The 144,179-nt window shown below is 43.0% G+C and overlaps 1 protein-coding gene across 1 annotated transcript; it reads left to right on the forward strand.

The window, feature by feature from the left end:
* Positions 1 to 38,245: 38,245 nt before the first annotated feature.
* Positions 38,246 to 110,057, forward strand: LOC147734868 (struthiocalcin-2-like). The gene is made up of 7 exons (XM_086953083.1): positions 38,246 to 38,320; positions 49,401 to 49,448; positions 58,010 to 58,131; positions 82,741 to 82,881; positions 84,834 to 84,951; positions 89,072 to 89,147; positions 109,827 to 110,057. Exons 2-7 carry the CDS (start codon positions 49,406 to 49,408, stop codon positions 109,843 to 109,845), a joined length of 519 nt encoding a protein of 172 aa, XP_086809209.1. The 5' UTR covers positions 38,246 to 38,320; positions 49,401 to 49,405; the 3' UTR covers positions 109,846 to 110,057.
* The last annotated feature ends 34,122 nt before the right edge of the window (positions 110,058 to 144,179 follow it).

The raw sequence follows: 144,179 nt of genomic DNA on the forward strand, positions 1-144,179 counted from the left end.
CAAGCTAGAGTTTGCGACTGGCATTTTATTAACTGACCCTCGCCTGAAGTATTCCTATATGGTGGCTCAAGTGTAATCCTTACACAAAGATAACCTGCTGCCACATCAAGATGGCTGGTACTGTATTTAGGAGTCACTTGGTCATACTCCAGAAGGGGCGTGCTGCTTCCGTTATGTAACATAAGCATCACTTTGGATCTATCACTTGTGCCTGATAGCTTTCAGACAGACTTGCAGTTGATTTTAGAGGGGGGGATTAGATCACTGCCTGTTTGGATCATTTTCTGACCACATATGAAGCAGAGTACTTTGGCGGGCAGGAGTTATTAGAGTATGGTTTAGTTGTGAGTTTACTTCCTGTGCCGATTTTTTGGCACATTGCAAAGATTTAGCTTTGTTCAGGCAAGTTTGCTTACAGTGGAGGCCTGTCCCATGCCAAAGTGGCGGCGGGCTGAGGGAGGTGGAGGACAACAAAGACATTTTAAAAAACCTTACCTTAACCCTGCTGCCGTTTTACGCCCTATCGCAAACTTCCTGTACTTGGGCACGGGCTCCCAGACTGCACTGCAGCCAATCCTGACACTGCATGAAAGCAGGATCAGGACTGGCCTGAGATCCGGCAACTTGTGCTCCCAGGTAGACTGGGATCTTGTGCCTACTCTCTGCAGCCCCAGCAATGCATCTGGGATGGAGAGAGCTTCACTGCATATGAGAGTTTGACCGGCCTTAGACTGCCCGCCAAACCCATATGCGCAGTGCAGGGAGTGCCCACCACTCCCCCACCGGCAGTGTCAGCCCCAGGACCAGCCCCCAGGACTCAACAGAGTCGTAGGGGCTGCTCCAAGGGATTAAAATATAACAGTGATAAAAGGGCTTTAAAACCCATTTTATTATTGTTTATTTGCAGTTGGTGGCGGGGGGCGGGGGGCATGGTGCTCCACTGTTGTAATGGTGCAACTGCTGCTGCTTGCTTGGAATAATACATTTCTTTATGGAGCCTTCCACTCATACCAGGGTGGCAGTGTCCATGTTTTATTCAGTGTCTGTATGAAGAGGGGTTGTAAAGGTACTGTTCGGGTGCTCCTCTGTAATGACTAGCATGGCCAAGGTCAATTCCAGTCCGCCACTAGTCGAGCTGATCAGGATGGTTTTGGGCATTTTAGGCTTGCTCTTTTAACCATATTTTGGGAGAATGAATTCAAGTCTTTTTCATCTGTGTTTTCAGGAGATGAAACAGAAGCCCACCAAGTAGAGGCAATCTGTTTCACAATGCATGTGCAGCAATTTAAACCCATTTCCATTAAGGATTGTTTATAGGAGAGCAAGTAGAGACATTCCCCTGTTCTTTCCTTATCCTGAGATCTTCCTCAACCTAGTACATTTTGTGAGGTCTTTCCCTTTCGCTTGCTCTGTAGATATTTTTCCTGTCATACTGTTCAACTAGCGACCAGCTGTAAGGACCATGGACCATGAGATGTGTCCTCCCTTGGTAGTGCACCATTTCGAGCTAATCACCTAATGCCAGCTAAGTTGAAAGTTTAAAATATACGAGTTAGAACATCCATAAAGCTTCAGCTAAATGGTGAATTTCTCTGAATGAGCATGAGTGAACAGTGACGTTTCTATGACTCATTTGAGGATGGGATAATTTTTTTGAACTTTTGGCCCATCTTGCTCCACAAGAGCCCTACTGCAAATTAGTATGTGCTCCAACTACAGACTATGGGGCAGATTTACAAGCCCCTTGCAACACTTTTACGCCGCCGTTGCGTCACTTTTGTGATGCACCGGCGGCGTAAACAATGCGCCACGTTGCGACTTATTTACAACGTGACGCATCTAGACAGATGCGTCACGTTGTAAAGCCCTGCGCCACATGAAACCTGCGTCAGGATTCATGTGGGCGTTCTGTCGCAGTTTGGGCGTTCCCTCGTATCAAAGCCCCGTAAAACTGACACAGTTAAATCTACAAGATTTCACTGAGCCAGTTTTACGACGCTGCTGCGTCAAATCCTTACGCCTGCTTGAAGCAGGCGTAAGGAGTGACGCACCATGTTATGTATGGGTGGCCCCTGTGCATTGCAGGAGTTGCGTCGTGCTTGCGACGCGACTCCATCAATGCGCCGCCCATACGACGCCCATATGCGTCACGCATCTTCCCTTCCTTGTACCATGGTGCGCCGCATTGTAAATGCGCGCATCTGTGGTGGCGCAAGGAGGGGATTGCATGACGCATCTGTTCTGGCGCATCCCTGCTGATTTGCAGAGATGCGCCGGAACATGTAAATATGCCCCTATATACCACTTTTAAAACCCTAGCTGCTACTAAATATTACCTAAAACTCAAGTTGCCGCCTAGGTGTCAGATCTATTTCTTTCTTTGGGCTTGCGTACACAGGACACAAGAATATCACATGCACCAGATTGTCTTTAACATGCGAGGCACAAAATACAGTTAGTCACCAGGGTGATCGTAATCGGTTTTCTGGGTCAATGTATGAGTCCTAATTTCTAAGGTGTCATAACAAAACTTTATATAAAAAGTTTTAGTGAGCCATGGGTGTTAATTATCCAGAAATGCTTCAAAATATGAAGCAGGTTTGATGGCAAAAAGTTGTGCTGATGATCTCCCCATCCTGGAACATAGATGTAAATTAGCGCTCACATATGCCCAAAATATCAGTTTTAGTCACTTTTGGGAAAGTTCAGTCAAAGATTGGGGAATCATTTAAAAAGGCCTAGAATAACAAGCCACACTTCAATATGCCAGAACTATAGAAACCTGAGAACTTCTCTTAATACAGTAGGTCATGCCCCCTCTATGAGGAGAGAGCTCCTGAATTGACAAAAATTCTAACCCAATACAGCAGGGTTCGCTCATGTCTGCCACTTCCTCTACTCTCTTAAGGGCTATGTCATGAAACAGGTATAAGAAAAGTGTAATTCTAGGGAGGTGTAAAATATACCTTATAAAGTTTGCTTACCCAACGTCAACTTATCGACATTAGCTTCCACCCATAGTTCTGCTTCATACATGGCAGCTGCCTGGGCCTTGGACTTGCAAGCTTCAATAGCTGTGAAGATAGCTCTAGATGTCCTTGCCTGGTGCTTTTCAAGTATTGCCATAGCACAATGAAGGAGAACAGCTCTACTACTTTGGATGTGGGGAACCCTAAGAGCTTAGAATCGAGCATTAAAACCAAATACTCAAATTTGGTTACTTGCTTTAATATTTCTGTCACAACCCTATATTCCCACTAAAGATATTATGAGGTTTTATCACCATATAATTGGTCTTATTGATGTTGATTTCCAATCCTATTCTTTGACAGTAAGCATTACAGTTGTCATGAAACATCTCCATTTTCTTTCGGGTTTGTGACAGCAAAAGGGTATCTTCTGCAAATAAAAATGCAGGCAGTGGGCCTCCTTCTAACTTGTTGGAGTAATGATTACAGTGCGGGAGAGTGTTGGTGCAAACATGCAACCCTGTCTCACTCTCCAACATAGGTGAGTGTTGGTGCAAACAAGCAACCTTGTCTCCTTCTCCCACGTACAGGGATATGATCAGTGAGTTCACGCTGGGGGCCTCAACAAACTTTGGCATAGTACCCCTGATGTAATATTATTATCTGGATGAGGAGCTCCTTGCATCTTGAGGGACTAACAAAATAAACCCCTTGGGACTACATCAAAGGCCAGCCTTAGATCAACAAATGCAATGTATAGATGTATGGATAAGCTCTCAATTTTTCGTACTTCCACACAATGCAAATGAGCCTGAACACCTGGTCTATTGTGCTGACATGTGACGTGTGACCTAAGACCCACCTGCTATGCTGACATAATCCTATTTTCTTTACTGGTCGCACACCTGTTCCATCACAGGTGTGTCACCCTAGGCACAAGCATTGGATGCTGGGTTCCAGCCTTGATAAACAATATCATTCATCCAGTAGTTTATATCATTAGTAATCTTTAATTCTTGTTTTCACCAATTCATTCACATTGATTTCCATTTAATTCATATTAGGCGTCGACATAAATTATTCCAATGCATTTCGGTGCAATCTGCACCTTCATCAGGGAACGCGTGAAAATTGTCGCGCTCTACAAATGTCAATAAATAAATAAATAAATAAACACATGAACATTTTCTGTAATCAAACTCTTCATCTCTATCTCATAAACTCACGCAAAATCATATTAATTCATCATATACAACTTAAGTATCATATTGTGAACTTCAGTAGCTCTATATAAACTCCTTTAGTTAAAAAAAATTTCTTCGTGTATGACACTCGGCGAGGATTTTCACTCCCCGTTCTAACCGTTAATCCATGTAACATTGCGCGCTTGCCGCTGCCCGCTTGGGCATTCACACATTACCGTGAACATTCTACCAGCCGTTAGGGGATGTTCTCCGAGTTCGTCAAAATTAACTTTATCTACTCCGAGGCTTTCTCCTCAGATACAAAACATTCGCTTCTCAATCTCACGGGTCCTACGCTATCAGCATTATCAAATGTTATACTGTTGTATGCATGATGTAGAGAACTGCTATAACATGAATAATACTCAGCATATACTGTTAGCTTTACAATGATAATTACACTTTACAGATAACATGTAAATTCCATTCTTTCGTTAAGCCCATTGGGCTTAAGACTACACAAGTGGTAAATCCAATAATTTTCCCTCTGTAAGAGGATCTTCTTGTTCAAGGGTCCTTCTTCTTTTGGTACAATTTCCAACACGCAAGCCCTCAATTGGCTTATGTTATGTTTTTTCTCCATAAAATGTACAGCTACTGTGGATTTCAATTGTCCTGTTCTTATGTTACTTTTGTGTTCGTTCAAACGGGTCTTACGTTTCCGTTCAGTGTGGCCCACGTAACCTTGTCCGCATGGGCATTTTAGTAAGTATATAATGTTGGTTGTGTCACATGTGGCATTGAGGTTCAGAGCAATTTTATGACCTTTCATCGGGTGAGTGATGCTCGCACCCTTCATTATATTATGGCAGTTTCCACAGTTCAAACATGGTGCTGTTCCTCTGAATGTCTGTTTGTTTAACCTCTCTTTGGGAGTTTTTAATAGTTCACCAATATTTTTGCCTCTGGTAAATGCGAACAGTGGTTCCTGTTGGAATATTCCTTTGAAATCCGGTTCTAGTTGAACCATTTGCCATTTTTTTCAGATTATTTTTTTAAAATTCGCGCTTACGTTGGAATATTTACTGACAGTCGTTATTCTTTGTTCTTTGGTTTTTAGTGTCGCTGTTAGTAACTCTGACCTGGTTTTTCTGTCTGTTCTTCCCCTTGATTCTCTGATTATTTTTTGTGGATAACCTCGGGCTTCAAGTCTTTCAGCCATGATGTCTAACTGTTGTTGACAAGTGTTTTCTTCCGAGACCAACGTTTTCACTCTAAGAAACTGGGAGTATGTGTTTTCAATGATTGAGGATGGTGACTCTGATATTGCAATAAGTTGTTTCTGTCTGTAGGTTTACGGTATATGTTGGTTGTGAAGGTTGTTCCTGCTTTAGAGATTTCTACGTCCAGAAATTGTATGACATCCTTACTCAAGGTCCAAGTGAAACCTATTCTGTCATTTTTGGTATCCAGAATTTCAAGGTATTGTTTTAATGACTCTTCTATCCCTTTCCATATCAAAAAGATATCATCAATAAACCTCACAAACATGAGGAGGTTGGTGGCCCATTTATCATCATGGTAAATATGTTGGTCTTCGAATGACGTCATGAATAGGTTAGCATACGCCGGTGTGGCGCAATTCCCCATCGATGTACCATTCAATTGACTGAACCACTTGTCTTTATAGCAAAAGTAGCTGTTGTAAAGTGTGAACTGCATTAGTTCCATTAAGAACACTTGTAGGTCATGTGGATATGTACTTTGTAGCAAAGCATTTTCTATGGCTTCCAAGCCTTCCTGGCGTGGTATCGAGGTGTACAACGATTTTACATCAACTGTTGCCATTATGCTTTCATCATTTATCTCCGCTTGTTGTAGTTTTATCAAGAAGTCTGTTCTGTCTTTTATGTATGACAAACTCTTAGATACCAATGGCTGTAGATGTTTATCGATATACTTTCCTACAGGTTCGTGGATGCTCATTTTTGTGGAGACTATTAGACGACAAGGTGGCTTAAGCAAGTCTTTATGTACTTTTGGTACCATGTACATATATGGGCTCTTAGGGCTGTCTTGTGTGAGGTACTTTTTCACTTTCTCACTAATGATACCATTGTCCGCTACTTTTTTAAGGATGTTTTGTAAGATCTTTTTCATTTCTTCGGTAGGATTCACTTGGATTTCCATATATAGATTTGGATCCTCTAGATGTTCTTTAACTGTATTTTCGTGAAATGCTGTATTGAGTATCACCATCGCTCCTCCCTTATCAGCTTTTTGACACATTATTTTCTGATTTGCAGCTATGCCTTGTATAACTCCAAATTCCTTGTTGGACATATTCCGATGCTTGTTTTTCTTGTTGGTGTTGATTTTACTTATTTCTTGTTTACATAAGTTCTCAAACAAGTCCATGGTTTAATGCGACGTGGGTGGCATGTAAGTACTCTCGGTTTTTAATCCTTTCAGCTCATCTTCCTGTTTTGGTGTTGGGTCTATAATCACGTTTTCAAAAAAAATTCTTAATTTTATTTTCCGTGTGAGTTTAAAAAGACTCACTTCAAGTTCAAGTTGATTGGTACGGACTGTAGGTACAAAGGACAATCCCCGTTGTAGTGTTTCTATTTGGATGGTACTCAGATGTTGATCTGAAATGTTTATGACCAAGTTCTCTGGTTTGTTTAATAGTTTTTCTTTTTGTCCTTCTTTGAAGTCACATTCCTTGTTTGTGGCTTAGATTTATCTTTTGTTTTTACTACGTCCTCTCCGGGGTCTACTGTTTCTTCTGGGCCTTCACCTAAAAAAGCCTCAGGTGTCGGTTGTGCTTCTGTGTTCTGTGGTCTAGGTGTGTTTGTTGTTCTTCGCAATTCATTAGTTGATTTTTCACTATCAGTTGAGGATGTGTCCGTCTGTGAGGTATATTGTCTGGTTTGACGACGTTTTGCATAGACTTCAGCCCAAGTATAAACCTCTTGAAGCTTATAATCCAATGTGTCTCGCTTATATTTTCTCAATTTCCTCTCATTAACCTCTTCGGTATGACGTTGAAGTTGGCTGTTAATATCTTCCAGTATCTTCTTGAGTTCGTCTTCAGAAATACGTTTTTTAAGTTCTTCTGTAGTGGTTTCAATTTCTTGTTTGAGTTCTTCAAGAATTTTCGACAGTTCCTCTATTATCAACAATATGAGATCTAAACTGCATTTGTTTAAAATTGCATACCAACGATAGGTAAAGGGTTTAGAGTTTTTGCAAAGGGAAGGTTTTAGAGCGATCCGGAGGCCTCTGGGAATGCGTTGTGCTTTGTGATATTTATTCATTGTGCTACAGTGGAGCCGCTGATTGATCTCCTTCCTCGTGAGATAGAGTAAATGTTTAATGTGTTGTTCTTTATTTCGACTGAATGTAGGTTCAGTAGTTTCCATTTGAATCAATGAGTAGATTCTTTCACTGGCCTCTGCCGTGAAAGCAAAGGTTTCCGCTCTGATATCCATCGAGTGAGTTATATCTTCGTACTGCATTTTTTCTGATGGGCGTGCCACTTCCCTGTGGGGGATTAGTATTGCAATAACTTCAAGTAAATGGGTTGTGCACCGCTCCTAAATGGTTATATCTGTTTAAACTGTGCTCTAGGGTATCACCTCCCTCCAAGGTGTATTAAGATACTTTACTGGTTGCACACCTGTTCCATCACAGGTGTGTCACCCTAGGCACACGCATCGGATGCTGGGTTCCAGCCTTGATAAACAATATCATTCATCCAGTAGTTTATATCATTAGTAATCTTTAATTCTTGTTTTCACCAATTCATTCACATTGATTTCCATTTAATTCATATTAGGCGTCGACATAAATTATTCCAATGCATTTCGGTGCAATCTGCACCTTCATCAGGGAACGCCTGAAAATTAAACACATGAACATTTTCTGTAATCAAACTCTTCATCTCTATCTCATAAACTCACACAAAATCATATTAATTCATCATATACAACTTAAGTATCATATTGTGAACTTCAGTAGCTCTATCTAAACTCCTTTAGTTAAAAAACATTTCTTCGTGCATGACACTCGGCGAGGATTTTCACTCCCCGTTCTAACCATTAATCCGTGTAACATGATTTGATAGTTTGAGTGGAGGATAAAATAAGCCTAGCGGAAGTACAGAGATAGTATGATTGTACCCAATTTGGTTTTGATTTGTCATCATATCAAGTATTGATTTGACTAGGCCTGGAGATCTAAAGGTCAGCGCAACACAATCTCCTGCTAGATTTTTGGTCATTGCCCCTGCCCATCTAATCCAACAGGCCATCTTAAAATTGGCAATTAACAATTTATTAGCCAATCCTGTTTTTGTATTTAAAAAATATAATGCCCTGTTCCTCAATGAGGACCAATGTTCCCTCTGACTTAACGGTAGTACCGGGACGTTAGCTAGGATGATGATGTAAGGTGTAGCTTGTGGCGGGAGGTGCAGATTAATTTCAGTATCACTTGTGGTCGGATCGTCGCTCTGCTGACCCATAGTGGGGCCTTGACTTAAGGGATTAGAGGCTGATTTAGCATGCTCCAGGTTTTCCCTTTTCTGATCAGAAGAATTATTTGTGTGGGCTGTCCATCTCTTTGCATGGGATCCTGGATCTGTAATGCTAGGTGGCTATCATATAGGTGGGTCTTCCTTTGGTCTAAGCCATCCTGTGACTGTGCTTCAATTGGGGGAATCATGATCCGAATTTCCTCCCCAACCGCCACAACCGCATTCTCTATTGACTTATGCATGTGAGCTAGTGGAGGTGGGAGTACATTGATTTTCTCCTCAAGTGAATCTAGCCTATTCCCAAAATTAGTCAGTTTTAGGAGGATAGGGTTTAAGTGTGCTAATAATACCACTTGTAGTTTGTCCCCAAAAGGCCACCCTTCTACTGAAGGCGCGATCATTGTGGCGGTCACCTCTACTTGCGATATGGGCCTATTGGCTTCCAGATTATGGTCATTGACTATGGGCTCACACTGATCAATCTCTAGCCTAGGTAGTACATCGGTCGATTTAAGATGTTAAGTTACTACCTGTCCCTTTTTTTCCCCTTGGCTGTGGGGCCTTACTCCCACCCCCTTATTTTTTAATGACTTGGCTCTAGTTATAATTTTTGGCCTGGCTTCTTTTGATATTTGTGGCATAACATTCTCTGGTGTTATATTTTGTGAAAGCGACTCACTGCCTTGTGATGTTTGGAAGAGTGTTATACGTTTTTGGTAACATGGAGGGTGTTATCCTGCCAGAACTTCGTGTGGGTGTTATGTCAGATAGAGAAGAAATGGGAATGCTAGCAGTGACTGTTATTGACACTGGGGTGCTGAGTGCACATGATACTTAAATATATGCTCGCACACAGAACATGCACTGTAACAACAACAGTGAACGTTTTTCACTGTGCAGATAAACTACATGAAGAACTGGCAAAGAGAGCATGCTTTGCTCAAACAAAAAAAAAGACATTACAGGTCTATGTAGAGAAAGCTTCCATCACAAATAGAGTAGGAACCCTGCAGACACCTGTAGGATGATCTTTCCTCACACAGAACAGGCACACTACAGTACCAGTCACACATGCACAGTACACAATTCACTCATGAGCAAGTACAGTGCAATCGTCTGCAGTATAAAATTGACAGAGAGCAGGTACCATTCTAGGTTCAGCAGTGTAAGCATCCCTCATGCACAGAGCAGCTACCTTCCAGGCATCCCCAGTGCGGTCTACGCTGATATTCATGCCAGGTACAATTGTAAGCTTCTCTTACACACAGTCAGCACGGATCGTGTCCTGTAGACAAACATCCAAAGTTCAAGCTTCTGCCCAGGGTTCCTGTTCCCTAATTATGAATGGGGTTTGGTGGCAGCAGTGCAAGCTTGCTTCACACACACAACACAAACCTTTCAGGTGGCTGCTGTGTTATCCTCCCTCACACACAGCAGACACAGCACAGTCTCATTTCGGCATGCATTGTTCAAACTTCCCTCATAAAGAGGTGCAGAGCGATCATCTACAGTACACAATTATATAAGACACAGGACCGATACAATTCTAAATTCAACAGTGCCAAAGTTTGTCATGCATGGAACAGCTAATGTACAGGCATTTCAGTGCATGGTGCAGTAATTCACAATTAGAACTTTTCTCATATACAACCAATAGAGAAGCAAGATTCTTGCATTGTGGAGCTGTATCCACAGTGAGGTTTCGCTGACACAAATCAGGTGGAGAAGAGCACTCTGCCAGCTCTCAAGCTGCATATGGATCCGGGTGACAGCAGTGCAAGCATCACTCACTGAAGGACAAATAGGGAGTGTGAACTTGCAATGCAAGCTTCTCTGAGCTTTCAAACAGAGCATTCACAGCAATGACAACACTGGCAACTAAATGAAAAACTTTACTCACTGAACATATTTACTATACTAGTATCTCCAGTAGAACCATCTAAAATGCAAAGAGCATGTATATATCTGAATTGAACGCTTTGATGTTACGCTGCAGGTATTGTAGCAAGCCTCCACATGGATCAGGTATGGTGCAAACCTGCCCATTGCAAGCTTAATTGACATAGAACAGGTACAGGTACAGGTGGTGTGTCCTTTTCATGAGCAAAAACATTTACACTGCAAGTACACTACAAGCATCTGCATTTCATGTCTTGCACAATCAGGTACAATACAATCATCCACAATGCAAGCATCCCTTGCACACAGAAGAGGTACAGTAGAGGAAGCTTCCAGTTCTCCCAGTATACATAGCACTGTAGACAGCACAGCAAACTACCCCAAAACTAAGAGCTGGTACATTATGAACGTTTGCAGTATGAGTATTTCTCTGCTCATACACCGTGATTCATTAGAGCCAGGAGTTTTTGGTAGGGCCCACCAACTCTCTTTTGTCAAGGTAAGACTGTTTGTTCCACCAGTAGCCATTTGCAAAGAACAATAGAGCAAAAGGCAGAAAAGCTGGTAGGAAAGGGAAAAAGAGTGATTGGAAAAGAGTGACAAAGTGGGAATAGTAGGATAAAAAGAGTGTGTAAAAGTGAGTGTATACTATTGGAATCAAGATTTTGCATTGGACAATCTGTGAGCTTTGGGGGGGCACTAGAGTGCCGGCTGCAAGACAGCCACCAAGTAGTGAGGCTCTGTAGGCCGGGCAGACAATCCATCAATAATCCTGCAGCCGGGATTCCCATCGTGGCCTGATACTGAGCGTGGGTGCACCCGGTGGGCTGCTGCTGTCATTTGAGCCGAAATTAGGTGGCAGCTCCATAATGAAGAGGCGAGTGCTCAGCTCAAAGAGAAAAAGGCGGACACAGTCTGTGAGCTGCAGGAGTGACGCTGGTCCTGATGAAACCATGCCTGGAGGGTTGCTGTGACCTCGCTTGCATCTGGCAGCGGCCGCAACATCTGAAGCCGCAGAGGAGGTGAGTGGCACCCAGCACTGGCCTGGACTGACGCAGTGGACAACTTGGACCCAGGCCCTGGTAAAACGTGCTGCAGGCTCACGGCAGAGCCTGGATATGCAAAAGGCGCAGCGGGCCCAGGTAGGAAGTTGTCAGCTGGGAGGTTGCCCGGCGGGGGTTTTGTGGCAGATGCCAGGTGGTGCCTCATAGGGTGCCGCTCAGCCGTGGGACTGAGTTTGAAAGTTGGGAGGAGGCCCCTGTCTGGGCCTTTCAGGACAAATATTTGCTGTGTGAGGCCAGAGGAACTCTGGTCCCATCCCTAGTATGGCACACACTTATTTGCGTTCCCTTAGTGCAAGAAAACAACTTCCATTCTCTGTTCGTTGTAATTCATTTCATTTATTTCGTAATATTTGTGATGTTATTTTATCGATTCAATTCTACTGTTTTCATGATTATATTCAACATACAGGCTCAGACAATGTCCTTAACGTGTCCAATGCATTTCGGGCATTAGTAGCATGCCGTTCATCAGGGAATTGACACTGAAAACAATGATATGGGTAAACATTAATGAGGAAAAATAATAATCGTGAAATGTCAGTTCAAAATCATATAGTGAACCTATACATATGAAATCATGTCGTGCTATCAATTCCAAATACTATGCAAGGAGTAATTTGAACGGAGAAGTGTGAAAGAAATGACATAGTGCTAGTGCTTTAAAAGTGGGGGGTTCTGTTGTTCACTTACATGCCTGTGGTCCAATCGTAATTGGAAATCTAAGTAAAAATAAGCAAACGAAAAAGGTCCGTCAGTACCAGTGAACAAAAGTGTGTACCGAGGCTTTCCAGTATGAGATTAGCGAGCGGTAGGGACTAACCTGAGTGGCTTCGGGTGAAGGATTCTATCCGGTACTCGTCTCCGAAAAACGCCGGTGAAGGCAATGGCTTCCCGCGTTTGTTAAGTTCAAAACATAAGGGTCACGTGTTGTGTCACGTGCAAAAAAATAGATGAGAGACTATGGTTACGATCGTTACAGGGCTGTGGAAAACAGTGTTCCAGTTGGGCTATAAACAAAATTATCAATTCAAGGGTCGATTGATAAAAAATATAAACTAGACAAAAAGTGTGCTGATTGTCTGTAAGGAAATATGGGGGTAAAATGTTGGGAAATCAAAATGCGGGGCTCGAACTTATGTGTGGAGTGGTTTGTATTACGGATAATCTACTCATGTGGCTGATATGTCGTAAGGGTAAAACGTGCAGAAATTAAGGTGTGTAGTGTCATGGGTGTAGGGAACATACACAATAACAGCAACGTCTATCTTCAGAGCAAATACTTTAAAGATAACAAGAAAATTCAATTCTCTCATTTAAACCCATGGGTTTCTGGGTTGACAGTTTATAGATCCAATAGTTCTCTCGTCTCAAAAGAAATTTATTGTTGTCTCTCCCTTCTTGCTTCAGTACTGTCTCAAGAATGATGAACTTTACTTGGGAAACAAATTTACAAAATGACTGGTGGTTGCTTCCACTATTGGTGTTTGTTCTTGTGGTGTTCTTCTGGGTTGTCCTTTATGTGGTCTTTGAACGGATTCACTATCCGTGGATGAGGTGTCTGTGTTCGAGTTATAAGGAGGATTCCTTCGTTTTTTAGATAGACCCACATCCGGAACAATTGGTCGGCCTGATGGACGATCCATATTTTTGTGAATCATCTAGAGTGTATATTTTGTCAGTATTCTGGGGTCTGTTCTGTTCAGAAAGTTGTACTCATTATGCTCTGTTAAAAAGCCTTCAGTCAATCCTTGGTCAGAAAGTGATATGTCACTGGTTGTCCAATCAGTATTGGTTCTTGCATTTCATGAGTTAAATAATGAGACAGGACCGAAATTCAACAGTTCTTTTAATTTATGTCACACATGTATGTTTTGTATATAGGGTACTGTTCACTTCACCAGTCACCACATGTCACTTTTTCGCAATAGTCACCTTTGGATTTTCGCATTAAATATTTCTATACTTCTTGAAAAATATCAGAGTAAATCAACTCACCCTGTGTTTTCTTGGTGTGTTCTCAATTGAAATCGCTTTTTCATTTATTGTGTAAAAAGAAGTGTGAAACACCTTTTCTCTTGTATTGAATATATTTATTACACCAATTGTATTGCCCAACACAACCAATTGTTTTCTAAATTACCAATTCCCAGGTTCTGAGGGACACTGGGTCACCCGATTTTCCTTGATGTTTATGTTTGTTAAACCGCTAAATAAAACTTTAAATAACATTTTCCTTTAAGAAAAAAAGGAAAAGACAATCTGTGAGCTTCAGAGGAAAATATGGTCACTAGCACTTATTATTTTAAAGATTACATACTGCTCAGTCACACAACATGCACAACGGTAGAAGGAGAACCTTGCATTACACCAACAGATTACGTACAGCATTAATATTAATTAGGAGCAGCATTACTAGCATTCCTCACAGACATTGAAAAATATTTTTTTGCAAATGATCAAACAACCCCCAACTACTTGCAGCAGGGACAATCATGGGCCGTCTTGGCATTGTAGGTTTCTCCTCTACATTAAGGACCACATTAAGAGTGATGTATCCAGAGAAACCCTCTCCCTCCCAAGGCAATACATGGCAAGCATTTTCCAAATTCACAATTTTCAGTCACCAAATGTTAACGAGGTGCAAAACCTCTCATTGTTTAAAAAATCTTTCAAAACCATGCTCTTTACTTCCACATATCAGTTGCTGTTTGTATCAGACCTGGATTAATATCTCCCCTCCTTCCTAGAGCTAAGAACCCCTATTTGTATGAACAACTGTTCTAGAAAAGCATTTTTTGTCTGGTTTCTGCTAAACTAGGGAGATAATGTATAGCAGGTCACTATTATTCATCAGGCAATTCTCCACACTAGAGTAACCAAACTGTGGTGTGATATGCCAAACATTTAGGTTTCAGCACTAGGAATTAAACATTTGTAATTTGGTGTTTACAGAATTACAACATCTGCCACCTTGCAACTTTAAAATTATTAAAATTAATTAAAAATCCAATTAAGGCAGCCACTTTTGGCCAGTTCATCCCTTGTTCTAAACCTCCACCTGCTCTCTAGTCTACTCCTCATCAAAAAGGCCCTTACCATGAGCCTCCTTGCAAGCTTCTTTGCAATGCACCACCCCTTCCCACACATAGCGGAGCCTCTTTGCCGCACACTGTCAAATTTCCCCATACAGTGCCCTTGCTGGACAATACTTCTGTTGTAGCAGTTCAATTCTCTGATGAATGATTATGTATCTTACCTAGCAAAACATGGTAATCAAGCTACCTTGGTTTTATCTGACAGCATGTAAAAAACTAGCAATTGAATTTTATTGCCCTTCTGGTCTCCTTATACTAGATAAAATTTAGAATTGTTTGTTACTCGGGCCCTAAGAAGAACTCTTTATTCATCCAATGTATTCAACGATTGCATGTTGTTTTTGTCAAGTCCACAGAGCAAAAGCAGTGTTTGCAGTGCAATGATGAAAGTTGGATACAGGATATGTGTTTGTGCTTGTTTTCCTAGATATATTCTCCGCTTTGATACGGTTGACCATGAGTTTTTGCTGAAATGTCTGAATGTGGCAAGTCTATCAGTACAGGCTTTAAATTGGATATCCTCCTTTTTTGGAGACTGTGCAGAGGTAGTACAGCTTGACCCATTTTCTTCTTTCAAGACCCAGGTCACCTGTATGGCCTCCCAAGCTCAGCATTATTTTCTTTGCTGTTTAATGTTTAGATCTCCCTATTGATCTTGGCCCTGGTGAGTTGTGGTCTACAACTACACTGATGGTACTCAGCTCATCTTTCAGCTAGAGCATACTGCCCAGATCCAACAATAATTTCAATTTACCCTGAATTGGAACTGGATAGGCACTACCTTCCTTAACATAGATGTTGATAATATTGAGTTGGGTATTCTCAACCGCAGAACACATCACTGGTCCAATGTTTAGTGACCCTCTGAGCTCAGTTCCCATCCTGTTCTAGTGGTCTCTGCCAAGAACATGGGCGCTGTGGCGGACAACAATTTTCCAGGATCCCTCAGATCAAGGCAGTCATGGCAAAGTGCTTTGGCCAATTGAAATACATCAGGAAGGTCACTCCTCTTCTGTCACCGAGACTTTGCAGGTGGCTATTGCATTGGTAATTGTATCCTACTACAACTATGCAAACTTCATGCTCTTAAGTCTCCCTTCAACCTTTTGCACACATTACAAATATAAAATACAGCTGCGAGCATAATCTGGAAATTGTATAGTCCTGCGCACATCTCCCCTGCCTAAATGGAGCTTTCCTGGCTCCCTGTGAAATAGAGACCCTTTTTTTAAAATAGCTTGTATTATTTACAAATCAATTTATGACCAGGCTCCAATCTTTGTAGCAGGGAGAATAAGGAGGCAAGTGCCTCTTCAACTTCTCAAATCATTGTTTGCCAAATAGTTGAGGCGCACTTGTTTAAGCAACAGAAAGCAGGGGTGATATGTTTCTCTGTTCTGTCCTCAACCTTATGGAACTCTCTCCCCTCCTTGATCAGGCTGGAACATAACTCACTTAGATTCAGGAAGCTTTTGTTGGCCTTGCTGTTTAAGCAAGCTTTTGATTAGCCTAAGCCTTCTTCCCCCTCTCCTGGTAGCCAAAGCACCAAGAAAACCTTGGGTGCACGTGCGCTATACACATTGTCCTAACATAACATAACATAAGATAACATTAGAAGTCTCATGCAAATAATTGAATGTACATCCTGGTCCTCCTAATAGTTCCCATATCTGCCCTTATTAGACAGGTTACGCGTCTTTTTTGCAGGCAAAGATAGGTATGCATTTCCTGCCTTACTAGTTTCTCCTATGTAGCTAGGTTGCTTCGGGAATGTTTCCTTAATGCCATTTTCGTCACATATCTGTCATAAATATGACCATCTACCTAGATTAAGAAGAACAGTTTTTTTGTAGGACTAATGGTGTCATTTTGCAGTGACCCTTCGCACCACTGCTTAAGAACAGCTGCTTGATCGCCTATGCATAGTTTGTTCTACCTTGCACATTAAAAATATACTTTTCCACACATAGTAACATTGCCAATCACCTGATTATATCTTTGACACTGAACCTAATTTGTAGACCAGATTATAATAATAAACAAACCATGTCATCTGTAATGACAAATCAGCATGAAAAGTCTTGTCAAAGACTGTCTCAGTTATCCAATTGAATTCTGTGTCAGAATCAGTACTATTCTTTTTGGTTAAACTGACTTCTTGATCGCGGGATACATAGACTGTACTGTATTGTGTATAATCCTGTTGATTGGCAGTCAGCAAGGATGAGCCATTACGATCTTGACAGTAGTTTTTGGGGTTTGCTTTAGAGTTTTATTTTTATCCTAGCCTCCCGGCACAGACAGCAAGGTTCAACAATGAAAACATCGAGCACTTCTAGTATCTCCACAACATAACATCTTCCTTATACATAGAGAAAAAAACATTCCGATATGATATGAAACCATGTCTTAAAGAAGGATGACACAACATTTCCTCACCTCTTCAGAAGAAAACCATTTGGAATCTTTCTTGGCATCTCACCAACGTAGGTTTCAGAAAGTCATTTGAGGTCTTTCTGTTGATGATTGATGAGATGGTTTTGTACCAGCTGACAAGATATATTGGGTCATATAGGTGGTGATTTCTCTAACACATTAGAGTTTGTTGTGTTGTGAGGAAGAAAGGTCTTCTTCTTCTGAATTGTGGTATGGTGATTATCTGAAGTGATGTGTTGTTGCATTGGTGTAAATATTGATTCCCTTGATCAGTAAAAAGGTATAGTGCTGTGGGATTGGTACCTCATTGGGTCAGATTCACTGGTACTCCTTGGGGTTTTAATCTGTTGGGTTGTATTTTGGCCCTGATTCCACACAGGTATAGGTGGAGAAGGCATTTTACTTTTACGGGGTATACCGCTTAGGACAAGTAAACCTACTGCATGCAGTATCAGTGAACATACATAACATGACCTGGCTGATGTCTTGGAGCCCACAGCAATCAAGGGCTGATACCATGTGTTGTGTAAGAGAGCACTATGCGGATCATGTGAGATGCTAGTGTTGGGTTTGGTGTAATTATAAGTGATATGGGAGAGGTCTCTACGCAAGCGCTGTGATAATTACTGTTTGGACTCCATCTGACTAGGTAGTTTGTTGACGATGAATGGATGCAGCAGTACGCATAGTAAATGGACAAAGTACATTGTAGTATAACAATACATATGTTATTGAACATTGAACGTTTTGGGATGAATCCAAGGGAGATATGTCTTTAGTTAACACATTTTGAGTATAAAATGTGACAGTAGAGTTCGTAAATATAATTTGCACACTGTAGATCCTCCCTTGGTGCTGATGTGGCCTCGGAAAAGGTAGTGTACTTGGATATTCGATTGTTGACCTGTTAAATAAGAGCTGCATTCATTGGTTAGTTCAGAAAACAGTGCATTATTGCATGTCCCAAAGTAAATCATTTTCTTCGGAGTTCCTGTGCTTTTCTTTAAGGGTTTGTTCTTCACACTCCATTCATGTCACTTTAGTGAGACACCGGTAGGTGGCCCCAGTCGGGTATCTATTTCTGATGGTTTACTTTAAAGAGTGGGTTCTGTTTATGGAATGCGTCAGCCTATTATAATCGTTAGGCCTTCCCGCTCCCTGTACATGGCTTGGAGTTTAGACTGCTAAAGAATTTTTGTGAAGTGATCTTAGGATAACATCAATTCAGTAAAGATTCCATGGGCATAGCTAACCCTTCTCCCTTAGGATGTGCATGGGGTGCTGTCAGTGTGGGTGGTGTCTTCTAGCCTACATGTGTGCAGGATAATATTAACTAGGGGGCATTCTGCTTATTTGAGCAGTTGGCAGTTGCAATGCGTCCTGAAGTCACTTGTGTACCCCTCCAGTCCCTAGCCTGCAGAGTGCACCAAGACCCTGTGGCACCAGATGTCTTGGCTACACTGTTTTTCTGGAGTTATCTTTAGGGCTAGTTTGGGCTTCTTTGTGTTGGTCTTTTAATCTCCTCCCTAGATCTATAGTGATCTGTTGTCTTATTTTTCATGAAAGGGGCGGTAGTCTGAAAGCTGTTCCCTAGGCCTACTGCTAGTCTCTTTTTGTAGTTTTTGAGGCTGGGCTTATTGTTTTCTCTACATGGTGTGTGTACGGCCTTATGTGTTGGATTATTTTCAGGCCTAATATGGAGGTTAGCACATTCTGCATTTTACTCTCATTCAGAGGTGTGATGGACTTTGCGGATTCCCTTCTTCCAGACACTTCCCTTTCCTTCTTACCATGTCTTTTCTAGGGTGTTTGAACTTGCGGTTCCTGGATGTAGTGCAGGACTTCTAACCTGCAACACACTTCTGTAGTTTTGAAGGGACACGACTCTGTGAGCAGCCTTTGTAAATTAGGATGATTTAAGGGAGAGGAAGAGAAATAATTCTACATAGAGAGTTTTAGGCCAAGATTTCCTTGAAACCTGCCTAATGATGGTGATTGACTGGGATAGCTAGCTGGTTGTTTTGACAAATCCCCCCTCCCAACTGACTCGGTGCCATGCAGCTCTTCTCAACCTGTCGGATCTTGAGTGAGTGGTATGGAAGTTATGTGGTCTTAACTTTCCAAAGCGTAGAAGGAACCAGGTTCCAGACACTGGAGCACAGACCTGTTTTACACTGAAATGGGGCCTCCGTTTGGCTGGAGGCTTTTGGTTATTTGGTGTCAATGGTGGAACTATGTGCCATAAAGACATTTTGCGTTCCAGGCTGGGTGCCCAAGAATGTGGTCTCTGTGATTAAATGATCAGAACCCGTCTCAATTAGATTTGACTGCGGGGACCTGGGTGTCTATTGTTGAAGACTGGTCAGGGAGCTGCCCTGCCCACGTCGTCAGGCTGCCCTCCCCCTGGGAAATGGTCAGTCAGTTCCACTTTGGGTGATCAGCTGCAAAGTGGGGCACCAGGCTCCCAACTGTGCCCTGAATATGCAGACTCTTGCGAGTATACTCGGTCGACAATACACAGTCCTGAATTCCCAAATGCAAGTGAAGGCTTGAATTCCTTGTTTTTGTTGGTTCTTTTGGATTTTTTGGGTGCAAGAAATTTTGGGTGTGGATGAAATAGGTGGGATGCATTTGTAGTTTCTAACTTACTACATGTTTGGCTTCTGTATTCATGTGGAGGCATTGCCTTCCCAGACAGTCACTCCTCCTCGCTGTGGTTGTGTCCCCACTCCCTATTGGGCAGGGTTCCTTATCTGGTGTTGCTGTTGCCACATGTTTGTCCAACTACTTGATCCCTGTTGAGGTGGCATGGTGGTTAACTGACTTCCCTGCTGCTAAGGATAAGGTCCATTCAGGTATCCCCAGGCTTGGTTTTGTGGATGGAAATTCTGTGGGGACTGGCTCAAGCTCATTGAACTGTTCGTGATATGCTTTTAGCCAACATCGGTCGGGCTTGTGACACATTCTGTAACAATAGTGATGTTCTCAAAGTTGAGGCTGCTGACACCTCCCTGACTTCTGCTGATATAGCTTGGTTGAAACCCTCTAGGCTATTGTGGCGGTGCTCCCTTCAAAACTGGTGAGATATGTACACTTGCGTCCAACCTGGCCCGCCCGAGGGCGGTTTCTTTCAGTTTGTATTGGACCAGCTTAATTGTGTCTGTCTGGGCTTGCTCCTGTTCCTCCCTATTCTTTTCTTGTATCTTTTTTTGATTGTGTAATATGTGAGCTTGTATCTCCTACCAGGGTTTAGTGTCTAAACCCACTATGCTGTCCAATCCGCTTTGTTATTAGTGGGCAGCCATTTTTTGAGGATATTATAGATGAATGCATCCTGGGGGCCTGCATTGGTCCAGTATGTCCTGTCTCCTGTCCCCATTGTCCTTCAGTCTATTCACAGCATCAGTTATGGTGTCCCCAGGTTTTATAGTTCCTGCCATTAAGGCTCCTACATTAGAGCAGTCAGGGAACATTCCCCTCAGGGCCATCCATATTTGGTGGCCGTACATGCTTGGTGTTTGTCAACATGAATGTTGAAATGTGTTAGTATTTTCTCCAATGAGATTACTGAGCAGACTTTTGGCATGGCCTTTTGCTAAGTTTATTCCTGTGGTGTTATTTTCAAATCATGAGATCCGTATACCCATCCCATCGAACAATGATGGCAATTTGGTCCTTACTCTTACTTTATCCATCAAAGCCAATGGCATATGAAGATCCCTCATGTGCCCTTCTGCAATAGGGAATACATTTTGTTTTTTCCCTAACATGGTGTTCCCATCATCTTAGGCAATCCTGCATGTTTGGGGAATTCCACGTGTTATCTTCCCCATCCATGCTAGATGCTAAGTTTATGTCCTCTGTTTCTTAGGATCCCTCCTCCAGCCAGGGTCTATTATACTAGCACTTCACAGGTGGCAATATGGTTGTACAAAGAACTCACCTTCCTTTCAGGCTACTATCTCCTTTGGGGTCAGTTTGTCTTTCATGTGTATTCAGGAGGACCAGCACACTTCTTTGTCACTGCTTTGCTCGTACGCATGCAAAGTGGCCATCTTAATTTTCCTTGGTATTGAGTTTGCACCTGGCTACCTTGGTCTCTTATATCTGGTCAGCCCCCTCTCCTACATTGATGATCTGGTAAAGCTCTGATCCCAGCCAAAAGCCTCTCCTCCAGTTCTGCCTCAGACTCTTCCCCAAACAGTGCTCTGTACCTATTCCCCTTTCTTCTCGTGGAGGGTGTGCCACTCTTATTTCTTGATTTGCTTTCATGGTATGAGCACTCTTTCTATCCCTCTCTCTCCTTAGTTTGCACCTTTCCTATGAATCGCATCTAGATTGCCTCCTTTGCTCTGAGCTTTGCGCTGTTCTTTTTGGTTGGATTTTGTGCTCAAACTTAGGTCCGGTCATTTCTTTGGCTACCTGCGCAAACCCAGGAGCTCCCCCTTGTTGTCGGATCCAGGAGGATTGGGACCCCATTCCTTAACCGTGCTAGTTTAATCACTGTCATAACTGCTATTTTTGCATGACTGGACCTAACAGTTCATCATTCGGTAGGGGGGCTTTTGGATCCCTTGACAGGCAGATTGGATAACCTAATGAGGGAACAGCAGGCATCAGGGAGAGCACCTCCATTCCTGCATACGGCGGGAGAGGTGCGGCCACTTTACTTGCTGATTGTGAAATAGGACTAACGGTCTGTGCCTCGTCGAAGATGACCCATATTTCTAAAAGTGCCTCTCTCCTGTCCTTTTCTTCTATGCATTTGGTCCATATCTGTGTCCTCATGTTTTCAAATATGTTAGTGTCAAAGACTCCCTCCTTTGGCCACGGAAACACACATGCCTTAAAGTGTGCATACCATTATTTAGCCTATATTGGGGACCTGATTTTCTGGTTTATTGTTTTAGTGGCGCTTGCATGATAAGTTGCGTTTTGAATGACAAATGCACCCTAGTTTCTCTTATTTAGGGAATCTTGGGTTCTATCCTAGTTATAAGGAAATATATGCATGGGATTGCACGTTTGAACTATTTTGCTATGTGCTCAGTGCTATTTTAAAGGTGCATAAAAATGAAATTTTTAAAACACAATAAACAATGCATATGAATTATCCCAAACTTGAGAAAATGCACTTGTTAATCAAACAACATGAAATTTTGGTATTGAATAATACATTTTGACTTTGGCATAAAAAATACTGAATTGAGAAATAGCAGCTGTTAGACCTGGCATCTTTGGTGTGTGTTTCTCCTTTCATTTTTGTTTCTGACCTCTTGTTTTGACTGTGTGCTGCATTTTGTTTTTGCTGGTTTTAGAACTCTAGGTACTTTGCCATACTGACCAGTGCTAAAGTACACATTTTCCCTGTGTACATTGTATGTTTCTTTGGTTTATCCATGATTGCCATATTTCATTTACTAGTAAGCTCCTAGTAAAGTGTACTGGCCCAAACCTTCCCTTAAACTACATGTAAGGAAACCCTAAGGCAGGTCCAAGGTAGCCCCTTGTGCAGGGTGCAGTGTATTTAAAAGGTAGGGCATGTACTTGTGCTTTGCACATGTCTTAATAGTGATTATACTGCTAATCTTGTTTTTCACTATTGCAAGGTCTGTCTCTCCCATAGGTTATGATTGGAGCTCCCTTGGAACATCTTATAAGTGTAACTTCCAGTTGGGAATAGATTGAGATTTTGAGTTTGGGTCTTTGAACTCACAACTTAAAAATACATCTTTTTGTGAAGTTGTTTCTTAAGTTGCATGTTGGGTTGTTTGTGCATTCAATATAGACAGTCACACAAAGGGAGCTGAGGTGTGCCCTGCATATCTTGATGGATCAACACCAGGCTGATGGGTCTTCCTGAGCTAGAGTGGGAGGAGGAGATCTCGCTGAGATCTGAAAAGGGCTGTGCCTGTACTCACACAAAGCTATCTCCACCCCGCTATAGTGTGTTTGGATCCAGGTCAGGAAAAGGCAGGGTCTTGTGCACTGCAAATACTTTCCTTTGACGATTGTCTACTTTGAAGACAGACCCTGGCAAAAGTACTGGAGCTGTGTCACCCTAACTTCAGAATACTTCTGGACTGAGGACATTCTGCCAAAAAGAATAGCTGGAGAAGATGTCAGAAGGGACTGCTACTTTGCTGTTTGATTTGTTGAGTGGGGCTTCTGCTTGCTGCTTCTCTCTTGGGCAGAGAAAGTACCTGACTTTGCTTTCTTTATCTAACTTTCCAGGTTTCTACAAGGGGTAGTGTGTGCTTGCCTTCTGTTGAGAAGTCTCAGGTTCACAAAGACTTCACCTACTTCTGAATTCTTGACAGAATTCTCTACTGGGAGTATGGATGGTCAAGTGATGCCAACTCTAGTTCTTGGGCCCTCGGATTTGTGTGGTTGGTGCTGCAGTCCAAGAAATATTGGTTAGCAAGGGGTGAGGAACCCAGTTAGACCCTTGAGGGCTTGGGTAATTAAATGAAAGGGTAGAGAGGCCTTCAAGGGATATATTTCATAGGAGAGATGAATATTTCAATATACTTGGGATAAAGTTAAATATCCGGTGAATCAATCAAATGATACAGTGCATACAATCAGTTTTGGAAAACACATAAAAACATCTAGACATAAAAGCAACAAAGCAACAAAACACGAGGGTGTATCAAAAAAAGGAATTTTATCAAAGATTTCATTAGGTCAGCAGTAAATCAAAAAAGCAGGTCAGGAAATGCTGATTAGAATAGCATAGTGGCAAATAATCAATAATGCAGCAAAACCTAGAGAAGACATCTATCTCCAAAACAAAAAGTGAGTCAAACACAATAGAGATAAGATGTAGGTCGACGTTTCGGTCTCTCTACAACATAGTTATCGAGACCATCTTCAGGACTGTAGTCATAAAAAACACTGCTGTAAGCTATGCTGTAATCTGTAACATAAATATTAACAAATTACAAGTCTATTCTATTTAAAAACCATTACTCCATACACCCAAGTGACAAACCTAACTACGAAAAAACGTGACTTATTACACACTAGACATAGCTGACAATATCAACATATTTAGACTACAAAAATACATAACTCACTTAGAATGGACAGACACTATGTATAGGATACAAAACTAAACAATATGTATCTACATTATGACATTTGCAAAAGAACATACTTCGAGCAGAATTCATAATTAGTGATCAGCTTACATTATCAGGCTTATTATAGAGACCATTAAGAAGCCTATCTTTATGTTGAGCTAATGTAAACCAGCAAATCGAGTATAAGTTGTCAAGTCAATGGAAACATCGAGTATTAGAGTCTTAGCTTGCTCATCACAAGTATGTCGCTATCTTACTTTCAAGAAAGGCCAAGAGAATGAAGTTATAGTAGCTAGGACCGATCCATTATGTGCAATGATTAATCAATGTGGATGTTTCACAAACGTACCTAGTTAAAATCGGTTGCCACAATGTTGGTCTCAATTTTGAAATTGCGCATAGGACACCAGACGGCTGCCTGTATAAAGAACCACGTGCTTAATATGTATAGCGTGGCAGGGAGATACAAAAATGGCACATAGTATGGAGAAATTTTTACTCACTAGAGGAAATGCGTCCACCTGAAAGGCGCAGCTCAAAGATAATTCGATTCTGGATGACAGGTGACTCAGCAAATGAAGTCTGAATATATAAGGGGAACAACTATCAATATAGTGTCATTTAAGAAGTTCTATTGGTTATTTCTAACCTTAATTAAACCTACCTCTATAGCATGGAAGGTGTGGACCGTGGTTTCTTTATTAACGTTTAAAATATGCGCACATCGAAATTCAATCTGCAAAGAAAGGGACCTGCTTAGTCAAGTATGAGCATAAATGAACGGTTTGGAACTTAATAGAAACACTCAGAAGGGCATAGCTACCTTGCGAGTAGACGCAAATGTCCAGTGGTAATTACTAGGCGATTTATCAGTCTCTTTGCGTGGTATTCTGTAAGAGTCAAAATATACCGAAAGCTCAGTATCACAGTCTGTGGAGAGACCTAGATGAGCGATTTAACACTAGCCTCAAGTAGCGCGTGGGGCTTACCTTGTATTTGAACACACGGATCAAAATCTGTTCGACAGGGAACACGGGAAAGCCGAGTTAGCCGCGAGCAGTAAACCTCCCTATTTGAAGCTTGGTTTAAAGCGCGAGGTAGGACTACGCGCATGTCTGTTATTGCCTAAATTTTTAAGCGCCATCTTGGAAAGGGTGATATACGAGGGGCGCGAGTTTGTGACAGAACAAAATGTTTTAACCTTTAAAAAGTATTATCGACTATTAGGGTAGAATCCTAAGGGTCAGGCGTTTTTTATATGACCTAATTGAGGTGCCAGTTAATTCCACATGCAAATGGATAAAACCGAAAAAACGGAACGTATTGGCGATTATACTTTTAAATGTGAAAATGGAAAAATAACTTACAGATAGGTTGGTAAAACATCCACATTTGAACATTTAATAAAGACACAGTCTCAATAAACATGTCAAAAAGGAATTATCTGCGTGTTTTAAGAGTTTAAGAGGTGAATCATGACAGGTGCTAGGTTTAAGTAAGTTGTCTAAGGTAGGACAGCAAGAGCATGCCATTCCGTGGCGGAATTCAAACCCCTTCTGACAGTATCAGTCAGACAGATTAGTTTCCCTTCTCTTAATGAGAGAATTCTGTCGACATTGTTCTGGCGTGCATTGGGTCGAATGACTTCTAGCACCCACCAAAGCATGTCGGTTTCTTTGTGCCCCATTCGAAGATAATGTTCGACCAGTGGGGCATTTTCCTTCTTGCATCGAATCCGTGATTGATGTTGCAAGATACGTTTTTTGATAGGCTGTATCGTTTTGCCTAAATAATGCAATGAGCAAGGGCATTGAATGCAGTACACCACATTGGTGGTGTTGCAGTTGGAAAAGTACTTGGCACAAAATTTGATGCCATTGATCGTGCATGTTTTCATAGTTATTGTGGTTGTGCAAGCTGCACAGTTATTGCATTTGTGGTGGCCAGTTAAAGGGACAAGTTGTTTCATATTATCTACGACATTCTCTCGGGTGGTGTTTTCGTATGCATGGATAAGTCTGTCCTGTAGGTTAGTTCCACGTTTAAACGTGAACAATGGTTTCTGGGCAAATTCTGGTAAGGAGCGGAGTAGACTCCATTGTTTGGAGACAATTTTCTTAATCGCGTTTGAGTGTGTGCCAAACGTTGATACACACACTATGTTAACCTTCTTTTCTTGTTTGTTCCCAGTTAGTAATGACTGGCGATCATTGTACCAAGCCCTTTTCATAGATTTTCGTAGCAGTCTAGATGGATAACCTCTTAATCTGAGTTTTTCTTTCAGTTTGCGTGCTTCACAGAAATAATCGTCCTTATATGTACAGTTCCGTCGTAGACGGAGAAACTGTCCAAACGGTAATCCGTCTTTAAGGGCCTGAGGATGGTGACTCGTGTAGCGTAGTAAAGTGTTCCTAGCTGTCTTTTTGGTAAAGAGACTTGTATAGAGAAGGTTATTTGAGTCTACTTTAATCATGATGTCTAGGAAAGGCATTTCAGCAGTGTTTTGTTCAAGGGTGAATTGTAGATGCGTGTTCCTGGAATTGAGCCATTCATGAAACTGGAGGAGCTGATCAGCCGATCCTCCCCACACCATGAACACGTCATCTATGTAACGTAGCCACTTCAGTATGTTACTAGAATAGGGATTAGAAGAATGCCAAATATGTTGGTCCTCAAAATTGGCAACATAAATGTTCGCTATGTCAGGGGCAAAAATAGCACCCATAGCTACGCCTTTTCGCTGTAAATAGAACGTGTTTTGGTACAAGAAGAAGTTTTCGCACAAGGGAATTCTAATGCACTCCATGATAAAGGAGGACGGAACAGGGTGTGGTCTGGGTCTAGATTCTAAAAGTGTGTATAATAGTTCCAATACTTCAGTCTGTGGAATGTTTGTGTATAAACTTTCAATATCCATCGTTACGAGTATATTGAAAGCAGGATCAAAAGAAAAATTCTCAACTTCATTTATCACAGCTGTTGTGTCTCTTATGTATGATGGGCGTTCTATCGCAAAAGGGCGAATGAAAAAGTCAGAGTATGTTGCCAGTGGTTTCAGGATAGAGTTACAGCCCGAAACGATGGGGCGCCCTGGTGGATTTATAAGATCTTTATGCACCTTAGGGAGCATATATATTGCTGGTATTGTCGGTGTTTTATTTACCAGGAAGGCAGCCTCCTTTTCGTTCAACCAACCGCCTTCTAGTCCCAATTTACTTAGGGCTTGAATTTCTACTGTCAGTCTTTTGGTTGGGTTGCTGGCAAGTTTCTGGTAATGAGTAGGGTTTGAGAGTTGTCTCATCATCTCTAGGTCATATTTAGATCTTTCCCACAAAACTATGCCACCGCCTTTGTCTGCGGGTTTTAGCACAGTTTGGGGTAGGTTCTGGAGGGTTTGTAGTGCCAATTGATGTTCCTTAGGTAGATTCGATTTATATCTACAGGATTTTTGAAAGAGAGACTCAATTTCGATAAGTGTAGCATTTTCGAAAGTGATTATGTCTTTGTGTATCATTGTGTTAGATGGGTAAAAGGTGGAAGGATTTCTCAAACCCGTAAATCCTTTGTTGGGATCTGTTGTTGAATTTGCAAAGAAATTTTTAAGCCGCACAGTTCTAAAGAAGCGGTATAGTTCCAGTTTGGTCTGGAACAAATCATTCTTGTATGTAGGGACAAAACTGAGTCCATTTGACAGGACTGCCACTTCCTGTTCAGATAGATTGTGTGATGACAAGTTGAAAATGGGTATCGTTTGATCCTCATTTACCACTCGTAGTATTGATTGCGGGTCCGACGGAACCCTGGGGTATATTGTCTGCGGTACCATCCCCGCCTCGATTGTTGAGGTCTCCCTGGTGGTCTGGAGCCTCGTTGGTCCGGTCCTAAAAAAGGCTGATGCGATGTGGAAGGTTGTTGGTCCTGTTGGTGATGGTTAGTGTTAAAGGATCTTTCACTACCTGATTCAGAACCAGTATCTGAAAAATTAACCCTTTTGGTTGACTGTTGATTGGGACCTTGAGAGGTATAAAAATCCTTTCTCAAGTATGGATACGTTCTTTCTTTGTTGTATCTCTTGATATCGTTCTGAAGTTTATCGCACTTTTTCTGGGAATTAAACTCCTCAAATTCTTTGATCGTTTGTTGAATTTTGTCTAATAGGAGTTTGCTATTAGGGATTGAGCTATCTCCTGAGATTTTACTTTCTAGGGATTGGATCTCTTTCGTCAGTATTTGTACTTGGCGAAGTGCAGTTTCTATGCTCAGAACCATCCAGGTTCTTGAGCATCTGTTTGCAGAGTAACTAAAGCCGATTTTAAACTGTTCGTCATCTACAAATATAATTGGTACATTGCGTATTTGTAGACCCGTTGGTATAATATTTGCGTTCAGGCAATCAGTCAAGAACTTCGCATGTAATTCTGTGCGAACAAGCTTCTTCTTCAGTCTCTCTAGTTGATTGAGATCTGAGTCGAGTGGAACATTAACATTAGGTCCTTTATTCCCCAAGAGGGAGGGACCGGATGCAACCTTAAGAATATATTCGTCCGAGTACACCAGAGTTTCTGCCTCAGACATGGACTTAGCTAAAAAGTTTTACCAAACAAAACCACCGATTAAAGTGACTCACAACAGGCATACGCCTGCGCGAAATATTGGTTAGCAAGGGGTGAGGAACCCAGTTAGACCCTTGAGGGCTTGGGTAATTAAATGAAAGGGTAGAGAGGCCTTCAAGGGATATATTTCATAGGAGAGATGAATATTTCAATATACTTGGGATAAAGTTAAATATCCGGTGAATCAATCAAATGATACAGTGCATACAATCAGTTTTGGAAAACACATAAAAACATCTAGACATAAAAGCAACAAAGCAACAAAACACGAGGGTGTATCAAAAAAAGGAATTTTATCAAAGATTTCATTAGGTCAGCAGTAAATCAAAAAAGCAGGTCAGGAAATGCTGATTAGAATAGCATAGTGGCAAATAATCAATAATGCAGCAAAACCTAGAGAAGACATCTATCTCCAAAACAAAAAGTGAGTCAAACACAATAGAGATAAGATGTAGGTCGACGTTTCGGTCTCTCTACAACATAGTTATCGAGACCATCTTCAGGACTGTAGTCATACATGCAGTGTTTTTTATGACTACAGTCCTGAAGATGGTCTCGATAACTATGTTGTAGAGAGACCGAAACGTCGACCTACATCTTATCTCTATTGTGTTTGACTCACTTTTTGTTTTGGAGATAGATGTCTTCTCTAGGTTTTGCTGCATTATTGATTATTTGCCACTATGCTATTCTAATCAGCATTTCCTGACCTGCTTTTTTGATTTACTGCTGACCTAATGAAATCTTTGATAAAATTCCTTTTTTTGATACACCCTCGTGTTTTGTTGCTTTGTTGCTTTTATGTCTAGATGTTTTTATGTGTTTTCCAAAACTGATTGTATGCACTGTATCATTTGATTGATTCACCGGATATTTAACTTTATCCCAAGTATATTGAAATATTCATCTCTCCTATGAAATATATCCCTTGAAGGCCTCTCTACCCTTTCATTTAATTACCCAAGCCCTCAAGGGTCTAACTGGGTTCCTCACCCCTTGCTAACCAATATTTCGCGCAGGCGTATGCCTGTTGTGAGTCACTTTAATCGGTGGTTTTGTTTGGTAAAACTTTTTAGCTAAGTCCATGTCTGAGGCAGAAACTCTGGTGTACTCGGACGAATATATTCTTAAGGTTGCATCCGGTCCCTCCCTCTTGGGGAATAAAGGACCTAATGTTAATGTTCCACTCGACTCAGATCTCAATCAACTAGAGAGACTGAAGAAGAAGCTTGTTCGCACAGAATTACATGCGAAGTTCTTGACTGATTGCCTGAACGCAAATATTATACCAACGGGTCTACAAATACGCAATGTACCAATTATATTTGTAGATGACGAACAGTTTAAAATCGGCTTTAGTTACTCTGCAAACAGATGCTCAAGAACCTGGATGGTTCTGAGCATAGAAACTGCACTTCGCCAAGTACAAATACTGACGAAAGAGATCCAATCCCTAGAAAGTAAAATCTCAGGAGATAGCTCAATCCCTAATAGCAAACTCCTATTAGACAAAATTCAACAAACGATCAAAGAATTTGAGGAGTTTAATTCCCAGAAAAAGTGCGATAAACTTCAGAACGATATCAAGAGATACAACAAAGAAAGAACGTATCCATACTTGAGAAAGGATTTTTATACCTCTCAAGGTCCCAATCAACAGTCAACCAAAAGGGTTAATTTTTCAGATACTGGTTCTGAATCAGGTAGTGAAAGATCCTTTAACACTAACCATCACCAACAGGACCAACAACCTTCCACATCGCATCAGCCTTTTTTAGGACCGGACCAACGAGGCTCCAGACCACCAGGGAGACCTCAACAATCGAGGCGGGGATGGTACCGCAGACAATATACCCCAGGGTTCCGTCGGACCCGCAATCAATACTACGAGTGGTAAATGAGGATCAAACGATACCCATTTTCAACTTGTCATCACACAATCTATCTGAACAGGAAGTGGCAGTCCTGTCAAATGGACTCAGTTTTGTCCCTACATACAAGAATGATTTGTTCCAGACCAAACTGGAACTATACCGCTTCTTTAGAACTGTGCGGCTTAAAAATTTCTTTGCAAATTCAACAACAGATCCCAACAAAGGATTTACGGGTTTGAGAAATCCTTCCACCTTTTACCCATCTAACACAATGATACACAAAGACATAATCACTTTCGAAAATGCTACACTTATCGAAATTGAGTCTCTCTTTCAAAAATCCTGTAGATATAAATCGAATCTAACTAAGGAACATCAATTGGCACTACAAACCCTCCAGAACCTACCCCAAACTGTGCTAAAACCCGCAGACAAAGGCGGTGGCATAGTTTTGTGGGAAAGATCTAAATATGACCTAGAGATGATGAGACAACTCTCAAACCCTACTCATTACCAGAAACTTGCCAGCAACCCAACCAAAAGACTGACAGTAGAAATTCAAGCCCTAAGTAAATTGGGACTAGAAGGCGGTTGGTTGAACGAAAAGGAGGCTGCCTTCCTGGTAAATAAAACACCGACAATACCAGCAATATATATGCTCCCTAAGGTGCATAAAGATCTTATAAATCCACCAGGGCGCCCCATCGTTTCGGGCTGTAACTCTATCCTGAAACCACTGGCAACATACTCTGACTTTTTCATTCGCCCTTTTGCGATAGAACGCCCATCATACATAAGAGACACAACAGCTGTGATAAATGAAGTTGAGAATTTTTCTTTTGATCCTGCTTTCAATATACTCGTAACGATGGATATTGAAAGTTTATACACAAACATTCCACAGACTGAAGTATTGGAACTATTATACACACTTTTAGAATCTAGACCCAGACCACACCCTGTTCCGTCCTCCTTTATCATGGAGTGCATTAGAATTCCCTTGTGCGAAAACTTCTTCTTGTACCAAAACACGTTCTATTTACAGCGAAAAGGCGTAGCTATGGGTGCTATTTTTGCCCCTGACATAGCGAACATTTATGTTGCCAATTTTGAGGACCAACATATTTGGCATTCTTCTAATCCCTATTCTAGTAACATACTGAAGTGGCTACGTTACATAGATGACGTGTTCATGGTGTGGGGAGGATCGGCTGATCAGCTCCTCCAGTTTCATGAATGGCTCAATTCCAGGAACACGCATCTACAATTCACCCTTGAACAAAACACTGCTGAAATGCCTTTCCTAGACATCATGATTAAAGTAGACTCAAATAACCTTCTCTATACAAGTCTCTTTACCAAAAAGACAGCTAGGAACACTTTACTACGCTACACGAGTCACCATCCTCAGGCCCTTAAAGACGGATTACCGTTTGGACAGTTTCTCCGTCTACGACGGAACTGTACATATAAGGACGATTATTTCTGTGAAGCACGCAAACTGAAAGAAAAACTCAGATTAAGAGGTTATCCATCTAGACTGCTACGAAAATCTATGAAAAGGGCTTGGTACAATGATCGCCAGTCATTACTAACTGGGAACAAACAAGAAAAGAAGGTTAACATAGTGTGTGTATCAACGTTTGGCACACACTCAAACGCGATTAAGAAAATTGTCTCCAAACAATGGAGTCTACTCCGCTCCTTACCAGAATTTGCCCAGAAACCATTGTTCACGTTTAAACGTGGAACTAACCTACAGGACAGACTTATCCATGCATACGAAAACACCACCCGAGAGAATGTCGTAGATAATATGAAACAACTTGTCCCTTTAACTGGCCACCACAAATGCAATAACTGTGCAGCTTGCACAACCACAATAACTATGAAAACATGCACGATCAATGGCATCAAATTTTGTGCCAAGTACTTTTCCAACTGCAACACCACCAATGTGGTGTACTGCATTCAATGCCCTTGCTCATTGCATTATTTAGGCAAAACGATACAGCCTATCAAAAAACGTATCTTGCAACATCAATCACGGATTCGATGCAAGAAGGAAAATGCCCCACTGGTCGAACATTATCTTCGAATGGGGCACAAAGAAACCGACATGCTTTGGTGGGTGCTAGAAGTCATTCGACCCAATGCACGCCAGAACAATGTCGACAGAATTCTCTCATTAAGAGAAGGGAAACTAATCTGTCTGACTGATACTGTCAGAAGGGGTTTGAATTCCGCCACGGAATGGCATGCTCTTGCTGTCCTACCTTAGACAACTTACTTAAACCTAGCACCTGTCATGATTCACCTCTTAAACTCTTAAAACACGCAGATAATTCCTTTTTGACATGTTTATTGAGACTGTGTCTTTATTAAATGTTCAAATGTGGATGTTTTACCAACCTATCTGTAAGTTATTTTTCCATTTTCACATTTAAAAGTATAATCGCCAATACGTTCCGTTTTTTCGGTTTTATCCATTTGCATGTGGAATTAACTGGCACCTCAATTAGGTCATATAAAAAACGCCTGACCCTTAGGATTCTACCCTAATAGTCGATAATACTTTTTAAAGGTTAAAACATTTTGTTCTGTCACAAACTCGCGCCCCTCGTATATCACCCTTTCCAAGATGGCGCTTAAAAATTTAGGCAATAACAGACATGCGCGTAGTCCTACCTCGCGCTTTAAACCAAGCTTCAAATAGGGAGGTTTACTGCTCGCGGCTAACTCGGCTTTCCCGTGTTCCCTGTCGAACAGATTTTGATCCGTGTGTTCAAATACAAGGTAAGCCCCACGCGCTACTTGAGGCTAGTGTTAAATCGCTCATCTAGGTCTCTCCACAGACTGTGATACTGAGCTTTCGGTATATTTTGACTCTTACAGAATACCACGCAAAGAGACTGATAAATCGCCTAGTAATTACCACTGGACATTTGCGTCTACTCGCAAGGTAGCTATGCCCTTCTGAGTGTTTCTATTAAGTTCCAAACCGTTCATTTATGCTCATACTTGACTAAGCAGGTCCCTTTCTTTGCAGATTGAATTTCGATGTGCGCATATTTTAAACGTTAATAAAGAAACCACGGTCCACACCTTCCATGCTATAGAGGTAGGTTTAATTAAGGTTAGAAATAACCAATAGAACTTCTTAAATGACACTATATTGATAGTTGTTCCCCTTATATATTCAGACTTCATTTGCTGAGTCACCTGTCATCCAGAATCGAATTATCTTTGAGCTGCGCCTTTCAGGTGGACGCATTTCCTCTAGTGAGTAAAAATTTCTCCATACTATGTGCCATTTTTGTATCTCCCTGCCACGCTATACATATTAAGCACGTGGTTCTTTATACAGGCAGCCGTCTGGTGTCCTATGCGCAATTTCAAAATTGAGACCAACATTGTGGCAACCGATTTTAACTAGGTACGTTTGTGAAACATCCACATTGATTAATCATTGCACATAATGGATCGGTCCTAGCTACTATAACTTCATTCTCTTGGCCTTTCTTGAAAGTAAGATAGCGACATACTTGTGATGAGCAAGCTAAGACTCTAATACTCGATGTTTCCATTGACTTGACAACTTATACTCGATTTGCTGGTTTACATTAGCTCAACATAAAGATAGGCTTCTTAATGGTCTCTATAATAAGCCTGATAATGTAAGCTGATCACTAATTATGAATTCTGCTCGAAGTATGTTCTTTTGCAAATGTCATAATGTAGATACATATTGTTTAGTTTTGTATCCTATACATAGTGTCTGTCCATTCTAAGTGAGTTATGTATTTTTGTAGTCTAAATATGTTGATATTGTCAGCTATGTCTAGTGTGTAATAAGTCACGTTTTTTCGTAGTTAGGTTTGTCACTTGGGTGTATGGAGTAATGGTTTTTAAATAGAATAGACTTGTAATTTGTTAATATTTATGTTACAGATTACAGCATAGCTTACAGCAGTGTTTTTTATGACTACAGTCCTGAAGATGGTCTCGATAACTATGTTGTAGAGAGACCGAAACGTCGACCTACATCTTATCTCTATTGTGTTTGACTCACTTTTTGTTTTGGAGATAGATGTCTTCTCTAGGTTTTGCTGCATTATTGATTATTTGCCACTATGCTATTCTAATCAGCATTTCCTGACCTGCTTTTTTGATTTACTGCTGACCTAATGAAATCTTTGATAAAATTCCTTTTTTTGATACACCCTCGTGTTTTGTTGCTTTGTTGCTTTTATGTCTAGATGTTTTTATGTGTTTTCCAAAACTGATTGTATGCACTGTATCATTTGATTGATTCACCGGATATTTAACTTTATCCCAAGTATATTGAAATATTCATCTCTCCTATGAAATATATCCCTTGAACGCAGTCCAAGAAAAGCAACATCAACAGCATCAGCAATGATGTGGCCTGCTCCAGAGCCAAGGGCACCGCTCATGATGAGCATGACACACTTCGGCCATTGCACTGCAGCCTGTAAGCCTGGTGATGCCTGCAACCTATAGATACTAACTTTATCATTGAGGCCGCTGCATGCACTGGAGACAAAGGCACTGCTTGTGAAGAGCATGAGGCCTCAATGCCTGTTGACACCAGTGCCTCACCTGCATCATCGCTGAGTCAATAACCGATGTGGGGGATCTGCCCAACTAATCTACACTGCGGCGTTGTGAGGTACAGACACACCGCCACTGCTTTACCTCGCTTGCATCAGTAAGGAACTGATGCCTCACCTCCCCTGGAACAGTAAGGAACTGAGGCATTTCCCCCCGCCCCCTGTGTAGCAGTAAGGAACTGACACCTACCTTCCCGAGTGGTAGTAAGGAACCAACACCTCACCTCCCCTGTGGTGGTAAGGAACTGATGATGCTGGCACTTGCACCGCATCACCTCCCCATGCTGTGAACATCTTTCTTTTAATCATTACCAATGTAGTGTTTCTTTGGGAGTCTGTGTGACTCAGTGGCTGGCCTGCGGAACTCCCGGTCAGCTTCGTATGGGGGTTCATAACTATCACAACAGGGACACACTCACTCTTCCATATGAAATCGGAAGACTTAATGCCCAAGATCTTGAGGCTTAATGTAGAGTGGCGCAATGAATGTTAGCGTTATATTGGTTCAACGACCCAACAGGAACAAGATGCAGCCTCTCCCTTGTCACTAGCCCAATACTTGTTTAGAAGGCCCTCACGTTGTTTCCATGACCTCTTAGGTACTGCACATTCCCTCTGTAAGGAGATGTTGGACCTTCACCCAGGATCCTTATTATACTCCCCTAGGCTCCCATTGGAGTGGTGCACAGGGTTCTCATTGGGTCGGGAATAAGCAGCTACAGCAGCAGTCTGTGGCCTCGAAATAGGGTACATGGGAGATTTTTTTTAGAAAAATTCCTATGGCCATGTCAGCACCCTGTGCACTGCTCCTACTACACTTGTGAGTTTCATTTCTATTGAGCTCATAATTTAATGTGGACCTTGTTATTTTATACACTGGTGAAACTATGGATCTACCAGCACTCACAAATATCTTACAGGCCTCATTGTCAATATGGGTGATAGCAACACTGTATGCCTTCTCTTAGGAGTTCCGGCCGCTGGTTGAACCAAGGCGCACAGCGATTGGCAAGAAGTCATAAAGATTAGCGATGCACAATGGGCTTACCGTTGCTTCGTAATTTGCACTGTATCTTGGAAAGGTTTCAATCCTCTGGTGCACTTCAATTACCTCAAATGTATATATTACACCCGGCCCGATTGTACTTCTATGGCTTACACGGTGACACCACACTGCTTGCGTTGCAGTAAAGACGAGGCTGATTTTGCTCAAAAAGCATGGCACTGCCCCAGAGTGCAAAACTTTTGGCTTAAGATAGATTAAATCCTGGAGGATATCACAGGAGAGCCAGTGCCCCATACAGAACTAATAGTGCCCCTGAGCTACGATGGAGACATCCCAAAGGGCTACCGACAACTTGTGGCTATAGGTTTTCTACTGGAATTACGCAGATTAGGGATGCACTGGATGAAGCGCCCTCAATCTAATGTGTCAGAGTGGCACAGTGATATGACCATTGTAAGACCCAATCAGACGTATACCATGACCTCATGCCAGCATGAAACTGCCCCAAAGACATATAAGGCCCATGTCAGGAATACCTAGTGCGTGTACAGAACGATATGTATGAACACAAGGTAATGGATTTTTTTTTGTCTGATTGGACCCAAGTAGCAGCCTTGTTTGTTTGATAATTGTCTGGAAATGCCAAATCTTGTGTGACCAGACGGCAGGGTTTTCCTAGGCCATTGGCTCCCGTTACATATAACATAAGCTGCTTTGCAAATAAACACCTAATTCCAACCCCTGCCGACAACCGTGGTGTAACCATAAATATTTTTGTAGGATCATCTCCATCGATTGATACAAACACACCAATGCACTATGACATACCACCATGCTAGTCATGTCCAGTACTGCTTTTCTATTTGTTCAATGTACCTCATCTGTACCAAGGATGTCATTCTCCATTGCCTGACTGGTGAATTAATCAAAATGAAAATGCGTTTTTAAAAATGTTATCAAAGAACATCGGATTGTGTTGCATGTTTAAATCAAGCAAAGCTTAACATTGATGCGTATACAGTACATGAAAGCATTTTACTTTCCAGCACAGTATATGTTCAAGAAAAGTAGTGCTGCAGTGGACAGACATATATTTAAGTCATTTATGTAATGTTTGGGTCTGAGTACTGGCAACAAGATTAGTTGACCCTTGCTGACTGTGCTGGAAGGATAGGAGGTAAAAACTCAGATACTCTAATGCACAATCGAATATGAGGTGTCAAGATCACCATGTCTTATCCTTGCTGTCAGGCAATCAACAGCTCTTTGAGTAGTGATGCTGTTGAAGACACAATATTATTATGGATAACTATGATAGCCTTTGACAAAAACTCCCAATTCCCCATTTTCATGCTGCTTATTCATTACAAATGACCTACTCTATATATTAATACCATCGGTCTATATGTTATATTCAGTGTCAAACAAATAATAAGATGATTGAAGATGTTACTATTTGTGAAAAAATGTGTTTAAAAAATGATTCATGTGCATGGTAGACCAAACTAAGCACACATGATAAAGCTGTGATTCCGAAGCCGTGGAGTGAAGGGTTAGTGCAAAATGACACCTTTAGTACTGTAAAAAAGAAAAAAGCTATTCTTGTTATTCAGGGAAGTAGGCCATTTTGTGCTAGCTGTGTGATGGCTATGGAAAAATGGGAACATTCCTGAGATAACCTTGATAGACAGGAGAAAAGCCATCAAGCAGGAAATGCACCTATATCTTTGCATGAAACCAAGAAGGGATAACCCGTCTAGTAAGTTTACATACAGGAAATATGTGGGGGACCAAAAAGTGTGTTTAACTATTTGCATATGCCTGCTAATATAAGGAGACCAGAAGATCACTGAAATTCAACTGCTGTTTTTGACACTCAGTCAGTTATTAACAGTGAAGCTTGCTGACCCTGCTTTGCCAGGTAAGTCTTTGCTCATCGAGCAGGGAGTTAAACTGTTACTAATCCTTGTATTCTGCAACAAGGGCACTGTATAGAGAAAGGGGACAGTGTGTGGCAAGGAGACTCAGCTGTGTGTGGGAAGAGGATGCATTGCATGGCAGCTCAGGTTAAGGCTCGTTTTCATAAGGGGGAGACTAGAGAGTTGGAGGTAGATTATAGCGACGGGATGTTTTTCCATAGCTGCCTTAGCTGGCTTTTTATTTTGTTTTACCTGCACAAAGTTGTCAGGTGACAGATGTAATTTTGAACACACATAATGTACAAATGTGTAAGTCTTATTCAGTAACTTTACTATGGTGCTGGAAATTGTATGGCAAATTTTATAACATTTGACACAGCACAACTTAGCAAGACAGCTTGCTGTGCTGTGTGAAATGGAAAGGACTGCAATGTGCTATATCTAACAAGATATGGGGCATATCTGCCCTCTGCCTGTGCTGCCGCACTCTGAGCTGCCTGGCGTCAATGCATGTACCCTTGTTGGTACTAAATCCTGGTGCAAGGGTACCTGGGTTGCATGAAGGATAGTCTTGGTGCATGGAGGAATAACTCCTGCACAAATACAATCCGTAGAGGTGTTTTCCTCTTTCTAAGTGTGCTGCAGAAGGCAGAATGCAGCACACTAAGAAAGAGGAAACAATAAGGAGAAATAAACATACTTCTCCTTGTTGCGCATACATGTTATACCCAATGCCAGGATTACCAGTCTTGATAAATTTGGAAATGCACCAAAAAACAGGGGTCGATGAGAACACCCATGCTCCAACTTTGTAACGCCTTCTTGGTACAGAGTAATGCAAGACAGCGATGTTGCCTTGCATTACTCTAGATTTCCCAAGCCACACAGAGCAACGCAATCCTTTGGTAAATGTAAGCTTCATATCTAGAACGTGGACACTCTTGAGTGGAGAATGGCCAAATAAATATTGGTGACAATGCAGTATCTCATTGGTTTGGCAAAAACTGACCACAGGTGAATTTACTAATATTTAACTGCTTCTATAAAACACTTTGACATCCAAATAGTGTTTGTGAACTCTAGAATTGAAGACTGCTGACAAATGCAACTGATGTTTGCAGGCAAAGAGCTTGGTTTTGAGAGATTTTCTGAAAATGGAGAAGTTTTGCCAATGTTGGCATATTATTGCTAACCTGAACCTTTTAAACTTTTAGGGCCTGATTCACAGAACTAACTTAAGATAAAATCCTGAAATGACTACTTTTGGTATTCACAGAAGTTAGGATTTTGTCTTAAGTTTGTCTTAAGACAGACTTAAGACAAAATCCTAACTTCTGTGAATACCAAAAGTAGTAGGTTTAGGATTTTGTCTTAAGTTAGTTCTGTGAATCGGGCCCGGGATGACTACAGTTAGTAGATTTGCAAAATGCTCACCTTGTATTGCTGCCAGGGAGGGAGATGGTTTCTCTGAATACATCACTGTGGCAAGAGACCTCATTGTGGAGGAGAAATGCTATGATGCCATGGTAGCGCAGGAGGGTTCCTACAGCAGTTGGTTGAGTGCAGTTTTAGCTCTTCTGGACAAGATTGTTAAGGTTTGTGAGGAATACTAGTAATGCTATTCCTCAATAATACCAATGCTGTACCTAATCTGTTTGTGGAATGGATGTTTGTCCTGCTACCCTTGATGTGCATGTTATGTCTGAGAAGTGTTTATTTTGTAAAATAATAAGTGCTGATGACCATATTTTTCTCGGAAACCTACAGAATGCCCAATGCCAAACTTTTATAATTTTGATTCCACCTCATGTCTCTTTCATTCAACCATTTCTCTCACTTTTGCAGACTCTTTTTCATCCCTGCTTCTTACGTTCCCACTCTTTTTTCATTATTCTCTTCCCCTTTTTTAACCGCTTTTCTCCCTTTTACTTTCTTGCTCTTTATCAATGACTACTGAGGCAAATATGTTCCAGTCCCAAAGAAATAGTGCCAGTGGGCCCCAGCTTGAAACCACCAGTTAACATTAAGCTCTGTCTATGAGCTGAGAAATATCACACAACAAATATTCACAATATACCATCTCTTTGTTTGTGGGTATCTTGCAATCATCATCATTGTTATGCATTGTGTGAGAACTGGAATCTTCACCTACTGCACTTATTCTGTGTGTAAGGGCTGGTGCACTGTGCATGATTGAAGTGTACCTGCTTGCTTGGCATTTGAACTGCAGATGCTGGTAAGTACTTGCACTGTAAATGTTTTTCCTCATGACAAGCATTCACTAACTTTACCTGTTCATTGTCAGTGAAATGAGCAATGTAAAGGCTTCTACCATGTACCATACTTGCTTCATACATGTGTCAGAGAACATGTACTGTGGATATTTGACACAGTTAGTGTTGGTTGAGTTTAAGAAAAGGTTGTAACTGTACATGCTTTGTGTATGAGTGTACCATGTACTGAGGATGCCTCGCCAGTAGCTGCTCTGTCCATGAAGGAAGCCAGAATGGTACCTGCTCTGTGTCTTAGGTAACTTTACACCGCAGATGATTGTTCTGTTCTTGCTCATGAGAGAAGTGTGAAATGTGCATCCCTGACTGGGACTGTACTATACTGTACCTGTTGTATGTGAGGAAAGATTGCACTACAGGTGCTTGAAGGGTTTACACTTTGTCTGAGACAGTAGCTTGTACTACACATATCTGTATTATAACAGTTCTGGTGAGCAAAACATGCCTTCTTTGCCACTGCTGCAGCTTGTATGTCAGTATAGTGGAAACTTTCACCGCTGCTCTTACTGGGCATGTTCTGTGCATGAGGGTATTAATATCTTTTTCACCATATGCCCTCAGCAACCTAATGCCAATAACAACCACTGCTAGCATTTTGATGTATTTTCCACCTGAGAAAATACACTCATGAGATTCTGGCAGTATTACTCCTACCATGCTACCAAGACTTATATCGCTTTCCCAGAAACCACTTGCTCAGCTTGTCTTGGCATATTTAGCTCCTGCCTGCATTAATTTTCAGCAACTGCGCTGTTTTGCTCTCCTTCATCATATATATTAACGACTCCATGTGCTACACTGGCAATAGTGTTGCTATACTATCCAACGCTTTCCTTCTAGTTCTTAAGGTGCCATATAAAATGCTTCCACACATTTCCAATGAGCTCACCTTGTATGTCCACAGCATAAATGAGCAATTACATTTACAATCCTTCGTCTCCTGTTCCGCTTCATCTCACCTTTATATGAACTCACCACTTCATAATACAAACATGTAATGATGCGCTGCTCACCTTTATATGATCTCACTAGTCCATAGTGAAAACTTTGATTTCAAAAGTTACACTTTATCAACCTTTACCACAGAAAAGGTCAGTTTAGTATTTGCAAATCCAATTGGCGATTCTGACAAAATATCTTTTATGAAATTCAAGAATTTGGTCAGTTGTTATCAGTTCCGGGAATGGTTGAACAATTGCAAAAAGTTAATTGGTTAACATGAATAATTATAAGGCCCGGCCAACATGACACGACATTTTCATCATTTGTGGACAGTTCAATAATTATGTGGGGCCAAATTGAGGATAACCATATATACAAATGCTAGAATAATGTAGCCCTAATCAAATTATAGAACACCTAAGACATGTAGTGTCACGACTTGCATAACCTCCCTTCTCCAACAGACCCCTATTCTGTACCAACACCTCCCTTATTGCACTTTCCTTGCATCACCATCACTCAATCCCCAGGAAGAACTATAAACTTTTCTCTATGACTAATCCAGAAATAGCACCTCGCTTCCACTCAGATTCATCTTTATGGAAATAGTCTAACCCTCTTGATCATGAAGTTCAACATTGAGTTTTAACCTGAGTTGTGACCGTAATGTGTTTTATTGAAGGGTACTTTAATCCAACATATCTTCAAACTGCAGATTTTGCGTTTCCTTACTGCATGCTCGGTGACTGAAAGGTTTATTATTTATCCCTCTTTGCCCCCATGATTGTGAAGCTAATTTACCAATATTTCCATTGTGTTATATTTTAATGAATGAATACATTTCATATTTATTCATTATTGATTGTATTACACTGTGAGCAATGCACCCTGCTAACCACACTTTGCAAGAAACTGGGTATGGTTTATTGCAAATTAAACTCACATAAGTAAGCTTTTGCCAGTGACCCGTGTTATTTACAGTTCCACGCCTATTCAATCAATAATCTAAATAACCAAGAGTGGTTCAAAGGCACAGGTGCCCTATTTCTGGGGTTAACCATTCAAAAAACCATATATCACAAAATTGCTATTCACATATTTGGGATAAGCACTGTGTGAGAAGTTAGAGTATTCCATGGTTAGCCAAAAGAAAAATTAAGATTACATATGTGTTCTAACACAATTGTAAGGTTGATCAAGTATGAGGATGCTTGTTTGTATTCATAGTATTATTCTGTATTTCTCTCTTGAAAGGTGCATGACTACACAGCCAACATGTTTCATTCTGAAAACAACGGGACATCCTTAGGGCTGATAAACATAAGTAATTTATGACACATGTTAAAATCACTTTTACTGCAATTGTAAGATCAGGACATAACTGACAAATACTAAAACTACAAATTGTTAAAATCATGCAAACTATATGTTACGTCTTAGGGCACTTAATCCCCACCAAAAAATTGTGACCCTAAATGTAAGCAAGACATTAGACAGGTGCAGATTTATAATAAAGTAGTCAACTAATGTATAAGCAATTTGTAATCTTTATTGGTACCATTCTCTGCAAATTTACATTGATGTCCATTTCTTAAGTACACTTCCATTCTTTTAATTCCTCATACTCTAGGATTGGCAGGTATGCATATGGATCGTACAAGATGCGAGCCCAAACACTTTGAACAGTCATGTTTCCTGTAAATACAAATGTTAACCTCATTCATGCTCAGGAAGACTCCTGGCCGTCATGAGTCATAGTAGTCGTGTGCTCATGACGGCCCGGAGCCGTCCGAACGTTGCCGTTCCTCCCATGTGCGGTTAATTCCACACCTGTATGGGAGAATTGATCAGTGTGGGGAGTTCGGACACCTGCCGGCCGTCATGAGCACACGCCTACTGGGACGCATGATGGCCGGGAGCCGTCCTCAGTATGGCAGCGCCACGCCCAGCCCCACCCCTCTGGCAAAGCAGCAGAATTTGCCGCGGGGATAAGGGGTTAAAATATACCAAAACTCTTTTTTTACACCTTTATCTCAAATATTCATTTCTGAGTAGACAGTCACAGTTTGTTATTCTTTAAATCCTATATATAATTAAGTATTAATATTATTCTATTATAATTGCCTAACCTAATGCAGTATATAAAAACAACAAAATGCATAATCAATACTTTTTTCACTCAAGTATTATTGTCTGTAACCTGTGTTTATTTGCATTTTTTCTATTATTTCTATTTACAGAGTCTTATTAACTCCAGCAATAATCATATTATCAAAAATTCAAATACCGTTTATCTAATATTCTACCATATGTGGGTGCTCAAAGTAAAAGTCAAATGTTTGTTATTGAGATTAGCCATATCAACAACTAACATATAGAAAAGTGTATTCAAAATACACAAATATTTCCATGCAGACTTTGAAAATGAACCAAGGCTTAGTCAGCAAAAATATATAAACTATGTACTTATCCAAATAAATATATCTCAGAGTACATTAGCCACCTCTCTAGGTAATACCTGCCTGTTCCAAGAACAGACCAACCGTAAAATTAATACTCATGCCAAGTATTAAGCATTGTTCTACCATTTTTGAACTGACCATGTCGAATTCATGTTCATTCTAAATGTTGGTGATCAAACTGCCCTGAACTTTTCACACACATGCATAGAACAGGTGAGGTCCATGAAACTGAATAATAATTCAAAATATATAAATGGCATCATGTTGGGAAACAGCACAGCCAGTTCCTAATAATTAGTTCAATGCTCTTCGTCTATTAACCAAATGAAACCATCTGGCCATCATAAACAAGTCAGGTAGGGCTCATCAGATAGCAGGCAAACTATCAAGCACATCACAACCCAATTATACAAACAAACGAATAATCAAAAGTCCACACAAGAATGCTATTGAACAAAGGTATAATCCTCTCCAATAATATAAAAATCTCAATTATCCACCCATTGTTCATGATGGTATAGGTTTGCTGACAAATATGGCACCAACAATATTTCAATCAAATGTATTCGTTTTCCCATACCTAAAACATTTATTCAGAGCCAAGTTACAGCATCATGGTTGTGTGCAAAAAGAGGGCCATGATCCTATTCCTATAAAAGCCAACCCGGAAGTCATTTCAATAAATCCAGTCATATTAGGCACTTGTTCAATATCTACATTATAACATTAGCCCTCTTGGAAAAAGAAAAATGTGTTCCTTATAAAAATATAATAAACAAAGGGAGCCATTATTGGGAAAATGGTTTGTTACTATTATTCTAAAGTCAGCTCTGAAATTAAAGCACAATCTAATATCCAATCCCACAAGTGGTAACTAAGTTGGGCACACAAGTAAACAAAATCATGTCAGCAGCCATCTTAGTAGAAGAAACAGTCAAATACCTACAAAGGTTCAATTCCATTTAATTGTCTCATCTAAAATAGCCCATATTGTGTCCATAGCTCTCATAAAACCATAATAAAAAAATAATGAAATTAAAGTATTTAAACAATCAATGTATTTAAACACCAATTGTGCTCGGTAAACAAAAGTTGGAGTAAATGAGTAGAGATTTTACAGACCTTTTTCAAATATGTCCAGGCTACAAATGATTACTGATTCAACAAAGCACTCCAAAATTATAGAATCATTGTTCTATTATTACAAATGCCTATCAACAAACTGCCAATCAAATTAAATACCCAACATGTGTGTGTTAAAGATAAATTACATTGTCTGCCTGTTTATTCCTTATCTCAACTCTCGCTATCAATGGCACAAAAGGGGAATCAGTCCTTATCTGTCCCTGTACACTTATGTGATATTAGGGATATGAGACATCTTTATTGAGCTGTGTCCTCACATGTTCCATAACTCCCTTGTGGTCTTACCAACATAGATCTGGTCACAACTACTTAATCTGCATCTGTCCTCAGCTGCATAAACTATATGTACAATTACTAAAGAGAAGCATCAATGGCAGAGGTATCTGTATGTGTAGGGATTCCATTATAGCATGCCTTAACCCCAGCAACCCGCAGTTAAACTGTAAATTAATTCAATTCTTGGCAGTGGCCTTTAGCAGGAAACGCTGGTTGCTTAAACTCCATAAAATTTGTCTAGGTTGTATTAATGGTGAAAAGAAGACCACAGTAGTGATCTGTCCTATTTGCCCAACTTAATGACTAACCAGTGATCACTCAAATGTTGATGAACATGGCCTTGGTTGCATCTACAGCAGAAAAAGTCCACAGTGGCCCAGCTCATTTTGCACAAGCACTACTGCAGATTCTTGAACCTGGCCACAACCTCCTGTACTACTAAAAGCGAATGATCATGATCATTGGCTGCCATGTAGTGACTTCCCATGAAGTCACCACGTTAATTCACTTCAGCCACTGCAGCCAGTTTTATCTGTAAATGTTTTAAAGGTTGAGAAAGGCCTCTATCTCTGCCCAGTATTAAATTATTTAAAGATGTTCTGTGACATGACGTGTGTAAAGATCAAAGTTGAATGATTGTTGTCATCTGCATTGAGTGTATTATTTTAATGATTGTCTATTTCGAAGAAATATGGGACGCTTTTAGGAGCATATTATCAAGAACGGGGTTAAAAGTATTGCAGCTTTAGCCTAATTTTAACGCCGTTCTTGATAATATGCCCCTTAGTTCATTAACTTGCTCTAGAAATGTACGTTAGCAAGAAATAAGCTCATTGGATACACATTTTATGATGTTTATATATAGTAATGAACTTCAACAATAAACTTGAACCTGGTCATGCCCACAGACAATCACATAAATTACATATGTGGTCTGGCAGTTTATAAAATGTCTTTGTTAGACCTGTCAGCCCTAGGGTGGTTTTACCCTGTTTTATTTCCCTTTTTGCCTCATTTTTGCCCCAAATATTTTTTTTGGACCTAAGCCTCTGGGCGCCTTACCCCTGCCAAACAGTGCTGAAGTGTAGGTGCTCTCTCCTATTGATATGGCTGCCACAGGCCCCTGCTACTGCGGAGTGGCCATTGTACATGCACGCACCAGTAGTTAGGAGCAGACTGGGACATACTGCCACTCTATCCTTGCCGTCCGCCTTTTTGTCACATAGACAGACATGGTAGATGCCCCTGGAACCTTCCAGCCCAGGGAGGATTTATGCTTTGCCACCTTCCAGGAGGGTCACCTGACCTAGGGATATAAGAGGAAAGTAGGGAAACCTGACTAGTTAGTTGGGGCACAACTGGACCTGGGGAACCCTCTGCAGGAGTATAGGCTGTTGGGCCTAGGGGGGAACCCACACTACTGAGACTGACTGAGCGTAGGCCCTGCTGTACCCAAGATAGCTGAGGGGATCTGCCAGCCTGCTGACCTTGCCCAGTGAGGGGGAAACCCAGAAGACCAACTCCAATGTGCCGCAGGGAACCATCCTTCCTCTTGTGCCTGCCAACTCAACCCTGTACCCTTCCCACAAGTAACTGCAGCTAAAGGCCTGCTATCAACTAGCGCTGAGACTGAGAAGTGCTGTGAAACTGACGCCAGCCATGCCACCAGCGCTGGAAGTCTGAGAGTACCACCCCCCTCTGGGGGCCCTGAGGTGTGAAGTATGCGCTGAGACTGCAATGCGCTGGGACTTATAAGGGCTGAACCTTACAGGTGTTGTGACCTGCATGTGCTGGAAGCAGAGAGTGCTGCAAGCTCCCAAAACGCTGTTGCCGAATCACCGCCGCTGCCCAGGTCCCGACTGTGCCCTTGATCCCAAGCGCTGACTCGTAGAGTGCCCTGTGGCCCCAGATCGCTGCCGCGCCCCCTGCATTGTGTGGAAAAGGGTGCGCTGTTGAGGGAAATCACTGCCGCTGGCCAGGAACTGGTAGATGAGCGCTTTGCCCCAGAAGGAGATTGGGCTGTCCTTTGAACCGCTGCAGCCTCCGAAGTGAGGGGGGCGCTGTGTAGGCCACGCTAGGCCTGGGGAGTGCCCGAGAAGCATTGCGAGGCAACCGGGGTGCCAGCAGCATCACAGGCTGCGCCCCTGGTGAGCCGCGTCCCCATTGGCTCCTGCTGCCTTGCCCCCGAGAACTGTGCCCTTATTGGCTCCCAGGCCGTGAAGAGAACCGGAAGACCCGGAGCCCATCCGGATATCAGCGAGGGGGCTCCAAGGAGAGCGGGAGCCCCCGACCTCCCCAGGCGGGGTCCGAAGGAGCATGGAGGCAAAGGGGGAGTGAGGAAGCAGCGGGTGCCCCGCAGAGCCAGCATGGGCCTAACAGTGGACGTCGCCTCCAGGTAACCCCCGGGAGGTAGGCGAATTGAGTACTTATAGCGGGCTGCCAGGTTACAGCGGAATGGCAGCCCCATGACCGCCCCTCACTAAGAGAGACTTAGAATGAGCAGCAAAGGCCTTATTTAACCCCCGGTCTGCCAGAGCTGATGTGGGGTGCCCCAGACTGTTACCTGCGAGGGGCGCAGCCTAGAACTTCGCTGAGGCCGCCCCCCTAACAACAGAGGAAGCCTATGGGGATTCTGGGGCCTGGAAAATTCAGTAAAACACTCCCAGGCACACATCAGGACTGTCTGGGGCGGTCTTGCCTACCACATATTGCTTTTACTGAATGTGCATCTAGGAAATGTTGTGCCTGTTGCCTAGATGATCCCCATGCATAAGAAATGTCACTTGTATGATCCCCTGGCATCGGAGATGTCACTGATGTCGTATTCATATACACAAAGTGTTGCATTTCATGAATGTGCATATAGGATATGTTGCCTATGTTTTCCCTGAATATCAGAATTGTTTCCTGAATTGAATTTATGCCTAAGCAATGTTGCCTGCATTGATCTAAGCATATGAGAACAGGTTACCCTGTTTTAAGCGAGAACCAAGCGTTACCTACCTGAACCAAAAGTAGATAAAGAGTCTTGTTTTATAAAACAGCCTGGTGTGGTGTCTCTTCATTGCGCCCATATTATTGAGTCAGTGTCAGTGAGTGCTGCACCACTGCTTCATACATTGCCTTCGGGTGCCTGCCTGCCTCGGGCCAAGCTACCGTGTCGGAATCGGTGACCCCGGTTCTAACAGTCTTATTTTGTGATCCTGCTTGAAAAGGTTGTTTTATTTATGCCCGAATTACAAGCTTTGCAAGTTGTACAAATGAAATCCAATGGTTGATCTGGCAGGCAGGTTCTCTGGTTTAAGGGGCAGTTTAGCTTACAATCTCTTTGTTCAATCAATGGATATCTTAACCGACTTTCAATGCACAAGTCTATGTCAATCTAAAGATCACAACTGTTTCCAAGTAGTCAGTCATGGCAATCTTCTTGTTGGATAGCCGGTTGGACTTGTTAAACAGCCGACAGATACCCTCTCACTTACTTTGGACAATCCAGTTACACAAACACTAGCCATTCCACACCCATCCCTTTGGAGCAATAGACATGCCCCCTCCTAGAAAAGTGTTTCCTCCTGTCCATCTCTCAAATACTGTCCATATCAGCTTCTAAACTAGGTAAGGAGATTGGATTACCTGTCTGTTCATCATTTGGTAAGCTACAGGCACTTGACGAGACAACCAAACCCATCCTTTCAGACTCTTGGCTACTTCTCAATACTTTAGTTTCATTTGGGTTGTTTATGGCCTCCTAACTTCTTGGGTAGGAATCTGCTTGAGTTGAAATTTCACTCTAGAAATAGTGTTGATTCAACGGGAAGTATAGCAGCCTCAGCCTGCTTTGCATGTTTTTCCTTTGTTAATGTGTGGTGAAGGCTGACTAAAGTATATTAAACTACTTTATGAATCTTCCTGAGCACATCACAAGAAAATCATTAAAAAACGCCTAATTTTCTTTTTCTTTTCAGAAACCATGAAAATGTTCGGCATTCTGCTTCTCTTCTTGATAATAGAAGGTTTGTGATTTATGTTTTTCATAAAATGAGTGTCACTAGTTGCATTTTCCCATAGGTATCGAATTGTCTACTCATGTAGCTATTTTATTAATGTAATAGTGTCATAATTCACAATCACATTTTCAAATTGTATTAAGCCTGTGGGTATTTTGTTTTAATTCTGGATTGTCTTGATAGTGGGAAGGGAAATAGTTGCATTTTCATGTTTTGCCAGAAGGTCTCCAAGTAGAAAGATAAGGATTGGGGCATTAAACAGTTTGATTGAGAGATGTAGAGCAAATTAGCACATAGACATTAAATACGTTCAAACCAACTAAATAAAATAGACACTAACCTTGCTGCACATCCTCTTCGTCCAGTCCGGGTATTCTTCTCTCCTCCAGCAAGAGCCCCAGACAGCTCCCCTAATCAATCCTAGATCTGTTCTCATACTGTTAACCAGCATGAGAGAAGTCGCAGGGTTGGGTGGAGAGGGCTCTGTCTACACTCCCAAGGGCACTGGAGGAGCTTTCTCCCAACCCAGCTGTATAAGACTGTGGGTAAGAAAGGTTTACAGTGCATGTGTCTGTCTGGCCGTCGCAAGACAGCCGGCCAAAGTGGCATGTGCACTTTAAACTTAAGTTGCCAGATCACCACTCCGCCATGCTGCTTCCACTCTGTCGCAATGGCCCTGCCCAATCCTGACACTCATCTTGGGATGCAGGATAGCGTAAAATAAAATGGTACTAAATTAATTATATACCATTTTTTTCATCCCTCAGGGATTTCCTGGGAGTATTTAAATTAATGGGACGATGCTCCCTCCCCTGTTAAACAGGACCTTTCCCTGGTAAATCTTGACAGGTTTTATCTGCCAAAACTTTCCTCTGTAAAATATTGAGATATATGGTAAATACGAGAAAACACGTAAGTCCAATTCCTGTGCAACTTGAATTTAGGGCCAAACAAGGGTGGCTACCGAAATGGAGACAAATGTAAATGTAAATGTACATGTATTTATATAGCGCAAATCACCCACACCGCAGGTATCTAAGCGCTTGCTTAGGGAACCCGTCCTGGTATTCCCCTGTGAGATAACCCCGGCAGGGTATCCACAAGGTGAAAGCCAGGCATCCCGCCGCGAGGGGCCGTTGTGGAGATTAAGCAAGCTATTGCCCAGAGTGTGAGCCGAGTAGGCACCGGAGCGAGAATTATCGAGTCCGTGAATTATTGAGCCCAAGCCCCGTTGAGGCGGGGAATTGAACCCTGGTCCAGGGCCGATCTCAGCTTCCGGGTCTGCTGCCTCTAACCCCTGAGCCACACTTCTCCACAAGAGGTGCAGTGGCATAGCAATTGCAACACGTGCCCTAATGCAAGCAGGTAAAGTGGTCTCTCATCTCTTGGTTTGTCAGTAGAAAACAGGTATACTTTGTGTACAGGGGCACTCATATCTTCTGAGCCCTGGTGTCAATGCACCTGCTGCACTATTGACAGTTATAACGATGAGGAAGAGAGACTCTTTAAATGAAGGAGGCTTAGGAGATAATGGTGGAGTGAAGTCTTGAGCATAGGTGCTGGAAGTAGAGGACTGGGGGGGCTGTAGCACCCCCACAAGTAACCATGCTGGAATTCAAAAGGAGGATGAGCAATACCGATGCCTTTACAGATTTACAAGCCCCTTGCGCCACTTTTGCGTCACTTTTCCCATGTTAAAAATGATGTAAAAATGGCGCAAGGGTCTAGTAAATCTGCCCCTTTGTGTTTATCTTCTCACTTTCTCTGTGAATTTAGTGACAAAGGTCAAATGTCGGGCTTTGACTTCTGATAAATAAATCATTGATTAGTCAGAAACCAGTATTTATTTGTACTTCTCTGCAAAGTGGGAGGATTTTCTAAAAGTGGCCTAGATGAGTATCTTACTCAAAGTAAAGGCTGTGAGTCATCTGCTTTTTTTCTAACATGCAACACCATCTAAATACCTATTATAAATTATACACATAATTTAAAAGATACCAGCAATTACTAAAGCATAAATTAATTCTGAAGTGTGATGGAAACAAAGATTTTAGAAGGATCAAAACAAATCACAATGTTATAATATCAAATGTTTGCTGAAACCCAATTTCCATACATTATTATTTGTGCACTCTATCGTTTTTCCCGTGTATGGATTAAGTGGCCATTTTAATGGAAAATGTGCTCTCTGTAAATGACAATGCATTACCACAACAGGGTCGTATTCTGCACATGGTACACTTTCTCTATTTGCGCCATGACACACCTCACCAAAAGTGTGCCAGGTGCAAACATGGAAAACCATATTGGAAAGAAGGCGCTGCCACAAACTCGCACTGCTCTGAGGGCAGCACATTCAAGTGAAATACCGAACTGCTGCTATAATGCCACTCCATGTTTCACAGTGCAGACGACAACCCATGAATGACGGCACCCACCCGCCTATACAGGACTGTCTGGTGGGTCCATAGGGCCCCCTTTTTCCCCTCCAGAGGGCTGATTTCAGGAGACGGAATGAGAGTAGTGCATCTTTTAATGGGCCACTTTCAGTGCACCTCGTAAGGGCATTATTTGCCTTGGCACCCATGTCCAAAAAATGCCACTGTGCGGAGCAAAAGCGATTTGTTAATTTGCATGCGGCCACGCCCCTATTCAAATTAGGGAATGCTCTCCCTCTAAATGTGTGCCAGCATTATCAATTTTACAGAAGGGGCACAGAAAGCACATGCTTGCTGCATCCCCAGGGCACATTATATATTGTGGTCCCATTGTTACAAAATGCACTGCCGGCTAAATACACACCCTCACAACCCTCCTGCTGAGTTGTGGCATATTAGCCACATTGATTTCTGAGTGATGCTTGGATTTTCCACAAGTCTTATGACTTCCTGATATAAGATTAATATAACATTAACGGCGGCACTCTCACTCTAAAAACTCTATCAGCACCACTGGTGTGAAGTGCTACTTGGAATAGGGTAGGAAAGATCAAACTATTGAAAAAAAGTTTTCAAGGACTTAGGAGAGAGAAAGATGAAACGCTGAGAAAAACATTAGCAGGGCAGTCCAGAGAGACACATTGCAACAGCAGGGGGGAATGGTAAAATAATTGATTCCACAAGACGAAATGTAAAGTGTAAGGTTAGGAGGCACTAGAGAGAGACTCTAGAAAGTAAGATTAGCAGCACAGTGGGATTGATTGCCAAGGGAACGATTATCTTGAGATAGGGTGCAGTGAAGGAGGATTGTAGAAATGACAGGGGTGCAGCTATCAATAGTGCAGCTAGTGCTGTGACACAGAGGACAGTCAAATGTTCATTTTTAAAATTAGCCATTTGAACAACTAAATGTATAGAAAAGTGCAATCAAAATAAACACATATTTCGATGCAGACTCTGATTGTGGAGGAGGCCAAATCACTACAAAAATAAATATACATCATATATATTTATTCAAAGGAAAATATGTCAGAGCAGATTAGCCACCTTCAATGGGAAATACCCGCTTGTTCCAAGAACAGACCAACAGTCAAATTAATACTAGTGGAATATATTCAGCACCATTCCACCATTTTGGAACTGAGCATGTCAAATTCATGCTCATTCTAACTGTTGGTGATCAAACTGAACGAACTATTCTCACAAATGTATAGAACTGTTGAAGTCCATAAACTGAATAATATTTAAAAATATATAAATAACATAAAATTGAGAAACTCTGGGATAGATGCTCTCTATTCACTTAGCATGGGGATAGAGTGTCTTGTTACACCACTGGAAAAGAAGGGCATTACAAGCAATGATAGATAGTGTATGTAGCTAGAAGAATAGAAAGCAGAGATTAGGAGCACAGCAGAAACTATACAACAAGAGTCATTGGAATGCATTGAGGCAACATTATTACATTCATAAAATAAAGCTGATGTTTGTGAGATACTTCAAACTCAGTTCTGAAGGGATATTGCTGCTTTCAGGTGCTTGGTACCGGACTGAAGATTCCCATGAGTTACGCAGAGACATTTTGTCATCTATGATGAAGATAGTTATTAGATTCTTTAAAATGCTATTTGTACACCTACAGGATTTATCTAGTTCAGGTGTCTTCTGCTTGTGAGATCTGTATTGCTTTTAGTTTTCCCACCAGTGGCAGACCCTCCATAAGGGCGTAGGAGCATCGGCCCCCTGCTGCCAGTGCAGTAAAAGTGAAAAATAAAATGGTAATAAAATGATTTACTGTTTACTTTTTCACTAGTCCCAGCCAGAGCAGTGTTTAGGGGTGGAGCATTGCTGCTGACTGGCAGCAGGGGAGTGGTGCTCCCACCAGTTTACACTGCACATGTTACTTTGGCCGGCTGTCTTGTGAGGGACAGCCTGACATGCGCAGTGGTAACCTCTCCACTAGCTGTCTCAGGCTGCCGGGTGGAGAGCAGGTTTAGGTCTCCTGTGCCTGCTGGGGCAATAAGACAGCCCTCTGCAGCCAATCCTGGCGCTGCTCTCATGATGCTCATCTGCAGCCTGAGAGCAGCATCGGAATTTCAAAAGAGGGTTGCCCGAGGCTCCATGATATGCTGTCGCGCTGATAGCATCCAAGAAGGAAGAAGAAAACACAGAGGAGAGCGAAACGAGGAGAGCGTGGTTAAGTACATTTAAAAAAAATCTTTTTGGCCCCGGCTGGGTTTGTCCCCTTGATGCCCCTCCAATGTTGAGGGTCACCGCCCACCATTGACTCACCCATTATTTACATTCAATGCTAACGCTGGTACAAAACTCGAGCTCAAGGACAAATGAATGTGCAATTTATGTTTAGTTTCTTTTTACTCGCAAGAATGCATTTATGCGTTTAGGGGTGGGATAGTTCCGGTGGGAGAGTTTGATCTTGAAATCTGAGGCCTGTTTCTTTTGGTCTGTTAGGCTTGTACACTTTCTCCCGAGAAAAAAAAGAAACTGCCCATAACAGAGATTGTCGCGACGGTGACACGGGCGGAATCTGTCGTATAACAACAGACAGTTCTTTGCAGTGGGTTTGAAGTGTGGTCTTCAATGATCCACCCTCCGAGTAAATGTTCAGGTCCAGAAACACTAGTTGGTCCCGTGATTTGGTGCTGGTAAACTTGAGGAAGAAGTTCTGCTGGTTGAGCCACTCCATAAATTGTTCGGTTGATGGGATGTCCCCTTCCCAAATGATCAGCACATCGGCAATGTACCTCTTCCAGGTCTTAATGTTGTGCCTGAAACGGTTATCCTGATGGATAGTTTTGCAAGTCTTCAGATGCTGTACATAGAGACCAGCCAGGCTGGACGCAAAAGTGCTCCCCATGCTGGTCCCATGTTTCTGTAAGTAAAGAGTGTCTTCATACAAGAAAAAGTTCTTGGTTAGGGCCAAATTAATGCATTCCATTACTAGATTCCTTAGTGTTTGGTACTCCCAAGGGTTAGAAAAAAGAATATCCTCAATAAAGTTGAGTGTTTCATCATGGGGCAGACTGGTGTACACACTCTACATCGAGTCCCAAGAGTAGTTGTCGCTCAGGGGCAAATTTCTGGTCTTGTAGTAGCGGTAGTACTGCTTTTGTGTATTTCAAGTATATAGACAGGGGCTCCAAAATTGAGCCTATGCCCGAAATTATCGGGCGACCTGGTGCTTTTACCAGGTCTTTATGTATCTTGGGGATTGTGTAGAAACATGGGGTCCTAGGTGATTTATGGATCAGAAACTCAGCTCCTTTTTTGTGTGCCACAGCTTCTTCCAGTATCCCTGTGATCTGGATTCGTAAGGATTCTGTGGGGTCTTGCTATAGAATTGCGGAGTTCCTCCTGTCTCCCAATAATCTCCTGCACTCATTGTCATAGGCCGTTGCCGTCTCGATTACTATTGCCCCGCCCTTATCAGCTGGTTTGATGGTGATCTCTTTGTAGTTTGTTAACTGTTGTATGGCTTCCTTCTCCATTTTGGTGGCATTCTGAAAGGGAGTCTGGCCATCGGTGGTCATTTGTCTTAGGTCTTCCTTCACTGCCTTCTCAAACGTCAGTAGTTCCACTGGTAGTGAGGAGTCTGGTGGAGTGTAGGTTGAGTTGAGCCGTAAGCCTGTATCTGATGTTTCAGTTGCGGTGGTACTCTTCTCTTTGAAGAAAGGCCGTTTCCTTATAAATTCTTGCATTTCGTCATGGATCTTGAATTTGTCCAGCCCTTTTGTGGATACAAAACCCAAGCCTTTTTTCAGGACCCTTCTTTGAGTATCCATGAGTTTGAGCACTGTGATATTCACCACTAGTTGCCCCTCTTGCTGGTGGACGCCTACTTGTTGAGTGAGCGCGTCAAGCTCCTTGCCGAGACGTGTGGGTCCTCTGTTCTTACATTTACCAGTGCACATTGTTGCCTCTCCTGTTTCTGCCCCGTCTGGGTCCTGGGTGTGATCCTAAAAAAGGCGGTGGCCCGTAGTAGCCATAATCGTAATCGGGTGCCCATTGTTGGTGTGTACTCCCCATTGGTGGAGGTCCATATGTATATTGTTGGAAAGCAAGGGGGCTTGGTAGTTACCCCATCCTCTTCATCTCGGATTACACGGTCTTTGGAATTGTTGATTTCTGGTTCTTAAAAGAGTTCCTCTTGCTTGAGTAGGAACCATTAGAACTGGTGCCTGAGGTGTTGCTGTCTTGGTCACTGTTGAAGTCCTTTGGTACATAGTCATCCCTTGTGTATGGATATGCCCTCTCATGGGTGAAGCGTTCCATATTCTTTTAAAGTTTGTTGAACATACTTTGAGAGTGATCTCAAACCCCGGCATTTGTTAATTGAGTTATTCCATGCGCTTTTTCAACACAGCATGGGATTGATAGGTCTTCAGTTGTACCTCCAATTTTTGGATGTCTTTTTTCAGATCTTGCGCTATCCGGGTGGCAGTCTTTATTATCCGAACTAACCAGTCTCTGGTACAGTGCCACGAAATGAGTGACCAGTCCTTTTTGAATATCTTATCGTTCTGAAAACTGAATGGTTTGTTGCGAACAATCAGACACTGAGGTGCCCCATTGGCCCTCAGGTATTCTGTCATGAAAAGGCCATGCAGTGCTGTTTTAACCTGCGTTCTTCTTAGGTTGGTAAGTTCATCCCAGTCCGTCCAGACACACTCTCTCTCCTCTCCCTCCTCTGGTAGTTATGGTACTCCTTCAGATCAACTTTTATGCAAGCTTGTGGAAAGGGGTAAGCCTTTTCGCATTCCCTAAATTAGTGTTGGTCAGTTCCTTTCCCCTCTACTGGGTTTAGTGCCAGCATAACTTGAGAGACAAAGTACAGGGAGGCCCATGTATGAGCTGCATAGCCAGTGACAGTGTGAGCTTTCTTTGAAATCAGGGATGGACTGAGTACAATCCCCCCAGTCCATCCTGTTAAGGAGAGGAAAAGGCCATTTGTCCACTCATATGGCAATATATATAACCCCAGGGGAGCCACAAGGGTCAGGTGGCACTGGTCCCTGACAGAAAGGCACATTTGGTTTAGGCAGGACAATGTCAACTTTCTAACAGTGTTTTTTCCAAAATGGTGATATAAAATGTGACTACCATTAAATTGTATTGTGCAACACTATTCAAATGAGACCTTGAATTTAACTGACGTTAATTGTTATAGGGTGTTATAATGTAACTCATTGTTTTGGTATAGCAGTGCCAGCTTTGCTATGGTCAAAAACAGCATTTTACTGCTAGGAAATGTAAAACATTAAATATACATGTACTACCTTGTTAAATAAATGCTCCTCATCCAACGGGCATTTAAGGCCTACCTTAGTGGTGACTTCTAACTACTAAAAAGGACGGTTTAGTGCTGTTAAAAGGTTTATTTTGCAAGGTTGAAATGGCAGTTTAAAACATTATACCCAGACTGCAGGGGCAGCTTGGCGACTGGTTTTACAATGCTACTTTAGAGGGTGACACAATGAATGCTGAAGCCCCCTGATAATATTTAACTTAAGTGCACTGGTTACCATATACTAGGGACATACAGGTAAACTAAATGTGTCAATCAGGTAAAGCAATTTTATCATGTTTAGAGAGAGGAGCAGAAGTGCTTTACCACTGGTTAGCAGGAGCAATGCGCACAAATGCCTATTGCCAACAAAAATGGGTTCAGCAACAGAAGGCAAAATCCTGGGCTGAACCTAGAGAAATGGCACATTTCGAACAATGTGGATTGTGTGATTATACATATGCACCACTGTAACATTGCATCACTATGCTCATGTATTATTATAGTACTATACAGTAACATAAAGATGTCTTGGGTTTTGGATCACTGACATCCGTATCTCTCCTTCACCCTTGTCGGTTTCAATTCCCCCCTTGCCTTCACATCACTCTCTCTCCCACCCCTTTCCCAGATACGATCCTTCTTTCCTTGTTTATTTCACTAAGAAGATAGATTCTTATGGAAGTGTTGCTTCTTTGTGTATGTATGAATACTCAAAGGCTTTATACATTTCAAAATTGTGAACATTGTCCTCATTTGTATAATGATGACGCCATCTTTCTGCCAATTGCTTACATTTCTTTTTTTTCTTCCTACAATGCCAGTTATTGCAGGTGCCCAGGAAACTTGTTTGTGTGCTCAAGGTAACTGTGCAGCCGGCTGGGTTCAGTATAAAAATGCGTGTTACAAGAGATTCGATTCAAAGGTTTCTTGGCTTGCAGCAGAGGTAAGTCCTGCATGCATAGATTAAGAGGCCCATAATATATTCAGGGCATTCACATAACCATAACAACTGGACCTTAAATCCAAAACCTTTTAAAATAGGATAAACCATAAGGAACCTCCCAACTTCTCCAGACCCTTCAAGCAAATATTAATTGAATTCCATGTTTCTGCTGCAGATTACATACACAATTTGTAATAGCTTTCTAACCCTAAACCTCATTAAATGTAGTCATCATATGTTGCATGAAACACAAATAACTCTGTCCAGTTTTTGATTGTTTGTTTGATTTGTGATTAGTGTTTAACAATATAATTGCATGGCAATTTCACTCTGCAGAATAACCTCTAAGGTTCACTTGTCTCCCATGATGGAATTCCCCAGTTTGTTTTAAACCTGCTATTTTGAGTGATTCACATAACACATGATATGCCATCATAACAGTTGGATGAATCCGTATCCCTACCATTCTGAGCGGCAATGGATGCATATCTGTTTCTAGTACCCCACATTATGGTTCCACACATGTGCAGCTTCATTTACTGCAGTATTATTGAGTCCAGAACATAAGCAGAATACCTGGAGTCCTGTTTAATTTATATCCTCTGTCTGATGACTTCATTCCCCCTTTTTGAGCAGAGATAACATGGGCGGTATTGGGGTAGCGAGGAGCAAACACTGGGGTAGTGGTTCATGCCCTGATGACACTTAATTGACTCCCATTAATGCATTGCTGCCAAATTGCATTTCCACATGCATAACAACTAATGTGAATCAATCCATCAACCCTGATGTAAGCACAAAAGGCTGGATTCTGTGGGCCCGATTCACAGAATGAACTTAAGACTCAATCCTAAACTTACTACTATTTTGGTATTCACAGAATGCAGTACTACTTTTGGCATTCACAGAATGCACTTACTACTTTTGGTATTCACAAAATGAACTTACTACTTTTGGTGTTCACTGAAGTTAGGATTTTGTCTTAAACTGGTCTTAAGACAAACTTAAGACAGATTTAAGACAGTCTTAAGACAGACTTAAGTTAGGATTGTGTCTTAAGTCTGCCTTAAGTCTGTCGCTAGTCTGTCTTAAGTCTGTCTTAAGTTTGTTCTAAGTCTGTCTTAAGTATGCCTTAAGTCTGTCTTAAGTCTGTTTTAAGAGAAACTTAAGAAAAAATCCAAACTTCTGTGAATAACAAAAGTAGTAAGTTCATCTGTGAATGCCAAAAGTAGTAAGTGCATTCTGTGAATACCAAAATAGTAGTAAGTTTAGGATTGAGTCTTAAGTTCATTCTGTGAATCGGGCCCTGTGATCTGATACTTGATGGGTCAAATATCTCATGAGGCTTCATAGAAACATCTACATTTGAGAATGGGGTTAACATTAAAGCGTCGATGAATGAATTCATGTGAACAAAATGAAATCAAGAGCTACTGTGTAGCTCTTGAAGATATGGTGGGAAAACATTAAAGTTTCAGAATAGAACGTATAGTTTCTATAAGCCTTTTTACACGTTGTGGTGGAAGAGTGGTGGACCAGTGTAAGTTCAATCATTGGTGTTTCAGAAATATCCATACAGTATTATACCATGTCCTCTACCACTTTCAGCTTGTGCTCTGGCTTACAGAAAATGGCACTTGTTCTGTAGATTTAAAGCTATCAAGTTAAAGCACAATTTGATACCAGCGAATTCAGAATAATAGTAACTGGAAATCTCACTATGAAGCTATGGTGAACATGTCAAACCTTGAGTAGATGACTCATGTTAGACGGAACCAAAATTGTGCTCAACATCTCTTTAAGCATGCTATTGCACCATGTTGTTTCAGTGAGTTCTATATGACAGAATCAAAACTTGTTCTGGTAAGAAGGTTCACTGTAAGAAATGGTGTGATTAGTTGCAAAGCATCAAACGTCCTCTTATTAGAAACCAAGCACGTAATTGTAGTACTTGATTCTCTCAGAGTAGTGAAACACAGCAGCCATTGTGTTTTCTTCTAAAAAGGAACATACTTTTATTACACTACTGAATACAATACATTAAATTACAAACATATACATACAGGTAGCTGGATATATATTTGGTGATGCTTCCATATCACTTTGCAGCCTTAGTGGTTCCTGAACCCAGTAATTTACAATTCCATCCACCTGTACGGGAAGAAGCAGCACATTATAAAGGAGTGTAATTACATAGAAGTCAGGCTTGCTGATTTTTAATGGTGTCACCACATGAATAATACCAGTCACTTGTTATAAGGTAACAATACAGAAACCATTAGAATCAATAGGAGTAGTACCAGAATGCAGTAGTTATAATAGTGAACTTTGCGTTTTCAAAGTTCTAAATTATGTATTAAAATTTGTTGGAAAGAAGGTGTGTGGATGGAAGAGCATGCACCCTGTCCGAGTAGGAGCCACAATGCTAGTCAGGATAAATCATAACACAATCTAAATTATCCTCTGCTCACCCTCTGGTATCTTAGCCAGAGCAATTAGGCTTATTTTAAGAGGCAATGTGTAAAGAGGTTGTATGCACCACTTAAACAGTAAAACAGTGAAACAGTGGAAACAATGACAAATAAGCCATCACAGTTTAGAAACATAAAGTAAGACTTTATAAATAAGACAAGACAAAAACAAAGAAAATCAACTATGTAGAAGTTGAGATATGAATTTTGAAGGAATAAATGTCAAAGTAATGCTTAAAAGCAAATTGCTCTTAAAGGAATTAACTGGTTATGCCGGACCAGCATTAAGTCAAAAGTTCATGTAGACCACGAGGGAGCGAGGGCCAGATGCAGGCACCAACTTAGACCTGCTGAACAAAAGTACCTTGATAATAGGTATGTATCTTCTTCCTGGCAGAGAAGTCACAGGTTCTCAGGTATACTGCTTTGGTTGGGTAGGAGACCCAGTACTTATACCCACATGTGCCTTTGAAGTGAAGGTGACTTCAAAGAGGGATCTTTGAAGTTCACAAATTCCTATCTTCCCAGCTTGGGCTTCATACTCTCAGTGAAGGGTAATCAGCCATTTATGTGGGGTCTGCCCACTACCTATTGAATTGTAAGTGTCAGCCCTTCTCCCCAACCTGCCCAGGAAGAGCCATAGGACTGCAGATGTTTGTAGCTGGGTACTCAGACACACACATCCTCCCTGTGTTTGTGGCTGTTTAGAAGGAGTGTAGCTGTCACCCACCCCAAATGTGTATTGGAGGCAGCCTGTACGGCACACACAGCTAGGAGCAGAGATATGGCCACTTTCTAAAACAAGCATTTCTAAAATAGTAATGGTAATTACAACATTACAAGTAAAGAGGGTGTATCCTTGCAATTCCAAAGATATAAACCATAAAGCAGATACTTTTTTAAAATCTGGAATTACAGCTTAAAAGCATGTTAAGGAATTCCCAGTGTTACCTGATGAGAGAAGTATGCCTCACAATAGTGAAAACGAATTGAGTTGTTGGTCACTACCATGACATGTAAAACCTAAGAGTACATGTCCTACCTTTTACTTACACAGCAACCTGCCCTTAGGGCTACTTAGGGCCTACAATTGGCCTGAGACATGGTTAAGGGGGTACTTATGTCGGTGGCACAATCAGTACTACCGGTCTACTAGTTGCTGAATTTTACAGGTCTAGTGCACATGTAGTGCACTTTTCTAGGAACTCATAAGTAAATTAAACATGCCAATTACATTGAAGCAATAATACCATTGTTGGGGGAGACAGCAAAAGCACATTAGCACTATTTGGCAGTGCTAAAGTGTGCAGAGTCCTAATTCCAGCTATAACAAGGTTATAAATGTAGGAAGGAAGATAAAAGGTGGGGGAGACCATCCTAAGGCTGTCAGGTCTACCAAAGTTCAATATGTGTATCAGTCTTTATTTTATATTACCCAAACTGCCATTGCAGCCATAGAAACTAATACAAGTGGTCATTGCATGTCAGAACCCAAGAGCAGAATCTTGACCTTTCTCGGGGTCAGGGTTTCAATTGCCTGGAAGAGGTAGGTTGCTATTGTTAAACAATTCCAGGGAGGTGCATAATGTTGGTGGTGCCTGTCTCCCTCTTTTTTTTCAAATCAAATTTTATTGTTTTTTGTTTCATGCAAAAGGACCCAGATGGTCCATGTTCATACATGGAACTTTGCAGGATGAGACCCCAAAAACATGTAAAATACAAACGTATGCACAGAAAGCCCCCGGCAACTGCCCCTCCAACTCCAATGCAGCATCTAAAATCTTATACAGAGTCAGTTCCAGATCGTGTTGCATTACCCAGTATTTCTTGGCCATAGTGTCTGAGGTCAGCATCTAATTGTAGTGCTGTGGCTCCTAGAACAAGCCCGGAGAATCTGCCCACCTCTACCAAATCTTCTGATGTTTCTAAGGAGCATTCTCTAGCCTGAAATACTGCTATTTTGAGTCCCGCACTTCAATGCTCCCAGAGACTATGGCGCACTGGTCTTCCACTGTCGAGTCCAATGGCGTTTATAATGATTTCCACCTATTCCCTCACTGATGTGGAGAAGCAGTTTTGGGACAAATGAAATGGGTCATGCTAGAACTGCAGCCAAACAAGACACCACCCCCTACCAGATCATTTCAATGCACTGCTGCTTCACACAATATATATGAACATGCCTTCCTCTGCCTCACAATGGAGGCATGTGAAAGATCCTATGAGACCCAGGAGCCAAAGGTGGCTTCTCATATAGTATGCTATATGTAAATATTTTAATTGGATCAGTTTCAGGCAGGAAGATATCGTCACACCACCAGGGGCCTGCTGAGCCTCTGTCCAATCATCTGCATATACATTGTCAATGTTGGCTTGCCATGCCACTCAGAGGGCATACATCATAGTGGAGCTGTTAGTGACCAAGGAGCGATTCATATTGGGAACTTTACGGCTATCTAAATCACCCATTAGGAGGTTGTCCTCTAGCACACTGAATTCTGGGAGATCTAAAAGGTTGCACACATAGTAGGAGATAGCATCACACAGCTGCAAGAATTTGTAAAATTGGCTGCAATGCATCATGAATTCAGATTGGAGCTCCTGGAAAGATTTAAGCATGATGAAGGTCGCCCAGTGAAGAGATGGCATTATGATCCTACCCCAAGAAGCCCATCAGCTTAGCTAACTGCGGGAAGATGATGCCTCTCCACAGTGGCGTCTTCCGCGTCAAGCGCCCCCACTAGACCATTTTACGAAGGGATTGTCTCAGTACCTGCACCACTACTCTTGTCATTGGGAGGAGGGCGCCCATGTGCTTCCCACTATAAAGTAGGTCCAGTCCAGAGATATCACCCATCACCCACCTCTCGCTGAAATAGGATGGGTCATCCCACAGACTAAACTACCAATCATTAAGGATCTGCAAGTGATAGGCATCATAATATGATTAAACATCTGCAGCGAATGAACCAGGTGAGGCATGAGAGCCATCCATCAATTAACCAAGGCCTTAGTGAGAAGTTCTACCTCAATGTTAAGTAGAGAGATTGGGAAATATGAAGAATGAACCACTGGTGGCCCCGGCTTAGGGAACACAATGACTTCAGCATGTTTCCAATCTGGGAGAAGTCCTTTCTCTGTAATTGCTGTATGGAATGCCCCCAGAAGGTATTCCCCCAATTGTGGCATATAGGCTTTGAGGAATTCGCTGGTAAGACCATTGGGTCCGGGGGCCGTTTCTCTTCTGTAAGCAGATCATACATGCAAAGACAAAAAAGAAGAGCATTTCATGGCATAGCAGTCCTGATCGAGAAAGCCCTTCCTCCCTTTCTGGCCTTGGAAAATCGGGGAACACATAATAGGTGCTTGGAATTTGATCTAAGAGTGCTCGCCAATTGATACAGGAAGAGTCTCTTTCTGAGGTATATAGGTCCAATGTTGTGCATTGCCTGAAAAGCAAGGGTAAAGGCATTGAATTTGATGCGCGTTGCAACCGGAAGCCAGTGAAGGAGCTTAATATGAGGAGAAATGTGCTGACTGAGCAGCACTCTGTGAATAAGTCTTGCTGCTGCGTTCTGAATCATCTGAACTCTGTGAATCAGATAGCTGGGGAATCCCAGGTACAGACTGATCATATACTCTAGAAGAGATGTCACTGTCACATGAACTACTGTCCTCCTGGAGTCCTCTGGCAAAAGTTCTCAGCTTGCCAAAGCAGACCTATGAGACATGGTGTATATGGAATTCATAGCATAGAACAGAGTCCCACTTGACACCCAGATTTCTAGCTTCCTTAGCCGGACAGGGTGGATTTCCTAAGTCAGCCAGCACCCAGAGTCCTGCGGGAGGGACGGGGGAGGGCTGACCAAAGAACATGATTTCCATCTTGTCAGCATTTAATTTCAGCTTGTTGTTGTTCATCCAGCTGGTGATGTCTTTCAGGCAACCAATTAATCTTGCAAATGAGTCCCTTGACTGATCCTTAAAAGAGAATAGCAGCTGTGCATCATCTGCATATGAAACAGCCTTCAACTCCCAGGTCTCAATCAGATTGAAGAGTGCTACCAAGTAGATATTAAAGCGCAGGGGGTTAGTGCTAAACCCTGTGGTACCCCACATCTTAGCGGGTTAGGTAATTCTGAAGGTAGGACTGAAGGTAGGACTGAATCCAAGCAAGGGCTGTACACCGGACACCAATCTGTTCAAGCCTATTTAGCAGTATGGAATAAGTAACCAAGTCAAAGGCTGCAGACAGATCCAAAAGGATCAGCATAGCCAACACTGCTGCATCCATTGACATTCTAATAGATTCTGGCACCTACGCCAAGGCTGTTTCCATGCTAGATCCTGTCCGAAAGCCTGACTGAGTGACGTGAAGGATATCATGGTGGTCGATATACTTTGTGAGATGGCGCTGTGTTATTGTTTCTAACATTTTTGCCAGAGCCGGTAACAAATAGGGCAATAATTCCCAAGCTCCTTGGGGTCGGCGTTAGTTTTTTTCAAGAGAGGCAGAAAGAGCGCCTGTATCCAGACATTAGGAAAGGTGCCCTTGGACAATGAGGTATTCCAAATGAAATTCAGTGCTGGATTAATCCAGTGAGCAAGTAATCTAAAAATCTTGGGAGGACAAGGGTCGATGGGACATCCCAATTTACAGCTCAAGATTTCAGCCTTGGATTCTTGTGGGTAAATATGGGCAAACTCTGTAAACGTGCCATCGGACATACCGGTTATTGGAGCCTTGGGAACCAATAATTACACTACAGATGTGAAATAAGAGCATACATGATTAATCTTCTTCTCTAAGAGGTTGGAAAGATTAGAACATAACTCTAAAGAGGGCAGGATTTTCCCTTCAGCCACAACAGGGTTGGTAAATGATCTTACGATCCTGAAATTCTCTTTGCTTGAGTGCTCTGCACCCTCAGTCTGTCTAACGAAGTACTCTTTCCTTGTCACTCCCATCATTTTACAAAGTTTTTTTAGAGCTATATCATACTCCTGATTCGCTTCTTGAGTAGACTCCTTCCTCCATCGCTATTCCAATCTCTTACATCCATTGTTGCCCCTTCTGAGATCCTAGGAAACCCAGGTAGCTGAAGGGGACTCTCTCTGAGATTTAGGAGTTTTTAATGCGCCACCTCGTCAAGTGAAGCAGAGATCCTAGCATTAAAAAGTATTGCATCTGTGTTAGGATCCCCGAAGTGTGGTTGGTCACCGTTAGTAATCATTGGACCCACTGTGTCTGCCCTCACTCTCTTCTAGTTCCGACCCATCTTTAATTGTTTCTGACCCGGCTCCTGCGTTTTGCCTATGTCGAATGAGAAAGAGATTAGAAAGTGGTCTGTCCATGTCATACATTGAGGGTTCTCCACTTGAATAGAATGGATGTTAGAGAAAATTAGGTCAAGAGTATGGCCTGCTCTGTGTGTGGGCCTGAAAACATGTTGTGGAAGATGTGCAGCCTGAAGAGATTGCGCTAAGAGCGAGGCATGGAGACATGAGGCGACGTCCACATGCAGGGTAAAATCACCTAACGCCATACAAAAAGAGTATTGTAATGATTTTTGCGCAATCAGATTGCTCAGCTCCCACAAATAAGAGATTGGGCAATCTGGGAGTCTATATCTTAATAGGCCAGCAACAGGACTGGGAAAAACTTAGGGGCCCATTAGGATGTCTGGCGGATTGCCCCCACCAGGCTGGCAGTGGCTACCCACTGCCAGCCTGGCGGGGGCAATCCGCCCGACATCCGCATTGGAATTCCCCCCGCCATATTAGTATGGCGGGGGGGACCTCGGCAGACTGAAAGACCGTCCGCCGCTTTTCCACCCCGGTCACCTTGCGGCCGGGGCAGAAAAGGATTAATATGGTGGCTGTGTCCTTCAGACACCGCCAGCCATTCTACAATGGGCTTCTTGTGATGCCTTTCCGCGGCAGCAGAAAGGCATGCGGTCTTCACTCAGGGGGCCTCCTGCTGGCCCCCAGAGTGAAGGAGAGGTGGTGGGTGCACACGGGGGGTACCACAGGTACCCCCCTTCATTTGCATAGACAAAGCAGCAGGCACCGCGCGGTGCCTGCCGCTTTGTCTATGCAAATGCTTTAATGCATTTTTAGCATTGTGGCAGGCGGTGCTGAGAGCACCGCCCACCACAATGCTAAAAATGCAGGATGTGCCCACCAGTGTGCCGGGCACATCCTAATACTCCCCACAGGACCCCCGCCCTTATGGCGGGTGGTCCCAATCCCCACTAGCCGCCCGTCATCCTAATAGGCGCCTTAATGAGGAACTTAATGCCCTCTATGGCATCGAAACCGGTTAATTCAGGAGATGACACAAACGGATGTATGACGTTACAACGCATACATTAACAACGCATACCATTACAATAAAACTTTCACTACGCAAAATCCATTACAGCGCATGCTATTACAACGCATGCCATTACAACGCAGGTACTATTACAACGCATGCCATTACAACGTAAGTATTGGTAAGTAATTTTTTTTTTATTTAAGTAAGTTTATGGGTTTAATTTTATAAAATATATTTTAATTAAATTAAATTATTTTTAAATATTTTACATGAAAATAAAATAAAATTAAATATAATTAATTTAATAATTGTAATTAAATTACATTTTAATTAAAATAATATTAATTACATTTAATTGTGGGTTGTAATATTAGGGTAAGTGTTGGATGGTGTAGGGGCTAAAATTACTATTTTAACTCCAGGGGGGTGTAATAGTAGGGTAAGTGTTGGATAGTGTAGGGGTTAAAATTACTATTCTAACTCCAGGGGGGTGTAATATTAGGGTAAGTGTTGGATGGTGTAGGGGTTAAAATTACTATTCCAACTCCAGGGGGTTTAATAGTAGGGTAAGTGTTGGATAGTGTAGGGGTTAAAATTACTATTCTAAATCCAGGGGGGTGTAATAGTAGGGTAAGTGTTGGATAGTGTAGGGGTTAAAATTACTATTCTAACTCCAGGGGGGTGTAATAGTACGGTAAGTGTTGGATAGTGTATGGTTTAATTTTCAAAATATTTTTACATTTTATATTTTATTTTATTAAAATTAATTTTTAATATGTTAAATTAAATTAGAATTAATTTTAATAAAATTATTATAAAAATGAATATTAATTATTTTAAATACTTTCCCTTACTAAATTAAATATAATTACTTTATTATTTAATATTAATTAGCATTAAATAATAATTTAAATATAATTCAATTATTTTGTATATTTAATATTAATTACTATATTAAAAAAAGAAAAAATGCAAAAAAAACTACTATTAATTAAATTATATACTAAATGAAATTAAATGTAATTCATTTTTAAAATTAATATTAATTTGTACATAAACTAATACAAAATATAATAAAAAAAATAACAGTTATTTACATTAAATACTTACCCATACTTACATTGTAATGGCATGCGTTGTAATAGCACCTAAAATCACCTGCGTTGTAATGGCATGCGTTGTAATAGCATGCGTTGTAATGGATTATGCATGGTAAAAGTTTTGTTGTAATGGTAGTGCTTTGTTATGCCCGCGTTGTAATGCCTGTTCCCCACACAAACTATCCTGGAACCATGGGGAATTGCTATTGCTAAAGACAGGAGGGTGTCCTTGTTCAGCCAAGTTTCCGTAAGGAACACCAAAACCCAATCACTATCCATTAGTAAAAGCCAGATGTCCTCAGTGTTTTTGAGAAGTGATCTACAGTTGATCAGAACTGCTCTTATCCCACTGCACAATGCACTATGTGTCTTGAAGGGCTTGCCTCGGCCACAAGATATTTTTCTTGGATTCCCTGCTTAAAATTACAGATCTTGTACTGGAAGCTGGAATTACAATTCTCCATCACCATGGTCCCCCATATGTTATGTTATGTTATGTTAATATAACTTTTAAAGCACACTGCTACCCTAAGCTGTCCTGGCGTTGGGAGCTGCCTACTTGATTACTGGACAGGAATGGCTATTTCAGGAGAAAAGCCAGGTTTTCAGCCCCATTCTAAAAGGAAGTAGCTTGGTTGCACTTCTGAGGTGGGCATTCAAGCCTTTGCGGCGCAACAGAAAAAACTCCTGCCACCCAGTTGGCTGTTTTAACCCGTGGAATTTGTATTTGTTTGGCATCGGCTGAGCACAATGCTCTGCTGGGAACATACCATTGGAGATGTTGTCTCATATAAGCAGGTCCAGCTCCTTTCAGAGCCTTAAAGACCATTACAGAGGGCCTTAAACTCCACGCGTTGTTTCACTGGAAGCCAGTGGAGGTTTTGAAGTCTCTTCTTCACGGAAACAAACTTTGGGATACCCAAGAAGACCCTGACTGCTGCATTTTGCACGACCTGAAGTCGATTAAGGTGTCTTTTTTGGATGTTAAGATAAAGGCCGTTGCAGTAATCAAGTCGGGATAAAATGAGAGCTGTGACTACTGTTCTGAGGCAGTCTTCAGGAAGAAGAAATTTAATTTTCCTCAAAATCCTGAGAAGATGGAAACAGGAGGAAACGACTCGACTAATCTGCTCCCCAAAGGAGAGTTATGAATCCACGATCACCCCCAAGTTCTTCACCTTAAGCGTAGGCACTTGGGGCGGGCCCATGTTTTCAGGCCACCAATCGGGTGACCATCTATTTGAGGAATTGCCAAAGATGATCACCTCAGTTTTCCCTGAATTTATTTTCAGGCAATTTGCTGACATCCAGCTTTTCATTCCTTGCACCCAGTCATGACAATCCAGTCATGACAGTACTGATCAGACTCAACCGTATTGCCCTTCTGGATTGACAACACTTTTTGTGTGTCGTTGGCATAGGAGGTCAGCTGGAGCCCAAATGATCGTAGAAGGGCTTCCAGCGGGGACACGTAAACGTTGAACAGAGTAGGACTAAGCATCGAACCCTGTGAAACGCCACCGGGCCTGGAGAAAGGCCTCAAGTGGGCCTTGTCCAGGTCCACTGTTTGGGTCCGATCCAAGATAAAAGATTTTAGAAGGGCATGGGCCTTACCTTGAACCCCATTTTCGACTAACCGGTCCAATAGCACTTCATGGTGGACCGTGTCGAAGGCCGCCAAGAGATCCAGCATAATCAGAATTGCGGCACCTCCCTGAACCAGTGCCTCTCTGATTTCTTCAGTAGATTTAATCAGAACCAGCTCAGTGCTGTGTTCATAACGGAAGCCAAATTGTGTTGGGTCTAGTAGACCATTGGTTTTAAGAAAGGAACTTAATTGAGAGTTCATTTCCTTTTCTATCATCTTCGCCAGCAGCGAAGGCGAGAGATGGGTCTGTAGTTGTTTGGCTCTTTAGTGTCTGAGTTAGAAAGGATTGAAGCTTTTTTCCAGGCCTTGGGAAACAGACCCGTCTTAAAGAAAGTAATAAAGACTGGAGCAAGGGCCGACCCGATAGTATTTGGGACAAGTTTGACCACTGATACGGGGCATGGGTCTAGCGGTGAGCCAGAATGAATTGCCGACAAGAGCTTCATTGCATCTTGGGCCTCCAATGTCGCGAAGCTTTATAAAGTGGGGATTAACTTGGATTCATTTAACAAGCCTCAAGCTCCCACCTTGATGTCCTCCTTTGGCATGTTGCTGAAAGAGGAGAAAATAATGTCCTCTTTTTGCCAAATAAAGGAGGCCAGAGTCTCACAGAATGCAGGTCCACTCCGTATGTTAGCGCTAGTAGGGGTTGTGAGTTTTACAATGGTTTTAAAAAGTTCCTTGGAGGATTTGGCATTACTAATCTGTTCCCCAAAGTACTTCTTTTTTGTATCAAGAAGCATTCTTTTGTAACAAGAGAGACTTTCTTTATAAGCCTCTTTCGTAATATTGGTGTAGCTTCTACTCCAGATGTGTTCCAGCCGTTTACATTCAGCTTTAAGCAGTTTTAAGCAGTCAGAGTACCAGGGGGCCGATGGAGATGCCCTCTGGGGAAAACACATCTTAGCAGGGGCTAGTGTTCTACAGGCTGAGTCCAGCCATTTGGTGTATTCAACTGATGCCTCTTCAGCGGAGGAGGGCCAGGAATGCAACATTGCTTTCAGACAGCTGTCTAGCTCTAAGCTATTGATATTTTTCCAGTTTTGAGTTTGAGATGCTTGGAAGAAGAGATATAAAAAAATACTGCTGCATGATCCGACCCGGAGAGTGGCAAGACTCCTCAATAGTGAATGTTGGGGTGGTTGGTAAAAATGCCGTCTAGGGTGTGTCCTGCAGTATGAGTAGGGTCTGACACTAGTTGAGTTAGGTCCCCCCACTTAAAATATGTTGCAGTTTTATATTATCAGGATCGTTAGCGTCCTCAAGATAGAAATATGTCTCCTAAAATTGTAAACATTTTGTTGCAAAGTCCCTCCTCCAAGAGCATTCCAGCTGACTCCAAAAACACGCCTCTGGCCCCTGGAGGGTCAAAGAGGAGAATAGCTTTGAGAGTGTCATGATGAGAGATACGGACATTTATTGACAAGGCTTCACAGGCCTGGTTGGGGACAGAGAGAAACGAGGGCTGTAATGAGTTGTGGTAAATAACAGCCAGCCCACCGCCTTTCCTAATGGTTCTATTTTGTGTATAACAAAGATATCCCGGCGGTAGGGCTTTTACCAGATCAGGTCCTGAGGTTTCATCAGAACAAGATTCTGTGATAAAAGCCAGCTTAATTTTGTGTTCCTCTATCAACATAGCGCATTCTAGGCTATGTTTTATTAATGGCATTCAGAAGCATAGCTTTAACAGGGACGGGATGTTCTGCACCTGTGGATCAATTTTTGGGAGGGGACTTCTGCCTAGTAGTATGTCCCATTAAAAAAGGGACCGTCATGTGACATTTGTAGCACGGAGCTGAGTATCCCTTTCTGGGCGTGTCCGGAGATAACTTCAGGAAGCACATTTTCCTACCATTCAAGTCTAGCTTCAGAAGGAACTCTCACATAAATTACTACCCAGAATGAGGAGCAAGTCTTGTGTCCAGCATACCCTCCCCAGCTATTCAAATGGGCAGCAAGGCTGGCACTAGGTGCTGACCAGGCACGAACGGGGTCGCACAGGCTTGCCTTTGGAGCCCCTTCAAAGTGCCAGCCGCTGCTCACGTCCGCTGCGCGATGGCAAAGCGGAGTTTATTAAATAGGCACCACCACCTGGGAGCAATCCAGACTCTGGACTGCTAACCACCCCAATATGGCTGCTAGCAAATGGCCTAACCGGGTGGAGTAGAAATGGCACTCTGCTCGGCGATTCTGAAAGTTCAAAGTGCTTGTGCAAAGGTGGCTGCAGCAAACGAAAGCGCACAATAGATCACAACCACTTCCTTGTTTAGGTAGAGGAGCACTCCGTTGATACTGCAGGGTTACACGGGGGTTGTCCAGTTCTACTCTAAGACAGGCAGTCTGATGACACTTACACACAGGTAATGTGAAGTTAGTCCACCCTGGCAGGGATTTGACTGAACACTTACTGTAGGCAAACCTAGGGTAGGGAGTGCAAGGTAGGCATCCCACTATACACAATAATGATATGCCTACGTATATTCTTTGGGGGATGTGGCATGTGATGTTCTAAGTTAGCACACACAGTTTTTACCCTGTAGGGCTGGGGTTACAGATGGTGCACTTTGGCTAGCAGGGACAGAGCTAATTATGTCTTTAGGGAATGTACTAAGTCAGCCTGGCACAATCCTGCCATTTATGTTGGCCAACAAATGCGGAGTTGTAGAGAGGAAGGTACAAGCCGTACAACATACAACAGGGTAGATTCATTATTTAAGAGTCAAACAAACATTTTCCACACCCATTATTGCGTCCCTCATGTTTGTAAATTCTTTCCTCGTGGTTACCTTGCATTCTAAATTTCCATTCCTCTTCCCTATTATTTCTGTATGCTTGTTACGATACCTCTGAATATTATTTTGCTTTCATTTGCTTTCTTTCTCATCTCTGGACGACTTTTCTTTGCTGTCACATTCATTAACAACATATGCAATTGTCTTGATGTGGACCAGGATCTCGCATCTGCTTCAGGGATCAATTTGGCAGGATATTTAGTAGACCTTGCACCCTCCAAGAGCATTAACTTCCTGCTCGTAGATGCTGGTTCTTCACGGCTTCATTCTCCTGGTGACATCCCCTCACCCACCAGGGAAACTAGCAGACCTAAGTCCTCAGTCCTGATCACAGCAGGCAGAGGCTCTAATCTACAGCTCTCATTTGACAATTTGTGCACAGATGTGATTTATTGTCCTAATATTTGAAGTTCATGCTGTGTGGATTGTCCACTTTGCAGTGCCCAGTCCTCTGTCCTGATCTTTGTCCAGGAAGCAGTCTGTCTGTCATACAGGAGTGACTTCAAGCATGAAAGCCATGCAACACAGCCCATAGGAGTGATTATCGGAGTATCAGCCTACTAATCTTGTTCTTTATGACTACTGTGTCAGTTCAATCTCCTTCCCGAACTTTGCGCTGGCCTCAGTGACCAATGACTTTCACATGATTTTCAAAGGGTATGCAGTCAAAATATCGAGTTCAAAATATCGAATTACATTAATATTGACTTCAAAATATAGAATGGACAAAATATCGAATGGACAGAATATAGGCAACAAAAATATCGAATTTAAGGTAAGTAATTTAATATCGATTTTTATAAATATAGAAAGTTAAAATATCGAAGTAGATAATATAGGTATTCAAATATATCGAATTTTTAATAATATCGATTGTTTTAAAGTGTTTTCTATGTTAGTATATGTGTGAAAAGTGTATATTTTTATTATAATTTATTTTAAGTAATGAATTTTATGTTATTTAATTTTTGTGTAATTTAATTCTGTAGTGGGTTGTGGGTTTATAGGGGAATAGGGTGGTAAGTAATTTAATTGTAATTAATTAACTATTTTAATGTATAGCTTGGTATTTATTTTTAATTAATTGCTAATAAATTTTTAATTTGTAATTAATTAATTTTTCTTTGGTAATTCATTTGTATTTATTGATTAATTGATAATTATGTTAATTTTATTAATTTATTTTCTGTGATTGGTTGTGGATTTTTAGGGGAATAGGGTGGGAAGTAATTTAATTGTAAATAATTAATTAAATATGTTAATGTATTTATTGATATTTATTTTGAATTATTTGTTAATTAATTTTTAATTGTAATGAATTCATATTAATAGTTAATGAATTTTAATATTTAATATGTATTTGATTTTTTAATTGATTAATTATTATATTAAATTTGTAATTACTTTTATTTAATTTTTTATTGGTATTGACATTTTATTTATTTTTTATTAATACATTAAATATTTACTTTCTCTACTGTTTCACTCTCTGGAGTGGGAATAGTAATTTTAACCCCTACGCTATTCAAAGCTTTCCCTACTGTTGCACTCTCTGGATTGGGAACAGCAATTTTAACACTTGCGCTATCCAACGCTTTCCCTACTGTTGCACTCTCTGGAGTGGGAATAGTAATTTTTACCCCTACGCTATCCAGCGCTTTCCCTACGGTTGCACTCAGTGGAGTGGGAATAGTAATTGTTACCCCTATGCTATCCAACGCTTTCCCTAGTGTTGCACTCACTGGAATGAGAATAGTAAATGTTACGCTCTCTCTATCCAACGCTTTCCCTACTGTTGCACTCTCTGGAGTGGGAATAGTAATGAATACCCCTACGCTATCCAACGATTTCCCTACTGTTGCACTCTCTGGAGTGGGAATGGTAATTGTAAGCCCTACGCTATCCAACGTTTTCCCTACTGTTGCACTCTCTGGAGTGGGAATAGTAATTTATACCCCTATGCTATCCAACGTTTTCCCTCCTGTTGCACTCTCTGGAGTGGGAATAGTAATTTTTACCCCTACGCTATCCAACGCTTCCCTACTGTTGCACTCTCTGGAGTGGGAGTAGTAATTTTAACCTCTACGCTATCCAACGCTTTCCCTATCGTTGCATTCTCTGTAGTGTGAATAGTAACTTTTACCCCTATGCTATCCAACGTTTTCCCTACTGTTGCACTCTCTAGAGTGGGAATTGTAATTTTTACCCCTACGCTATCCAACGTTTTCCCTACTGTTGCACTCTCTGCAGTGGGAATAGTAATTTTTACCCCTACACTATCCAACTCTTTCCCTACTGTTGCACTCACTGGAGTGGTAATAGTAAATTTTACCCTACCGCTATCCTACGGAAAGAATATTGTATATTTTTTATTAATATTATGTTAAACTATATACATGATCAAGGGCTTAGGGGCTTGAAACGCGTTGTGTTGGGTCACTTAAAATAAAATCACTGCCCACTTGAATACCTCGGAGGTCTGTGTCTCTTTCCTCGCCTGTCTGCTGCTGCGAGACTTCAGGAAGTGGTTTGAGTGTTTCCAGATATATATATATATATATATATATATATATATATGTTTTAAAAAATAAAATTGTATGTTTTTTTATAACTTAAATTAATTATTTAACAATTTAAATATTATTTAAGTATTGTTAAGTATATTTTAGTTAAATATTTTTATTATTTCATTAATTTTAAATTATTTTCAAGACATTAAAAAAAGTGATATTTTGACTAACTATACTTTTTAAACTATATTTTTGATTCGATATTTTAGTACTTACCTGTTTGTAGTTAGGAATTCGATATTTTTGTCGTCGATATTTTATCCTCGATATTTTTGTAATTTGATATTAGTGTAATCAATATTATGTCAGTGATCCTTTTAAAGACCCCGGGCTTCCAATATGGAACCCACAGGCCTCCATATACTATACCACAAACAAACATGCATACATTGCTGCTCCTCCACACACCCACATACAAGCTCTACAGTGTTACATACTAAAATATAAAGGGCCCTGCCCCATACCATGGTTAGACAATTTTCTAATCCTGTTTGTCTGAGCCCTGCAGACCCAATTTCACGCACCCAATCAACACAAATACATATCCGACACTGGCCCAAAATCCCCTTGGAGGGGTGGACTCAGGAACTGGAAAGCACTAAACCTAATCTGGATTTCAATCCAGTCACAGATTACCAAAACTTTACTCATTGGATTGAGGGGTCACTGAATACAGTGCGCCCAAAGAAATCAATCCAGAAGAAAGCAGGACCTAACAAGTCTGCATGGTTCTCCCCTAAGCTACGTACCCTAAAACTACAATGCAAAAGATTGGAAAGGATGTGGGGGAAAGACTTTTCACACATTAAGAAACAGGAATACAGAGTGGCCATTGCAAAATACAAGGCAGAAATAAAACAAGACCAGGCAACCTACTATAAGGAAAAGATTACAGCAGCAGCTAACTCCTCTAGAGAGACCTTTCTCATTGCCAAAAAGCTACTCAAAGCCCCTCGTTCTCCAGCGGCACCCGACCCATCGGATCACCGCTGTAACAAACTTGCATAATACTTTGCTACTAAAGTACATAATATTCTCAAGCATCTTCCGCAAAGAGACAGTGATACACCCGAGCCGTTCACTGGCCAGCATGAAAATGAGCACCATCTCGAGACCTATATCCTGTTGACACAGGAGTAATTTTTAGCCACTCTAGCTTCAGTCAAATCTGGGTCACCACTGGACCCTGCACCACCTAACGTTCTGAAAGAAGTAGCTCCTACAGTTTTTCTTATCATGATCAGCCTGATTAATGCCTCCCTCGCATCAGGCATAGTTGCCCCGACTGGAAAAGGGCATTGGTAAAAACTAATTTGGACCCTGCCGAACTGGCCTATTGCCGTCCTATCTCTGCTCCTTCCGGGAATTAGCAAAATCGCTGAGAAACATGTCAACCACACATTCTCCGCATTTCTTGAGTTCCATAACCTGCTCCACCCCACACAAATGGGCTTTTGCCCATGTCAAGGCACTGAGACTGCCATTTTAGCAGTGGTGGAGGAAGCGAGGAAAATGTTTGGTTTAGGAGGTTCATCGGCCATAATACTCTTTGATCTAAGCACAGCCTTCGGTACTGTGAATCACTGTATCCTGACTCACCGTCTCAGTAGCATAGGAGTGTCCAGCAAGGCCCTATTATGGCTCTAATCCTCCCTGGAAGATAGGTGCTTCCAGGTTTTTGAAGGTGACACCTTTGCAAAACCTATCCCTCTTCAGTGTGGAGTACCCCAAGGCTCATCCATGAGGCCGAACCTTTCGAATGTTTATATGTCCCCATTGGCGGATATCATTTCCTCCTTTGGAATTCATATACTAACATATGCCGATGACACACAGATAGTCGTGGCATTGATCCAAGTCGACCATACGCCCTCTGATTTTCACTCTTGCCTTGAGGAAGTTACCAAGTGGATGAGTCTGTCCCCCCCCACCCACCTCGCCGGACACACACTCGACGCAGTCTTCTCTTCCAGCACAGACATCGTCTTCAGCCACGCCACAGAGCTTCAATGGACGGACCACAGCTGCGTCCACTTCACCTTCAAGAGAACGACGACCCACCACCACCAGCAACAGGCCGCCCGCAGAAGCTGGAACAAGATCACAGCAGACCAGCTCGCCACCTCCCTGAGCCAGCACCCTCCTGCCAGCTCAGCGAACCCCAGCCAGGCCGCCGACAACCTCACGAAGTGGATCAGCATCTGCGCGGACGAGCTCGCCCCGCTGAGGACCCCGCCCAGCTTACCGGCAGCAAGAAAGCCTCGTGGTTCACCGACGAACTCAAGAGCTCCAAGAAGAACTGCTGAGCCCTCGAGAAAGTCTGGAGAAGGGAACCTACACCGGACAACAGGACCTCCTTCAAGCTGGCCACCCGGAAGCACCACCAGTTGATCCGCGCCGCCAAGAAAACAGCATTCAAGGACAGGTTGGACAACAACGCACACAACTGCAAGGAACTCTTCAACATCGTGAAAGAGCTTTCCAACCCCAGCGCAGGAAACAACGACATCACCCCATCGCAAGACCTCTGCAACTCCCTCGCTTCATACTTCCACAACAAGATCACAGACATACACAACAGCTTCAACAACCAACCAACACACACCATGACCGAACAACCACCCCCCACCACCACCCTCCACGCCTGGACCCCGATCAGCACCGAAGACACCATCAGCACGGTGAACTCCATCCACTCCGGATCACCGACCGACCCCTGCCCTCACCACGTCTTCAACAAGGCCGACGCTGTCATCGCACCCCACCTGCGAGACATCATCAACACATCCTTCGACACCGCCACCTTCCCTGAGAGCTGGAAGCACGCCGAACTCAGCGCTCTACTCAAGAAACCAACAGCGGACCCCACCGAACTCAAGAACTACCGCCCCATCTCGCTCCTCCCGTTTCCAGCCAAAGTCATCGAGAAGACTGTCAACAAGCAGATGGCCGCCTTCCTCGAGACTAATGGATCCCTCGACCCCTCACAGTCCGGCTTCCGAGCCAATCACAGCACCGAGACCGCCCTCATCGCCGCCACCGATGACATCCGAGCCCTGATGGACAATGGAGAAACAGCGGCCCTCATCCTCCTAGACCTCTCCGCGGCATTCGACACTGTCTGCCACCGCACCCTAGTACAGCGCCTCAGCAACATCGGAATCCAGGACAAGGCGCTGGAATGGATCATCTCCTTCCTCGACGGAAGAACACAGAGAGTCCGCCTACCACCGTACAAGTCAGAGGCCTCCGAAGTCATCTGCGGCGTCCCTCAAGGATCATCTCTGAGCCCCACCCTCTTCAACGTCTACATGAGCCCCCTCGCGGCCATCACACGCAAACACAAACTCAGCATAATCTCCTACGCCGACGACACCCAGCTGATCCTCTCCCTGACCAACGACCCCGCCTCCGCCAGAGCCAACCTGCACGAAGGGATGAAAGAGGTAGCCGAGTGGATGATGACCAGCCGCCTGAAACTGAACTCGGACAAGACGGAGGTCCTCATCCTCGGCTCTTCACCCTCCGCCTGGGACGACTCCTGGTGGCCTCCCGCCCTGGGCACCGCACCCAAACCGACAGACCATGCACGCAACCTGGGCTTCATCCTGGACTCCTCCCTCTCCATGACCAGGCAAGTCAACAACGTCTCCTCGGCGTGCTTCAACATCCTACGCATGCTACGGAAGATCTTCTGGTGGATCCCCACCGAGACCAGGAAGACCGTCACCCAAGCCCTCGTCACCAGCCGACTGGACTACGGCAACGCCCTCTAAGCCGGTACCACCGCCAAGCTCCAGAAGAGACTCCAGCGGATCCAGAACGCCTCAGCCAGACTCATCCTCGACATCCCACGAACCAGCCACATCTCCGGACATCTGAGAGACCTTCACTGGCTCCCCGTCAACAAAAGAATCACCTTCCGCCTCCTCACCCACGCACACAAAGCCCTACACGACCAAGGCCCGAGCTACCTCAACAGCCGGATCAACTTCTACGCTCCCAAACGCCACCTCCGATCAGCCAACCACGCCCTCGCCGCCGTCCCCCGCATCCGAAGAGCGACTACAGGAGGAAGGTCCTTCTCCTACCTGGCCGCCAAGACCTGGAACTCCCTCCCGACCGACCTGCGCCTGACCCAAGACCACCTCTCCTTCAGGAATAAGCTGAAGACCTGGCTGTTCGAGCAGTAGCGCCCCCCCCCCCCCCAGCACCTTGAGACCCTACGGGTATGTAGCGCGCTCTATAAGTGTCATTGATTGATTGATCTTAAGCCTAATGTTGATAAAACCGAGCTCATGCTTCTTGGCAACCAGCTAATCGCCAAATCAAGTACCATGTCGCCAGCCTGTATGGGCCCGAAACCAACCCTGAAAGCTGAGATTAAAAGCCTAGGCGTAGTGTTAGATCAAAACCTTGCATTCAAAGCTCCAGCCAGGAAGACCGCTGCTTCATGATACAGCATGTTAAGAATGATTTGCAAAGTGTTGCCCCTCCTACCGGACCAAGCTGAAAAAACGCGGGTCCATGCGCTCATCCTCTCCAGGATTGACTATGGCAAAGCTTTTTATCTGGGCGCCCCAAGCACAGTGACCATGAAAATCCCGATCGTACAAAACGCCGCTGCAAGGCTGCTCACAGGAACCCATAATCGGTGTACAGCAAAGCCGGCGCTATGCTTCTTCATTGTTTACCAGTGTAAGAGAGAATTAACTTTAAAGCCCTATGCATTGCCCATAAGTCTCTGGGAGGGAATGGAGCTCCTATCATTAAAACCTTGATTTGCCCTTACATGGCCAACAGAAGACTCTGTTCAGACGAGCTTTATCTAGCAATGGTACCCAGGATTAAGAAGGCTAGAAGTGGCAGACGGGGTTCTTCATACAATGCCACGAAACTTTGGAAAAGCCTTCCGCTGCATCTTCGTAAGGAATCCAGTCATCTCTCATTCCGTAAACAGCTAAAGACCTGGCTCTTTCCGTAGAGGTCCAGTTTTACTCTAGTAACCACAACAGCGCTGGGATGCTCCCGGGTAGCTGTGCGCTATAAAAAAACTTTCCATTCATTCAAATCATTTTTTGGGTGGCGTAGTTGTGTTTAAAATATTTGTGACTGGCAGCCAGTTCACCCCAGAGACCCCATAGCCTCTGGTTTCCTACCATTGTTAGAGTCCAGGGTAATTTGTGATTTGATCTTAGCTCTTTTGTGCATACAGCCTGCCTTGGGTCACATGACTGGGTGACACTGACAGACTTTGTGAATTCCTCCCAGACAGTCATACAATGGAGTGATTAGGTGTGCTAGAATGGGCCATCTGCTGGCAGGACGGGGGCACAGCTGAGAACAGTCCCTCTTGTAACTGAATTGGGAGTGCTCTGCATTCACAAAAAGGACCTGTCACCTACACATTATGACTGCATCAAGCTTTGAGCCAGGGCAGCGGAGACAGAAACTTCTCCCACCTTCCAGAGGAAAGTCAACATGAAATAAAGATTTGACCTTCAAACCCAGTCTTCCGTTCACTCCTGGACCCACGGCAAACTCTCAGAGGACTGCCTGCTGCTGCAACCTGCTGTGCACTCTGCAAGGCTGCTTTATTGTAACTTAGAGCCTGCCTTGAACCCTCCAATGCCAGCTGTCCCGTTGAGCGCTGCATCTTCACCTGAACCCAGAACTACAAGAGTGCCTCCAAGTACTAGTTTGGTGGCCTCCTGTTTAAAGCAACAGGGACAGAAAATGCTCCCATAATCTTTAACATGCACCTAGGCTGACCCAGAGTGATTCCTAAACCCCCAGTTCTGGACCCTTAGTTGTACATGCCTAAAGGTACCCAGATAGCCAGATTTCAAAACTGAGAACTTAAAACATTTTTGCCAAAAACTTCACTGAGTACCAGAAGACTGGGTCCAACCTGCTCTCCTATGTGTCATAGGTGTACTGACGGTCAGATTGTCATTGCAGCGTTTCCAGCTATGTGCTTCTCTGCAGCAGCAACCCTGTTGAGAAGTCCCTTGCCAAAGGGGTATCTGGCCTCATGGAGCTGCCTTCATCTGTAGCCCTCTGTCTCATCCAGCTGAAGATGTTTGACTTTCAAAAAGAGACTAAGTTTAAACATATAAGTTTTCACAACAGGTTGAATCCAAGGCCCCCAACAATGACACTCCCTCATCTGGCGCCTCCTACAGCCTTGCCCTCCAGCACTTTACCTTCTCTGAACATTCTTCTCAAAACTGCTTCTAAGCTCGTAGTTAAGCTGATTGAGCCCAATCCACTTCTTGTATCCCAACCACACTCCATCGCGGTTGGCCATGATATGGGGCTTTAACGTGATCTTGCGCAACTAGATGTCCAGGGTTAGTTCTTTGATCTTTTAGGCGTTTGTTGTCACTAAAAACAAATTCAAATCTCTTGCTCTACTGATTTCAATTTTGTTGTTTAGTGTCAAATAATTTATTAAAATGTACTTGCCTTTTCTCGTTTGGTGTTGACTTTTTCTTGTGTTGTGTTTTCACATTATCACTGTTTGTGTGCTGTATTGAGGTTGCCTATGAATTAATCCTGATTGCTTCTTGGACTAAGCACAGGATAATTAGTTGACTTTTTGTGGTTCACCCTGCAAGGGATTATGGCTGGTGCTTGACCTGGACTCACACCCTAGTCAACCAACAACTCAATTTCTCACAGTAGCCCCATGAACATAACGGAGCTACATTGTGTGTGGACAGGCTTCTTTGTGAAAGAGCAGGATGCCTTCACTCACAGTGAAGTTGGACAATGGCTGAAGTTTGCTGACTCCTTTTCCCTATGCTGTTTGCTGCAGTGGTCACAAGATAAATGTGCTACTTAACTCTTAGTAAGGGAAGTAGCCCTACACCATTTGAAGGGTAACATTTTAATGATCCCTCTTGGTGTAACAATACAATCTTTAAGACACTCTTCGGTCATAGCACAGAATCTATGTTGACCCATGACTAAGAACTGATACCAAGGGTGCAGATATTTCTGCTGCTGGATTTTTCTGTCCCAACACATGACATATTAATAATCCGATTATATGTATGAATAGCGCAGTACATTTTCTATCATTAGTTACATCAATAGCAAAACTTTGAAACAATTTGCAAATAATGTTTTTCTTTTAAGCAATTATTTTAGGATGAAATGAAAAAGGTATTGGTGTCATCATATCATCAATGACGTCAAAAAATATGCTATCTAACTTATCATGGGCTCAAGCTATGGTCAGTGCACTCAACTTTAACTGGCATAGTACAATTGGTTTTAGGTTCAGTTCAGTAACTCTATATATCTATCTATCTATCTATCTATCTATCTATCTATCTATCTATCTATCTATCTATCTATCTATCTATCTATCTATCTATCTATCTATCTTTCAATAAAAATAAATCTCAAAATAGAATGACAGACAGACAGACAGACAGATAGATAGCTAGACAGACAGACAGACAGACAGACAGACAGACAGACAGACAGACAGATAGACAGATAGATAGATAGATAGATAGATAGATAGATAGATAGATAGATAGATAGATAGATAGATAGATAGATAGATAGATAGATAGATAGATCAGTATCTTTGTAAATCATTGGTATGTTATCTGGGGCCTGGCTCATGCTCATTTAAACTGACAAGAATCAAGTTAATACATAATTAAAACTTTGTTTATTTTCATTTTAAGTCAGCATGCCTTGCCATCAATTCTCACCTTGCCTCTATCCATTCCACTGAGGAAAATGATTTTGTGTTTACTTTGATGGGTAAACCAAACAACCCGTACAACGGAGAAGCATACTGGATCGGTGCACATGACGCATTCCAGGTGAGTGACTGCCGATCAGAGTCAAACAGTATGCATTTCTGACATATGTTCCATCTCTACTTTCTGACACAATCTGCCCGTGAGCCCTCATTACAGGTTGAGATGCTATTCCGGCGCATGTAATAATTTCTCAGAATTACAAATTATGCGTCTAACCTCAATCCTTTCATGATGTGTTTTCCAGCTAATTCCCATTCTTATAATAATCTTTCACATTATCCATGTGATGGAGTCTCCCATCAATCTACCAAACATATTCAGTTTTTTCCATTTTCATAAGCAGCAGATACACCGTATTTTAGTTCCTTTCTCACGCAGTGGGGTGAACTGCATGGTAAGGATGTGTTACACTTTTTACAATGGCTCTATAAACCCAGTGTTTTACATAATGGTCTCTTTTCTTTGGGCAGCCTCGCTATGTAGGAAAGAACGTAATTGGCTTGATGAAGCAAATGTGTAGGTTCAATTAGTCTACGTAATCAGGTATGAGTTAACTAAATTAGGAAATATTAATGTGCTCCATCATTCTTCCTATGGTATATTATGCTTTTATGTGACCCCGTTGCCCTGTTAATATTCGTGATGATTTGTACATGTTTACTGATTTAGCTGCTAATGGATACATGATTTAGCACTTTGAAATTGTAGGTATTTATGTGGCAGACATGCTGGAGAGCTTTTAACTTTGGACGTGTCCTGGCATTTGTTTGAAACAGTGTTTGTACTGTTTTAGCTCTAATGTTTGTACTAATTTAAGAGATGAAACATTGTGAATAAAGTTGGACTTTTTTTTGCAGAGTTTTATATAGCGCGAACTTGACCCGAATCGGGTATCAGAGCGCTTTACATAGCACCAGTTACATTACATGACGCATTCATTTTTGTTAGGCACAGGGAAATTAAGTGGCGCTTTACATAGCACCAGTTACATTACATGACGCGTTAGGCACGGGGAAATTGAGGAGCATATTACCAAGAAAAAGCGATAATTATCGCTAAGCTTAGCGGCTATAATTTTATCGACGTGCTTTGCCTATTTTCGCGCCTAGCGCGAATATTTCCAAAACTAGGTAATAGGAGATAGCGATTTTAGCGACTGTTTCCAGTCGCTAACATCTTGGCACGCCCACTTTGCATGTCATTAACAATAATTATCGCTGACATGCAAAGTGGGCCCCAAGATGATCGCTATCTCCTGCTAGCTGTCGCTAACTGGTGTTAGCGACAGCTAGGTAATAGGGCGATAAAATTATCGCCGATTTAGCGGGAAAAAAATCCTGCTAAAGCTGCGATAAGGCCCTTGGTAATATGCCCCTAAGTGATTTGCCCAGAATCACAGGATGTTTTTAGCGTCATTACTGAGACTCGAACCCAGTTCCGCAGGTCCGAGGTCGAGCACCCTAGCCGTTAGGCCAATTCCTTGATGTGCTTTTTCTTTGCTCAGTATATTTCGACACAAAATGTGCATGCCAAATTAAAAATAGGGCCAAATACTACACAGGAATGATTGTGGATTTTCTGATTCACATGCACCTGCCAACTCACACCATGCCACCATTTGTCACATCATGTATGCCCCCTTCATAAACTCATCAAAAATAAGGTGATGGATTGAATGCTTGAATTAATCTCAGCCACTGGTAATCTCCCAGGCCACACCCCACTCCAGCGTTTTTCTCCCACTATGTCACCTCAGTTTCACCCACTCATAATAAAATCAGTCTTGACACACCTCTAATGGAAAAAGCCCAGCCCCTACTATCAGACAGAGTCCTCCCTGAAACGCAACACATGCAACCTATGACCGGTTTACCACTTATCAGGGTCCAGGCAGGTATAGCTGGTTCCAGTGGCATTTTCTTTCATTGCAAGCTCATGCATTTTAACTGATACTATGTTAATCTATGACACGTGGTTTATGCATCACATTCATTTGCTATTTTTATCTAAAGGAAGGGAATTTCATGTTTACGGATGGATCTAAAATGAATGTTAACCTATTTTATGCTGGCGAGCCTAACAACGATGGAAACCTTGAACACTACGTTGGTACTTGGCGCTTCAACAATGGTGAGTGGATTTTCCTGAAACTAAGGAGCCGTTCATTCATTTTTGCCTTCAGAGCTACAGAAAGAGCACTACATTTGCTTAAAGTGGGGCTATGAGGGACCAAATGACCTCAAGTTATGAATTTCCCTTCTAAACTCCAAATACTTTGTAGCTGCTGAAATATCTATATGGATATATGCTGAACATTATCTGTGTATGTGTTTATTTGATACCTAATGTTGGACAGTTTGACTGTTTTATAATAAGAAAATCATTCACCAAGGAATCCTTATTTTCTTTTGTTTGCATATGGGTTAAATGCTGATAATTGTTTTCTCTGTAATCCTTTCAACTTTGAGCAGTAGTAGTTATAACAGGTGCTTAAAAATATACTATAGAAATATAGTTTATTCTTGTGTTTCACTTTAACGTATCTGCCTTGCTCTGAAATGGTTTCTGCTGCTTAGGACCAAGCCTGCTCAAGCGCTTTGGTTAATTCTCGCGAGAACACCAATTGTGGTTGTAACTTTTGAAGCACCGAGCTGCTTGGTGCTATGTCCTTTTTTATCATTTCTTTGAGAAAAGAAAAGTAGAACTAGTGGTGTATCTGATTAAAAGCAAAGACGGCAAACAAAAAAGGTTCCTTTGCTGATCATGAGACCTCAGCTTACCACCCCCTCTGGATGCTCCGCTAGTATTTCATTATGATACCAGGTAGTAAAAAGAGGTAAGAACCCCACCAAATACATTCCATTATGTTGCTATCAATGCTGAGCCCACAGGCATGGTCACACATAAGTAAATGTTGGTAAGTAATATATTTCATGCCTATCCTGAACATCATCAAACTCAGACCAAAATGTATCTCTTCGCCTACAGTGAAGGCTAAATATTCTGCTATTCATGACTGAAATAATAATATTCAACATGAATACAACTGCACGCCATCTGAGGTAGCAGTGGTCCAGAGTTCATGATCTGTAGCAGTAATCTCAGAAACCCAATGCTTTCATAGCTCCTTTGAAACAAATATCAGTCCTGGTCTGTAGTTTTTGGCAGAATTGCAATATGGTATGAAAGTGATATTCAGAGCTGCATATTGCTTTTTCTAAAAATGGTCTGGCAAGTTTGACTTTTCAAGTAAAGGCGAAGTTGTATTTATCTCATAATAAATACCTTATTGAAAGTAATTAAATGTTCAAACTGATTTATCCTCCTGAACTCATCTACAACTCTTATATGTAGCTTCTTTGATCCTACAAGCCTTATAGTAAAGAGAAATCCCTTTTATTTCACAGTGCAATACAAGGTGTATTTTAGATGGTTTAAATACTTCTGAAAGTCCACCAAACTGTGCTAAATCCGGAACATTTTTGTTAACAAAATATTTTAGCTATTAAATGTAGACAAGCCTTTGCTGTATTCAGAGCAATTCTAAAGATGATTTTATTATTTTAATTGAATAATATGTAAGGCCACAGCTCATGAACATTGCCTGGTTAAGGTGTCTAATTTGAGGTTTTCTGTCATTATAGAAGTACTTCCCAGAAAATCATGGTTATGTTATTCTGCCATTTAAAATGATAAATGTTGGCCTCCGTTTTGAAGAATCTAAAACACACATTGGTAAATGCTGAGGTAGAAAGAGAAGTTTGGGAATATAATCATAGCAATATAATTAATTCTGCCAGAAAGGGGTTAGTGGTAAATTCCTTAGCTTGATAAAACATTTTTTTAACCCCTTTGCTGCGGGGGTTAATCCTCCGCTGTGCTGGGGAGGAGGGGGGCGTGCACAGCGCTCCCATGCTCATGCTCATGTCTCCTGGTATATACACACCCATGATCCTTTTCTTTGAGCAACGGAGTGGCTCATTCTGGGCAGACCATCTTTGACATCAATCAGCAGCAGGTCCACGGAACGCGAAATTCCAGTGCATCCGTGCCTCTGAAGAAAAAATGTGTTAATACTTCGAAATGAGTCAGGCCTCAGGTTGTTGCTGAACTGTTGAAGCATTTGATGCCCTTTCTCCCCATGTATCAATTAAGGGTGTGCCTGTGAGCAGTGTCGGAGTGCCTTCCATTGCAGGGAAACCTTGGTAGCGTGAATGTAAATATATATATTTCGGGTAACCAGAACCCTTGATCATATATATATATATATATATATATATATATATATACATATATATATATATATATATATATATATATATATATATATCTGCAAATACCTCGCAGCAGCGCTCCTTCAAAGAAAGACGAGGCAAGGACCAGCTTTTCTCAGCATCTTATTTATTCAGCCATTAACCAGAAAGTCATGACGCGTTTCGGCCGTCCCAGCGGCCTTGGTCATATATATATATAATCTACTGGCGGTAGCCAGTAGGTAGTTATAGTTAGGACCTATTTTCCATAGGAAATCCGCAACATTCTATTTGGAATAACTTTGGCGTTGGGTGACGAATCTTCGAGAAATTTTCAAAACGTATGGTCAGCTCCGGTCCGCTCCTAGCCTGAAAGTTTCACAGTGATTCGTGAAGCGGGGGATGAGAAAAAAAGGGGTCCCAAAACATGTTTCCCATGCAATTTCCCATAGGACTTTTAGCCTCAGCTACAGCCCGAACTGCTGAACGGAATTATGCCAAATTCGTAGATCTCGGTTCAGACATGTGCCTTTTGATTGAATGTTGCCAATCTGTTCAGTAGTTCCTGAGAAAATGACAGTTAAAAGCATTTATATATCTATTGGCATGGACGATCCACGGACTATCAGCGGACCGTGAGTGTACCGTAAACGCACTCTTCCAATGACACACTGAATCCTAATTGGCTGTCAAGTGGTTGTCAACATTCGAAACCAGGAACTGTTGGCAGCCATTTTGTGCCTCGGTAGAAGTGAGGCTGAAGAAGTCAGAGGAATATGTGTGCAAAACGTAGAAAGGGGGCAGGGTAGAATTACTTTTACCCTTTAGACCTGCTTAGGGGGTCCCAGAAGGACCCCCCAGAGCACACAAAATGTTAATATTTTTTTTTTTAAAAGACCTAGCAGGTGCGTGTAGGGTGCCCTAATTAGGCCCCGGGGGTCTAATATTTTTCGAGGATGGCACTTAACAAGGTTTGCAAGTATTAGTCCTGTATTCTATAATCTAAATCTTTAATTGTACAGCACCAAAGAGACAAACAAAGAAATGATTGGTTGTTTGTTCTTATTGTAATTTTATTGTAACTTGTTCAGTGTTGCATATTTTGTAAGTGAGTCTGATGAAAATAATGTTTCACAAAACAGCTTGAATATTGAAAAATATGATCTGAATAAATTTAAAGGATAGTAGTGTTTCAGTAGTGTGATCTTTAAGATGAATGATTGATTGAAAGATTATCAGTATTGGCATTTTTCCAGTTGATTTACAGAGTATATTCAGCTTAGCCCTACTAATTATGGGCCAAACCCTTGAGAGTTTAAGAACTTTCTAAATCCGGCATTTTCGTAATTGTAATGAAAAATCTGTCTTTACCAATGAAGAGGGTGTTTTAGTAAATATATTTTCCTGCTCCCAATTAGAAATGACAGCTTATAAATATATTAGGGAATTCCTAAAAATAAAACCAGTGGGTGGGCATGGTTAGCCTCAAACATGTGAAAAACAAATGTAGTTGTTTCGTAAGTGCCGAACATGTAAATGTTTTATTTTCATTGATATTTAATTTCCAAACATTATAATATGTCAATGTTTCTTATCATATTGCTATTATTGCATCTTCTGTTGACCTTTAGATGCTGAAAATGTGAACAAATAGTATTAAAGAAAAAAAATAGGCTGTATTTAGAATAATATTATAATGCACCAAACTTTGTGATATCATCTCCTGAAAGCTTCAGAATAGTACAAAGAGAAAAAAATGGTTTCACTTACTAACCTTACAGTCTAGAAGACCGATACATACCCAAACCCACTCATACCCAATAAACAATGACATATTTCACTGAGCTCATCCATTAAAGCCTTATTGTATATCTCTATCTGTTGAAAGCTCTTCATGTATATCGGAAATAAATATGGAACATGTTAAAAGACAGTACTTTATTTAAGGATGATGAGGAAAATATAATAGAAACAATACAATTTTGTCTCCGCTCTAGGACACATTACGTGGAATGATTACTCTCTGACAGGATCTTCTCTCTGTTACGTCTGTAAATATTACCTTAGTAATCGGTAAGACTCCATTATTCATACTGTGTTATTCATTATTTGTACAATATTTGAAACCTTTTGCTGTGCGCTACAGTAATGGATGTATCCAATAATAAACAAAGGTTAAATTAACCCTATTTTAGGACAAATATTCAGTGACAATATTAACGTTTTGAATTTAAAAAAAACGGGAATTCAGCAGTCATAGTTAGCAGCACTAACAATAACTTGCACCTCTGAAATGTACTGCATATGATCTCACATATGACATCACGTATGACATGTTTAATGAGACCATTTATGTCATCACTAATCTCAAATTACATTAAAGGCTGTTGTCAGAGCCACCATATTTCAACATTATGTAATTGTTTCATGGTGTTAATTTCTTTTTTAGTGATACTGACATCTGTAAGACTCTTGCAAGAACAGATGAACCCAGCCCCTACCCAACCATGTATATTACTCCAGCTCTTGCAAGAGTCTCACAAGCCCATACATTTAACCTATATTGCATGCATAATAGCGGAGTATCATAGGGTATGTATATTAGACTCTGGAAGCAAAGACGCCTCTCCACAGGAACCTCTCTCTTAAGAAAGATTTTCTCCACCCCCTGTGTTGTTTTTTTCAATTTCACAAGACTCAGTTAAAATTATTATGGACATGAATTTAGACTTTCCTACATTAAAGTATTAAAGCTTATTGTCCCATTAGTAGGGTGTGGGGAAATAATGGCATCTCCAATGAAAGCTTTTCACAGTATAACAGCAGTGCATAGTAGGGTTTGAGAAGAGGTTGAGTTCTCACTCACAGAACTCCTAAGGCCAACAACTGTGTATAGTAGACTTTGTGGTGGATCGGATTGGAAATGGGGGCATTCGGACAATGCCTGAGGGGTTGGTGTCCGAGTTACAGCTGTGGTCTGCTTTTTTTAGGAGCCTGGGGGCTGATATGGGCGGTTTCTATGTTGTTCAATGCCGCCAGCTGCCCAGTTGATGCTTAAGTGGCCTCTCTGGTGGTAGATAGGCATCCATTACCTCCCTTTTATCTCACTAGGCCGGCCCATTAATGTATGCAGATTGAGGGGGTGCAGGGGGCCTGAGTAGAAGTGGCCTCACTTATTTTCAGGTGGGCTTCACCAGTGTAAACTAATCTGTGTATTTTTCCTAACCCCCCTTACCCCTTTTTTTAATACAATTTCGATAAAGCAGTGTTTTGCGGAAAAGTAAAATGCAAATGTTGGCCCATTTTGTTTAGCGTGCCCAGGACAATTTTTGAGAACAATCTAACCCTGGTGGGACTAGCCTCTCCACTGAAACCTTGAATCAAGGTGACCAGTGTTTAGAGTATAGTGTAAGGAGATACTACTTCTCCAATCACATCTTTCCACAGGCATAGCAGTATGCATAGTAAGGTGTAGAAAGTACTCAACTCATATTTAAGATCTCTATATTGCATAGCAAGTATTTGAGGTACTGGTCTCTCCACCCAAAAACTTTCCCCAAGGCAATAACCTTCTATATTAGCATGTGGAAATAGATGTACCTGTCCAATGGCACCTCTCTTCAGAATGACACTCATACGTAGTAGTATGTACAGAAGAATTGTCTTCTCTACTATCACCTATCTCCAGGAAAATATGGATGTGGAATATGGTGTGGGTAATATGTGGCCTCTCTGCTGACATATTTCCCTAGAACAACAGGGATACACAGTACTATCTGTAAAGGGACTGGCCTGCCTGCTAAAGCATCTCCCCAGAGTGAGAGGTGTCTGTAGTAGTCTATGAGAAAAACATACCTCTCTGCTTATACATTTTTCCATGCTGACAGGTACACATAGTAAGCTGTGGGGACAAAGTAACTTTTTTGCTGCAACATCTCTCTTGTATGATACGTCTGCATAGTAGAATGTAGAGACATTATTGAGCCTCTCCTGAGACCTGTCTCTTGGATGATGGGTGTGCAAATTTGGCGTGAAAAGGGGCTTACCTTTGATTACAACTCTGCCCAATATGACAGATATACAAGGGTGGTGTGGGAAGAAAGTATCTCTATGCTGAGAAGTCTATCTTACATAACAGCTATAGAGGCTAGGGTATGGACACATTGTGAGATCTGGGGGTTTCTGTAAGTTCCTGAAGGGTTGTCTGAGGGTCTAAAAGTTAACTAGGTAGGTTACTTCACTCTTGCGTTTCACCATCTCGTATGGTCCAGTCCACTTGTCTTGGAGCGCACAAGGCTCTACTGGCGCCATCACTCACACCTTCTGCCCAGGTTGATATTCGACCAAAGTGGCATTCTGGTCGTATCATCTTTTCATTTCTTCCTGGCTAGCTTCTAGGTTCTCCTGATGAGCACCCTGAAGCACTGGGTCTGGTTGCGGAAGGCCAGTATGTAGCTGAACACATCCTGGGGGGTTTTACCAGGGGATTTCTCCAAACCATCCTTCACCAGAGTGAGAGGTCCGCTAACAGGGTGGCCTTACTGAAGTTCAAAGGGTCTGAACCCTAAGAACTTTTGAGGCACCTCCCTGTAGGCAAACAACAGGCATAGCAAAAATACGTCCCAATTCTGTCTCATGGGTTCCGCAAAGCCCATTATCATACCGTTCAGAGTTCAGTTGAACCTTTCAACAAACACGTTTACTTGAGGATGGTAAGGAGTGGTGAACTTATAAATTACCCCACACCCCTCCCACCGAGACTTCATGTACCCAGAGATGAAGTTGGTACCCCAGTCGGAGACCAACTCCCTGGGGAAGCCCACACGGGTAAAGATTCCAATCAATGCATGGCCCACCACAGGTGCTGTGATTGTCCTGAGAGGGACAGCTTCCGGGTACCGGGTGGCATGGTCCACCAAGACCAGGATGAACCTATTGCCTAAGGCTGTCTTTAGGGTCCAGCGGCCCCACAATGTTGATGCTCACCCACTCGAAAGGGGTGCTCACCACAGGGGTTTTATATCAATACAACGCAGGCTTTTATGCCGCGTGCCATTACAACGCGGGCTTTACAACGCAAGTCGTTAGCATGAATTGTGCTGTAGGGTGCTGGACTTGGGAATAGTAAGATTTTCTATTCCGAAACCAACTTACGTACAGTAGGGAAGGTGTTGGAATAGTAAATCTACTATACCTTAGCTTAGAGCTCCCTCCAGCGCAAGTCGTGGTAACAACTTGCGTTGTAATGCCCGCGTTGTAATGGTAGTGTGATGTAAAAACCGCGTGGTAATGGATGTTCCCCCACCACAGGAAATGGTTGGAGGGGTGCCTTGCACTTTCGCCCCTTTTGCCACTTGCCTGGCAAGTCTGGTAAGTCCCACAGAATGTACTGATGTGTCTCTTCATCTGGGGCCAGAAAAAGTGGGTGACAAGCCTTTGGAATGTCTTGTTTTGCCCCAGATGTCCTGCAAGAGGCACGTCATGAGCCAAACCCATTAGGAAGGCCCTGAAGGGCTCGCGTACCACCAGCACATGGGCTACACCGGGCTGCGCCAGGCTCAGCGACCTTAGGCTCACTATAAAGTAACCTATCTTTCCAGTAAATGAGATGATCCTCGAGCTCTCCACCTGCTGCATGGTCTGCAGCCTACTGCCGCACACCAATGAGAGAAGGGCATTCCATCTGCGCCTTGCAGAACTCCTCCCTGGAGGGGCCACCTTCTTGCTGCAAATGGGTCAGCTCAGGTAGGTCCCCCAGTTCAGCCACCTGTTCCCCGGTAGGCTCCAGGGATCCCCCTCAGGATCTGCTCATTCCTGGGCTGTGGGAACCACGGGGATGGGTTTCCCAAGCCCCCTGCACTCTCACTTTCTGGCAGGCCAGGAAGCTCTTCCAGTTTCAGGCTCCAGGTCTGCTGAATCACCCCTAATGGCTGCCGTGGACCGAGTGGTCACACAGATCCACTCAGGCAAATCCAACATCTCCATATGAGCCTGGTGTTCCAACTCCTTCCATGGGGACCTCTCAAGGTCATTTCCTAGCAGACATTCTACAGGCAAGGGTGAACTCACGACCTGAGATCCCCCTGCACTCAAAGGGAACCTGCACCACCTTTCAGAGGCACACCAAGTTGTCAGCTGCAACTACTGGGTCAAGTACATTGGGAATGACCTGCTCTTCAGACACTCACTGACACCTTATAGATATCACACTGGCTCCTGTGTCTCTCAGAGCCACCACCCTCCTCCCATTGATGGTCACCCACTGCCCGCATTTCTTAGTGCTCTTGGGCAGGTAGGTTTCCTGGACCATCTCTTGGTCTCCTAAGAAGACAAAGGTAATTACTGCTGGCCCCTCCCCTTCACTGGAAATTAAATCCTCTCCCAAAGCTACACTCACTAAACCCGGTTTTGGAACACTAGTGGGTGACTAGGGTTTCTTGGAGCAACTAGGGGCAATGTGTCCCACGTCATTGCAGTGATAGCAGGTAGAGGGACCCCTGTTGTCCCGCCTTCCCCAAGGGGCCCAGGTCAGTCTAGGTTTGGGGGGTTGGGACTCCTTTCCCTGGGAAATATTAGCAACTAGGGGCAATGTGTCCCACCTCATTGCAGTGATAGCAGGTAGAGGGACCCCTGTTGTCCCGCCTTCCCCAAGGGGCCCAGGTCAGTCTAGGTTGGTTGGAACTCCTTTCCCTGGGAAATATTTTGGGGCCCTTAAGAGAACTCCTTTTGGTTACATTTGTCCTCCCCACTCTTCTACTAGGGACCCTGCCCACCTTTGGCTGTGGCACCCACAATTCCTCTGTGCCCCCTGAGACTGGTCCAGCGGTCCACCTCCTTAGCAAACTCAATGGGGTCCGTTAGCTTGTTGTCTTAAAGAGGCTAGTACAGCTCTGGAAAAAATAGACTACTCAAGTGCTCCCAACTAATAAAATGCAACAACCTCTTATAATCAATTACTTTGCTGCCCTTCATCCAACCTTCCAGTGCACGTGTGTACAGATTCATGCACTCCATCTAAGTCTCAGACTCTTTCTTCTTGGAGTTCCTAAACTTTAGTTTATACTGTTCTGGAGACATATTGGGATAGGTCATGGCACCTGCTAATTCTAAGGGCTTTAGAGCAATCCTCCCAGAACCCTCAAAATGTTTCCACAGGCCCCCCAATGCTGTTCAGGCAAACCATTCATTCTCGAAGCAATCTCATACGGGGTAAACCAGGCATAGATATCCTCACTCCTGTCAAAATTCTGTTCCAAATCCTTGGGGATATATAATTTACCCCCCCTGCACTGGCTGTGTGCTGCCACCATTAGTACCGGACTCCACCTGCTTGGCCTTGATATTTAGTTCTCTCATGTTTAACTCATGAGCCAAAAGCAATTCCTTCTGCTCCAGGACATGATTATTCTTGCTCTCCTCTGCCGCCTTTTCTTTTTCTACTTCCAATTGCTTCATCTTCATTCTCATGATTTCCAATTCATGGTTTCTCACTCTTTGATTCTCCTCTAACTCTTCTGAAGTGAAACCCTTTCTGGAATTGTTACTGCCAGGCCTTGAGTCTGGGTTGCTCACAGGCAGATCTTGGGGTTAAAAACCATCTCTTCCACTTGGATCATTTCCATCTTGGGCCTCCCACTAGGCCTTCAAGGCTCTCTGCAGCAATTCCTTCCTGGAGCTGCTTTTCACAGGGCACCCAAGATCCTTGCAGAATTGTTTAGGCTGCTCTACTTTGTATGAATACAGATCCTCAATGTGAACTCCAATTCTGCCCCTTCACTTGCTGCCTTCCCTTTTAAAGACATTATGCTTGTGAAGAATTACTCAAAAATAGAGTCAAAACAAAAAACACAGGATGTGGTTGCGTAGTGGTCTGCACTATTCTAGTGATGTACACCAATTACTGTGGGTCAAGTACAAATACAAGTTCAAATCCTGACCACCAATGTTAGATCTGGGGGTCTCTAGTTGGCAGAGGTAGGTACCACTGTCCAAATAGGGACCCTTGTTTCCTGTCAGGGTAAGGGGGACACACTCTTTAGATAACCCCTGCTCATCCCCTTGGTAGCTTAGCACGAGCAGACAGGCTTATCAAAGGCAGTGTGTAAAGTAATTGTACCAACACTCACAGCAACACAGTGAAAACACACCAGTTTACAAAAATAAAATATCTTTATCTAAACTACACAAGTCCAAAATGACAAAAATCCAACATACATTGTTCCAAAAAAAGTCTTTAAAAAGAGTTCAAAGGGTTGCGCCAAAAGAATCCACACTTGCATCACTTTTTAGCCCAAAGTACCTGTAGATGGGACAAAAGTGCATAGCGACAACTGCAGCGTCGAAAAACAAGCGATGTGTCACTCCTGAGACCCTGGGGAGGGGATGCGACAGCCACACTGCACGCAGCGGGCATTTTGCAACGAATCCGGTCTGTATGGGGAGGGATGCGATTCCTTGTATGGATTTCCGAGGTGCAGGTTTCTCCGGTAGAAGCGTCGTGCAGAGGTACGATGCAACGATCTTCGGGATGGCGATGATCTTTGGTGCGGTGGCGATGCACAGCGCAGCGTCGATCTTCTGTCGCGGCCCCTCGATGCGTTGACTCTGCGACGATGTTCGCAGCAACGGGATGCGGCCCATAAGCAAGCAGTGCGATGATTTCTCACAGCGATGACAGGCTCTGCGACAATACTCGCAGCAACAGGAATTTTCCTTCACCGGGTGATGCGCTCCGCAACCGAACAATGCGTCGGTTCTTGCAGCGGCAACAGGTGCTGCGACGATCTTCACGGCAACTTACATTTTCTTGCACTGTGGAGATGCGCTCTGCAAGTGAGCTATGTGTGCAAATTGTAGATCTTCTTTTCCTCTTGTCCAGCTCCCCAAACAGCAGACAACAACGTCCAGTGGCCCCACAATTCGATCAAGGACTCTAGGAAGGGCAGAACTCACTCAGCAAAGTTCAGGGTGGGAGCTGGGGGTGAAGTCCTTTTGTGCCTGGGACTTCTTAACTAGAGACCAGCTCTTCTCAGACCCTTGGAGACCTCTTCAAGCAAGGGGACACAGTAACAGCAAAATCCTTCCCCTATCCTTGGCAGCAAAGCTACTGCAGGTCAGCCTTACAGCAGGTCAGTCCTTCTTCTTCAGTCTTCCAGCTTTCTGCTTGGCAGAGGTTCCTTCTTGATTCCAGGATGATCTAAAGGGCAGAGAGGCCTTGGCTTAGTCAAAGCCTGTTCTGGTCAGTCCTGGGGCACTTTGTTTACTTGACTTCTTCTTTCGTGTGAGAGAGAAGGGCAGGTTCGTCAGCCGCCCAGCAGGAGGTGGAGCCAGCAATGTGGAAGGCAGACACAGCCTTATTCAGGCCCAGCTGCTATCCCCTCCCACCACTCCAGTTGCAAATGGAGCTATTCTGCCTAGGATGACTCACTCAGCCTCTTGGAGCCACCCCAGCCCCTGTCACTCACAAACCAGACAGTCAATTCACAAACAGGTCAAGGCACACAGAAAGGTCAGACAAGAAAATAGCCACTTTGTAAAAGTACTGTTTTCAAAAACAGGATTTAAAAACCATCCTTCCTAAAAGAAGAGTTATTAAATTCTGAGTTCAGGGATACCAGACTTTAATTTTATATCTTGCTCCTATGGGAAGATATGCAGGTAAACATTATACGCAGCCTCCACATTATAGCCTATGGGCAAGATAGCCTTTCAATAGTGAAAAACAAAAATGGCTGAAATTCACTACCAGAGCATGCCACCTACACTAGCACATGATCTACCTTTCAAATACACTGGACCCTGCCCAGGGAGGTACCTAGGACCTTCCATAGGGGTGTCCAATGTGTATAGAAAGGGAAGGGTTAGGCCTGGCCAGTGTGGACACTGTTCAGGTCAGCATGGCAGTTAGCAACTGCACCCAGGCACTGCGCTGGCAGGCCTGAGACAACCTTTTAGGGCTGCTCCTGTGGGTGGCACAATCAGTGCTGAAGGCCCACTATTAGCATTTGAATCACCAGTCCTGACACACTCAGTGCACTTTACTAGGGACCTACTGTTAAAACAAATATGCATATCATGGATAACCAATCACAATAACAATTTACATAGGGAGTACTTGCACTTTGACACTGATCAGCAGTGGCAAAGTGCTCAAAGTATCCAAACCAGCAAAAACAAAATCCAGCACTGCGTCAAAAATACAGGAGGTAGAGGCAAAAAGTCAGGGGAAACCACGCCAAAGATGCCAGGACTAACACACACACTGGCCAGTCAAGTGAGATATCTTCTCAGACTAAGACATGTGCAAAGTCGACTGTGGTTAGAGACTGCTCTCTCTGCTCATACCTTTCTTGATGGTGATAAATGTCCACAGTAGAGAATAAAATGAAGTAGCCTCTCTGCTGAAAACTGTCTCTTGGGCAACAGGTGTGCATGTTTGAATGAGTGGCACACTCAGCTCTCACTCAAATATCTCCCCATGAGGACAGGAATGTATAGTTGGGCATGGCCAGAGATAGACCTTTCAGCTAAAACTTCTCTCCAAAATCACAGCTCCACAAGCACATATAGTAACACATGCAGAGGAACTCCCCTCTCCACTATCCCATTTGCAACAGTGTATAGCAGTGTGTTGAAGCCTCTGTGCCAAGCCCTCTCTTGTATGAGGGGTCCCTATACGACAGTACAGTTTTGAACTGTTCTCTATACTAGGATTCACTGTTGCAATACAAGTCAACCTACTAGGATATTCAAATAAATTACTTCTCCATTACCATCTCTCCGTAGCATAAAAGCTGTGCATAGTATAGTATAGATGTATACATGCAGGAACATCTGTCGATGAAACTTTTTTTATCAACATTACAATATTGCTATAATATTAATTCAATAACAACTAGTAAACTACTCTTTAGTAACGATCACAACAACATCATTGAATGACATAACGAAACTGCAACATCTCTATTAATAAACTATTTAAACAAGAGTAAAACTAACAAAAACATCTAATTCAATAAATTATGATAGACATTAAATTGGCAGTTACAAGTAAAAACAGCAAAGAATTTTGGAGCCTAGTTGCCAAACAAATAGGCATCATGAAAACAACACAAGCACTACCAGTGTCAACACTGGCCTGAGAAACATATATCCAAAACCTATATAAACTTAATAAACAGAAGGCAAAGAAAGGGAAGCAGCAGCCTCTTAAAGACTGGGCCTTTTCCAGTGGCGCAATCCTTATGTTTCAGGCAGGATTTGGTCCAAAACACTAGGGCTTAACCTCTTTGGTGCGCATGACGAGACCAGCTCGTCATGAGTCACAGTGGAGCTGTGCTCATGATGAGCTGGTCTCCTCATAACGGCTCTAACTCCGCACATACGCGAGTAATTTCCCGCCTGTGCCGGCGAATTAATCAGTGGGTGGAGTGGTGACGAGACCAGCTCCACTTTGACTCATGACGAGCTGGTCTCGTCACGAGCACCGCGGCGTCCCGCCCCCTCCCCCCACTGGGAAGGGGTTATATTAAAAGATTTCAGAATCTTTGTATTATAATTTGAGCAACACTGCCTCTTTTACTTATAAATACACGCACATTGAAAAGTTCATTTTTTAACACAATGTGCAATATGTGCTGCTATCTCTCTACATTCTAATATCTACTTCTTAAAATATATATTCAGAAATCTACACCTCTAACAACAGATTTTCCCTCAGTAAACCTTGTGTAGAATCTTTATAAATGATAGTCTACTTATTGTCACTTCTCAATAAATGTCATAAAATATTTTATTAAATACCTGAACTTGGAACTGTTTTTTAAATACAACTGTCTCTTTCAGTTCCAAATTAAGTCACATCTGCTGAGCACAACTCAAACAGACTTCCTTCTCCTTCAAAGTACCAAGGACAATCCAAGCTATACCTGCCTCTGCAGCCAATCACATCACAGCATTTCTTCAACTATGTAATTAGAATATTAACTATTGGTTACCCCAGGCCCTTCTTTTTCTACTTCTCCCCATACAATCTCATAAGATTCTTGGAGGACCTTAAAACACCTAGTGGGATGCTTAGTCATTTTCTGTGCGAGTCTCATGAGACGTTTGTGAGATTGAACGAACCTTATGCAGCAAGCTACACTCCCTTAAGCTTACTTTTGGAAGACTCTTGCGAGTTTGCAACAGTACTGTAGGGAAATAGTAGTATATAGAAGTGAATAACCTCTCCAACGGGAAACCCTATCTGGCATAATGAGTGAGCTTACAAGGGTGTGAGGAGGAACTACCCTTTTCTTTCAAACTACTTTCACTCGGATGACAGGTATGCATAGAAGGGAGTGTGTAGTGACTGGCTTCTCCACTGAGATCCCTCCCTTGGATAACGGGAGTGCATAGTAGAGTGTAGGTAGGAAGCAGCCTCTCCTTTGAGACATCTCTATCAGATGATGGATTTGCATGGTAGTGTGTGTGGATGGACTGGCCACTTGTTAGAGGACTCTCTGTCAGATAACGGGTGTGTACAGTAGGATTATGTGGAACAAGTGGCCTCTCCTTTAAGACCTCTCTCTAAAATAAAAAGTGTGCATAGTAGGGTGTGAGGAGGGAATGGCCTCTTCACTGAGTTGTCTCTCTTGAAAAACATTTGTGAATAGTAAGGTGTGGGAAGTAACACGTCTTTCTTTTCAGACCCCTGTCTCAAATGACGGGTGTGTGCAGTAGTGAAAAGGAAAATAACTGTCCTCTACTTTCAGAACTTTGGCTTATATGATGGGTGTCCATAGTAGGGTGCAGGGAAGAACTGGCCTCTCATTTCAGACCCCTATCTCAGATGGTGGGTGTGCGTAGTAGGGTACTGGAGGGACGGGCCTCTCTTTTGAGACCTCTCTTTCAGATGATGTGTGTGCATAGTAGAGTGTGTGGATGGACTGGCATATCTTTTTAGGCTTCTCTCTCAAATAACGAGTGTGCATAGTAGTGTATGGTGAGTAACTCGCCTCTCTCTAATCAATAGAAACTCTCATGAGTGATGTGATAAGTGGGGTAATTAGCAGTGCATGGCAACGGAATGAGTTATAGCTACTTGAAATTACTGTAACTATAACTGATCAATTTCAGTGTTTTTTTTCATATTAAAATGTAACGTTGATACTGCTACTTTACCTTTGTTTTTTCCCATTTCTAGTTTGTTTAATGTAAAGTAATATTTCTTTACCATGAGTAAATCCAAAACCTGCAGCCAGACTCTACAACTAACCCTTTGCACGCATCCAAACCCACACTGGGGGGGTGGCCAACCACACTAAAGGCAGCCACCCCTATACTGTGCTGAGCATTTGGTCATATTTAAAACAGGTGTGGCCAGGCTCTGCAACCTTCCCTTGCTAGTAGCCAACCCCATGCTGTGCACGACCATCCACCAGATGTGGTGGGGGTGGCCATAGGGTCTCTCCCTAGGAACCACATCCCCTAGAGTCATTTTTGTAAGGTGAGTGGGGTACTTGGCACCCCTACCTGAGCCTCATTAGGCACTGGGGACCACAACCCATGAAATGGATCTACATTGCCTCCCATATCTAAGTAAATCCTGACCCTGGGGACCAAGGCTAATTTTTTATTTTAAACATTTCACCAATGGTTAAAGTAATGTTATAGTTAAGTGAAATGTACGGATGCCCTGAGCCATATTTGGCCCTAGGAACTCCAGGCCATTATTAGAGGAGGGCTGTGTGCCCTCCTTCCCTGAACATTGTTAGGCCCTAGGGACCGCATCTCACAGGGTTTTTTTTACTACACAGGGAGGGCTGTGTGCCCCCCTGCATGAACCATTCTGGGCCCAAAGACCCCAATCCCAGAGTCTCTACACTCTGCTCAAAGAGGGTGCTCTGGTACAGATCAAAAGTCTGCTACCAGCGAGAAGGAGCATTTTCAAGCTGAGATCAGAATTTTTGTTTGCTCCCTTTTGGCTGGAGTTTTGAAAATGCTCCTGCCAAGTGGACACAAGTTTTCCTGTCCAGCCCGTAGTAGGTCGGGGATCAGTTGCGTCCTCGGGTGGACTACCCTGGGCAAAAGATGTAAGGTGACCCCAGGGGATGAGGTTCTTGGGGCCTTTTGAGGCTCAAGGATGGAGCCGCATGTCCCCCTCCACGGACAAAATACTTCGACCACTGGGGACCCCATTCCAGGTATGGGGTAATAGGACCATACACCCCCAAAAATGTAATATTGTTCCCCGCATCCTACTCCCACCACGGAAAATTTTAAAAAGAAGCACAGGTGACGTGTTTCTTTTTTTTTAAATGCTGTGGATTCATGCATCCTCTACAAATTCACAGCAATCAAATAATCAAAATGTTTCAGGCCCATTCTGAGCCCCACTGGAACGCCACAACATGGCCTCCGGGGGTTATGCTATTACTAACCTGCCCCCCTTATGTTTCAGTTTACCTGTTCTATGACTCAGACAAATCCCAAGTCATTAGATTGCTGCCACCACGCCACCACTTGCTGAATGAGTTGGTGACAGCCAATCAAATCTCACTTTGATATCAGTCGGCTTTGTGGATACTCTGCGATGTGAAATATACAATTACATTTTTAACATACACTTCTCCAAAACTACTGAACGGATGTACACCAAAAAACAAAACGCACTTTTTCTGGACCAAGTGTTTTTGTCAAATCAGGTGTAAATCAGCTCAGAAGTCTGGAATGTAGCAGTGTGTACATTTCCTGCAGTAAAGTGAACAGGGACCCCTTTTTCTCAGCCCTTGCTTGACTGATCACCCCAAACCCTGTATATTTCATGCTGTGGAGGATCCGAGGACCCGAGAGAAGTCCACCTGAGATTTGTTTGGCTGCCAATACAACAACAATGATGTGGATTGCAGCCATCCTAGGACTTGTAAAAAAATTGAAGGTTATATTTAGGTGACGATTTGAGTGGAAATGTAACATTTTAAACTCTTGTAACTTTAACTCATGCCCTTGAGTAACTATAACTTGCCCCCTCCTCATAAATTAGTTATTACCCTACATGATAAATCACTCATAACATCTTCTATGACAGCATTAATCATATCACTGCACATCATTGATGTGAAAACTGTGCATGGCGGGGGTGCGAGGAATGTGGACCCTACTGTCTCCAGAGGGTACTGAGGGTATCCTGCCACCATTAATACTGGAGTCACTTGCTGAGCTCTTATGTCCAGCTGTCTGCAACTTAGCTCAAGGGCCATTCTCCTCTCCTTCATGGCTAGCCTCTTTGCCTCCAAGATACTTTCGGACTCTGCCTTTTCTCTTGCCAAGGCTCTCTCAGCCTTAGCTTTCTTTTGTCTAGCCTCCATGGCCAGTTTCTTTCCTCTATATCTTAAGCTGAGTTATCTGCAGCCTAAACTCCCTCTCTGCCTTCCTGTCTAACAACTTCTCTGAGGGCAAGCTTGTACAGACACAGTGCCTTTATCTCTAGTAGGAAGCTCCTCGGTAGTGACTGAGTCATCACTCTATGTTTGGTGCTACATTTCAGGACCTTTGCCCAGGTCTTCCATTTGCTCTTCTACCTCATATTTATCATCCTCTGCTTTAGCTAGTAATGGATGGACTTCCACCCAAGCACTCAGCACCTTTTGTATCTCCAACCTTCTGTTGGTGCTCTTGGCTGGAAGACCCTCTCCCGCTAGAACTCATTGACTTCAGCCTTGGTGTGTGCATCCAGGTAGGCAAGGTGAAAATCTATTCTGACAGGTGTGATTCTAGGCACAAACGTCAGGTAGAGTAAGGGTAAATTTGGAAAAAGTATAAGGCTAATCAAGAAAAATGTAAACAAACTCCAGTAGCATGCCACAAAGAAGTCAGTAACTTGGCGGAGAAGTGTAAAGTATTTAAACAGGCCTTCATACAGGAATATCACACCAATTAATGAAAATTAGATCAACATTTTATAAATAATTCAAGCCAAAACAACAAAAATCCAATCAGTAGAGCCAGATGTATGCAATATTAAAGGTTTTGGTCAAATTAGCACCAAACAGTACAAAGCACCAACTGTGGATGGCCTTGCATGAGGATGTGTCAAACAGCAGACACTAAACTTGTTACCTGTTCCTTTTCGAAAGTTATCTCTTATTAAATGTAACTATTATCTTATGGAAAAGGAAGTTCTTGCAGCAATTAATTATTTGTTTTAAAAGTTTTTCACTACTACTGCTTTTTAAATACCTTGCACACTGCCTTATGGGCTGTTTAGGGCCTACCCTATGGGTGTCTTATATGTATTAGAAAAAAGAAGGTTTAGGCCTGCAAAAGGTTTATTTTATCAGATTGAAATGGAAATGGCAGGTTGAAATTGCATACACAAGCTGAAATTGAAAAATTAAGACATGTTTAAAGGGATAAACAAGATAGTGTAAAAGCTTATGGTGCAGGCCCACTAGTAACACTTGATTTACAGGCCCTGATAAATGACTTTCCAGTTTACTAGGGGCTTATAAATAAATTAAATGTGCCAATTGGGTGTAAGACAATTTTGCCATGTTTAATAAGACCAGGGACAGACTGATTTGCATATAGCCAGGTTCTGAGCTGGGATGGGGCAGTGAGCTAAATAACGGTGATGGATCAAGCCCTGATCTTTGGACTGGGTAAGAGTGGTCTGCTTAATTCAGACACTCTGTTCATCACCACCCCCTTTTCTGAATCGTTTTTGGCCACTATAGGTGTGGCAGGGTATACTCAGACATGAGTCCCTTGCTCACTGCTCCATCAGGATTCAAGCAAGCCGGGCCGACGACGGCTGAAATGCCAGAAAATCGGTCCCCGGAAGCTTGTCTCCTTTCTGGTGAAGAATTGGCTTGGTAGTTTGGTCTGCCCTGTTCCCATGATGCACTGGGCCAGGGACAGACTGATTTGCATATAGCCAGGTTCTGAGCTGGGATGGGGCAGTGGACTAAATAACGGTGATGGATCAAGTCCTGATCTTTGGACTGGGTAAGAGTGGTCTGCTTAATTCAGACACTCTGTTCATCACCACCCCCTTTTCTGAAATGTTTAATGAGAAAGCATTTCAGCACTGGTTAGCAGTGGTAAACTGTGCAGAGTCTAAAAAGCCAGTAAAGACCATGGGCCCGATTCACAGAATAAACTTAAGACTCAATCCTAAACTTACTACTTACTAGTTCTGGGACACCCCCGCGCCGCAAGGCCACCAGCTGCTGCGTGTGCCCCCTCTCCTGTTGCCTCGCTGCCCGGCTCTGCCGTGTGACCACGCCCCCTGCCCTCGGGCGGCGTGATCCGTCCTGTAGTGCTGCCTGTGTTCCCTGACTGTGCTCCTGTCTGCCCTGGTATTGTTTGTGTACTTTTTTGGATTTTTGTGCCCCACTTGTGCCGTTTTTGCCGCCCTCGTCGAATCCCTCCCCGCTCCCCGCCATCTCCCTTAACCCCGCCCCTTTTCTTTCTGTACTCTCCCTGCTCCCGCCTCCCAGCTGCTCCGCCCACCCGCGCACTTGGCCTTAAATGGCGACTGTGCGACGCAGGTGAGTGTGACCCAGTTCTGGGACAACCCCGTGCCGCACGGCCACCAGCTGCTGCGTGTGCCCCCTCTCCTGTTGCCTCGCTGCCCGGCTCTGCCGCGTGACCACGCCCCCTGCCCTCGGGCAGCGTGATCCGTCCTGCAGTGCTGCCTGTGTTCCCTGACTGTGCTCCTGTCTGCCCTGGTATTGTTTGTGTACTTTTTTGGATTTTTGTGCCCCACTTGTGCCGTTTTTGCCGCCCTCGTCGCATCCCTCCCCGCTCCCCGCTTCCCGCCATCTCCCTTAACCCCGCCCCTTTTCTTTCTGTACCCTCCCCGCTCCCGCCTCCCAGCTGCTCCGCCCACCCGCGCACTTCGCCTTAAATGGCGACCGTGCGAACGCGCAGCGGTCACGCGCAGCGGGCGCGCCGTTTGTGCGCCGAAGCCGCGCCAAAGGTAAGCCCGTCTGCGCCCGTCCGCGCCTGGACCGCGCCCAGTGCCTGGACCCCTGGCCCTCGAGGACCCCGACCGACCCGCCTGACGTACACCGCCGCCACCCTCATCGCACTCAACACCGGCCGAGTCCCGGGATGCTACCGAGCCACCCCACGACGCGTCCACGGACCCTTCAGCTGCAACACCTGCAAGTTCACCTGCATCCGGTCCTGCCCGACACCAGCACCCGCCAAGCCGAACACCAGCAGCAACCACCTCAAGTGCATCCTGCTCAACACCCGCTCCGTCCACAGACACGCCATCGAACTCTGGAACCTCCTAGACGCCACAGCCCCTGACGTTGCCTTCATCACGGAGACCTGGATGAACGCCTCCTCAGCACCCGACATCGCCATCGCCATCCCAGAAGGCTACAAGATCATCCGGAGGGACCGCAACGCCAACCAGGTGGGAGGAGGCATCGCCATCATCCACAAGGACACCATCCGCATCACGACCAGCACCGACAACACCCCACCCTCCGCCGAACACCTGCATTTCCAGATCCACACCGACCCGAATACCACCCTCAGAGGCACCCTGATCTACCGACCTCCGGGACCACGCACTCAATTCAGCGAGGACATCGCCGACTTCGTCAGCCCGCACGCCCTCCCCTCCGCTGACTACATCCTCCTGGGAGACTTCAACTTCCACCTGGAGAACAACAACGACTGCAACACCAGCACCCTGCTCGACAACCTCACCAACCTTGGACTCAAGCAGCTGGTGTCCACCCCCACCCACCTCGCCGGACACACACTCGACGCCATCTTCTCATCCAGCAAAGACATCACCTTCAGCCACGCCACAGAACTCCACTGGACGGACCACAGATGCATCCACTTCACCTTCAGAAGAACGACGATCCACCACCACCAGCAACAGGTTGCCCGAAGAAGCTGGAACAAGATCACAGCCGACCAGCTCGCCGCTTCCCTGAGCCAGCAACCTCCGGCCAGCTCAGCGAACCCCAGCCAGGCCGCCGACAACCTCTCGAAGTGGATCAGCAAATGCGCAGACGAACTCGCCCCTCTGAGGATCCCGCCCAGCAGACCCGGCAGTAAGAGAGCCCCATGGTTCACTGACGAACTCAAGAGCTCCAAGAAGAACTGCCGAGCCCTCCAGAAAGCCTGGAGAAAGGAACCCACGCGGGACAACAGGACCACCCTCAAGCTCGCCACCCGGAAACACCACCAACTGATCCGCACCGCCAAGAAAACGGCCTTCAAGAACCGACTGGACAACAACGCACACAACTGCAAGGAACTCTTCAACATCGTGAAAGAGCTCTCCAACCCCGACGCCGGAAACAACGACATCACCCCATCGCAAGACCTCTGCAACTCCCTCGCCTCCTCCTTCCACAACAAGATCGCGGACATACACAACAGCTTCAGCACTCAACCGACGCACGCCACGACCGCAGCAACGCCACCCACCACCACCCTCCGTGCCTGGACCCCGGTCAACACCGAAGACACCGTCCACATGATGAACTCCATCCACTCCGGATCTCCGACCGACCCCTGCCGTCACCACGTCTTCAACAAAGCCGACACGGTCATCGCACCCCACCTGCGGGACATCATCAACACCTCATTCGACACCGCCACCTTCCCCGAGAGCTGGAAGCACGCCGAACTCAGCGCTCTACTAAAGAAACCTACAGCAGACCCCAGCGAACTCAAGAACTACCGCCCCATCTCTCTACTCCCGTTCCCAGCCAAAGTCATCGAGAAGACCGTCAACAAGCAGCTGGCCGCCTTCCTCGAGACGAATGAATCCCTCGACCCATCGCAGTCCGGATTCCGTGCCAACCACAGCACCGAGACCGCCCTCATCGCCGCCACTGACGACATCCGAGCCCTGATGGACAACGGAGAAACAGCGGCCCTCATCCTCCTAGACCTCTCCGCGGCTTTCGACACGGTGTGCCACCGCACCCTAGTGCAGCGCCTCAGCAACATCGGAATCCAGGAGAAGGCACTGGAATGGATCGTCTCCTTCCTCGACGGAAGAACACAGAGAGTCCGCCTACCACCGTACAAGTCAGAGGCCACAAAAGTCATCTGCGGCGTCCCTCAAGGATCCTCGCTGAGCCCTACTCTCTTCAACCTCTACATGAGCCCCCTTGCGGCCATCGCACGCCAACACAACCTCAACATAATCTCCTACGCCCACGACACCCAGCTAATCCTCTCCCTGACCAACGACCCCGCCGCTGCCAGCGCCAACCTGCACGAAGGGATGAAAGAGGTAGCCGAGTGGATGACGACGAGCCGCCTGAAACTGAACTCAGATAAGACGGAGGTCCTCATCCTGGGCTCCTCGCCCTCCGCCTGGGACGACTCCTGGTGGCCCCCCGCCCTGGGCACCGCACCCAAACCAACGAACCACGCACGCAACCAGGGCTTCATCCTGGACTCCTCCCTCTCCATGACCAGGCAAGTCAACGCCGTCTCCTCGTCGTGCTTCAACATCCTGCGCATGCTTCGCAAGATCTTCTGGTGGATCCCCACGGAGACCAGGAAGACCGTCACCCAGGCCCTCGTCACCAGCCGACTAGACTACGGCAACGCACTCTACGCCGGAACCACCGCCAAGATCCAGAAGAGACTCCATCGCATCCAGAACGCCTCAGCCAGACTCATCCTCGACATCCCACGACACAGCCACATCTCCGGACACCTAAGAGACCTGCACTGGCTCCCGGTCAACAAGAGAATCACCTTCCGCCTCCTTACCCACACACACAAAGCTCTCCACGATCAAGGCCCGAGCTACCTCAACAACCGCATCAACTTCTACGCTCCCAAACGCCACCTCCGATCTGCCAGCCACGCCCTCGCCACCGTCCCACGCATCCGTAGAGCCACCGCAGGAGGAAGGTCCTTCTCCTACCTGGCCGCCAAGACCTGGAACTCCCTCCCTGCCGACCTGCGCCTGACCCAAGACCACCTCTCCTTCAGGAAGAAGCTCAAGACCTGGCTGTTCGAGCAGTAGCGGCACCCCCCCCCCCCTCAAGCACCTTGAGACCCTACGGGTAGGTAGTGCGCTCTATAAATGTTTTGATTGATTGATGACTACTATTTTGGTATTCACAGAATGCACTTACTACTTTTGGTATTCACAAAATGAACTTACTACTTTTGGTGTTCACAGAAGTTAAGATTTTGTCTTAAGTCTGTCTTAAGTTTGTCTTAAGTCTGTCTTAAGTCTGTCTTAAGACTAACTTAAGACAAAATCCTAACTTCTGTGAATACCAAAAGTAGTAAGTTCATTTTGTGAATGCCAAAAGTAGTAAGTGCATTCTGTGAATACCAAAATAGTAGTAAGTTTAGGATTGAGTCTTAAGTTCATTCTGTGAATCAGACCCAAAGTTAGCACAAAATGAGGGTTGAAGGCAGGAAGTTAGTGGGAAGCAATGGCAAGTACGTCAGGTCCAACACTCGCTAAATGAGTTTTTAGGGTAGGATTTTCCTTCAACTTGCACCCACCATTTAGCGCTATTTTTAGTGTGGAAAATGCCCCCCCTACATCCAAAGTAGACACAATGATGCATCTTGCCCTAAGAAACTCGAATAGTGAGCACAGGTGGCCAACCGCTAAATGTGCTCTTGCAGTAGGATTTGTTTCTACAAAATTAGTCTTAGCTATGCAAGCTGGAGTAATCATATAATTATTGGTAATTCCACAACAGAGAGTAATACCAAAATTTAAATTACTCTAATTACCCTGGTGTAGTCAAATTTCTGCCCAAGCCTTCCCCTTTGTGCAACTGCCTCTGCGGGCCCTGGGGGCTACTCTTGCAGGAAATGGTGTGTATTTGCCTCAGACTAGACCTGCATGGCTTTGCAAGTCCTCATAGATATGGAGTAAGACAAAGCAGCGCACGTCACTGCCTTGCCCTACTCTGCGTCAAGGAGGCAATATATTAGTGTTGCAGTGGGTTTTCCCATGAAAAACCCATGGATTTTGATGCTGCCCCCGATTTATGTAATTACGGAAACCATCGGACAGCGCCAAAACATTACGCCTCCCCAGAGCAGACGTAATAAGGAGAAATATTTGAATTTTCCTCTTTTCTTTTCTCTTTCCATTTGTGCTGCTTTCTGCAAGATTTATCGGTGCTGCGTAGGAAAATACACTGCAACGCCTATGGAATGTCTACTTGATGCAGAGTAAGGCAAGGCAGCAACGTGTGCTGCTTTGACTTACTCCATATCAGTAAGGCCATGCAAAGTCTCACAGATGGTCTTTCCATTGCCTCATAGATATTATTGAGAGGTCTGTGCTGTCAGAGCGTAAAACAAAGTGTCACCCTGGTGATGTAAGCCTTCCATAAATAAGCTCCTTGATAATTAGCCCAACAATGGCAAATATGACGGTATTCAGAAACGTGTGACCAATAGAGCCAATTATTTTGAAGGAAATTCCTCTTTCTCAGCCCCTCAAACACTCAAAAATACTTGAAACTTCTTCAGTGAATGATTAATCACAGCTATGGTGACAACATGATTTTTTGTTTTCTACAAACTGTGAATGCAAGCCCTTGGCTGCAGGTTTGAGGCACAATGCACACACCAGTTCTAAGTGATTAATGACTTTCACCCTTTGTGTTGTAATAGAGTTGAATTTGGTCTGAGGTAATACAGGGAGAGGTTTAACACTATACTACTGGTGGTTGGGGCAACATAATTTAAGAGTCATATCATTGTTAATGAATGTCTTTTTGTCTTTTTCAGACTGTGTGGCACTGATTAAGTCCTCTGAAACGTATATGAATCTTGGTGTCAATGCCATAAACATGAACATGAAAACAAGCATCCAACCGGAATAAGGGGGATATATTAACTATCATCTTCAAAAAAGTGTGATTTGTATGATTAATTTACAAAGAGAAAATTGCCTAATAAAAGGGATCTGACACTAAAATATGATCACTTATAAACATAATAAAAATGCTGTCCTTGAAATTGTTGTGTTTATTTGGAAATATAAGGACACTTTCTCTAGAAACATGAATAACCATTTGAATATACATCTCTGCCTACTAAAATGGTTTGTTAGTAAACTGAAGCACCGTGAATTTGAATTTGACCTTTCAAAATCTATCTTTTTAAAATTAAAGTACTGTGAAATTGAATCAGATTTGTTTAATTGTATCACAGCATGCGGAATCTGGTTTTGATTGGATTCACTTAACAAATCAGTGCACAGAATGGCAGAGCTAGCAAGAGCTCTGGAGACCTTAAAGCAGTGGCAGCAGTACTGATGAGCAGGGGGCATGCCGCTGGAGCACCAAAGGAAAGCCCATCTGCTCCTGTCCATGTCCGTCCGTGGCCAGTTACTATGCCAGAACCCGGTTCATAATCTCATGAATTAAAACTCCTCTCTTCATGAAGTAAGTCATTGTAATCCTAAGTGGAGCACAGACTTACATTGTTTGGTCTTTATAGTGCCTCTTTTAACATGAACATAACAAAGCAGAACCCAAACAATATTACAGCCACAATCAATAGCACAGCCTCGACTCCCACCATACATAAAACAAACAGTCTCACCATTACATATCTTAACACGTGATTCATGACCAAACATCAGTTAGAGATTTTCCTTTTATTAAGCACAGAATCAAGGTACATTCTGCTAATGCCTGAGACACGGTTAGCAAATAAAGCCATACCAGACATATCAGGAGCTTTGCCAGAAAACTATTATGTTTTAAATTCAAATAGACCATTGGAGAATAAGGGGTAACAGCTGTTGCAGTGATCTAAAGACATCTGACATTCACTAAAGTTACCCCATTAGAAATCTCGTCAGTTGATAACATTAATAATTAAACTAGACGTTTTTACCACCTCGATGGTTTGCGTCCTTATGTAGACAACCAGATCACATGCAGGAGTTTCTTCAATGCCTGGCTAACAACATATCCTCACTGATTATTGAACATGCACAAATCCTGCTTCTCGGAGACTCAAATTATTGGGAAAATGAGGAGAAAGGTTGCGAAGACTCCTGGGATCTGACAAGCAAGCTACACAATCGTAACCTTACCCAACAAATATTTGAACCGGCTTACAATAAAGGCCACACACTGGACCAGATTTGGTCCATCAATCTAACCATATTCAATCTCTCCATAACTCAGGGCCTGATTCGCAGAATGAACTTAAGACTCAATTCTAAACTTACTACTATTTTGGTATTCACAGAATGCACTTACTGCTTTTGGCATTCACAGAATGAACTTACTACTTTTGGTATTCACAGAAGTTAGGATTTTGTCTTAAGTTTGTCTTAAGACAAACTTAAGGAAGACTTAAGACAGACTTAAGACAAAATCCTAACTTCTGTGAATACCAAAAGTAGTAAGTGCATTCTGTGAATACCAAAATAGTACTAAGTTTAGGATTGAGTCTTAAGTTCCTTCTGTGAATCGGGCCCTCAGTGTATATGGTTGGATCACCATTTGATTAGGTTCACTCTAGATGAGCCTGCCCAACCTAAAATCACCACTCCATCAGAGATAAACTCAAGAAAGTGGAACTGTATTAATATGAACTCCTTTCAGAACACCTTGTCATCTAATGTGCCCCTTTTTATGGAAAATCTTAAATGGTAGAGGAATCAATATCATACTGGCAAACAACAACTAGCAATACACATGCTCCGTTTCAAAGAACACAATGCCATGAGTTGATCAAATGGTTCTCGGAAGAGTTAAAGATAGCCAAACTGAAACAGCAACAGACAGATCAGAAATGGAGGAAAACATAGTGACACAGGAATCTTTGTTCAAAACATGAAAAACTATAAAAATGCTATTCTGCAGCCTTAAACTCTAGAAATAAAGCAAAAGGCAATTTTTAAATTGTCAGAGAGCTATCTAATCTGGATCGAGTATCACTAACAATGATATCCACACCATCATTTTGCAATGACCTAAATACATTCTAGACAAAATAAAGGAGATCAAATATACCATTCAAGACAGAACATTAGATTTAATGATTACACCGGAAAATACAAATCCCTTTTCTCTCACACCGTTTCCCCTCACCAGTCAAGACCATCTCATGGAACAAATGCCTAAAGTTAAATCTGGATCCCGAAAGATGGATGCCCCCACGGATCCAAATATTCTTATTTCCACAAATTGCTCTATCCCTTCTGAAGAGGCTGTGATAATCCCACGCTGTAAAAATGTAGGTAAAGACCCTATGTCATTGAAAAACTACAGACCAATGCTCCTTCCTAGAGGATTCTAAATTTCTTGATCCAAGCAAAGCAGGATCCCGCCCTATTCACTCAACTGAATCAGTCATTCTATCTGTGATAGATGACATGAGAGAACAAGCAGATGGAGGCAGTACTCAGGCACTGTTACTGCTAGATCTCTCCACGGTCATTGATATGGTAGACCATTCAATTTTGTTTGACGTAATCAAGGCCACAGGCATACAAGGGGTCACCCTAGATTGGATTAAATTGTTTCCTAAAGATCACGCATAGTCTTTTTGCCTCTCCCCTTACTGCTCAGCTTAAGCCCATTTGAGTTGTGGACCACCACAGGGCTCTTCGCAAGCCTCACATCTTTTCAATCTTTATATTTGTGCACTGGTACATACCCCCTGGAAAAAGAAGGCAAACATCTATTACTACCCTGATGATATACAGCTAATCTTTACCATTGACAATATGTCAGAATCAAAGGAAGCTTTACAAAACATCATGCTATATATCAGAGCCTGAATGAATGATAATCAACTAAAACATAACTCTCATAAGGCAAAGATCATTAATATTTATTACAAGCTCAACCGGTGGGCATCCAAATTGATGAAAATATATACATTAAATCAGATAAGAGTATTAACGTCATCTTACTTCCTTCAACTTAAGAAAATCATCCCTGGTCCAGTTCTATCAAGAATTGATTATGCAAATGTCCTCTACCTGGGACTTCCAATAAGCCTCAACCACAGACTTCACATGGTAAAAGAAATGCAGTTCGTCTGGTCTTTTAACAACCAAGGCACTGTCACATCAAACCACTGGTAAAGAAACCACATTGGCTTCTGGTGGCTTAATGGACTATCTTTAAAATAGGCTTAATTATCTCAAAATTTCTCTATTAAAAAAATCCCGACGTTTATATCCTGAAGAATCCAGAGATGTATCCTGAGGGCAGTCTCAGATCAGCCCACTTGCACCTTTTAATGGTTCCAAAATTAAAGCTGAAAACGTTCAAATGAGCAAGATTCTCAGTGATCGGTCTCCATATGTGGAACTCAATAGCAATTGAAATTAGACTAGAAGCAAAGTATATAACCTTCAGGAAGCGGTCGAAAACCAGGCTGTTCTTACTGCTTACTTTTAATAACCTGAGCGGATATTGCCTTCTTTACCTTAATGTTAAGAAACCTATGGTGATCTTTTGCATTACAAGATCAATATAACATACCGTGTCCCCTTGCAGGAGCAGGTGAACAACTATTGTGAAAATGGTAGAACGTACGCTTTGGCAAATTTTCTAGCATCATTAATATAGGATTGGGAGTTTGGCACAAGTCAAAAGTCTGTGTCACCTTGCAAAAGCATGTGAACAACCAGAAAATTACACAATTGCAGGATTGTGGGAATTCAGAGATTTAGATATATCTCACAGGTAGTCTTACCCTGAAACTTACACAGACTTAGTCTTTCTAAATACAAAGAGAGTTCCCTTTAAAGTGTGGGAAAAGGCACAGAAACATCCATATGTTTGATAGGGAAATAGAGGAACAGGTTTTCAAGTGTGACAGTAAAGGATTCCCTTATTTGCAAGAAGCTAAATTTCTGAGCCCTACTGAGATTGCACTGGCGCTAAATGTAAGCTGGCACAATCAGTATTACAGAGGGTGCTGCACAAATTAGTGCTGCCTCTTCGGTGATACCAAAGTACACTAGGGGCCCAAAAAGTGGCCTCTCTAGTTGTTTCCAAGGCTTAGTCTCTGCTGAGTGGCAAGTTTACAATGAAAGTTTACAAGCAGCAATTGTGTGTTCCAGCTTCACGTAACTAGGATCAGTGTACCTTTCCAAACAAAGGTTGGACATATGAATACAGATCATAATGATTCAAAATTTTAGGGCATGGGTGATAAGTTGGGCATCCAGCAGGTTGCCCATATAAAGCAGTTTTCTTATTGTTTCATACCATTTAAATGCATTTACCGTCCCAGTAAGTGACACAGACTCCTTTCCCCAATAGAAATAACAGGAAGGTCAGGGTCCTTTTACATTCTACCAAAAGATCAATCTGGATGTATGAGCACAGCAAAAAAAACAAGGTTTCTAATTAAAGCTTTATGCAAACTGGTTGGATGAGAGAAAACTGCCATTCACCAAATTTTCAAGAATTTAAGACCTTAAAGATGGAGGCAGAGTCAGATGTTAAGTCACCAAGCTCTGCAACAGCCCATCTAACATCCTCCACCAATCCTTGCCATTGTGCTTTCTACTACATTGAAATTGTATGTGTAAGGGCCCCACCACTGCAGAAAACCTGCCCAAGCACTATGGTCCCGGACCTTTGCCAGTTATGGCTGCAAGACTGGAAGGCCAACAAAGGAAACAGAGCCCGAAGGCCTATCTGCATGGCTGGCCTACCGGTTACAAGGGCCTTTGAGGCAGACAGTCATCGATCCTGGTTGCCCCCTTCGTTTTTTAATGTGTTTGCACAAAAGTGAAATTGGTGTTAAAAAGCAAATGTTTTGCGACCTCATTCCAATTGTAAAACATTCATTCATAGCCTTGCAATTCTGTATTAGGGAGGGATGCCCTTAACACGCCCCTTCCTAATACCGTCTGGCAAAACCCAAATTGTGATTCGGTAACAAGTTCCTGAGTCGCAATTTGAACTTTGTACATCCTAAAATACATTTTTCCCTTTTGCAAACTGGCTAATTTGCAGCGAAAGGAAAATAGTTTTGTACAAGTGGCCCTAGGTCTTCTGTGAGGTTACATGTAAGTGACATTAGCAATGGGAAACAACACTTACAACGCAACTTTTACAGCGCACTACCTTTACAACGAATCTTTTACAACGCAACATCCATTACAACACATACCATTACAACGCAGATATTGCAACGCATACCATTACAACGCATACCTACACTATCCAACACTTACCCTATTGTTGCACTCCCTGGAGTTAGAATAGAAATTTTTACCCCTACACTTTCCATTACTTACCCTACTGTTGCACCCCCTGGAGTTAGAATAGTAATTTTTACCCCTACACTATCCAACACTTACCCTACAGCTGCACCCCCTGGAGTTAGAATAGTAATTTTTACCCCTACACTATCCAATACTGACCTTAAATGCAATGTAATGGTATGCGTTGTAATGGTATGTGTTGTAAATGTAGTATGTGTTGTAGTGGAATGCGTTGTAATGGATGTTGCAGTGTAAAAAATGTGTGGTAAAGGTTTGCGTTGTAACGACATACATCCATTAGCAATGTCTACCATCTGCAGGTTCTGTGGTGCTTGACTAGTTGTGACATCAGTACCAGGAGCAGAATTCCCTACTGCCTGGGACAGGGTTTCGGCCAATATCACTGGGCCTATGAGAATATGGGTGCATGTCAAATGAAATTCAATGTTTAGCATGTCAAGCCAAAATATACTAGCAAAGTTTACATGTAAAAACCAAGCAATTGACATGACAAAACATATCTAATGATTGTGTACAATTAGAGTACAACCTGGAACACACTTCCTTTTAGCATATTTGCATACCGGTTTGTGCAAGTGGTTGTGGTTGACCTGGCCCTTGACACCGATCTCCTAAAGGTGCATAGACCTCTGCCCCAACGGGAGGATTCACTTTGGCTGCATGTTGAAATTAAATACACACAAATACAACAATTGATGATTATGTACATATATAAACATAGCTATGTAGTGAAATATACAATATATCTAAGATTTAAACACAAACAAGGTAAAGTACATGAGCTAGTTTTAATTCACATTCAAATCACAGGTAGAGGATTGACAATTGTTACTCTGATTGAAAATTTAACTTTGGTTCTGGGGCATGTAGTGTGATAGAGAAAATGAATCACTCTGGCTTCTTGTGCCCAGAGGTGCTTATCTACGGCCATGTGGCCCTGCTGCGCAAAGCATGCCCGGGCAAAGCCCAGGCCAAGGGTGTGCCCGTTGTTGCCAGGAAAAGCCAGGGCCGGGCCACTTCCCTTGGTTTTGTGGACCGTGGAGACATCCATGAGATGTTCACATTTTTCAGTACTGGCTTTTAAATCCGTCCTATGAAGTCTGACTGTGTGACCTGGGCACCTAATTTTCCTTTCATGTATAAGCACAGCAGCCACATGACACTCACAGTGCCTCGTGGACAGTGTCACTGTTGGATTGGCCCTTTTTGCAGGGTAATACTAGAACTTTTTGCCTTTCTCCTGGTATTTTTTCTGACTTGGTGTTGGAGGTTTTAGGACTCTGTTATGTTATGTTATTTTATATTTGATTTGTACAGCGCACGGCTACTCGAAAGTGTCCTGGTGCTTGCTCCAGAAAGTAGACTGCACACCAATCGGTAGCTAAAAGAGCAACGTTTTTAGTTTTTTCTTAAAAAGCAATGGATCCTGGGTTCCCTGAAGTGCCAAAGGCAGCTTGTTCGAGGCCAGGCCGGCTTTTCGAACGAAGGAACTCCCACCGAGCCTTTGGCGATTAAACCTGGGGTTTGTATCAATAACTGGTTGGACGAGCACAGCTGTCTCCTGGGTTTATAAAAAGGAAATCTCTTCTGAAGATAAATGGGGCCTAAACCATAAAGGGCCACCATAAAGGGCCCAATGCGCAATGGACAGCATTTTGACTTTTAGCCGAGATTCAACTCGGAGACAGTGTAAGTTACGCAGGTGGGTGCGAACACTAAATCTAGATGGTGTGGCTGCCGAATTTTGGACTAATTGCAATTTCTTTGCACAATAGCCTGGAGTACCAACGAAAAGAGCGTTGGCATAGTCCAATCGAGACACGATCAGAGAACAGACCACGGTTTCCTTGGCACTTCCAGGCAGGAGGGGAAGTAACTTCCTCAAGATTTTCAAAGTGCCAAAGCAGGTCCCTGCCGGTTTCTTCACTTGTGTCCAAAAGTTCAGATTTTCATCGAACCAGATGCCAAGATTTTTTGCGGTACCAGTTCCCACAGTGGGCCGAGGGAAGTCAGGGGGCCAAAGCTTTTTTCTGAAGTCCACTGGGAACGAGCCATACAGGAGCATCTTAGATTTTCCTTCTTTACTCTTCAGCTGTGCATTTGCCAGCCAGTAAAACACAGAGGACAAACAGTGCCTTGCAGCTACAACAGAATCATACCCCTTCTTCCAGGAAAACAAAAGTTGCATGTCATCTGCGTAGGCCATCACTTTAGCCCCTAATGATGACCCCCTGTGGGATGCCAGTTGCCTTAGCATAGGCATAGAGGCACACATAGGGAGCCAGACCTGCTGCGACCTGCCTTCCAAGAAGGACCTGATCCAGTGCAGCGCGGATCCTGAAATACCAATTTCCAGTAGACGATCAAGGAGCAGAGAATTGGGCACAGTGTTGAATGCTGCAGAGAGATCTAGCATAACCAGAGCTGCTCTCCTGCTGGCATCCAAACACTCCCGGATCACCTCTGACACCTCTAACAATGCTGACTCTGTACTGTATGAGGCATGGAAACCAGATTGTGCTGGATGAAGTAAGCCTGAAAACCTCTACATAGTTGGTTAGCTGAGACGAGACCACCTTCTCGCAAACTTTAGCCAAACTTGGCAGGAGCAAGAGAGGATGATAGTTCTCAGGTAGCAGAGGGTCAAGTGATGGCTTTTTGAGGAGGGGGAGAATCAATGCCTGCTTCCACGACAGTGGAACTCAAGCCTCGCGAGCAACAGGTTAACCATTAGATTTACCTCAAGATTGATAGTATCTGCCACTTCGGACAGAACCCTAGCCACATACGGGTCATTAAGTGTAGGGCTAGATCTTTTTGATGTCTATTCCCAAGGCTCTAAGGCTGGTTAGAATTCACCCACTTCCAAGCTTTAGAAAATGGTCTAGAGGTGAGGGAGCACCTGACACCACTTATGATAGCAGGAGAATTTAATGTCACCTATGAACCCCTTGATACAGAGTATATAACAGGCAATGACAACATGGACAAGTTCTGGCTCGTCCCCCCTCTAGAGTTACCACCTATTTGAAAATGGACATGTACAGCGTTACATCGTCATGCACTAACCCTCAAGCATGGGCTTAGGGTAGCAAACAGTCTAACCAAGTCAGATAAGATGGGGGAATACATATAATAGGGCACTAAATATCGACTGTATCAACTATATTCTAATAGATGTCAGACTGTGGCCTGGAGAGATGGAAATAGTAGTCAGAACGACCACTAATATTGACCACAGGCCCCTTGAGCTTAACACGACATCGCTTTGGGCCAAAAACGTTAGTTTTTCAAGAAAGCCCCTGACAACAAGGGAGGTTTGTCCAACTCATGATAATAGGTGACTCAAATGTGCCTGAGTAGCTACCAATATATTGAAACTTGAAGATATGAAGTCCAACCTCCTAAATGGTACTCGTGAGTTGTACTGCCTGCTCGAGCAGTAGGATGGGCTCACTAAAATCACAACTTGCTATACACATCAGTTACGGTCCTATTTAAGTATGCCCCAACGGCTTCAGGGCAAGCCTAAATCCACCAGACAACACTCCTCCTGGTTCAATGAAGAGTGTAGGAACTTAGGTCTAAAACTGGCTATTGCCATTAGAGCAATTAATCTTGTGGAATTAAGAGAAGCAAAGAGAACGTATAGGGCAGCCATGGTCAAAGCCAAAAGGGACTGGGAAGAGAGCAGATGGCTTCAGATTAGCGATGCCTGGCAGAGGAAAGACTCGCAACAAATTTGGCTTCTAGTTGCGAGGGGAAATGCGGAAAGACTGAGGCCACCTACTAATTTTGCCATCTCCACCTGACACTAACACTTCACAACAGTATATACCGGATCAGGGGATCCAGCTACTGAAGCTCTTTTCACTAATTATACTAGTACCAAGACGCTCAGGTTGTTTTCACAAGCTGAAATCATACTAAACATATACTCAGTTGTTAGGAATAAAGCCCGCCACGAGACGGAATCCCTGGCAATGTCTTCTTAAATGACATTGGCAACTAGTCTAAATACATCTGGGCGTTGTCCAATGGAATTGCTGCAGGGGCTCCTATACTTCCCTCGTGGAAGGGTGATTGCTCACTTCTATGAAACTACAGGCCTATTAGCCTGATCAATGGTGCTTAAAAGGTTTTTTCCTATGCTCTCCTTATGACCTCCTGATCACAACCTGGATAGAGGAGAACAATATCCTATCAATCTTCCAAGAAGGGTTTAGACAGAAAATCAGCACCATTGATCAGGTATTTTATTTTACTCTACTGGCCTGGAAAACTGTGACCAGTAAACGGGGAAGTCTCTATATAGCCTTTATTGACTTGAAATCAGCTTTCGACCTCATTCCTAGGCATGAACTGTGGTCTGTCCTTCCGAGATCCTTGCTTTGGTTATCCGTCTTCATGAAGACAGCTATGCAAGTGGGGACAAGAGGCAGCAGACAGACTAGATTTCTGTCGCTAGGGGGGTTCATTCATCAACTGAGTCATTCCACACCTAGTGAAAGTTCCTGCTGATGCCTTAATTTTGGGGGCTGTTAAGGTAACAACTTTATTGTTTGTGGATGACACACTAATTGTTTCTAAAAACCCTAGTGGTCTGCAATTTTTCCTAGACCTATTTGAGGAAGAGAGGCTTTTGCTGATGAATCCCCACAAAACGTTCAAGGGGAAAATGCTGTTGGGGGTATCCCCCTTGAGAGAGTGGTCACTTTTGATTATATGGATTTAACCCTTTCAGAGAATATGGCTTGGAAATATCATAATATGAAGTGGACCCTCCAGCACAGCCAGAGCTCTGAAATCTGATTGTAGGCTTTCAGTCGCCTGCATAGTTGCCAAGTTTCTTGGAAAAATGTGGATTATTAGAGGGTATGTGTCTAAGAAGCAATAGCGGGCGCTTCGACATCCTCTACAAAAATAATGTAATGTCCTTTTTAACTCTGTATATTGATCGATTTTTTATGCTAAGATTGTATGATGGGTCTTTCTTTGTAACCTAATTGAGGTACATGTTTTAGACATAGCACGTTTTATTATTTAATTGATCTTTTACATTTTTAATTTTGGATATCACAAATCAAATGGCAATTGATGAGTTATATTTAATGAATTTATGCCATGTATATATTATTGAATCCATTTATTGTAAGCATTTGCACTTTTATAGTCATAATGATCAAATAAGTATATGATGACTGAATCATAAGAGTACAAACATCTATACTATATTTTATATCACAAATATGGAGAACCTTCCATTCTTAGAATTTCTAATGAGAAAATGCGTATTTACATATTGAACATACCTTTATGCTTCATGTATTACCTGACACCACATTATAAACTTCTGTCACAGGCAACCCATCAGACGGGTGGGAGTTCATAATGGAGAGGGTGTCTTTCTCAAGTGGGGTAAGATGGAGATGGGCTCCAGTTTGTTCACCATGATAAGTTCACGCCACCTCCACCCTAGTAAACTATTTCTTCACCCACCTCCTCTCAACCTGCCACTTTAACTTGATGTCAGCAATGGTCTGGACAACTTTCTTCAATGCAGTGACTCCATCTGCCAACTGCTTCCATAAGGCAGCCCTTATGTGTCACACTGGGAATATTAGGGGTAAACCCATTTAATAATTTTTATTTTTTTACTACAAATCTATCAATCATTTAAGTCTCTTACGCTGAGAAATTGTTCTTTCTCAGGACAAACAACATCTTGGCAGCAGGTACGGCAAGGACAAGGTGTATCCAGGTGCTACAGCAGGCAGGTTGTTGAATGCAGTTGGAAGACACAGGGCCTGAATCACAAAAGTACACATACACTTGTATGTATGTTTATGATTTTTTCACATTCTCAAAGGTATGTGACGAGAATTTCCACTCCTGTGTTGGAGACATAAAAATATAGAACGGACCTATCTTTTTGTGTGTGAGTCTCCGCCATGAGTGGAAAGACCTAGCAGTCATAAACTTGCTGCTTGAAACATACTGATGTGAATATGGAAAAAATCATAAACTTTCACAAAAATGTAAGAATTGTGAATCCGGCCCACACGGTCTTGGAGGTGGGATGCTTTATATAGTTTGAATTAAATGAGTTTCATATGTAATTAATTGATTTTAGGTTTCTGTACTTACCAATTAGTCAGTGCGGTTCTCATTTTCTCTGCCTATAGGGCGGAGTCTGCAACCCGAGTGCAGAGATTCCGCCTGGGTGATGAGATTCGCCCCGAGTGAGGAGATTCCGCAGACATAAAAATACTACTGATAAGTGCCTTTGCAAATACTAAAATGTAGTAAACACAGACTTACGTCTATGTTTACCTTTTTGAAGTGGGCCCTCTGCTTGTGACTTACTGAGTCGTGTCATGATTTAGGGTATATAGCTGAGTTTTAGCTCACTCCTGGCATGTGCATACCAAAGACTAACACCATATTTTACACTGTATGGAGTACCCTAATAGGTATAATATGTTTATCATCTGATAAAAATAATTATCTTCAGAGATGGAATAGAACATTTGAATGATTATCCCTGTTTTTTTTAACATATGCCATGTCTATTGTACTTCCAGCAAGGCTCCCTCTTTGGAGAAAATGAATCAAGCAAAAGTTTTTTGAAGTTTTTTGAAGAGTAGCAAGGGAAAGAATGACAGTGAGAATGTGAAGGATTTATGCCATTTATATGGTGCACTACCAGTTATAGACCCAGCAATGGCGGAAGAAACAGCATTTTACCCATGAACCCGTCCTAAGGCATGTGGAGAGAGAGCACGGCGCTTGATATGTCAGCACTTACTGTGTTTAACTCTGGGGTGACAATACATCTTCATCAAAGCTAATGATCACAACATGGCAACAATCATACTGTGCGATTTTATAAAAGATACTCTTAGAAGCTGTAGAGTCAGTATGGTCCAAGGATGAAAAGACAAATAAATAGTCTGGAATGCATCAAAGTGCCAATATACAAAAAGTAACCAGTATGGTGCACACATACTGTGTAAGGGCCCGATTCACAGAATGAACTTAAGACTCAATCCTAAACGTACTACTTTTTTGGTATTCTCAGAATGCACTTCCTACTTTTGGCATTCACAGAATGCACTTACTACTTTTGGTATTCACAGAATGAACTTACTACTTTTGGTATTCACAGAAGTTAGGATTTTGTCTTAAGTTTATCTTAAGACAAACTAAAGACAGACTTAAGACAGACTTAAGTTAGGATTTTGTCTTAAGTCTGTCTTAAGTCTGTCTTAAGTCTGTCTTAAGTTTGTCTTAAGTCTGTCTTAAGTTTGTCTTAAGACAAACTTAAGACTCTAATAAAAGAGAGAGGGACCCCAGACCCAAAGGGATAGGGCACCACAACTGACTTTAGTCAAAGAAAGATTCCCTTTGGGTACCTTGCACTTGAGATAATAATCCTCACATACACATGAAACGTTACACAAACATCTACTTAAACATATACATAAACAACATTATAGAAAACTATGAAAGCAATGCAACAGATATACAAAACAGTTAAAAATATAATTCTGCACTTTTTATTCATATACAGCTAAAATTCAATAAAAATTGGGAAACAGACATTAAAAGAAGGAAAATATTACACAATAAATCACATAAATTCCTATTTGTAAAAAGGAGACACAAAACAGAAAATTAATTCAGCCGCTAGGTCAGAATTATCCCTAGTTTATGTGCAACGTGTTTCTCCTTTGGCATCAACGCATTTCGGTGGAGGTATATATGTAACCACCTTCATCAGGATAACATACAATGTCGCCCCAATAGTTCTGAAAATCCAAACAACATATATTTAAAAAAAAAAAGCAGAATTAGTTGAACCAAATTATTCTCTAAAACCTAAATACAAATATACATTTTGAACACTGAATGCATTGCTAACACAGTAGACACCTTATAGCATAGACATATCCAATACATTTGGACCTCTCATAACCCCACAATCACATTTAGAACAAACTTATTACACAGACCTTTTGAAATAAGGTTAATCCATAACCATTTAAACTTCAATATATACTCCATGTTGCAAGAATCAGCATGTAACAATCACATCATGTATGGCAACATACATTTCAAGGATTCCTATTTATTTCATGGTGATGAAAAAAAGGCTTTTGGGCTGTACCTTCGGAATAGGAAGTAGGGGTCTCTAACAAAGGCACCGCGGGGATTTAAACTGGTGTATCGCTTTCCGACGCGGTTGATCGATGTAAGACGACCGGGACTGCACGTGGAAGGAAGTTATTCTCTACTTAGAAGGTTAGTTGGAAGCACGACTCAACAAGAAGAAGCATATCCTAGTCACTGCTGTTGCTGTTGCTGTCTCATCGCCAGAGAAGCGTGCCTTCGTCAAAGCTGTTTACCGATGCATCACAGGAGAAGCGTGTCGCCGCCGCAGAGGTCCCCATCGCATCACCGGAGAAGCGTGTCGCAGGGCCTGTCAGCGCTCCAAAGTTACAGAGTTCGCTGCACAGCCATCGCGCATGCACGCATCATCTTCACGTCGTCGCATCAAGGGCGCCATCATATCACACCTGATTGTCACATCGCATTGAGGCGCCATCTTGTCGCATCGTAACCGAAACACAGTATGAGAATCAACACATCACCTCCTCTCCTGTAAGGACAAAGAAGCATCCCCTGCTCTGCGCATGCATTGAGGCACAACGCATCATCTCCCCTGAAGCAAGGAACCAACGCATCTCCATCCCTGCGAACCTTTTGTTTGTTTTGCTTTAAGACTCCAGGTACTTTTGTGAGAAACATGTCGCATTTATCATCAACTTGAGCTAAGTTACTTCTACCATCGTTAAGTCTATTTTGAGTACAGTATTGTGGATTTTTGTGGTCTTGTGGTAAGTCTATATAAAGAATACTTATTTTTATAAAACCTGTGAGGTGTCCATCTTTAGTGTTTTCACTGTATTACTGCATGTGTCCACAAATGCTTAACACACTGCCTCTGAGATAAGCATGTCTGCTTGTGCCAAGCTACCAAGGGGGTGAGCAGGGGTCATTCAGTAGTGTAATCCACTTTCCCTTACTTAGAAGCAAGGGTCCCTATTTGGTCAAAGGTACCTACCTCTGCCAACTAGAGACCCTAAGTTCTAACAGCCTGCCTGCACTCACTTTTAAAACCTGGTTATCCAGATGATGGCTAGCCTATTTCTGTTTTTCATTGGCTTGAAATCACTTTCATGCATTCTTATATTCAGGAAAGACTTTTCTAGGATAGGAATGACTCCTTCAATATTGTGATACCTATCGTGGTTGCTGTATGCTGTCCTCACTGACCTGTGCTTGGGTCTAGAATCTGGTAGGGCAGTAAAACTGGTACTTCCAAACCTTTTCACTACATTTGACATAGTCAACCATTAATTCCAGTGAGGCAAAGGGTGATAGTAGGTATCCCAGCAACATATTGAACCTGGACTATCTCTTTTCTAATCAACTACTTACAGAATTCCTCCCACTCCACTTGTAGATCTCTGTCTCCCATTCAGCACAATGCATAATTTGACCCACTTTTGTACGAAATCAGATAACACGGTGGCATAACCTGGTCCTACACAGATGATATGTGCATCATTATGTGGCATGATTAAGGATTCTAGATAATGTGAGAAATACCCTTCATTGAATCTCTAACAAGACAAAGAGTTCAAACAGAATTAATTATAAGGTCAACATCTATTTCCCAGTTTGTTGACTGTCAGTTAGTTCTACTCCCATGTGGTTAATAGAGTTGACTCTCCCTAAATATTGTGCAGTGACCTTTACTATGATCTGTTAGTCCAGGGGTGGGTGCGCTGCTAGGTCAAGGGTTTCCAAAAACAGAGCTAGCTGAAGATCCACAGACAGAAAACATCCAGATCTGCCACCTCTAATTGAGGTAGGAGAATTATGAGCTTAACAGTGGAGGTCATTCATTCCTTCAATCTCTAAATTACATCAATAAGGTGTGGTGCAGCGGCCAGGGCAGGTGACTTCGGAGCACAGGGTTCACGGTTTGAACTCTGGCTTCGACGGCAGCTCAGCTCAGCACCATGTGACTCTGGGCAATAGCTTACTTAATCCATGATGGCCCCCGGCGCCTTGAGACCTGTAAGAGTGAGTACACATCTTTTTGATGCTAGCTGTATCACTGAAACTATACCTGTTTTTGTGGATGCAGGTGTTGGAGGGATTAAAGTGTTTCACGTACTTTCAGAGACTGAATGGCGATTGCCAGGCCATGGGCATGCCTTAGGACCTCTCAACATTCCGCACAAGAGGGCCTCCCAAAGATTTCATTACATCACTAGTGCTTCAGTGTATCTTAGGAAACTCTGACCAGGATATCCAATTTAAAACAAATCTATCTAGAAAGCTGTTCTGACACAATCAGAGCATAGCACTGACCCTAATCCACTTATGACACCCTCCAATCAGGCACATGCCTGAAGTTGCACCAGAACAAGGGTGCCACAACAATGGCAGCTAGATGCAGCAAATATCAATCTATCAAAATACTTGATTTGACTGTGTAGATCCATAAAAGTTTACATAAAATCATTTACATTTTCATGATATAAAATAAATATACATTAAAAACAGTAATAATGCTTATTCAAAGAAGACTTTTAAAGACACTAGCTGCTACAAGTCTTAAACACTGTAAAAAAATAGTTTAAAACTCCCTATATAATACCTGTACTCCCCCAAGAGAGCAAATAAGCCATTGCCGAATCATAGGCTCTAATCCCCGATTCTAATAATAACTGGCAAAGAGAGTGTTTCCTCTGGGGGGTCAAAAATTACAAAATAGAATACAATGCTCAGAGCTTTGGGGTGTAGAGCCATCACAAGAACAGACAGGGAGTGAGAAAAACCACATGACTCGGGTTGGAAAAGAAGCCAGGAAGTATATTTCTTTTATTCAAAACCTGGTCAACAAAAAGTTTTGCCTCTCATTCAGGTTTAGGCGGATTGTATTTGGGTCTGTCGAGAAAACGTCAACTGCCCAGCGATATTAAATACTGCACTTGATGGCTCAGAACATTGATAAAAAAGTGTTCTAATTTTCTCAGATAAAGGGGCATATTATCAAGCAAGGCGTTAAAAATGATCGTCGTTTTAGCGGCAGAAAACTGCAGCTAAAGTGGCAATAAAGGGTTTGATAATATGGCCTTGTGAATTTCAATAAATACCCATGTTCTGGTGTGAACATGGGCTTCAATTGGAATTCTCCACGGCATATTATCAAGCCCATTATAGCTGCTTTAGCTGCAGTTTTCTGCCGCTAAAACGACGATCATTTTTAACGCCTTGCTTGAGAGACATTTACTCTTAAAAACACATAACATTTCTTTGATTGGCTTATGGACCAGTCTCTTGATAAATCTAAAGACGGCATAAATCGACTTAGGAAATTGCATGGCTCTGACATTTATTATCAATCCACATCAAATAGGATTCCCAGATCAATAAAATGAGGGACTTTCCTGTTTTCTTCATCTCTGAGTAAAAATCTCCTTGTATTGGCATTTTTTGGCCCACATTTCTTTTTGTATGTGTTGGAGCAATTGGTCTTGCACCCTAAATTATTCATAAAACCATTCGAAGCATCAAGCAAAATTTGTAGGCCATTAGCTGTCCTCGGTATGAGAATTGCATCTTCTGCATGTAGTAACACAGGAAATCTTAATAACTTGGCCCTTGTGGAGTCCTTCCCCACCCTACATAAATGTTTTCCTAGACTGTTCATATAAAATAGAAAAAGAAATGGAGCAAGAACACACCCCTGCCTGCCTGACCACCATATCAGAAAACTATTCTTCTGGTAGGTTCCCCTCCCTGTTATACTGCACTCTAGCTGATGCACGTTCGTGGAGCCTACTGAGAAAGGTTTTAATTGGTCCATGAATCCCTAACTGGGCCATTGCTGACCACAGTTTAGGGCAGTCTACTGTATCAAATGTGCACGTTAAATCCATGAAGGCTAAATGCATGAGCCTTTTGGAGCCTTTCTATATTTTTGGACAATGAGGGAAAGGTTTAAGTGCTGCTCCACTGTTCCAAGCCCTGGTCAAAAATTGAAAGGGTACCAGAGATTTGGAAGCCTATAGTTCTAATTTGGCCAAATAACCCTGCCCAAGAATTTAATTGTACCATCCAGCAGAGAAATTGAGTGATAATAGTACAGTTGACTATTCTACCCCTTTATAAAAATTGGAACTATGATGGCTTTCTGCCATGTCTTGACTAGGGGTCTCACTATAGCAGCTTGTATTATGTTGGTTATTACCGGGGTCCAAAATTCTGGTAGATGTTTATACAAACCTACTGGACTTCTCTAAGAACCCAGAGATTTCTCAGGCTGGCTAGTATTCTTGATCGCTTATTTTAAATCAGCTACCTTGACTGAATTACTCAGGGCCTAAGCAGCTCTCATTTTAAAGGGAGCTTTTGGGTCCAAAACCACGTTTACGGTCTGGGGGTGCAGGGAAATAATTTTGAGAAGTATTCAACCCAATCTTTAGCCAATACAATAGTCTCTAGTTTGGGCAGTTTATCGCCCAGCAAGTTAGTGGAATTCACAAACTCCCAAAAGGCCCATGCAGCAACTAATAAATGAAAGATACCTCAGTATACTCATTCTACTCACGGGCTAACTCCACAACTCAAACACTCTCACTAATTCAGTTTATTCTACAACTCAGCCTTTTACCTTCACTGCCTAAGTAACTTACTTCATGATTCACAGATAAGAGCCAGACTTCCCTTACACAATATTCACACCAACAAACACTTGTTCCAACATTACTCTGAAAATGTACCCAGTAATTTCTCCCATTCACTCCTCCACTCACATATTCACCCTATGCATTAAACTATTTACTTTCATATTTTTTCACTTGATCACTTTGACACTCTTGTCATTTTTAATATAGATCTCGCTATAGTTGCTATAAACAATGGGTGTTCTGCCACTGTGCACTAGTCAGTCTGATTTACCTCAGTCTACATGTTTTCCCATCATTAATCATGCCTCACCTTTCTTTATTATGATATACCTGCATTGTGCTTCAGGTTACTTCCACAGAGAAGTTCTTCCACAGTGAAATTGAAAAGATCTACAATAAATCTGAAAAACAACCTGACCCAAAGGACTTCAACCACGTCCACTTGCTGACACACCTATCCAACAGGAGAACGCTCACCGAGGAAGACACCTCTTCAATCATGCAAACAGTCCACTCCGGGGCTCCCACAAGATCCCCTCTACAACATAGGAGGACATTTAATCTGCAAGTTCCTCACACACATCATTAACTCCTCTATTGTTCAGCAACCTTCCCTGCAGTCATGGCCCTCTCAAGAAACCTTAGGCAGAACCTAACGAGTTGAGATACTTACACCTAATCTCCCTTCTACTGTCGCCAGCAAAAGTGATAGAAAAGGCAATCACCCTTCAACTCACTAATTACCTGTAACTCCACAATGTTCCTGACCACACCCAATCTGGCTGTCACAGCAAACACAGCATAGAGTCAGCACTCATCACCACCACACACAAGAAACCCACACCCTATTGGACTGAGTAGAAACTGCCACACTCATACTACTAGATCTCTCCTCTTCATTCAACACCATTTCACACTCCAGCCTCCATCCAAGGTACAACCCTCAAATGGAGATGTTCCTTCCCCACATGAAGAAACCAGAGATTTAGACTTCTACCCTAAACAATGGAGCCCAAGGACCTGATCTTCCCCGTCCCTCAAAGATCATCTCTAAGCCTTTCACTGTTCAACATTAACATGCCAATGTCATCAGAGCTCACAATATCTCCATCATTTCCTACATCAATAACACATGGATCATCCTCTCAATGTCCAACAAGTCATCCACGACTAGATCCAACTTCACCAAAGGCATGATCTACATAGCAAAATGGATAAAAACCAACTGTCTGAAACTCAACTCGGACAAGACAGTGTTGATCTTCGGAACAAAAACTTTCCCTTGAACTCAACCTGGTGGCTGTCAGAGCAAGAAACCTGGCAATCATCTTAGATGGCAAACTCAACATGGCGTCACAGGTGATGCAGTAAGCTCCTCCTGCTTCTACATACTATGCTTCCTCAGAAAACTCTATGCCAGAATCTCCAATCACCTCCTCCTCCGACATCAAGACTATCCAGAATGCCTCAGCTATACTCATCCTAGACCTCCCACGTCGCACATACATTATACCACACCTCACAATACTGGTTACTGATTACCAAACGCTAATTTGAAAACTACTTGCAAATGTATACAAGGCACTAGACAACACTCAAACAGCATACCTCGTTTGCCGTCATCACTTCAAGTAGCCTACCAAACACCTATGCTCAGCCTCACTATCTCACACACAAGCCCATCATCAGCAAAAGCAGAACTGGTAGCCTATATTTCTCACTGTACCTCAAACACAGAAAAACCTCCCTCTACACACCAGGGCCTCCTCCTTGCTCCTGAATCTTTATTGTTCTTGTCATTTTGAGTTACTTATTTTCTTATGACTTTCAATTTGATGTTTTGTTTACAAATTTGAGTTGTGGTTGGTTCTTTCGCCCTGTATTTTCAATGTTATTGTGATTCTTTTTCCTTTATTCTATATTTGCTTATTTGTGGGGGTTTTTTCCTCTCACAAAGACAGCAGGTTAAGAGCCAAATATATTAAAGTGGCCGCAGCACAGAAATCCACATGATGCGCTGGGTGAAAGGAAAATGACAGGAATTCACCATATTTACCATTAGACAGCACATTCCTGTCTTTTCCTTGTGCCGGGGCAAATGTGCTGCCTAGCGGCAATGCAAGCAACCTTGCGCCTTGGTGCAATGGTGCCTGTGTTACAGACAGGATTACCTCTACCTCCCTGGGAACGAAGATGCTGCAATACGGCCAGTACACCGTTCACAGAGAGGCTTATCATAGCCTGCATCTTCTCCGCATCCCTGACAAGACTTTTAAAAGAACGCAATCACGCTTTTACGCACTGCCATCATTCTCGAGTGGGAGACAAACACATAGGAGTGCGCATTTACGATGGGTTAATTGAGGCTGAATAAATCCTTTTCTAAATTGAACTTCTTCACTGGGGAACCTTCCACCTACTGGGAACACATTCAGGGATTATATTCCATTTATGGGAGGCTAAACATTGGACATTTCCTTTTTTTTGGACATCTTCCCGCTTAGGGACATTCTCGTGACTAGCGAGAGACCTACACAGTTCTAAATGGTCTCCTTTTTCTATTTAACAATCAACTAGATACTCGCATAGTGGACAAACCACATTTTTTTTATGTACAATTACTTTACAATAAGCCTTGAAGAAGTTACTTTTGTAAATAAACACACGTGGCGCCTGTGTTTCCATCATTGCCAATGAGGAGGCTTCATGAACTTGAACTCTGTGGATCAACTAGCTTTACTACGACCTTTGTATACGAATATATGTTTGTATTTTGGATTGCACCTTGACTAATTGACTACAATTTTAATTAAACATTATCACTTGGTATTAAAGGATATTTGGCAGAAGTTCCTTAGTTGAACTGTTTTCCTGTGAGTAACTACATCGTTCAGAATGATAACTGTGTCACACTAGCAACAATCGTGATAACATTTATGAAGAGTGCCGAGGTACAGTGGTTTTGTTACACACAGGATTGTTTCTGTGCAAAAAACAAACCTCTGAGGTATTTTTCTCTTTCTATGTGTGCTATAGAAGATATTTCTCCTCTTACACCTACCCTGGGATGCACTGCATTTTGAAACATTCCAAGGTCTACAGTAAAGGTAAATCTGTGAATGAAGCACACACAATATATACTTGGGGGTTTTGTCAAGTCATCACTATCCTATTTGGTATCCAGACTGTTTTTAATAATGGGTCATCAAAAGATTTTTGAGAGGTCATCTCACCCTCAAATGCTTCATCATTTGACGACCTCTCACGCCAGGGCAGGAATGATACCTCTTCGATGGACTCAACCAGACAAAGTTAATCAATCCCTGGGACTTTATAAATCTCAGCTCAAGACTATACTCTAGGTATATTCTATTCCTAAAAGCAGGTCCCAAAGTACAGTCCTAAGCTGATATTGATAAGAAGCCCCAGGGATTGATTAGATTGCCAAGCCTTTGGAGTCAATTAAGTTCTTGGAGGATGCCAAAGGCAGCAGGCCACCAAGCAAAGCAGTTCAACAGAGTGGCAGTTCCTTCTGCAAGCACAGCAATCCTACTACTTGGTAGAATATCTTTAGATCAAGAAATCCAGACGTGTACTGAATTGTAGGTGTGAGAGGCATAGTACTTATACCCAGTTGTGCCTTTGAAGTGGAATAGACTTTAAAGTGGCCTTTGAAGTATAACAGGTCCCTGCCTTTCCTGCCCTCACTTCAGACTCGCTACAGGGGGTAAGCACCTTTTCATGTGGGCACAGGCACTTCCATATTCAGGTCAGCTCCTCTCTTGCAATTTAGCACCTTTGCGTGTGACTGTCTTGAGGAAATGTCCAAAACCTAGCTGTCACCCACCCCAGATGTGTTTTCATACACAAGCAGAGGCACAGAAAGTTTAAAGTCTGAAAATGCCCACTTTCAAAGAGTAGCATTTTCAGACTTACAATTTAAAATCTGTCTTCCCCATAAGTTTCTTCTTTTAAACAGAGATACCAAACTTCAAATTTCCATATTTTCATGATTGGAAATTGCACTTATTTTCTGTAACAAGGTAACCAATATTACCTATGGATGAAACAGTAAAAAAAAACATAGTAGTATTTCAATACCAAAACGTGTAAAACTTAAGAGTACATGTCCTATTTTGTAATACACTGCACTGTGCCCTCAGGGCTGTCTAGGACTTACATTAGCGGTGAAATATATGTAATAAATAAAAAGGTTTAGGCTTGGCAAGTAGGTGAACTTGATAAGTTGAAATAGCAATGTAAAGCTTCTTTCACAAGCTCTGGGACATGGTTAAAGGGCTACTAAAGTAGATGGCACAATCAGTGCTGCAGGCGCACTAGTAGAATTTAGTTTACACTTCGAAAAGGGTGGTGGTGTTGGCTGTTAATCCTCCAGAAGCATTTCATCATTAGTACAGTAGAATTAACCAACGCCATCAGCTGCTATCTCCCCACACCAATGTTGAATGAAAGGCGGAGTGATGATCTACCAAAACACTTTAACCGATGGCAGATTGGTTTACAAGCTGGGCAGGAGGTTTGTGAAAATTCATTATGTTTTAGTTATACCGTCACTATATCTGCTAACCTCCAGGTACAATGTTTTAAAACATGGTTTAATTTGTATATAACTCCACGCCGTATACAACAATGGGGCGGGATCACGGGAGTTAATTGTCCTAGGTGTGGGGAGATAGCAGCTGACAGTATCCATATGTTCTCTTCTTGCTCTAGTTTAACTCCACTGATAATTAAAATAGAACAACGGTTGGAGCAAGTGTTCGGTTATCAGATACAACTGTCTTCGCAAGCCATTATATTGGGGGTGGCAGATATAAGTATGACGTTGCCAGAACGGAAGCTATTTTATATAGCTATGGCCACATTTAGATTATGTCTAGCAACAGTGCGGTTAGATCCTTCTCCCCCCTCAGAACATGAGTGGTTTAATAAGTTTTTGAATGTTGGGAAGTGGGAGCTGTTGGTTTTCAAGAGGAGAGGCATACGGGCTCGAAGAGAGGGCGAATCAGTTTGGGAACCGGTAATTAATTGGCTGGATAATTTAAACTAGTAAAAAAAAAAAAAAATTCTTCATTGTATATAATGAAACATAATGGGATTCACCTGTTTCATAATATGAGTTTATCATATTTTCTTTTTCTTTTCTTTTCTTTATTCTCTCCCCTTGTAGCGATCCCTGGGTGGGTGGGTTAGGGTGGGGTTCTGGGGTATAATACAAAAATGGGTAGCAATGACACAGATGTAATGCACTATGTATTGTATATTTTCTGTTTTATCTTCTGTTTATATGCCGAAATGTGATGTCTTGCTACTCTTTAATAAACATTAAAAAAAAAAAAAGAATTAACCAACACCATTGTACTCTTACTACGCCAACAACAACAGCAGGTTCACTTGCACCATCTGCAGCAGAGTTGTTTCATATTTCAGTGCTAAATTCAAGTGCGTAGATGCAGGCAATATAAGCACATCTAGTGATATCCTCAATGGCAACTGAGAAGATGCTCCAGGAAGATCTAGATGAAGCAGCAGTGGTATTCCGTAACTAAGACTTACTTGGGAAGAAGGAAAAATGGCCATAAATCAGTATGGTAGAAGTTAGGTATCTAGCATGTTCAGTAGCCAGGGTATTAGCTCCAAGACAACAATGACAACAAATTTCTCTGAACATCTTCACAATCAATCTACACCTAATCTCCAAGGTCCAAATTTCCCCCAATGTCCGAATTATCCCCTGTATCATTCCCAGCTGTCCAAGGTAATAACACCTCTCATTTCTTTTAGATACCAACAGTGTTAAGAAACCGGTAGCCTTGAACAAACCCTTTTATGGGAGGTGGGGGTTACAACTGGTCGGAATTACGTAGCACCCTTTGTATGTCTGTACCGTCATGGGTTGAATGGGTATTGGACTGATATGCTCACCCTATTTAGGGTTCTCTTTGCCTCTCAAATGCCTCTTACTATTATTTCATGTAAAGCATTTGCAATGACTAACTTGTTTTCGAGGTGCAGATTTCAAATAAAATGATTTGAACCTAAACTACAAATAATATCAAGTTGCTGACCCTATATCACATCTGAGGCTTATGAATGTCTAGAAAAGATCACCCCAATGAGATCGCCTCCAACTACTCAGTTCAGGCACATAAAAGGAAAACTATTTCAGATTTATGTCAATGGCAGGACACTGAGGTTAGATTTTGGTGCTTATTCCTGGCTTGCCATACTCCAAATGCGGCCAATAATGATTAAATGCAGTCTCCTACCCTCATGACGGCGGCATCAGTATGGACCTCTGCCCCACGGATTCAGCTGAATTTTCAATCCATATTGGCTTCTGTTCACCTTCCTTGCTGTGCAGATATGAATCCAGCTGGTCGGGGTCCTTTCCTTCAGCTGCAGTTGGGTTCGAAGCACCAATGTCTCCTAGCTGGCTTGCCAAAATGTTGATCGGATATGTATTTACCTTGAGAAAACAAAGACAGAGGCATTTGAAGAAACAGGATCAGTTGATTTAAATAAATACTATGACTAGAAGCACAGTTACAGAAGTGGGTTTGAGGACTGTCTCAAATTACAATCGGTTTGAGTGCCATTATAAACATTTCTTGGAGCATCATAAATCTACTCATAGATCCTTTTTAGGGTGAAACATGCAGACCAAGTAATTGTCTCCTAAATTACTCCCACCTGCTAACAAATGCTGGTGGGCCTCGGCCATGTTTGGACACAATGAGGGCCATTGGCAAAAGTGTTCAGATGCCCGGCATGGGAAGTGTGCAATCATTTCATTGAGTATTCCTGACTTCATGTTGAATCTTACTTTAAGGTGCTTATGTGCCACCCCGCCTGTGATATGTCAATCAGTTGCCTCAGGCCTAGGTCACAGAGCCTGCCTGACCATGTATTTCTGACTCTGGGTTGATAGAGAGGTCATATCAGGTGATTTTGACAAGAGTGATTCGATTTTACTGCCTCGGAGTACATAGTAGTAAGAGTCCTTGTATGATGAATGTCCTAGTGCAAGGACCAGTGGAATGCATTTTGCATGACATAATGGAGAGTATATACAGCTTCCCTACACAGTGAGAATGTATTAGTTGCAGCCCTGTGGATAAATGGTAGAAGCCCAACTGAAATCATGGAGAATAAATATGCGACGATATAGGGTATACACCTGTTACAACGCAACTTTTACGACTACCTACTGTTACAACGCAACTTTTACAACGCATACCATTACAACGCATTGCCCTGGGGGGCGCTCTAGGATAGGGAATAAGTATAATTTACTATCCAACACCTTCCCTAGTGTCCACGGGGACTGGAGTTAGAATAGTAAATTATACTTACCACTATCCAGCACCTCAAAGCGCTATGCGTTGTAATGGTATGCGTTGTAATGGTCGCGTTGTAACAGTAGGTAGTCGTAATGGTATGCGTTGTAACATGGTACATCCCGATATAGGGGCAGATTTACAAGAAAGTGACACATCTGTAGAGATGTGTCACTTTCCCTGTGCCACCAGGTAAAATTATTGCATCACCATGGATGCACTGTATTTACAATATGGCGCACCATGACACAAGGCTTGACAAATGCGTCCGAAATTCTGACACATCTGTTGATGGAAAAGTCACGCATTGTTGGAGTTGTGTCGCAAGCACGATGCAACTCCAGCAATGCGTGTTGCGGCATATTCCCAACACACTGCGTCACTCTTTATGCCTGCTTCAAGCAGGCGTAAGGTTTTGACACAATGGCGTCCTAAAAGTCAGGCAGTGAAATCTCGTAGATTTCATTGCATCACTTTCACAAGGCAATCCTGCGTGGGAACGCCTACCCTGCATACATTATAATTGATGCAGGTATAATGTCATGCAGTGTTTTACACTTACTACTTTTGCTATTCACAGAATGGATTTACGACTACTAACTTTACGTCCGCACTCAGGCCGGAGATTCTAGCCCAGAGGTGGAGCTTCTGGCTTGGAGGTGGAGCATTTGGCCCAGAGGCGGAGCTACCGACTTGGAGGCAGAGCTTCTGGCCCGGAGGTGGAGATTTCAGTCATGGCTAAATCCCCACCACTGGCCGGAATCCCCACCTTCAAGCCAAAATCTCCGCCTCCGTTCCGGAAGCTCCGCCTCTAAGCGGAAGCTCCGCATGCAAGCCGGAACCTCTGCTTCCGGGCCGGAATCTCCGGTCCAAGTGCGGACGTAAAGTTAGCAGTCGTAAATACATTCTGTGAATAGCAAAAGTAGTAAGTGCATTCTGTGAATACCAAAAGTAGTAAGTGCATTCTGTGAATACTAAAATTAGTACGTTTTCCGTGGATCAGCACCTTCCTTCGCCTCCTCAATACCCAGCACACGTAGGTTGTTGCGTCGCGCACGGTTCTCCAAATCCGTAAGTTTCCAGTCATTATCTGATTTAGATTTTTGCAGAGTTTTAATGGCTGCTTGCTGCTTCACTAAACAATCCTCAGCAGAGGAAACTCTCTCTTCCACCTCTATAACACGGGTGGTAACTTCTGCACAAGTTTTGACTAGACGTCGTACTGTGTTTTGGAGTTTCCTTACTGCCCCTCGTGTGCATAAGCCTTCCGCTTTAGTTTCGCTGCGGTGTGCCATTATACTCTTATAAATTAAGCCTAGCGTAATGGAGTCCTCTTCAAGATCATTGTCCAAATGAAACTGCGCCAGTGGAGGGCTCTGCTCATGCCCAGATGATCCTTCCACCTCCACCAACTTTCTTAATGTTTCATGGGACAGTGATATGTCAAAATCATCACCTTCTTCATCATCCGGGACATCCCCCCAGTCACCTGGGTTGCTGAGATTATCCTCATCCTGTTCCTGCACCTTATCTGATAATACCGTTAAATCAGACATTGGATAGAACTTGCCATCCGATCCAGCATACTCCGACTCGCCGCCTTTCTCAATTGCTGCATCAGTGCATGGCCCTGGCATTGTACTGTTGTCTTCTGCTATGGCAACCCCATTACTGCCATACCCCGCTGTGGCTTCTATTTGAATCCTTTGATCCCCTTCTTGATCACCTTCTTGATCAACTAAAGACAGAGCCGACGATATTTCAGAAGAGACACTCACAGTTCCCTTTGTTTCTTCATTTTGGGCCCCAGAACCTACTCAAGCTATATGAGCTTCCCCACTCACAGCCTCAGCCAATTTTGCTCTCATTCCTTGTTTTTGGTTGAAGATTGCTGGCACAGTCCGCTGCTTTGCTGGAGTATCTTGAATTGGTTGTGCTGTCTTACTCTGGCTCAAACTCAGTTGGTTACCCTGCCTCCTTGAGGCCGCCAAATTCACCTGTTGAATATTGCTGACTTCAGACACCAAGGCAATGTTGTCTGCGCTGCCGTTACTATTGCCGCTGTTATTAACAATAGTGCGAGTGCCTGTGTGCATATCTGTCATAGTATTATCGCTGTTGTTAGTGCTATTAACAGCGCTATGTTGCACACTCAATACAACCGGTTCAGTCCCTCTTCCAGCAGGCACACTCGCGGTTGCTCACCCCCGGTTCTTTAGACCACCCCGGCCTTTCGGTGCCATAGCCTATGTCGGATGACCACAGATATCAAGTCCAAATCACAAAAGTCGCACAGGTAAGATGATAGCGCTGTCATATTCACTTGTAGGAAAAACTTCACTTCACTTACTTTTATGCAGCTTTCACTGTTTGCAATTTTCTGCCAGGGGGTCAGAGCCGATGGAGAAAACTGAAAAAAGACAGAGGGAACAGCTAGCAGCCTGCCTCGCTGAGCCCAACGGTCCGAGTGAAGCACGTCAGCACCTCTTTAATCGAATCCGGTGCAGCTGTAGCTTGTCAAGCCGACGCCCGGCACCGCTGGAGCGATCAGGTCAGTCAGAGCGGTCGAATCAGGGCAGCCGCCTCTGACACCAGGAGCTTTGAGAGCGGTAAGCCCCCTACTTTTGTCCCCCCCGGTAGGTTGTTCCACTGATACCGACAAGGAGCTTTACGGAATTTGCCAAGCAGGAGCAGAAGCACAATTGTAGCGGGGTAATGGGGAATCAAACGGAGCCAGGCGAAAGCACCTCACTCGGCCACGGTTGCGGCCGCCATCTTGCCTGCGTGGTGCAAAACTCAGAATCCAAAAGTAGTAAGTTTAGGATTTTGTCTTAAGTTAATTCTGTGAATCGGGCCCATAGATGCCAGCACACAAGCCAATCTGCAAGTACCTTCTGGGTGGGAGGAGTGCCCCAACACTGTTTGTGATGAGGGATCGAGAGGAACTGACCGAAGGAACCCTGTGTGTGAGACGTGTGGTACGAAGCAGTGAACTTCACATCAAGAGCAGAGACATCGGGCACTGATAGGAAGCCGACAGCAACCTTTGAGCTGACATCGATAGACCAGCCAGGGATGGGAGTGTTTGATGGGAAGACCCGAAAGGCAAGTGGTTATGGACAAGGGAGGGGAAGACAGACCATCTCCCACTTGCACTAAAGCTTGCCATTTGCCTTTCACCACACTACCTTCCCCTCTCACTATAAACACGGAACTCCATATTTTGAGTAATTACTTCCTAGTTTTTTTGTTTCTAGTTGAAGTCACTTACCTTAAGACTGTTCCCACTGGGTGCCCTCACAGTCTCTCCATCCCTTAATAAGTTAAGGCAACTTACATATTCCTTTACCTCCACCTCTAGCATCTCCTTTCTTCGAGGGTGTAATTCAGCCTGGGTGTTCCAGATCACCTCAGTCCTAAAAGAAGGAAGAAGAGGAGAAAACCATTGATATTTTGTATTGACTGTTCTAAAATAAAAAGCATTAAGAAAACTAATACCATTGTCTCAAGATCATTAGCAACCTGCACCTTCTTACACATTGTGAAAAAAGCGGGCATTGATGAAAATGGATGCCATCATACAGCAATTGGTGCAGGGTCAACTTGAATTGGAATAGGTCAGAAAAAGAGAGATGTCTTCCACAGAAAGGAACAGAGACATATTACAAGATACCATGAAAACATGTGAAAACCTTACATAACTTGGTCGACGATCAGTTTCAGTTTAGGTCCTATCTTTCTGCCACACAGGGCATAACCAGAGTGGGGAGAAATGTTGCACTACAGAAGTACATACCCAGAGAATAAGAGCCGAACAAGCATGTGCATGGTCACAAAATAAATTGCCTTTTTCTCTAGCTCCCCTCCTAACCATTAATTAGCCTCTGGCCAGGGAAATACACCCTATCTGGAAATCAAGGTCATTATTCTAGATGATCCAGGCATGGATGCAGAGTCCTACTACGTGAAGGTTTGCAAGCTGAGGAAAACACGTGGCGACAACCCTACAACCTTTATTTCAAACTAAAGATGGCCACTGGCAAGTAGTTGAAGCACAAGGGGGACCACAAAGGAATTATAAATTACCCAAATATGCCTGGAACATTACTTGGAAGCCCTCCTATTTTCTGGAGCTCATGAACCTGCAGGGCATGACGTAATAGGAGGTAACGGAAAAACTGCATGTTGGATTGGGCATACTTAGACTTCAGATCTTGAAACAAAACAATGTTACCCTGCTTCTAGACATCTTCCAGGTAGGTAATCCCTATGCATCCCAGGAGAAAAACATCCAGGGTCAGTTCAGTTCATTTAAGTTCATAAAACTTTTGTTTTACACAACCATGTAAGCTGAACATTTAAATAAAACATAAGGATAAAATATCAATACATGTTTACAAAATAAACATCATAAACACAAATACATTATACTACACTTACTAGACTAACAGTTTATAAGGTTTTATTCCACATCCAGGGTCAAAATTTAACCAAGCCATCTTCTCCTCCGTAAGGAGATCATCCCAATGAAGTGGCAACTCCAGTCAGTGAACCTAAGGGCCACTCTCCAACAAGTGAGAGACACCCGCAAATGAGAGGGTAATGTGATGGGCAGATGTTCTCCTTACAAAAGATTGAGCAGACCATCTATATCTAACGAATGAATTTCCAGACAATACGCCAGGTTGTCCTACCATCTCATGAACCAGTCTTTAACTGGGACCAAGTGAACTGTGAAGTAGTATAGATAGATATCCGAACCCAGGCTCCCATCAAAAAGGGATCTGCACAGGGAGCAAAATGCCACTGTGCCCAAAGTTGAGGATCTAAGCTGTAAAGGAGTGAAACCACCTGAGGGAGATGGGATATGGATAGTTGCCCAGTTTATACAAATAATGCAGCAGAAATTTTAAACAGGCAGTGCACCCCATGGGGTTCAGCGGCCATTTGACCCCATGTCCGAGGTCTCAGTCAAGCCGCAGGTCCAGCTCCCGGGAATTAACGCCCAAGCCCGGTCCGGTAGGGGAGACACGTGAATCCCTAAATACTTCAACAAGTTGTGTTGCATCAGAATTTTGGGGTACCAAACTCGCCTCATGGCATCACACCTCACTTTAGACAGGACTTGCTTTGATTAACTCAGAGGCCGGGTGCGTCACCATAGAGTGGAAAAAGAGTTTGACCCCAGGACCCGGAGCATTGGGCATCCTTTCAAAAACAGAAGTGAACTATTTGCATATAACGCTAAGCAATTCTCGAATCCGCTTCCCTACTGCCAGTCCCAAACCTGGGCCTCACAACCTCTAAGCCGCGACAAGGGTTCTATCACCAAGGCAAATAACAGGGGGAACAACGGACACCCCTAGCATGTATCATGCTCGATAGGAAACATAGGAGACAGAATCCCATTTACTCCGATCTGGCATCGAGGTATGATAGAGAAGACGGCTCATGTGACAAAATCCCTCCCCAACCTGGCCTACTAGTTAACTCTATCCATAACATCCCAAGACACTGTATCAAAAGCCTTGATGAAATCAACAAGGAAGAGGGCCAGGGTGCCATCAAGGTCCAGCACCTGCGACAGTACCACATGGACCCTACTAATACAATGACACGTACTATGGCCCTACATAAATCCACATTAATCTGAATGGATCAAATGCAGAAGGGCCTGGCTTAGCTGCATCACCAGCACTTTTGCATTGATCTTAATGCTGCTTTAATCAGCAAAATTGGGTGATAGGCTGAGAACTGGTCCCGGGGAAGAGCCTCCTTGGGCAGTATCATGATTGTGGCACAATTGAGATCGGGATGGAAAGACCCCTGCTTCAGGGCAGCTACATACATTTCAGAGGGTGAACACATATGATACCAAGGGATACACACTGGGGCCAATTGTCTTCCAGGCTTGCAGTCCCAACACCATGGAGTTCACCTCCACCACCATAAGGGCTGGGTGATAGGCTGAGAACTGGTCCCGGGGAAGAGCCTCCTTGGGCAGTATCATGATTGTGGCACAATTGAGATCGGGATGGAAAGACCCCTGCTTCAGGGCAGCTACATACATTTCAGAGGGTGAACACATATGATACCAAGGGATACACACTGGGGCCAATTGTCTTCCACGCTTGCAGTCCCAACACGATGGAGTTCACCTCCACCATCGTAAGGGCTTGATCCAACTCACTGGCCAGGGCACTAGGGATAAATGGCAACTCATTACTAACCAGGGGTGATTAGCGACTTCTGCTGGTTGTGGGACTAAACATAGCGCGTGATTGTAAGGAGCTCTGAACATCGGGTTCGAGTCAATTAGCTTTTAAAGTACATTCTGAACATCGCGCTCGACATTGAAGCACAGCGCCTGAGTGAAACTGACCTGGCATCATCGCGCACGATAGAAATTGTTATTTTAAACATAGCGCTTTGACTAATTAATAGCACCGTACCTCGCATCATTTTCTGCATTGTGGTTTAACTTCACGTGATTGTAGCTACTGCTGAAATTGTTTAATCTGCATTCTTGTGCTGCCTCGACTGTGCATTCATTGTGGTTTTAGCTTTGCACTAAACATAGTCTGTCCCAGTTTCACATTCCAAACTCCATTTTGGAACCTGGCTTGTTGTTTACTCGATTGTCCCGCCTACCCTCCCAGCTAACACCTCCCTGCTGACCCTCTCACGCTCCGCCCCCCTCGACTATCCATTTAAGTCGAATGCCCCAACGCGCAGCGTCCACGCGCTACGGCTGCGCCGAAGGCGCGCCAAAGGTAAGCCCGTCTACGCCCGTCCGCGAGAAGGCCGCGCCCAGCGCCAGACCCCCTGGCCCCCGTCCCACCCACCCCACCCGCATTACATACGCCGCCTCCACCCTCTTAGCCCTAAACCCCGGCCGACTCCCCAACTGCTCCCAAGCCACCCCCGGACACACCCATGGACCCTTCTCATGCAACTCCTGCAAGTTTGACAGCACCAAGACCAACTCCTCATCCACTAACACCAAACAGAGACCTGACACCAACCACCTTAAATGCATCCTGCTCAACAACCGCTCGGTCCACAGAAACGCCATCGACCTCTGGAATCTACTAGACACCATCTCTCCGGACGTCGCCTTCCTAACAGAAACATGGATGAACGCCTCTTCAGCTCCAGACATCACCATTGCCATCCCGGAAGGTTACAAGATCATCCGAAAAGACCGCACCAAGCAAACAGGAGGAGGCATCGCTATCGTCCATAAGAACTCCATCCACATCTCAACCATCTCAGACGTCAACCTCGCTAGCGCCGAGACCTTCACTTCCAGATCCACACCGACCCCAAGACCACACTCAGAGGCACCCTCCTCTACAGGCCACCAGGACCCCGTGCACAATTCAGTGAAGACATCACTGACTTTATCACCCCACATGCCCTCCCCTCCGAGGATTACATTCTATTGGGAGACCTCAATTTTCACCTGGAAAAAAGCAACGACAGCAACACCACTACCCTGCTGGACAATCTCGCCAACCTCGGACTCAAACAACTTGTTAATACCCCCACTCACCACGCAGGTCACACTCTCGACCCTATCTTCACCTCCAGCAAACATATCTCCTTCAGTCACACCACAGCTCTCCATTGGACAGGCCACAGCTGCGTTCACTTTATCTACAAAAAGACCACAACCCACAACCATCCTCAACCTACTCTGCGAAGAAACTGGAGCAAAATCACCATCGACCAGATCTCCTCATCGCTTCTTCAAAACCCCCCTGCCCACTCTTCGAACCCCAACCAAGCAGCCATTAACTTCACTCAATGGCTAACCAACAGCGCCGACAGCCTATTACCCCTGAAAAAACATCAAATCAAACTAGGCAGCAAAAACACCCCCTGGTTCAAAGATGATCTTAAGAAATCCAAGAAACTCTGTCGCTTCCTTGAGAAGACATGGAAAAAAGACCCAAACACCAGCACCAGCGACGCGTTCAAAAACGCCATCCGCACACACCACCAACTGATCCAAACCGCCAAGAAAGCCGCTTTCTAAGACCGACTTGATAACAACGCCCACAACGGCAAGGAATTATTCAACACCGTCAAAGAGTTTACCAACCCCACTGCCAACTCCAACGACATCACTCCCTCTCAAGCCCTTTGCGACTCCCTAGCTTCGTTCTTCCACGACAAAATAGCTGACATCCACAACAGCTTTGACAACCATCCTGGAGACCAACCCACCCTACCTTCTGCCGTACTCCCACCCCCCTTGAACATCCTTAATGACTGGAACCCAATCTCCACTGAGGACACCATCCGCCTGATGAACTCCATCCACTCAGGATCCCCCACAGACCCATGCCCTCACCACATCTTCAACAAAGCTGACTCCGTCATCGCACCCCACCTTCCCGGAAAGCTGGAAACACGCCGAACTCAGCGCCCTTCTGAAAAAAACCACAGCTGACCCCTCCGAACTCAAAAACTACTGCCCCATCTCGCTCCTTCCATTCCCGGCCAAAGTCATTGAGAAAGCTGTCAACAACCAGCTCGCCGCCTTCCTCGAAACCAACAAATCCCTAGACTCCTCACAGTCTGGCTTCCGAGCCAAACACAGCACTGAGACTCATCGCAGCAACAGATGACATTCGAACTCTACTGGACAATGGAGACACAGTCGCCCTCATCCTCCTCGACCTCTCTGCGGCCTTCGACACAGTCTGTCATAGCACCCTGTTACAAC

This window comes from Lissotriton vulgaris, chromosome 1_2, assembly GCF_964263255.1.
Source record: "Lissotriton vulgaris chromosome 1_2, aLisVul1.2, whole genome shotgun sequence".
NCBI lineage: Eukaryota > Metazoa > Chordata > Amphibia > Caudata > Salamandridae > Lissotriton > Lissotriton vulgaris.

What these genes read in the sequence shown, in the direction of transcription:
- LOC147734868 (XM_086953083.1), top strand. Translation starts at nt 49,406, where the DNA reads ATGAAAATGTTCGGCATTCTGCTTCTCTTCTTGATAATAGAAG. An exon ending in TTTCTTGGCTTGCAGCAGAG is followed by an intron (nt 58,132 to 82,740) that starts GTAAGTCCTGCA and finishes TTTCATTTTAAG; the next exon opens with TCAGCATGCCTTGCCATCAA. An exon ending in GTGCACATGACGCATTCCAG is followed by an intron (nt 82,882 to 84,833) that starts GTGAGTGACTGC and finishes TTTTATCTAAAG; the next exon opens with GAAGGGAATTTCATGTTTAC.